Here is a 143,088-nt window from a genome sequence, read left to right as displayed (position 1 = left end):
GCTCTGGTCAGCTGTAATAAAATCTGCCAACCGGCTCCATTAATAAAAACTTTCCCCCTTTTTTCACTTTACAGAAGGTGAAGTGTAAAAATGAAAATTCACTCTTTAATTATGGCAAAGAGCTCTGCACTGGAGAGCTTGTCAGCTCTAAATGATAGTTTATTGTTAGATTTGCATTAAAAGTTTCCATCCATATAAATCTGTTATTTGGTGACTAAAATACACTGTTGGGTAAACTCACTCAGGGTCTGGGTGGGTCATACCAAAACCTGGACATATAACTGATAATAAAACTCGCCACAACACAGTTTTAAGAAGGTGTAAATCATAACCCGAAGTTTAATATTTTCTACACGTTTGTTATTTGTCATATAACATCTGCACATCAACACTGGACTCCGGAGGAAGTATTTGCTTTAAAAATGTATGTTTGCTCCTGCTGGACACGTTTGTAACACTTCACCACCCTTGCTCCTCCTCAGTGTGGTTTCTTCAGGAGACCATCTAAAGACCAGTACAATGCTGCATATCAGAAGGCAGAGATCAACATTCAGCCGTCTGAAAAAGACAAACTCAGTGCTGAGGACTGATATATGCTCTCTGAACGTGGGTAAAGTCAGCATGGCGTGTGGTTACTGCAGTGACTAATGAACTTGCTTTTAAGCAAATTCTGCTGACTTGTTGAAGGAAAATTCAAATCAGACTCATATTGCACGTGTTATTTGTGGGGAAAAAGTCACTTTGCTCCTAAATTGAGTGAAATAGACATGCTGAAGAGAGATATTTTTCGTCTACATAAGAAAATAAATGTATATATTTTTTTTTATTAATAAGCTCTTTGTGCAATATGGTTCTGTGGATTTTTCAAGAGTAATGCATTTTCTCGCCAGTAGACTTACTAGTTTCCCCTAGTGCTTCTGCAGGCGCTTTTCCTGACATCCCTGCACCTGTTCTGCTGCAAAAGTCAAGGTTGCAAGCATGCTCTGTTGCCACTGAGCATGCTTCCTCAGCATTTCTGCACAGCTCCTTTACAGACTGTGGGAATATTGCTGATACATTTTTTTTAAAGTTATTAATGCATTGTGTTTTCTTTAAAATTTCTCTTTCCTAGTGTGGATTCTTCAAACGCTCCAAAGAAAACGACAGCGTCCCTCGTTACCACGCAGTGCGGATAAGAAAGGAAACTCTTGAGCACAAAGATGGAAAAGTGAAACACGATCCTTTTGAAAAAAAGCAGTGGATGACGACTTGGATCGACAATGAAAGTTACTCATGACCTTTTTCTGCTCAGATGTTTGAACAAAGACAAAACTGATCTTAATTAATAATTTCATTAACATGTTGCTCAGATATAGTTTTTTTTATTGCTAAATGCAGATAATGCTTTTTACACTGTATAGCCTATGAACTATTTTTTTCTAATCGTTGTATATATTTGAATATGTCTGCGCATTTTATATTTATACTTTTTTTTTTTTTAAAAAAGAAATCAAATCAAGCAACCAAAGTTTTATCCACTCATGTCTGAAGCCGAATAACAATGGGCAAAGTTTACTGCTGTTTTTAAAGTTGTACTGTCTCACTGGAAGGCAAGGCAAGGCAAGGCAAGTTTATTTGTATAGCACAATTCAACAACAAGGTGATTCAAAGTGCTTTACAGAGACATTAGAAACAAGAACAAATAAAAAGCATGATTTAAAATTGAATAAAACAAGCAAATAAACTAACTAACTAATTAACAAACAAACAAACAAACAAACAACAGTATATAAAATCAAAACAGATAAAATCAGAACAGTAGATAAAATCAGTAGTTAAATGTAAGTTTTGAAATTTAAGCTTAAAGTGTGGATTTGGTGCTTTATTCAAATGCAGCTGAGAACAGGTGAGTCTTCAACCTGGATTTAAATAAACTGAGTGTTTCAGCTGATCTGAGGCTTTCTGGGAGTTTGTTCCAGATATAAGGAGCATAAAAGCTGAATGCAGCTTCTCCGTGTCTGGTTCTGACTCTGGGAACTGATAAAAGACCGGATCCAGATGACCTGAGGGATCTGGAGGGTTCATACTGGGTCAGGAGGTCATTGATGTATTTTGGTCCTAAACCATTCAGAGCTTTATAGGCCAGCATCAGAACTTTAAAGTCTATCCTCTGACGGACAGGCAGCCAGTGTAAGGACCTCAGAGCTGGACTGATGTGGTCCACTTTTTTGGTCTTAGTGAGGACTCGAGCAGCAGAGTTCTGAATGAGCTGTAGTTGTCTGACTGATTTTTTAGGTAGACCTGTAAAGATGCTGTTACAGAAGGTACAGCCAGTCACTGTAATATGAATGTAAATGAGGTTTTTTTTCTGTGAATGGTAAGTATGTAAATTTTCTGTTTTTTCTTCTTTGAAATGACATTTAGGTACATTTAGGTACATTGTCTTGTCACAAACAATAGATATTTGAAAATAACTGTGCGAGTCTAATGTGAGAGCAGCTCCATTTTTCCTCTCTGCTCACATTAGCTCACCTTGGTTCTCACATATGAACTCCATCTACTGTACTACGAGCCTCACTTTTTGGTCTCTGTGGGGAATTCAAAGCGAAGACGGTGAAAATCAAGTGAAACGCTTTAATTCAAAATGCCTTAAAAAAAGGTTTTTGCCAAGTAAAATAAAAATGCTTAAAGAAAATCTTTTCCTGTTGAATTTTCTTGTCATGAACATATCTGACATGAAAGCAGGACTGAAGTCAGTTATCTTTATAAAGTTATTTCACATTCAGCTGTAACAAACTCCTTTCTAATAGCGAGTTTTCAGATAGTCAGAAATCCAAACACATGAAGTATCTGATTCAATTCAATCTTATTTATGCACTGCCAAATTACAACAACAATCACCTCAAGGCGCTTTATACTGTAAAGTAGACCCCACACTAATACAACGGGGAAAACCCCAACAATCATATGATGCCATATGAGCAAGCGCTTTGGTGACAGTGGGAAGGAAAAACTCCCCTTTAACAGCAGAACCAGGCTCGGGGAGGGGCAGCCAGGGGTGGTTGGGGTGATGGAAGGAAGACGGGATAAAGACATGCTGTGGAAGAGAACCGCAGATTAATAATAAGTAGTGATTCAATGGAGGTGTATAAACACATGGTGAGTAAGAAAGGTGTCTGAAAAAGAAATACTCAATGCATTATGGGAATCCCACAGGAGCCTACACCTAATGGAGGATAACTAAGAGAGAATTCAGGGTCACCCGATCCAACCCTACCTGTATGATTTAGCAAAAAGCAAAGTTTTAAACCTGTTACTGAACAATTAACGATTAATTCATTTGCAGGTTTTGCAGGTTTTACTACTAAACGTAGTAAAACCTGCAAAACTACCACTGCCACTGCTTTTATGTTAGAACATGCATTTATATGTACTGTGTTTGGAGATATCACAACATGAAGAACTTAGTATGTTTTAAAAAGTGTTCTATAAATAATGGTATTATAAATTATTGTTCAGCACAAGATCTGAAAACTCTTTGCTGACGATAAGAGCCCGACTGATTTAGCAGCCAGTATTAGTTATCTGCTGATCTATCCGTATGAGCATTTTTAATGGCTGATAAATATAAATTTTACCCTTTAAAGTCTGAACCATGAAGCAGTTGTTAGAAAACTCTCATTTTTGAAAATCGAGTTTCTAGCCATTAAAATTTTTTTATTAAATATTATTTTGCATACATGAGTTTTGATTTGTATTATATTTTCTTCATTTGCATTTTTTATTTATTGATTCCTTTTTGTAATTTATTGCTTAAATAATATAATTTACCTAGGTTTTAAGGCGGCGGCGGGGGGGGGGCATTATTTGTCTTCAACTTCCAGACCCATTCTGCCCGACTCTTCCAGCCCAGTCAGGCAGAATGTAAATGAGTAATTACATAAAACATAACAAACAACTATTTATGGCACTAAAAATTGGACTCTACTGGCAGAATCACTTCCTCTTAATAAAAGCTGTAAACTGAAGAGTTAAGAGGCTTCCAGCACAATTTGTCTGCATTTTTAAAAAATAACCAGCAAATGAAAACTGAAATCTTAGCTTGGCTATGATCATCATCAGAAATGTATGGCTTTGCAAAGTGTAAAAAGTCCAGTGAAATCACTAGTTACTCCAGATTTTCAATGAAATGTGTTTTGGGGCTCTTATTGTGGTGAGCCCAGCTTCACTACACAGGAGTAGAAATTGATAGAAAGCTTTTTTTTTTAACTTGCTTTTTAAAAATAAATTTAATTGGTTTTTTTTGTTTTTAAAATTCAGTTTCATTTAGGTTTGATTCCACGGTGGGTTTCCTTGCTTCAGTTTAGCTGTCATTGTTTGAAAGTCTTTAGTTTTTATTAGTTTGGGTGTTTTTAATTTGCATATGTCAGAGACAAGATTTAGGAAAATCAGTACAGGTAATACCTTAAAAACAGAAATCTTTGAAAGCAGTTGACTTTCAGTCTTGAAGGCATTCAGAGTCTCGATAATCATCAAAGTCTCATCAGTTGTAATATTGTAATAACCGATGCTAAAACTAAGATTTACAGTAATTGTTTACTTTTCAGCTAGTAATAATTTCTTGAAAGTTTTTATTATAGTTATAAAAAACTTTTTTTCTTGTTTGGGATCCAGAACAAGTTTCTTCTTCAGGGAAAATAAAGTATAAAGTAAATTAAAGTTATATAGTGGTGCTACTGGATTGGCCTACAGTGGGGCAAAAAAGTATTTAGTCAGCCACCGATTGTGCAAGTTCCCCCACTTAAAATGATGACAGAGGTCAGTAATTTGCACCAGAGGTACACTTCAACTGTGAGAGACAGAATGTGAAAAAAAAATCCATGAATTCACATGGTAGGATTTGTAAAGAATTTATTCGTAAATTAGGGTGGAAAATAAGTATTTGGTCACCTCAAACAAGGAAAATCTCTGGCTCTCACAGACCTGTAACGTCTTCTGTAAGAAGCTTTTCTGTCCCCCACTCGTTACCTGTATGAATGGCACCTGTTTGAACTCATCATCTGTATAAAAGACACCTGTCCACAGCCTCAAACAGTCAGACTCCAAACTCCGCCATGGCCAAGACCAAAGAGCTTTCGAAGGACACCAGGAAAAGTATTGTAGACCTGCACCAGACTGGGAAGAGTGAATCTACAATAGGCAAGCAGCTTGGTGTGAAAAAATCAACTGTGGGAGCAATCATCAGAAAATGGAAGACATACAAGACCACTGATAATCTCCCTCGATCTGGGGCTCCACGCAAGATCTCATCCCGTGGGGTCAAAATGATCATGAGAACGGTGAGCAAAGATCCCAGAACCACACGGGGGGACCTGGTGAATGACCTGCAGAGAGCTGGGACCAAAGTAACAAAGGTCACCATCAGTAACACACTACAACGGCAGGGAATCAAATCCCGCAGTGCCAGACGTGTTCCGCTGCTGAAGCCAGTGCATGTCCAGGCCCGTCTGAAGTTTGCCAGAGAGCACATGGATGATACAGCAGAGGATTGGGAGAATGTCATGTGGTCAGATGAAACCAAAGTAGAACTTTTTGGTATAAACTCAACTCGTCGTGTTTGGAGGAAGAAGAATACTGAGTTGCATCCCAAGAACACCATACCTACTGTGAAGCATGGGGGTGGAAACATCATGCTATGGGGCTGTTTTTCTGCCAAGGGGACAGGACGACTGATCCATGTTAAGGAGAGAATGAATGGGGCCATGTATCGTGAGATTGTGAGCCAAAACCTCCTTCCATCAGTGAGAACTTTGAAGATGAAACGAGGCTGGGTCTTCCAACATGACAATGATCCAAAACACACCGCCCGGGCAACAAAGGAGTGGCTCCGTAAGAAGCATTTGAAAGTCCTGGAGTGGCCTAGCCAGTCTCCAGACCTCAACCCCATAGAAAATCTGTGGCGGGAGTTGGAAGTCCGTGTTGCTCGGCGACAGCCCCAAAACATCACTGCTCTCAAGAAGATCTGCATGGAGGAATGGGCCAAAATACCAGCTACTGTGTGTGCAAACCTGGTAAAGACCTATAGTAAACGTTTGACCTCTGTTATTGCCAACAAAGGTTATGTTACAAAGTATTGAGTTGTATTTTTGTTATTGACCAAATACTTATTTTCCACCCTGATTTACGAATAAATTCTTTACAAATCCTACCATGTGAATTCATGGATTTTTTTTTTTTCACATTCTGTCTCTCACAGTTGAAGTGTACCTCTGGTGCAAATTACTGACCTCTGTCATCATTTTAAGTGGGGGAACTTGCACAATCGGTGGCTGACTAAATACTTTTTTGCCCCACTGTACATGCCAGTTTAAGCTGTATTTGGCCCATGAACCAAAATGAGTTTGACACCCTGCGCTAGAGGCTAAGCCAGCCGACTTACCAACAAGTGCCAAAATCGGGAAATAGCACTTTAATGAAGTCCCAGAAACTTAATTTAGACCCTGATCCTTGTGATGGAAGCGCTTTGAGTATCACCAAATGGTTCCTGCAGGAAATGATTACTGATGCAAAAAGTTTCAGCTGCCAGTCTAACAAAATAAAAAGCAACAAATCCTGCATCCATTTCAGTCCAAGTATTATGTGGCCTGTTCAACGTGCCATGTTGACAACCTTTGAAAAACAGTTATCTTTAGTAATAAGAGATATGGCTTGTTTGCACCAGAAGGTGGCATGGTAGAAGTTCATGTTTGCCTTATTTGTCCATCAACAGTTTGTTTTTTTGTTTACTGCACAAACTTAAATCTGTAAATAGAACAAATCAATTCCATCCACACCTCTCTTATCAAAATATATATGCTTAGCTGTAATTCAGCTATTACAGGGGCACCGGATATGTGAACAAAGCACTCCCTCTGACACAGAAAATAATTTTGTATTTAATGCCCACTGTTTTGCACATGTCTCAACTCTGTATATTTTTTATATATTTTATTTATTGTTTACTCTAATTTGTAAAATATGTGTACACACACACACACACGTAGAAAAATATTTAGTATACACATCCAGAAATGCATATACTATTATATATTGTACATATATTTATTAGTTTCAGATGTAGCCATTCTTGTATTTTGCTTGTTTACATTATTGTATTTTGCACAACTCTGTTGCTTGTGAAGCTCGCACACAAGAATTTCACTCACATGTGCTGTACCAATGTACCTGCACATGTGATGTGACAATAAAAGTGATTTGATTTGATTTGATAATTAAAAAACAAAACAAAAAAAAGACTTCCATTCCAAAGGTTTATTTAATCAGACTTTTTAGAACAAACATAACAATTGACATAGAAAGAGAGGATCCTTTTCACTACTCTAAAGGCAAATGCACTGAAAATATCAATCTTTATGCAACCAAGAAAACTCAAAATAACAGTAATGAAGGTTGGATCTACACCATCTAAAGCCCTGATGACACCTCTGATTACAGAGTAAAAATGTAAGCACACAAGTAAAAGTATTTACTGCAGATCAGTCGAATGTTAACCGGAAGGTTTTCTCCTGCTCCTTTCGTTGGGTGTCGCAAAGTTTGGACACTTCCTCGACCTTTCTCTGCAGCAGAACAGAGTTCTGATCGATCCACTGAAGTGAATCCATGTGGGCGTTGAGGATCTTACAGATCTGCTGCAGCTGATGATGAAAAAAAGGAAATTAGACATGAATTACGTGAGTAAATCTTTGTTAATCTTATCGATTATCAAAAACCGGAGGCGTCATCTTACCGGATCACTGGTGTCAGCCGGGCCGCTGGACGTGTTCAGGTGCTCGATGATCTCCTTCAGGTCCTGCGACATCCTCTTCAGCTGTGCGTCCACGTTCTCAGCGAGCTTGTATGTTCTTTCACGCTCCTCGTCGGCGTTCTGCATGTAGATGGTTCCACTTTGCTCTTTTACCGACTCCTCGAGGGGGCAGAGCAAATCTTCCAGCTCCTTCTGTTGGGACAGGATGAAATCCAGCTCCTGGTTCAGCCTCCTCTGATCCAGCTTCACTTTCTCCATCTCCTTGTGGAGGGATGTGATCTTCTCTCCGTTCTCCACCAGCATGCGGTCCCAGGCATTCACCTGAGTTGCCTGCTGTAAGAAATGTCTCTCCTGGTCCTCCAGCTCAAGACTCCACTTGTTAATGAGCCCCTCTAGCTGGGCATAGGTCATCACTGGAGGAGCTGTGCTGGTGGTGCTGGCAGTGGTTGTGGCTGAAGCAGCTGTCGTGGTGCTTGTGATCGATGAAGTTTTGGCTCCCAGCAAGAAGCCTGTAATAGTACCTGTTGTGGAGGCTGCAGCTGTAGCGGTAGAGGGGGGGGCAGATGTGGTGGTTGCTGGAACCAGAGGTTTGATCATAAAAGTCAAACCTCCACCAGTAGCCGTGGTTGTTGCTGTGGATGTGCTTGCTGCTGAAGCTGAAACGGCATTGAAAGCGAAGCCTGGACCTGCAGCTGTGGCAGCAGCTGTTGTGACAGGCTGAGCGAAGAGAGAAGGCCCGAAAGATGGTGGGGCCTGGGTGGATGCAGGAGGAGCTGGGGTTGATGACGGTTTAATCCCAAAGGTAAACCCTCCACCCTGTCCTGTTGCGGCAGCGGCGGCAGCAGCAGCAGCGGCGGCGGTGGAGGTTGGCTGGGCAAGGCTGGAGGGAGCACTGGTGCCGAAGCTGAAGCCTCCACCTGTGGTGCTGGTGTTGGTTGTGGTGGTGGAGGCTGCCGCTGATGTCACCTGGACCTTGGTAGCTCCGAAGCTGAACCCTCCAAATGAGAGGCCACTTGGTGCTGTGGAGGCTGCTGGTGCGGCTGTTGCTACAGGCTGGGTTTGAGCCTGAGATGCAGCTCCAAAGGTGAAGCCCCCTCCTGCAGGTGCAGTAGCGGTGGTCTGCGCAGACAAAACTCCACCCAGAGTGAACCCCGACCCTGCTGCTTGAGTCGCCGTGGAGCCCAAAGTCAACCCTGAAGCTGCTGTTGTGGTTGGAGGAGCTGCATTCATTCCAAAGGTTGTGGTGGGTGCCCCAAAAGAGAAACCCCCGCCGGCTGCTGTGGACTTTGCTGGGGTGCCAAAGCTGAAACCACCGGTGGGGTTGGTAGTGCTCTGGGTCTGGATGGATGAGCCGAAAGTGAAGCCCCCTCCGGTGGCTGCAGGAGTGGACGTTGTCAGTCCAAAGCCGGTGGTAGGGGCCGGGGCCGGGGCTGTGGTTTTCTGCGTTCCGAAAGTAAAGCCCGAAGAGGGCTGCCCAAAGGTGAAAGCGCCGCTCATTTTCTCCTTAAAGATAAAAAAATAACATTATTAAAATCGACGAACGCACAAAATGGTTACTTCCTCGCTGAATCATTTAGCTTTTGGCGGGTCACAAACACACAGACCAGGGGGAACTTACCGAAGAATCGGCTTCTCTTTTACGACGGCTTTCTAGACGTTGGCGTCTAATAAAGTTGACTACACCCTTCTTAATGTCACTTTAGTCGTAACAACGATAGAAAACTGGCAACATATCCTTCTTAAAAACGTGGCCAGCTGCCTCGACACTTTTTCAAGTAGGCAGTTCAGTAGTCAACTAAAGGAAATGACGGCAGTTGGCCTGAAAAACAAGCTGTTTATTTGCCCTGTATTTTGTCTAGCGGAGTACAACCCGCCTTTCTTAGTAATATTGGCAGGTCTAACGACCAATTAGAATTATAATTTCAGACAACTCAAACTTTGATTGGTTTGGCTTGTCACCTAGCAGACATACGTCGGAGATTAGGACGCTCACGTTATCAAAGACCAAATTAACAACAAGAGGTTTTACGTTTGTACGCAGTGCGAGCTGCTTCCCACCAAAATCGAAAGTTACATAAAATGAACATTATTCTATAAAGTTAAGGTACAAATAATTCTAAGTAACAAGAAGGCGCGTTATTAGAACGGTTTTCTAGAGCAAAACGAATATTGTTCTATTTTGTTGCACACGCCTATGTTAGTTTAACTCAAAAAATTGCTTCAAAACCACAAGAAGCCAGTTCACAAACTTCACGGGAACTTCTGAAAAACTCCTCGATTGTTTTTCAACGTTAACAGTTTGGCCGTGTAACGTTTAGCTATAACGTTACACCAAATTTTGGTCAATAAAGTTTGCTTGAAGAGGTAGCTTATCTTGATGTCGCTGTGACGTCTTTGAATTTACTGGCCGCACACTCTCCTTTCCACGGCATCTGACCAAGAGAAGCTGAAGTAAAAGGCGATTTAGGAAAACAGTGCCGAAGCTCTGAGAATGGAGGCTGAAACTGCACCAAATTACGAAAAAACAAATCATTAATTACTTGTGTGTTGGCAGGCTGTTAAGGTTAGCTAACAAGCTTGTGTCAACACAGATTAGCAAACCAAGCTGCAGCCCTCGCTAGGCTCTGTTGCTGTGGATGCTAATTGCAATTAAACCTAAAAAAAGAGTACCGCTTGTTTATTTATTTATTAAGCAGCAGTCACAGCTGGAAGTGAAGCAATACAAAACGTGCCAGCATGAGGATTTTAAGGTTTCTGAGGAGCAGCGTGTCCATAGGGAAGGACATCGACTACTATTCCAAATTCTCACCATCCCCTCTATCAATGAAGCAGTTTCTGGATTTTGGTAAGAAGCTGCAAGACTAGTAGATATTTACTAACATAATGCTTTACTACATCGTTAACGATACTCTGCCCTAAAATAAGGAGAATCATCATACAACGTGTATGATTCATACACATCCAGGAAACTATATGGAAATAGAAAAAACAAACTAATGTAAAGTTAAACCGAGGATAACTGCCACACAAACGGTCCTAACACAGGCTTTTCCTTCTGTGATGTAAAGGTAGTTGATACCACAAGGATGTATTTCACAAGACGAATGATACTCTTAAAATCATCTAGCCTCCCCTTATTACACTTCCTCGTATTAAACAGGAAGGGATTTTAAAGTATCTCTTAACACATGACTAATGGGATATATGCCCTGTCTGTGTAAGTCAAGCTTGAAGACTTGAATGTAAGAGTGAATGTTAGGCCCTTGATTGATTGGTTGATTTTCTCTATTTCATACTGAAAATGGTCCAGTTTGCTGAAACTATGGAAGGTTTACAGTTATAAGAGGTTATGGAGCCTGAATGGTTTGGGGGTAGTTTTGCATCTGATATGTAATCCAGCCTTGATGCTAACTAGAAGTGGGTGACATGGAAAAACTTTTATCATGTTACATTTACAGGATTGTGCAAAAGTGTTGATTTATTTGAGTAATGCTTCTAAGGACCAGACTTTATTAGTGTTCATAGTAATCCTTGCATTTGTTTAAACTGGAAACTGGACAAGTAGGGCGCAAAAAAGAAGTGCCAGGCCTAAAAACTATCTGCAGCAGATGTCTTTGTAGGTTCTCAGTCATCCTGTTCATGGTAGTTTAAGGAGCTGGGAAAGAAAGTGACTGGACTTCTATAAGTGTCTTGAAGACGTTTCACCTCACATCGGAGAGGCTTCTTCAGTTCCAAAACCAAATGGCCGACAGTCCCAAGTATTCCAGTATCCCAGTACATTTTTTGCCTTGTATATTTGTATTTATATGTATCTTTGCACATGTTCAGTAGCTTGCTCCACCTGTTTCCCATTTTTCAAGCAAAATTATTAAAAAATGTGCCTTTTGTTTCTCTCTCAGGTTCAGAAAATGCATGTGTGAAAACATCCTTCAACTTCCTCAGACAGGAGTTACCTGTGAGGCTGGCCAACATCATGAAGGAAATTAACTTGCTGCCAGACAACTTATTGAGGACGCCATCAGTCCGATTGGTCCAGAGCTGGTATGCAGGTTCTCCTTTTTTTCCACTTAATTTTAACGAATTAACAGTATTTAACTCTTGCCAGTCTGTGAAATACAAAAAGATAATTTTTCCCCCATGTAGGTACATGCAGAGTCTTCAGGAGATTCTCGAGTTCAAAGACAAAAATGCAGACGACGAGAAAGTCACATATGAGTAGGTTTCCTCTTTTAACCACTGCAACAGCTCATCTATTCCTGCAGATTCTTTTCACGCATTGCCTTAACTTTTATGTCTTCAATTAGTTTCACAGATGCTGTGATAAATATCAGAAATCGCCACAATGATGTCATTCCCACCATGGCTCAGGGCGTTGTGGAGTACAAGGAGGCGTACGGCACAGATCCCATCGTCAGCCAGAATGTTCAGTATTTTCTGGATCGCTTCTACATGAGCAGGATTTCCATCAGGATGCTGCTCAACCAGCACAGTGAGCACATGTTGTATTTTTTGTAATGTGATTGCTGAGCTGTACTTGTTTGGAAATGAAAGCCCTTGGGTTCAGGAGACAGACTTCTGTGCTGAGAAGATATCTGAGGTTTCAGGCTGTCTGTGTCGTTTTAAAACTCCTGCTACAGTAAACCAGGAATCAACAGACCCCACCCAGTGTCATTTTCTGGCAGTTGCACGAAAACTAAATGACTTGTGTTTTATTTACAGACAGCAAAGACCAAAACAAGCTCACTTGCGTAAAGCTACGCTATAAAAACATTGTAGATAGATAAATAAAATATGGCTTATTTTGGACATCGCTAAATATTGTGAGTCATTCAGAAGGGGCTCAGAGTAGAGTTTCCACTTTTCCACATCTAAAGGAGCCAGTTCAAGTGGTTCAGGCATCTGACCAGGATGCTTAATCAATGCATGAGGTGTTTCAGGTATATCCTACCAGCAGAAGGCCCTGGAAGAGACCTAGCACACGCTGGAGAGTTTATGGCTCTCTTCTGGCTTAGGAACACCTCAATGTCCCCCTGGATAAATTGGAGGAGGTGGATGGGTAGAGGGAGGTCTGGGCATATCTGCTTAAGGTGGACTCTGTGACCTGAACCCAGATAAACAATGAGTGGATGGAATTTCAACCAAAGTTTTTATTAGAATTTCCTGCATATGGCGACACTGGAAGAACTCGTTACGGCTCAGGTCCCCTCAGGATGGTACTGCTCATCAGTTTTGTTTTAGCTCTAATCAAGAGGTCTCACATGAAACCCTGAACTTACAGAGACAAATATCAGTAAGTATTAAGACTTCACAATGTTCATGTTGTGTGTTTTTTCTGTAGCTCTGCTCTTTGGAGGGAAGGTGAATCCTGCACACCCCAAACAGATTGGCAGTATTGATCCACACTGTCGGGTCAGCGAGGTTATCAGAGGTGAGACTTTCTTATATTTATAGAAACATGCCGGAGAAAAGTGTTAATCTATGCTGTTCTTCCAGTTTGCAAGCGCCATGTAACAAAAACAAACCACTTCCTTGTAGATGCCTACGAAAATGCAAGAAACCTTTGTGATCGGTATTACATGAACTCTCCTGAGCTGGTCCTGGAGGAATTCAATGGTAATTTATGTAGTTAGAAGAAACAACACAAACAGTTTCAATGATGCCGCTCTTTGAACTGGTTAATGAATGAATTGTAACGTAATCAAATGTTTTCCAATCATCTGTTTGTCCTGATAGCCAAAGAGAAGGGGAAACCTGTCACCATGGTCTATGTTCCATCTCATCTGTATCACATGGTGTTTGAACTTTATAAGGTGCTTTTTAAAAGCCTGTCTTCATATATGTCAGCATTTTATATTTCAAAATATCTCTTTTCCAATGTTAAACATTTGGATAAACACTTGTCACAGAACGCCATGAGGGCCACCATGGAGTTATACGGAGATGCCATGGAGTACCCTTCTATCCATACACAGGTTGCTCTGGGAACTGAAGATCTCACAGTCAAGGTAAATGTGCAGATAAACTCCTGTACAGTAAAGGTTAAAGCAGCAAACTTGGCATTGAAAACTCCTTCAGGTTTTTGTGTACGTTTCGGAGGAGCTTGTGTTTATTCATGCTGTTTGCTTTGTGAGGTGAGCGACCGTGGAGGTGGTGTGCCACTGCGTAAAATCGACAGGCTGTTCACCTACACGTACTCGACTGCTCCGAGACCCAGCATCGACGGATCTCGTGCTGCTCCTCTGGTGAATACTCCTAATTTATCATCACTAGTGACTGAATCAGTGTCAAAGAGAAATCAATCAGTGAGTGTTTGAAAATGGAAACAGCTGTACCAGCGTCTCCACAGCTGGGGTAGGTATCCAGCTATCCCGTATACGCCCTGAAGTTCTAGAGTTCCTTTTCGACACACATACTTGGCTTTTGCAGGGCTTTCACACGTCCCACCTATCAAAACAAAAAGCACTGCTGCAATTTTACCCTATGTTCCAGAGAAAATCCACAGCCAGTCACTTTGTTCCAGTGAATGCTGTCTTTGTCATGGAGCTGCTCTGTTGTTTCAGACTTTATCTGGATGAACTCTGCTTCATTTCTCTTTAGGCTGGTTATGGGTATGGCCTGCCCATCTCACGACTGTACGCTCGCTACTTTCAAGGAGACCTCAAGTTGTATTCTATGGAGGGTTACGGAATCGATGCTGTGATCTACATACGGGTAACCTAGTTTCACAGAAGCAGCATTAGTGCCTCTTTTAGAGAGAAGAGAACATTCCTAAAGTATCTTTTTTTTTTTTCTTTCCCCTTCAATCACGTTTTAGGCACTATCCACAGAGTCCATCGAGAGGCTCCCGGTGTACAACAAGTCAGCCTGGAAACACTACAACACCATCCACGAGGCAGACGACTGGTGCGTCCCGAGCAAAGAGCCAAAGGACATGACGACATTTCGTAGCTTGTAGATCAAATGTAAATGAAAGTGCGCAAGAGACGTAACCGAATGTGTGAGCGTGTGGCAGTAATTACATCAAACCCTTCAGCTATTTACAAACAAAGCTTAAAGAATAATAGAACAAAGTTTTAGTGCCATATAATCCACATGGAACAATGGCTTTGTTATGATCACCTGATGCGTTTATCAGGACACGTATAATTTTTGTGATGCTTTAAGAATAAGACTTAAAAGCCATGTTGTATTGTTTGTATTAGCAGAGGTCTCAGCAAAACAAGCGGTCTGCAGGGTTCAATGCCATCGGGGTCGGAGGACAATGTATTAAAGCTCTTATGTGAGGTTGTCCTTACAGGTATCAGCAAAAGTTTAGTTTGCTTTGCTGCTTTGAAGTTTTTCCTTTGTCTGGTTTAATTACGGTGAACTTTAGTTTCTCCTGTTACAGTTTATCTGTGCGTAGAGTTTCTCTCCCCTGTTTTTGTGGAGTCTGTTACTTTGAAAGAAAAGCACAGCTGATGTGAAATTAAAAGCTTTGCTTTTTGTTAAGCTGCTGTCTTCTAAGCACTTCTTGTGTTTCTTTTGTTTATTTATTAGGGCATTTCTAACAGGGTATTGGTTAAAGTAACGTGATGGAAAAAAGGTTTGATTTGCTGTCTGTAAATTGTTGTATTGCACTTGTTTTACATGCTAGCTTGAGAATGTTGGGGGTATTTATTGGGAGGGTTGCAGCTGGTGTGGTTTATTGGGTCAGTGTTTGTGGTTTTCTGTTATGCTTTAAAAGAAGATACAACCCTGAACTCTTTTCCACATGATTCTTCTGTGTCCTATAAGGAAACTTAATACGGTATTTTAGTGCTGTGGTTGTATTATTTGGGCTCATTCAGCTAAACTGACAGAAGTCCTTGTTTTCCATGTTACACTATCTGCAGTTGTCTGAGTGGATCATGTTCAGTATAGTAGGTTATTTTCCAGATAATTACTTTTGTTAAAATAGCTTTGTGCATGCAGAGTCGAGGTGAGACAAACTTGTTTATTTGTGATCACTGATTTCTGTCAAGTATGTAATTAAAACTGTAACACCAGCAGTTTGACTGTTGAAGGCATCAGATATGAAATCATTGCCGTGGGGCAAAAGTTTCAATAAACTGTTACAAACACTGACTACTGCCTGTTTTTAGTTTTAGACCACACGTCTGCTGGATCGAGGCTTATGTCACATGTTTAACTCATCCGGCAAATTGACTGATGTGCTGCCACGATGAGGCGTTTGTTATTGCTCTGACAGTATTGGTCAGAATGTAACTGGACTTGCACACAGTGATCTCATAACAAGTTTTCACACAAACTGAGTCCAAGAGAAAAATGGCTTTACTTTCTCAAGACTCACTCCTCTATTTTTAGTCGAATGAAATTAGTGCTGGATACGACTTTTGCAAGCTGCCTCAGCTACAGCAAACCAACGATGACAATAACATCACTTTCTTTACACTCACCTGTGAATTGTGTGCCAGATGAGCAACATCACTGACATCTGGTTAAAGCAGACTTTAATAGTCTGCAGCTGTATATAAAAGCTGTAGCAACATCTTAAGCAATCAGTCGAATATTCACCTCGTTACTTGGGTGGGTTTTGACTCAGGTCTGTGAAGCTAACCCTGAGACTGTTGTGCATACAAGCTTTGCTTTTTGAAAGAGCAGCAACATAAAAGCACACAGGCCACATAAAGTGAAAATTAGTTTATTGACGTTGCATACACCAAGAAACATTTCTCTGATTTTGCGGTTGCAGTCCAATGTCTCAATCGATACGCAACGTGGAGTCATGCTCGAGAGGAAAGGAAGCACTTCGGTTTCGCGGTGAACTCTTTACTGTTTAGACCTCAAATCCCGCATCGCACAAGTCATTGTCACAAGCTGTTTAATGGACCAGTGAGGTGCACGTGTAGCAGACCTGCACGCTGTTTGTATTTACATGGAGCATCACTAACGACACAGACTTGGGGACAGCAGAGCAGCATTCACCTTGTCCCAGCTTGATTTCTTTTTGCTTTTCCATTCAGCAAAAATGATGGCCTAGCTATTCTACTTAGTAGAAAATTTTTGATAATATAAAATGAACAATGATATTTAAGTAAAAATTAAAAAAAAAAAAGATATGCAGTTAATAGGCACATGTATAAAACTCATTTATACATTTAAAACCTTGTAGCCCCTTGAAGCTTAAAAGACAAATATAGTGCTTTTATCCAGCTGTACATTAACCGTTCAACACTGAAACGGGCATATCATTTTAGAAAAAATATAAAATGCTTTAACAAAAAAAGAAAAAAAATCAGTATACATTTGACTTCGATAGGTAAATGTGTGCATGATCTGCAGGAACTACATTATGTCTCAATACAGACTTTAATAATTATCACTTCTGACTTTTTAGTGGTAAAAAGGCTAGGATCTCTTTTTTGGAAAACGTTTTGACGTTTGCCATCTTTGAGTTAAAATTTGATTTTGATGATGCATTTTGGAGAAAACAAACAGTATAAACATAAATCACAGCACAGGGCTGCTCCTGGCACGGATATGTTCTGTGGCTGCCGGCATGGACAATGTCACGTTATTTTAAAAACAAACAAACAAAACATTTCTCTCCGGATTGTGATGTTGATGAACTTTATGCAATGCATAATCGCCGAAGTGACGCCTCAGCAGACGGAGTCACTGGACAGGGGCAGTTTTGCACTGCGTCGAACCTCCTTCTCTCGTTTCTCCCGCTGCTTCTCCAGCTTCTCTTGGGCCTTCCGCATGTCCTTCAGCTTTTTCTTGATGGTTGAGCGATCACTCTGACTCGTCACTCCAAGTGCCTGACAGAAAAGAAAATTTAAAATAAATCAATAAATCAAGCACAGACTTGGGGTAAATATAATTCCACCACATTTTCCATACCATTACTGAAACATTTCAAAATTAGGACATTTCAAACCATTTATTTCATCACAATTTAATTACGTTAACTGTCAGAAAATATCACAAAAAAACCCTGGGATCTTCAAACTGACATGTTTAGTAGAGAGACAGCGCTAACTGTGGATGTATGGAGAAATTGATGCCGTCCGTGTGTTGTCACTGCAAACCCCTCCTGTGCTACTAGGGACTACTTTTTCACAGCAGTTTTTGAATTTATCACTGAGTAAATAACAATCATTACCTCAATGTAAGGACTATATGCCAGCAAATGTTTAAAGGAAGGTTTGCTGAAACCACCAGGATGCATGTGAGGGAATGTAAAGTGGGAAAGCTTGAGGAACAAAAACCTGACCACATCAAAGAGTGAGGACCCAGGAGGGAAACAAGTCCTGGAGTTTTATTTGTTTCTATGAGCTGCCATTGAATATAAAACACCAGGTGACGACCACAAGGCATTTATGCCACACACCCACCCCCATAAATGCTGTCCACGATGTTGGCCTCTTACACAGGTTATATCGTAGGCTCCACAAAGATTCACTGCAGAAGTCTGAATCAGCTCTAACGCTGCCCTTTTACAAAGAAACAACTTTTTTAAATATACTTTTAACATATTTTAGTTTCAAACTTGTGTTATATGAAATGCAAATGTAGCAGTGAAATCAGACAAATATTTAGTCTTATAAACACCACAGTCTGACTAATACGCTTCGTGACATGACTTTAACCCCACACCCGTTAGAAATGTGAAACCTAAATCTGGCCACAAGGTGGCAGTCACAGGCTGACCTGACTGAAGATTTTTTTCTATAACAAACTTTGATCAATCTACAACACTGACTCATTTGTAAGTGCTGTATTTGAATTTTGTGTTTTACCTTTAATTTGTCGCTGTCCAAGTGTAAGAGCTGCTGGCCGTCCACTCCCTTAGCAGTGAATTCGGGTGTGTACTGGTCCATATTCATGCCCATCAACCAGTGACAGACCTGTTGATTGGTCCAATCAGACACTGGCCGGTTCTGCCACTGGTACTCTTTTCCTGTGGCTGCTGGTTCGTCATCCAAAGTCTGCAGAGGAAACATATTAACAAATATTAAAATCCTCATACTGTTGCTTCTTGCACCTTTTTTTTTTGGGCCACGTGTTTTTTTTTTTAAAGATTATGACTCGAAATGCTGGGAAAATACATTATACAGAATAAAGATGTATAGTTCATGTTCATCGACTAAATAATGCCATGGGCTTGTGTTGCCTTGTGTAATGCAAAGTATAGTGATGGGTGTTGAGCAACAAATCTAAAAATGTCAGCAAGCTAAAATTGCAACTTTGTGTAGGTGAGAAAATTTTGCCAGGAATTATGAGCTGGTCGAGACACCCGAGGAAAGCCAACAAACGGACATGTTCTACGAGTTGATTTGCATTTCCTAATCTAGCTCAGAGAGAAAAACAAAAGCGTGCAAAGACAGCAAAGTACCAACAACACTCTGATGCATGTCAATGTCTTTATGTTTTCCTGAGACACCTGAAAAGAATTGACGACATCAGAAAAAACAGACAGTGAAACATCACTCAACAGGCAGCGGAGCAGTCAACAAGGTTCTGTGCGCTGCCAAAGCTTGTAAAAAAACAAAAAACAACAAACGAAGCACTGGTTGCACAAGTTCAAACTATTAACATCAGCTAACAGAAAAAGCTAAGCCACAAGACTCACTGTAACACAAAACAAAAAGATTTAACAGGCACACATGCAGCTCTCTTATATTCCCTCTCCATTCATGACTTAATCTGTACTATGAAAGGAGGGCGAAGCTCAAAGAGCATGCTTGAGAATGTCCCCTTTCAGCAGCATCAAGGCGTCCCACACGGCTTTTGTGACTGTGCAACAAGGAGAGCACTCACCTCGCTGGAAGAGAAGATTAAAGTGTGTGAGCGCCCAGACAGATTGGGTTCAGCAACTAACCCAGAGATGTCTGAACTGGGACTGGCAGGGTTAGAATCATCTATGACTGAAAAACTCTGGAACAAGTGGAAACAAGGAACTTGTTTACTAGAGTAACACAGCACCACTCAGCAGTTCTTTACGAGAGGCAAACAAACAGCATTAAGTATGAGGGTTAAAAGCTAGGTTGTCTCGCTTAAGACTGAAATTAAGATTTAATCTTATTTTACTATGGCAGCAGTCCATGTCATTGATTATAGGCATTGATTGACTGTGATCTTCAACATGTGGAAGGATTAACTATGTAAGAAGTACTGAAGCTGCTAGACTAACACCAATCCACCACCAAAACTACATCGACAACTTCTGAACTACCACAGCTGACACTAGAACACAAACACACAATTATTCAGGTATGGGGTAATGTTTTAATTAATTTGATGCTTGGATCAATCTTAGATATAATGCAGACTCAACTCTGGGTTAAATTTAGAGAGAGGGAATTTTTATCCAGGCCTCCAGGTTGTTGCACCAACTAAGAGCAAGTTCATATGCAGTTAAATTTTAAGACTGTTAGTTACAAGGTAGCAGTGAGTGCTGGATTTTCACACAAATCTCTGAGTAGATTTCTGATTAGCCAGCGCAACAGTCCCTGGAAACTAGTTTTGGCGTCTCTGTTTCATTTAATAAAAGCCAGAAGGCTCTCTCAGCTATAACGAAGGAAAATTAGACAAAAGTTTCCTGAAACAGTACCACATACCCACTACAAAAAACAAAATAAAACTGTGCACTATACATGGGATGCAGCTGAGGTGAGAACTTAGGCATCCAGAGCTATGATTGTTAGTATTTCTCTACTGTGTCATCTAAAACCAAAGGTGAAACAAAAATGTGCATACTGTACCAAATCTAACGAGCGACTGAATAAAGAGGACCAGGAGAGATTTGTCTGTTTAAAGGGAAAAAATGCCATAAAGCACACAGCAATAGAACCAAAAGCAAATTTTTTCCCAGTAATCTCCTTTTGGTGCGATCATGATCTCATTAAAGAGCATTCTGGGAATAATCCAACCACACAGCCTTAAATGAAAATCAGACTTTTCACTGGGGGCAGCTGATGTGTCACTACTTCCAAAGTTACTGAAAAGGGAACCAAATCCCTCACTGATGTGTCTCTCTAATGGCAAACTCGTGGATCTACTTATTAGAGCCTTTGGAAAGCACAGTGTATCTGAAGAACAAGCCCACAACAGGAAGTCAGCCTAACACTGTTTTATATAATAATGATAAGACTACAGTCAAGCCATCAGTACTGAGAGCTGGTCACTCTCTTTAAAGTTCAAGTGAAATTCCATAAAACAGTGTTAATCTATTAAGGCTGTGCTCGATACAAATATTTTCTCTATATTCCACGTTTACTTCTTTACATACATTATCAGGAACTTCATACCTTATTCTTGCGATCTTGACTTTGCTCGCTGCCAGTTTCATTGGCAGCATATGCCAGGCTGTTGCTGGAGGAAGAGGGCTCTCTGTCTCGGTCCCTGTCTTTGTCTCCAAACCAGGAGAAAGGCATACAGGTGGGGATGGAGGTCATTGATTCTGCAGGGGACAGGTTCCCTCCAGATTCCTCTAGTAACTCTGCTGAGCCCCTGGTCATAAAAGAAAAGTTTAAATGTAATTAGAGAGACACAAACTTACACGTGTTTATGCTGAAAATGCGCCACATTCTATAAAATTAATAATTGTTAATAAACACCAGCTATTTGAGTAATGAGCAAGCAAACCTTTGGAAGATTTGGAATCAACAATGAAGAAAACCAAACAGGATTTCTATAAATACTGCAAAATTAAAATCTTGTTCACCTTCCAATGTGGCAAAAGCAACGTCCCCATAAACAAATCAGACTTTTTCAAATATATTCATTTTTTTTATAAACTAGATTCAACTGTGAGTAGCCATAAAATACCTGCTGTCCAAAGATGCCCTCATTGCATCTTTCTCATGTTTTCTTCCTTTTCCACCCGACTTCCTGAGACCCCTGTTTCGATCATTGGAAACATTCATTTAGTTAGTTTAAAAAGCCAAAAGCTTACACATACAATAGTGCTTGATTTGGATATTTACCCAAAGTCTGGAAATCTTCTTTTAGGCTTTCCTCCACTTGAAGGCTCATTAAACTCCTCTGTAATGAAGCAATAAATTTCAGTCTTGGGAGCAATGCAAGAAAAAGCCTTGCTATTCCACACATCTCAAAACAGACCTTGCATACCTTTGGAATCTTTGATCTTGCCTTTGGACTCCCTCTTCTTCGCATTTCGTGTGATACCAGAAGGAGACTGTGGTGATGAGCTGTGTTTTTGGGGCGACAAAGAGGAACTTTCAATGCTTTCAACACTCTCTCCCTGTGATGGGGACAGAGATGGGCTATTGGAATGCTCTCCTTTACTCCTGGAACCATCTCTAGTCTCGCCTGGATCATCTTTCTGTCCATTCCCAGGATAGAAGACCGGCACTGGGAGGGACAGACTCTCCTGGATGGACCTCCTCCTGCAGGGAGATTGTAGCTCCTCCTGCTCGTCCTCGCCGTCACTTTCCTGTTGGGACCAAAACCATAATTTACAAGGACAATGCAAGGAAGAGGGGAATAAAAGCTATTTATATAATAGCTTTATATAAGCTCTGCCTCCAAGTAATGTTTGGCTGTTGTCTGTCTCAGTATAATGGCGCACTATTATATTGTTTATTAAAAAAAGAGAAAAAGAACAACATTCCCTAGCCTGTCAGTATGTTTAAACATCTTCTGGACAGAAGTGGTCTCACATGGCTTACAGTTCAATCACATGCCGATATTATGCTCTTTGACAGGATCACAAGCTTTTTCTTTCAGACCTGTGAGTATGACGAAGCCACAGCAAGACTCTCCTTCAGTTTGCTCCGAGACGGAGGCTGACGCCTGGACTTCTGAGCCAACAGGGCCTTTTCTCTGTGTGCACTGGTGTTCAGGCGCTCCGTTTCAGGAAGCAGCTCACTCCAGTCTTTTTCTATAGCAGAGAAAAAAACGAATGCACACCTTTTCAGCAATTTACAAGAGTTCAGAGTTTATTTGTACTTATGAATGATTTACAGATCTCAAAATAAAAGTGTGACATGTACACTTCAGTTTTGGTACCTAGATTTGAGTCAACAGACTGTGTGTGTGTGACCGAGTGCTGGCTGCTCAGTCTATCCTCTGCAGCAGATTCCTGAACAATCTGACTCTCCAAAGCTGACTGAGCTCCTCTGGACTCCAGGACAGCTATCTGTGGACAAAGCATCACACTCTGGTTCATTTCAGTATCTTACAAGTCTGGTTATATATAAGCATTTATTTTTTGAGCTGCAGTCTTACTCTGTTCTGCAAGCTCTCCAGCTGCTCCTTGTACCACTTGTCTTTTTCATCTAGACTTTTTTTCAGTTCCTCCTCTCTCTTCACAAAGTCAATCTCTCTGGGGAGGAAACAAGGAAATGTGGCTCCCATCAGGATTTAAGCTTATAAACATGTTCAGTTTTATGTGATTATCACTAAACCATGCAATTCCACAGAGATATTTTCTGCGGAGGATCACAAAATAAGAGGCTAAGTTTAGACCCAACTGTTTTTTTCTGTTGTTTTTTAATGCATAGACACAAATACATATACTCTTAATTTACACATATACTCTTTTCCAAGATCTTCCCACCATCCCTGAGTTACATGGTTGATCTCAAGCGACGTCAGTGATGTAAATCCATGCAAATAATAAATAAGCACTCTCCCACACAACACAGAGACATTATTTGCTGTCACACACTCTCAGACGACTCTCTTAGACCAAAACAGTTTTCCAAAAAATATTTTAAGATGCACCGCAAACGACTGCCTTCTGGGTGTTTTGATAGTGCACTCTGTATAAAACGAAGATAGTGAAATACCTCCGTTATAACGTAACAGTATGGCTGTTAATAAATGTCCATTTGGTTGTAAAGTACTGTGTTGTTACTGGAAATCCCCCTGGCTCCCTCTAGTACTTGCTTCCAGTTACAGTGTTAAGCTCTGTTCATATTTGGTGCTAACAGGCATTGTGGGTGATCAAATCACAATTGGGGAGCTCAATGTATGCAATTTCAAATGTTCAGTTCACAACTGGTATTATCTGTATATCCTGTAATAACAATTCTATAGTTTGAAACAACAGAAAGGCATCCTTCTCACATTTGCTCATGAACTGCTTCAATCAGATTTGACCAACTTAAACCAACTTTTATAAACATCTGAATTCAACAGCGATGGTTTTTTTTAAACAGTGTTTTGTAATTTATGACAAACTTACTTTTGCTGGTAATCCTTAAGCAGTTTCTTGGCTTTGTTGTACTTCTTGTCCAGGGTCTCATACTGGGTCTGAGTCTCAGCTAATTGTTCATTCACAGTCTTACACAGAGCCTGGGCTTCCAGCCAGTAATTCTCCAGCTTAAGGATCTTGTCATTATTCTCCTCAATCTTAAGCTCCAGTTCAGACTCCCTGGCTTCCCACACCAATTTATCCTCCTCTGCTGCCATTAGCTGTGCAGAGAGATGGTGAATGTTAGGCTACGTTCACACTGCAGGTCTTGATGCTCAATTCCGATTTTTTGATCAAATCCGATTTTTTTTGTCTGCTCGTTCACACTACAAATAAAATGCGACAGCAAACGCGGCCCACATGCGCAAAAGAAGACGTCACACACAACGCACTCTGTTTAGACCCAGAGCAAACAATATTGTTTGACTGATGGCCGTTAATATAAAGACTTCGGACTTTACGTTTCCCAATTTTTGCTTTAAGTTATTTACATAATAATGTAGATAACCTAATAATTATCCTTATTGCTGTTTTAGAGGAGCGGTGCTTCAAAGGATAGTTGCAGATTTCTGTCAGAATCTGCAGATTATACAGTACAAATAAAATGTTCACGTTTCTCCAACGTTGTCTTCCCAACAGTTTCACTGACATCTACACGGGATGGCCAGGAAGCGTTCGTGATGTCTTCTCCGGCGCTGATAATTGGCGTCTGTCTTGTGTCAGTGATGTAAAAGACGGATTTAATGCGACTTGACCATTCACACAGCAGTCGCTTTCTAAAACATCGGATATGTATCGGATTCAGGACCACATACAAAAGTGACCCAGATCGGATTTGAAAATATCGGATTTGTGCCGTTCACACTGTCATAGCATGATCGGATATGGGTCGCATAGGGTCAAAAAAAAAAAAAAAAAAAAAAAAAAAAAATCGGATTTGATGCGCTTTCGCCTGCAGTGTGAACGTAGCCTTAGTTGGGGTTGGTAAAATAACTTAATAGATGAGCAGTGTTATTTTATTTGTTAAATACTGACTAAAAAGACACACGTCACAAATTCTGAATGTGTTTTTTTTCTCCACAAGTCAAACTTTGGGGTATGTAAGGTTTACTAACTCAGACTTCTGAGGTGATAACTTAAAAATCTGGCCAAAAATAAATACATAAATAAATAAATACATATTATTGCAGACATGGGTGAGCAATAAAAGAAACTCAACTTTTTCTATTTTGGTTTCTTTTTTTTTTAAAATAAAAATAGCATGGTACATATTATTTAAACTTAAGTTTTTATTACTACTGTATTATGTTATATGTTACATCAAGAGCTTCACCATACCTTTTCTTTTAACTGGTTTATTTCAGCTGTGGCAATGTTGTGTTTGAGCTGGAGCTGGGGGAAAAAGAAAATTGAATATTTTGTTACCTACATTATGTTCATTAAACACTTGAGTATTAACTTTAAATAATCAAATGTCGATAGTAATGCCTCTTTAAACTTGAAGGCCATCTGAGAGCTGTTCATGTTGGTCGGCATAAACAGGGACTCCGAATCAGGGAGTTCAAACACCTCTACATTTCGCCCAGGAGAGAAATTGGATCCCAGAATCCTTTCATCCATTCCATCGTCGTCTTCATACCGGTCCTCCTAAAATGTGATATCACACATGACATTTGATATTGCCAATAGCAACACACCCTCTGTGCACAGGACAAAGGTTAGCATGTGTCAACATTGATCCCAATGTCTGGAAGAAACACTGTAATTATTTTATCATATTCAAACACCTGTAGGTTAACAAATGTAAATACTATGATGACAATTTTAGTTCATACCTTGGCTTTTCTTTCAAAGAAATTAATTTAAACAAAAGAAAAAGAATATCTCAAGGAAAGAAAATGTCACTTGCATTTATTTATTTTTGAGCCAAGCCTAATGACGTGATCATTAACTGATCACAAACAAAGAGGTGAATTCACCATTCAAGCATGCTTAAACTGCCATTAACAGCTCCACATGGGAAATCACTGGAAGCGGATGTGACATTCTGGACAGCTGTACTGCTCAGTTTTAGAACTGTTACAGCGTGAGCAACTGCTATGAATTAAATGAATAATTAAATGAATACTGGAATTTTGTGCTCCTTTTTCTCAGAATCAACCCTTAAAACATGGAGCTTTAAAAAAAAAAGGGGAAAAAAAGGGGGTGGGGTTGCTATGCTTGATAAGAGTACAGTGTTTAAAATTAAGTGAATGAATTTAATCCATCTTAGAATGAGTCAAAAAAAAAAAAATAAGAACAATGTGGATCACTTTAAAAAAGTGCCTGAAAACCTCCTGTTTGCACTGCATATCCTCTCGCTCTCTCTGCTGCAAAAGCTCAGGCCTGTGGCAGCTTGAACTTCAGAAAGCAAACATTTCACAACTCCAGCAGACAGACGGTAGTTAAATGAACACTTTCCAACACAGCCGAATGGTGACACATGGTTTACTCACAGCCAGCTGCTCATTTGCTGGTTGAGCTGAGTGGGATAGGTCAGGGCGTGGCAAAAGGAGATAGTGCTATTATCGTGGCATGTGAGCTTTATAATAATTACCAGTTTTCAAGCAGCAGACGCTTAATTTTTCTTTGGACGGTCTGATGTACAACATGGTTTTACAATTTCTGTTCACAGTACTTTAATGATGTCATGTCATCACTATGGGAATTTTCACATCTCTATCTTTCATCCCACGTGACAACAATATAGCATAAGGATGACCAATGATTAATCCCTTAAAGATATGAGAGGGGTGAAGGAGCAGCTGACTCACCTCTTCTGTTGAATGTTCATACGGGTCATCCAGGTCTTCCTGCTGCTGCTGCTGGTTCTTCTCCTGTTCTAGTGTCTCACTTATGAGGCGGGCTACCTCGCTTTGTGTTCCTGGCTTCTCCCGACCAATCAGAAACCTGTTAATGTTAACCTTGTTAGTAAACTATTTATCATAATACTTTACATGCTGCTTTGAAATACCACACTGCAGAGCATCTGTTATGCCTACTAGGGGGAAATGCAAATTTTGGGTTGCATTTCAGGCCTCCCCGTGTCACACAGGGGTGTTTGATTTTCCTATGATAAATCAGTAATATAATGCATACTTTGTGCAACCTTTCCTCAAAAGAGAAAACAAACACACCTCACCTCTGACCTCTTATGGGAAAAAACACAGACTCAACTACTAGCTTTATTTTAATATTTTAAGATAACAGCGATACATTCTTGTTACCAGTAAGGTATTTTAACTAAAGTTGTTTTTAATTAAAGTTTTGGAGTTTGAACTGACCTGACTGTGCCTTTGGTGTTCTTTAGCACTGTGGCAGCAAACAGTTGAGTGACTCCCACCAGACTGATACCATCCACCTCCACTATCTGGTCATTGACCTGAATGCTAAAGACAGAAAATGAGGTGATCACAAAATGGAGTATTTCAAAGTACTTCAAATGGGGAGTTATATTACACACCCCTTCTTTAGATGACAATAAAACATCTAAATATCACAACAAACAGAAACCGAACGATTACTAAAGTGGAGAATTTCTTGAGTATATCCATTAGCTTCGTTGCAAAGTTATAAATAAACATGTTTTTTCAGGTGTGTCAGTAGCTGTGTGACATTACACTGTGGTGTAGTACACGGTGCATTTTATGCATTTTTTTTTTTTCTTCGAAGTCTAATCAGAAGAAGGTTGGAGCAGTGTGACTCACCGTCCATCTTTCTCAGCTGCTCCACTCTCAGTTATGGTTTTCACAAAAATCCCAAGCTTTTCCAGACCCTGGTCAGCTCCCACTCCCATTCCTATTATGCTGATACCAAGCCCATTGTCTCCTGGATAAAGAGAAAATAAGCACATTTTAAAGAATGGGTAGAAAGAACTGCATAACAGCAAACTTGAATTCCCACCTTTTAACTCTAGATAGCCTCCACATGTGAAAACATAAACGACTGGGTGAGCTCATCTGTAGCCTGTGCTATCGTCAACCTGTGAAACTGCTGGTGTTGAATACAATCTCTAGGAGTGTCGTTGACTTTTGGGGGGGTTTGGCAGCTTCATGCCATGTGTATACTTGGAAGATGAAGATGTAAAGCTTTGGCACGTAGAGTTAAATTTAATAATATTTTAATACATTAATGATTGGCAAGCTATCACCTCTCTTTATATTTTCAATGTCAGCACATCCTTGCAAAATTGTTTTTAGGTCTATGCACACCATACGCCATCATTTGATTAAAGAAACTGCTGACTGTCATAAATACTATTAATGCAAATCTATTCCAAAGTTACAATGGTCAACTGTTAAGATCTGTGAACATACGGTTGGCTTTGGAGAACAAACTTATCTTATTCTTTAATATGTGTTATTTATTCATTTAGTTATGGAAAACCCACCTTTCTCAATCTCCACGGGAAACACGTCCATCTTCTCCACCCTCTTCTCCAGCTCATACTCTGCAGATGCTGCAACTGGGTCAACATCATCGTTACGCCGATCGTATTCCTCATTAGAGAAGGTACTGAAAACCTGTGGCAAGAAAAATAGTCCATAGCATCAACAGAGTCGTTCTACGTCCTGACCTGGCAGATAAGCATCACACAAATTTATGAGTTAAATCCACAGGATCCTCACAGGCACAGGCTTTTTTTTGTTTCTTTTTAATAAATCTCGGCAAGCTTAACAAGGACACATTCTTGATATGGTTTGGGGAAGAAGGAATTTCACTCATGCACTGATCTTTGCTAGAGAAAATAAGTCATCAGTTCACTCACTACTTAACTGTAACAACGTGCTGGGCGACAGCTGAACCCATTGACTTGGACCAGTTTCACTAACATTTGCTCTTTCAAGTTCTGTTACACTTTCACCATTTTTGTCACCATTGGGTTTAACTTAGGATATATAGTAGCTTACATTTATAGTATTGATCTTCATGTCTTGAATCAAAGTAAAATGTCAGTGACACTAAAGCTCAAGAGACATTTTAAAACATGCTCTATGTAAGAAGTTGTGAACTTTGCAAGCAGGCTTCACAAAGTACTGGATGTGTCCCAAAGGCAGCATGTGTGTGCAATTATAAAGCACACACAAGCCGTATGTCAGAACAAGAGCAGCATGGAAAGCGGGGCGCAGCTGGGGGAACCAAGCAGTGGATGTAGCAATGATCAATATTCAAAGACGACAAGTGCGGCCATCAGCACAGGAAAAAGAGACACAGGAGAAAAACCCCCAAAAACATTAGCCTTGGTTAGCAGGCATTATCCAGGGCTCGGAAACAGCCCCATGGTTTAAAACACACAGCAAGACAACAAGTTCCATTTATCCATTTAGCAGAAATTATATTCATAATCCACTTTGAAAAACAACAAGGGTCAAGCCAAAGTGAGCAGCATAATACTGGGAAAAATGGACATTGATCGCCATCTGTGGTCACTCAGTTATTAAAATATGTAACCAAAAATACTTTGATTAAAACAAGAGAATTTTTTTCCAGCAAAATGCCATAAAGTGAAGACAGCAAATTACATTTGGTATTACAGATATAACATTACTGTTTTTAAAAGAAAAGAAAAAGAAGTAGATTACAGTTTAGCAGACTCCATCAGAAGCTAATGCCTGATTATGCATTGGTAAGATAACCCCCCTGCTTGGCATTCATTGTTAATCTTAATCTGGGTGGAGTTATAATGATGCCAGTGTCAGTGTTTAATAGTACATCCACGCAGGTATGTAAAGGTTTTAGAGAAAACCGCTCTAAGCCAGAAGGCATCTTTTTCAGGAAAGGCCTCGGATATTTCAGCAAGACAATACTAAACTACATACTGCAGCTATTACAACAGCTTTACAGTAGACAAGTACGTATGCTGAGCTGTACTGCCTGCACTGCTGTTCCCAGATATTTATAGACTGTTGCAAAAAGAAAAGAAAGAATTGGTGTTGTAGATTAAAAGCAATATTATTAATTTCTCAAAATATAAATGTAGGGTTCTAACAAATGTAGGTTTTTTTGTTTCATTAACAGAGCATTCTCATGAAACAATTTTTTTTTTTTTTTTTTAAACAGAAAATTTCACATGAATCTTGTAACTATTAAGCAGATGTATTGTGCTCTAGTGTACATTCCTGGGAAACACTAAAACAAGAATCCTAGAACAAAAGATGACACAAACAAAAAACAGAAACTACAAAGTCTATAGGATTAGACTGATTGAGACATTTACCTTCAGATTAAATGATGTAATTAAATAAACATTTCCACTGAGGTCTAGATCCTGCAGCATGTCAAGACTTGAGGAATCAACCACAAACAATCTCATCCTTCCTCAGTCTTTCTTTCTCCTCACAATGTAGCCTTTGGATGAAGCCCAAATACACTGCTGATAGCAAGTTTCCCGAATAACTCACTAAGCTTTATGTTAAATCTGTCAGAGTGAATTACTGCAACCATTTCTGTTTTACAACATCCCACTGATTATCATCAAAGTGGACACATGGAATACATAACACTGCTTCCTTTAGCAGTCTTTTACAGAGGGGAATTCAGACACAGGTCAGTTATACCTTAATGTTCCTCACGGCTTCATTCAGACATAACCATGACAGTGCTGCAGAGTCATTTCCTGTTAAATCCTGTCTCAGTGACGGGGATAATTTATTTTTAGTATTTCAAGAAGTTACTACTGCTATGCAATAGCACATGCAATTATCTTGCTTTGGAAAGCATGGGGTATATCCAAGATCCTAGAACCTGTTCTTTTATATGCTATATTACATATCTCCAGCAATTTATTTATTTAAGCAGTGCTATGCAAAAGACCCACATCTGAATAGCTTTTGCAGTGTGAGACCACTGTGAGGAGTCTAGATGGATTTATAGTCTAGGAAGAAACGCTATTACTAGTTACACTAGTATAGCATTTCAAACCCCTTTAAAAAAAAAATAAAATAAATACCGTATTTCCCGGACTACAAAGCGCACCTAAATATTAGCCGCACAAGCTAAAATCAGGAGAAAATCCTGTTTTGTACATACATTAGCCGCACCTGACCAAAAGCCGCAGGTGTTTCAATGTTGACTTATCATATGTAAGAGAATATGCACAAAGGGAATTGTCAGGAAAGAGATGGCTGTTTGGAGACATCACTTTTATTAATATTTTGAAAAACAAGTTATGGGTACATATTTGCACATGTAGTACATAACAGTAGCCTACAGCACACCAGAAAAATAGATTTTGACTACCTCTTAGGCTCAGGTGCAGTGACACAGCTTTAACAAGAAGAAAAGTCAGTCATTCACCACCATCTTTCTCTTCTTCCTGCGCACTAAAACCACCAAAGTCCTCTTCTCCAGTGTCGGATACAAACAGGCTCAGGATGGCTTCGTCATCCACTCTTCTTCTCTCCTTCGTTGTCACTTTCAAAACCAAAGAAATCCTCATTGTCAGTGTCAGAGTCGAACACCCTCAGAAGGGCCGTGGCGGTGTCCTCCTCTCCATCATGCAGCAGTCCAGCCCTTCAAAATCCGTTGGTGATCGTGGATGTTTTCACACTTTTCCACGCTGTCAGAATCCACCGGTGGAGTTGGGCATAACTTGCTTTTTGGGCATAACTTGCAAGTTTATCGCCGCTCATCATCCACGACTTCCGCTGAACGCGTACCGCTACTTTGAAGTTTGTTTTTCGCGCTACTTCGTACGGCACTACGTTGCCTGGCGGACGGACATGTGACTAACATACCACTCTTGAACCCCGATCCTTCCGCCAGGCAACGTAGTGCCGTACAACAGCGGAACACACAAAACAAATCGTCTTACGATATGACAAAAATCACGGACAATCCATAGAAAAGCCGCACCTGACTAAAAGCCGCAGGGTTCAAAGCTTGTGCAAAAAGTAGCGGCTTATAGCCCGACATTTACGGTACTGAAATAATGTTATTCCAGGTGTAGAATTAATATTCCTGTGCTCCCTTCCCACATGTCTTTTTTTTTTTTTAAATCTACATCAAACTAAAGCAAGGTGTCTATACATAGTGTGAAGCTTACATATTTCTATTTAACAACAAGCCACTCAAACACATGAGGGTTACTAATACTGCAAGTCTGTGACTGTCTTTATAAATAGAAGTGGCAGCTATTAATTTATGCAGTTTACATGGATTTATCAGAACTCAGCAAAAGTCTTCACTAAGGATAAAATCTACTGTTTGGTTTATACTTTAAAGAGTTAGTAGTTGAGGGATGAAAATGTAGGTTAATGGAATGCAACAAGCACCACTGAATCCTGGTCTGTGGCATTAGCTGAGGAGCAGCTTGGCTTCTACCCCATACCTTTCCCTGATCTCTCACGTCTGACTTCCCTGTTGCCATGGACTCCTGGGCCTTTTTCAAACAATGTCCTGTTCTGTCCAGAAACCTAATCACTCAACCGCTGTCTTCTTTGCAAGAAAGAGAAAAATCTGTCTTTATTAGCGTCTCCCTTTACAAAAACACCCTTAAACACAGCTTGCTGTTTCCAGATCAGACAGATAAATTCATTTTCATTTTATGTGCAGAACGTGCCCAGCACAGTAACCACTTGAAATGTAAACACGCAAATGTCGATCAGACAACTGACTCCAACAAGTATGAGAAACCAAAGAATGGAAGAACTAAAAAAATTCCTTTAAGTTTATACAGAACAAGGTATTTAGTGCGCATGGGAACCAGACAAATCCAAGAGCTCGTGTTTCATTTGCTCTGGTTCCCCTCCCGATCAAACAAATTTCCACACAGACTTGCTCGTGCTGGGCCAATCACAGCTGTTTGTGTAATATGGGTGGGTTTAAGATAATGATCAGCCTCTCCTCACACTGTAGTTTTCTTACATTTTGCCATCATTTAGTAGTGCATCACATGCAAGGTTATTATACACAACTAAAGGCTCAACTATCACGCTTTCTTATTTTAATAGAAAACTGGACTTGAAATAAAAATGACCATAAACTGAAAGAATACTTATTTACTACCTTTAGAAAATACAAAACTGTAATGCTGATCATGTGTTTTGTTACTTCTACCCTTAATTGACCCCTTTCTTTGATTTCTGGTTCTTTGGTTCTTTAGTAAATTAATAAAATAAGACGTACTTTAAGTATGCCATCTATACGTTTCCATGTCTTTCAATACACTAGCTGTCTGCAACATATGATATCTTAACAACTCCCACAACTGTAATGGTTGTCTGTTCTCTCCATGTGGGCTCACATGCACAGATGGATACATGCCCACACCCAAACTGAAATCCTTTCCATCTTTCCCTCCCCACAACAGAATACCAGTGTGGGAAATGAGTCAGCAGCTGTGAGGAGAGGAAAAGTCAACCCAGAGAAATATTTTGCCAATGCAAAAAAAACAAAAAAAACAAGGGCTGACCACTGATTTGGAAAGCTCATAATGTAAGCAGACCTACAAAAAGACAACAAATCAAAACATGCTGTGGGAGCTAGATGGGGCAGGGGTGGTGGTCTGGCACAGATCAGAGAGTAAATGGGGAAAAAAAAAGCAAAGGGGCCCAGTGCTGTGATCCTGGGTAAATGCACCAGCAAACAGAAAAATATGCATCTACTACTTCCTGCATGCATTCTCCTAAAATGAGTTTGTAGAGTTCACCATGACTGACTGTAAGTCAAGTTTGAGTTTGCCTTTTTTAGACTTCAAAGTGTAAAGAACTGCAGCAGGAAGAGGTGGAGTCTGAGAAGCGCACAGTGCCATAACAGAGTCAAATTTCCAAAAGGAGCGCAAACATAAACAGGTTGAACAGGTTTGTTTATAAATAGCACAAAAGCCACTTTTGTACAGCAAGAGCTTCTGAAAACTACAGTTATCTTTGAGTGAAATATACACAGCATCTGTTAAATGTGCTCGCTGGTAAAGGGATAATGAAACCGTTTAAGGCCATCACAATCAAGACTCATCCCATGCCAAGCTGTTTAATGAACAGCATTGAGCTGACGGCATTAGTATTCTGCCCTGTTTCGTCAGAGTCACTCACCAGTCCAGGTGGCTGAAGCAAAATCGAATCCCCTCCATTTGTTGGATCAGGGTGGGACCAAGTCAGACAAATTCCCCAACACAAGACCCATTTTAGTTAGGAAATGGAAAGCATAACGCTAAGGGGTGGATTGGCTGCACAGGGTAGCATCCAAATGTCAACCCCCCCCCCCTTTTTTTTTTTAAACTTTCTATGTAAAATACAACTAGAAGGACAAGCCTTCTGCCTTGCTTCAATTAAGTTTAGCTTGGCAAAAATGGGGGGGGGGGGGGACGACACTCCTGGCTCTCCCGGTTTTTCACCTCATTTTAAAGTCATTAAACTGTGATCTTCATGACAGTTGAAATGTCTAAAGATCCCAAACAAAAGCTTTACTGCGGGCATATGGGACACCAACCAATAAAAGATGGTGCGTGCTTGGGCGGCAACCCATGTGTACAGTGTAATCACCAACAGTGCAAACAAAGAAAGATGTGCTATGAACTGTACAATCCTAAACCACACCCTGTGTGTTTGAGAAAGAACAATACAGTCACTTGACCAGCAACTGCTAGTAACACTTCCTGTGACTCTGTAAGTGCAGCAAAGCAGCAGGTGCAGATCCTTTTTTTGTGTGTTATGAACCACTTATGTATAATGTTCAAATTTCTTTGTGTGCAACACAACACACAAAACCGTGACAATTTGGACAGATGTAGAAAATATGTGGCCCGACAGTGATTTTGCAGACTTTGACCCCAAACAGCTAACACACCTACAGGAGAGATTGTTTATTTTAAAGAGTTCATTTGATCATGCTTGATGTTTTGCTCTATTACAGTGTTCAGGAAGAATGAGAAATCCAGGTTATACAAACATACTGTGCTACACGAAGATTTGTTTAATGGTTTATAGTAGAGCTGGGCGATATGAGATTTTTTCATATCACGATATGTTTTTTTCATTTCAGGCGATAACGATATCTATCACGATATAAGCCAAATAACTATATTTGTAAGATTTAAATGTGCCGTTGCTCACAAGTAAAATGTGAAATAATCAGCAGCTTGTTTTTATTTATTTATTATATTATTTATTTCCCATAATAAGTTCAACAGGGTAGATGTACTTAAGGAACATGAGACTTTTTCAGATAAATAAAGGCAAATATTGCAAACTACACAAAAGGCAGCCGCTAAAGCGTTTAAGTTTCAAAATAGAACAAACGAAACAGACTACTAAATTGTCAATTCCACTTAGAAACAAAATATTAATTCTAAAAATAAATCTTAGTTTGTGTTACAGAAGAACAGACAAAACTGACTAACTTTTGTCAATATCAAATAAACTGAGAACTAAAAGGAAATTCTCAATCTCTCCTTGTTGTATAGCTGAGCTTTTCAAACAGTTTTAACGGTTACTTTAGTCTGACAAAAGCCGAATGACGAATTAGCGCTTCCAGTCAGAGACTGAGGCTACGTCCACACGTACACGGGTATTTTTGAAAACGGAGATTTTCCGTTTCAGTTTTAAAAAATAATCCCGTCCACACATAAAGGCAGAAATGAAGGAAAACGCTGCTATGAACATGCCAAAGCAGCAGGTGGCGCTAGATTCCTAACCGTGCAGAAATGTTGGCCAATCAGAAGTCTAGAAGCCTCGGTGGGAAAAAGTAAACAAAGCTGGGGAATAGAAGCAGAACCGAGTCGTATGTGTGGAGGGACAGTAACTGTGTGTATATGTAAGCATTTAAACACTGCAGAGAGTAGAATTAACAGTATTGTAGAAATTCATTTCACCGAAACAATAACGTGGCGCACAGTGTGACGCATGCACCAGTTCATTGTATTTCCAGACTTGCTTTCGGCACAATTTACAGTGCACGCTACTCTGTTTTTTGTCAGACTTGAAATAGCCGAAATACCTTCACACTACGGAACTTCTATGGCTCTTCCGTTCGACAATCTCTCCGGCGTTGGAACCATTATCTGTTTTCTCTTCGGTCACGCTCGGTTGATTTTTCTAGTCGGCACACTCATTTCCTCCATTACCCGCTGGCTGCTTCCCAAACAAACACACATGCGGCTTGGCACTTGTGCTGTACGTTACAAGTCACGCGACGTGACGCTGCGGCTGTGATTGGTTCGGCTCTGCGCTACTTAATTTGGATTGGCTGATCTTTTTTTTTTTTTAAGAGGACAAGAGCGGCGAGGTCTATCGCGATAGCTTAATTTCTCTATCGAGTAAAAGTTATATCGCGATACATATCGTTATCGTTCTATCGCCCAGCTCTAGTTTATAGGCATGTCCTTGTTCAGAATTTGTTTGGTGACGATTAAAAACAGACAGTCGGCTCTCTGAGTGACCATTTTGCTTTTAAATCCGAGTATGTACGATATGATATATAAGAGCATGTAGACTTCATCAGACAGTGTCACAGTAACAAAAACTAGACTTCAACAGTGCAGTGCCTTGGTAAATGACTCCAGTGTTTTGGCAGTTTTTCCTTGTGTAAATGGGCCACGTTAATGTCAACATTTCATTGTTATTCTGTTGTCTAACAACAGGAGCAGAAAAATATGCCCGTAAGAAGAGACTGATTGTGAATTCAGCTGTATCGAAATATGATATAAATGAGTGCAGAGAAGAGAGAAGAAAACAAAACAGATGTAAACTGAACAGAAAGCCAGCTGTGTTTAGCTGCAATGAAAAAGACAAAGCAAAATTAAGTCCAAGTAACACACGACTCTTCTCTATTGGTTATAAATTGGTCAAGTTTCCACAGTTCATGGCCAGCATTTTATTTTCCTGGAGATCTGATCTGTGTACAGTGATTAAAGCTAATCATTATGTTGACCACATTAGATGCACCAGGCAATGTTTGGTTTCTTTTACTGAAACTATCAGACTCAAGGGGGAAAAGCAAAAAACTCCTATTACCTCAGAACACCAGGTTACTGTTGTTCGAGTCAGAATTAAGATGTTTGTACATTAGTCATACCAACACATTAACTAGTTATGCATTCTGCAAGGTAAAATTACTGTTTTTGTTATCAGCAGAGACTGATGGTTTTAACCAAGACAACAGCTTCAGTTCCTTTTTATAAAGAGTGGTCTGACAACAGCTTCTACCTAAAAAAACAACTTTAAATACAGCCTACAGTTAAACTCCTAATGATCTTTAAGTCTGCTAAAATACATTTTGCTCCTGTCCATGCACAGTAGTGCATGTTAGCAGCATGCTTTGATACTCCGTTATCAGTAAATTCTAGCTCAATTCCAGCCTATTAGTTACCCATTTTCTAAGTAGAAAGAGGGGGAAACTGGCATGCAAACGTTCTTGTTACAAAGGGGCTGAAAGACTGCTGGGAATAAGAGACTTTACATATTCACAACTCGTACTTTCATTTAGAAAATTCTCAGCAGAAATGTATTTTAATGATATGGGACCTGTAATGCAGTAGTGCAACATTTTATCCTGCTGATTCAGCTAGAAGGCCTCACAGGCTAACAGCACAGCAACATTTCCTTGTCCTACTAAAGTGTAACTATCCTACCTGCTTTATTTTCAACACCTTTATTCATCTTATATAGAACATCATGAGTATCATATTCGTGAAATGCATTTGGTAGTCAATCATTTGGTATTTTACATGTTGCTGGACTGCCTTAGAAGAGCTCTTCATCCAGCGTGATTCGTTTTGACACTGGACATGTCTGTCTTTCCTCCATAAAGAGGAAAGACATGTCCAGTGTCTTTCCTTCATAAAGAGGACCTTTGTTTCACACAGCACACCTCCTCCGTCAATAATACTCAGGTTACTTAGAGAGTTAATACTGTTCTGAGGCAGAGTACAAAGAACTTCCTCTCTCCTAGTCAGCTACAACTCAAGTGCACTCAGTCCCAGTGCCAACTCTGACTAATAGACAGTGGAGAATGATGCTGTGCTAGCAAAAGGCTTTAGTTTTCCAGGTAGGAATGTTCGCTGTGGGACAATCATGAGAGCACAACCAGCCCACGCTGTTGTGGTCCAAATCCGGGCAGATATCATCGTTTTAACAAACTCCTGCCCTATGATGCAGTGTGTGCATCAATCAGCCCTACTTTTCAAAAAGAATCACAGTCTAAGTAGAGCCACATAGAATATCCACCTGATCACATATTTGTCTGTTGCATAAGGTATCTGGTTTTCAGTTTCTATATTTGGGCGTTCATTATCTTTTGTTTTCAAATGGGAAACTATTTAACCACACAGCCCTGAAGCCTCAACATACTTTTCACTCCAGACAATGATCATCATGTCATGTCACGTCATTATCGACATCTTGGCGACATCAGTGAAAGATTCCACCACTTTTCTCAGTCTTTTAGCAACTCTTTCCCAAACTAAATAAATAAATCACCAACCTAAAAATCTATGGACAGTAATGCTGCCAATCTCAAGTCTTCTCTACCACGAGAATGCTGCTCAGTCTGAGCTAGCTAAACTGTACACACAAAGGTGTCACCCAAAAAAAGTCTTTACATAGCCTGAGGAAAAACGTAAGAAACTTGGTTTCTTCTGTCTTTTTCTCAGAGTGATACTTGTAAATGTAGCTAAAAATCACAGGCATCATCTTCAACTTATATCTTTAGTTACTTGTCAAGTAACGTCTCAAATATCTGAAGCAAAAACAAGCTCATATTGTGGACAGCACTCATACTAACTAACATTAGTCCATACATGTAAATCAACAGGGAAATTCATTTTAACATCATTGATCAAAATCCATCCAACCTAACCACTTATTTACCTGAGGAGGGGCTGGAGCCTATGCCACTGACAAAGGGTGAGAAGTTGCGAGTCAACCAAGTAAGATTAATAACTAGGTGTACTTACTACACTGCCGACTTGCCCACATCATGGATGACAATATCCATAATGTGCATCCACATACTGTCCACACAGCAATCAGTGCTCTGGTTAGATGTGCCACATATTGATCAAAATTGTGGTTCTTTTTCAGAATTGACTATGTATGCACCACCTGATGCACCATCAGTGAAGCAAACATTTTGACCTAGCAAACTATGACACACTTGTTTTTTTGTTATGAACAAAGTAACTCATTCGTTAGTTGAGAAAACTGATTTATATATAATTCATTATATATAAATCAGTTTTCTGAAAACGAGATGTCCAAGGCTAAGAGGGATAGTGGATATACTGGCCAACGGATGTTGAATATGAAGCTGCCAGGCAGGAAGAAAAAAGGAAGACCACAAAGATTCATGGATGCAGTGAAAAAGGACATGCAGAGCATTGGTGTAATAGAGGAAGATGCTAGGGTGGGATTGACACAAATGAGCCACTGTGGTGACCCCTAAAGGGAGCAGCCGAAAGAAGAAGAAAACAGTATATTAAAAGGACTATAATTTTCATATTGTTCACATACTTAAGTGTCATGCCAGCAGTTTAGTATGTGAAAATTTGGAACAAGCCCTGCAGATGCCCACTGATACAAACTTACATATGAACTAATTTAACCTGATATCAAGGAGTTCTCTTTTACAGACAGTGAATTGCTACAGAGAAGACAGCTTAGTGTTTTGCTGTGACATGTGTCTATAAAGCTGTGTTTATTCCTGTCATAGCTAGATTTTGGGGGGCTAAGGCACACAGTTTGTGTCCCCTTCAGGCCAGGTCAGCTTCTGGTCCCCTCTCTCAGGACCCCCTACCAGGATGACTGGGATAGGGAGGAGGACCCCACACCCTCAGATAACAGCACATTTCAAGGCCTGGATAAACACTGGGCTGTTCAAATGCTGTGTGAAATCTGCTGGTGTGATTCGTTTCCCCTGTTTTAGCAAAAAGTTGATGAGATATGATGACAGTTAAGTATCAGTAGCAGGAAAAAAATAAATAAATCACTTCTGCTTCACACCCCCTAATAACTAGGTGGTGATGTTTGCGCTCGTGATCTGTGTCAATACCAAAAGAGATTACATCAGCTGAAAAACAAGAGTGCAAACGTCTACAATATATAAAACAAATGATAGTACAGGGTTGTCTTTGCTACATCTAAATTCAATGTGATGCATTATCCCTTAGTCTAGAAGTCTGTATATTCCCACTTATGTGCCTACTCTAGGAAGATGAAATTCACCACTGCTTATTTGGGGAATTATGTTTTTAAAACAGGGACTGAAAGAGAAACATCCCAGAGGAATTTGTGCAGAGGAATTTGCTACCCCCCCAACAAAACCCAAAACAAACAAATACAAAACAAAAAAAAAAAGAAACAAACTAGCATTTAAATTTTTTAATTGGCCTTGTTAATTGACAATGCCTTTGCTCAAGTATAACTGATATTTGTGTTTATGAAGTGGTGGGTAATAACAGGAAAATTGAATAGTTTAATAAGGTGACACAGACTCTTTAATGTCCATGAATTAATGTTTAGAAGGTTCCTTTAGGTCAGGGGTGTCAAACTCAAATACACAGTGGGCCAAAATTCAAAACTGGAACAAAGTCGCGGGCTAACATTAATATTTATTGAGAGAAAAAAAAAAATCTTCCTCTAGATATAAGAATGAATCTTTTCTTATGGACTCAAACAAGTTTTGCTGAAAAACTGAATATGGAACAAGCAAAGCTTAATACTAAACAATATATATATATTAGCTGTATAATACCAGTAGGCCTGCTCCAATAGTAATTTGGTATGGCTTCGCGGGCCAAATGACATTAGGCTGCGGGCCAAATTTGGCCCGCGGGCCAGAGTTTGACACCTATGCTTTAGGTGGTGACTAAGCCTGGAAAACCCCCATCTCTGGGTAAAATGAGATGAGTCATAAGAAAGAAGTCAAAAATATGTTAATTACAATTGTCCTCTCAATGTTCACCAACACCAACAAAACTAGAGACTCAGGTGGACTATAATGTAAATAAAAAAATAACAAGTGTTACTGTTAGCCAGGGTCAACCAAAAAGAACTGTTGGACAAACTGGATAAATACGCACATCCATGTTGGACAGACATGAAAAATTCCTTATGACAGAAACAAATAATTCATGATCAAAAGGATAACCTGTCTAAATGAGTTAAAAAAAAAAAAATTTGTACAGTGCAGTTTCTATGAGTCTACCTCCTTGCAGTCTTGTTCAGCAACACCTACTCTTGGACGCTTTTAAGCAAAGTCAACATTATTATAAAAAATATGACCAAACAAAACCACTACCCCCCTTATCCCCAAACAGCTCCCCTATTAGTCATGGGGATTAGGGAGACAAGGTTGTCAAACTACCTGTTTTCCTTGACCCTATGATTAAATGAAGCATCGTTTAGATTTTCTCAGCTGTGGCAAAACTCATCTGATGATACAGTGCAGCAGCTGTGACGTCAACAAGTCCAACAAAAGCATTCATTCTGAGCATACACTCATTTGTCTTGTGTCTTCTGGGAAACACCCCCAGTCAGACACCACTGCTGAGTCAGTGCGACGGTGGTTTATAATGAAGGTGCTGTGCAATTTGTTTTAGGTTTTTTTGTTTTTGTCTCAGATGAGCAAGAATGCTTCAGATGCAAACAACACAAAATACTTACCAGAATGGGATCCGTAGAGAACTTGATTTTCCTTTTTAAGGGAGGCTCTTCCTCATCTGACAAACCAAGGACCTCATAACAGTCATCGTATTCCCCATACATCTGATCCTCCTCATCTTCCTCCTCCTCTTCCCTGAGGACCTGGTCCACTTCCCTGTCATCCACAAACGCTGCATTTTCTATACCATACACTACTGGAGAAGCTCTATCCTGTATGCCCTGGCCCACCTGCTCCTCCAGCTCACCCTCTTCTTCTGCTGCTGCTTCATCATCTACGTCACGTGTGTCTTCACTATCCCGACTCACAACTACATTGTCTTCCATTCTCTCTTTCAGCCCAAATTCCCCATTATCCTCTAAGAGTGTACCTTCGCCTACATCCTCTGCAGTCCATTGTGCCTCTTTTGTGTCATCTCTTAATAAGACCTGGTGGGCAGGGGTACAGTTCAGTTTTTCTGGAGCATGGGTTCTTTTCAGGTCTAACTGCTGATCTTTGGGTTGCTGAACCTTCTGAGCCTGAAACACATCGTCATTATTCTCATCTTCATTCTCCTCACTTTCCGAGGACTCATGCTGAACCACTACCAGTTCAGCACGTACCATGCCCACCCCTTTGGATTCTGGAGAGGAGTTTTGACTGGGAATCTTGTCCCCAACAGGACTGCGTGCTACACGGTCATTACTCTTGGCTTTTTCAGGGTATTTGCCCCCGTTGTCATTCTGTAAGCCACCAGCTGATGGAAGAGGCTGTTTCACATCCCTTGGGGGTGGACTTTGTGGTTTGCCCCTCTCTGAGTCAACAGATGTCCTACTAAATCCATCACCAGATGATGTCAAGCACTTGTGACCATGGCTAACTGGGCTTGTTTGCTCTGGTGAGAGAGGTTTGTGGGTGGCATCGGTTGTAAAAGAAACTGATTTGGATGCTGAACTGGTAGCTGGAAATGTTGGTTTTGGCCCAATATTTGTCCCTAAAGGTGCTGGTTTGTTGTCTCTCTTTTTGTTAGTGGCATCAGAGAAAGAGTCTACGGCGTCTTTAACAGGAGATGTAGGTTTATGTAAGGTGTCCCCTGTTGGAGAGGTAGGCACTATGTGTGCAGTGGTACTGTGTTGTTTAGCAGATGTTGTGCTACTGTCTTCTGAGTCATTCTCAACTATATAATTCTCCAACCTCTTTGACAAGGGCCCCGCATTTAGTGACACCCGAGGCAGTTTCTCAATATCAGCCTTCTCATCTGGCCGATTTTTAACTGCAGGTGAAGGAGTTTGCTCTGATTTGTTAGTGGTCTCTGATCCTGATACTCTCCTTGTGCTTTTCCCTTCATCAGAGGCACTTCCAAGTGACAAACGATTTACTACTCTGTTTGGAGATTGTTTTTCCACGGCAGGCTGCTCTTTAATGCCCCTTTCAAAGAGTTTTCTGGTCACAGAAAACTTCTCTGCCAAGGCCACTTTGTCAATCTCAGCATCTTCTCCCTTGGGCGTTTTATCCAAAATGTGCGATTCTGGGCTTGCTGCACTGTTCAAGTTAAGTCTGTGAGTGCTGACCGGAAACTGCACCTTTGGTGGAGACACCTGGGTTACATCAGACTTTAAATTCACTTTCCCATCTTGGCTCTCCTGTTGCTGACCATCCATCTGTAGGAATATATTCTTTATCTTGTTCACTCTGGTCCCAAAAGGCCTCCCCCTTGAGTCCTCCCGGTTGTCACTGGATCCATTTGCAAAGGTATTAGACGCATTTTCGGACTTTGTCCCATCAAAGGAGCACTTAATGGCGTGGAAGTCAGACTTGTATGCATTTCTGTGAGGGGACGCGCTCCTCAGGCTCCTCTCGCCTGCTTTGCTCTCCGCTTTGATCATTCTGTTTGTTTACGCTGCACACAACTCTTAAAATCCAGCTCTGGAGAGAGTTACAGTGTTTGACGGTGAGCAATTGTCCCTCGACAACTTTACACAACTGATGTCATGGGTCCGGCGGAGAATTTCTGGAGCACGGTTGTATCAACTAAGCACAAGCAGTAAAGTCTCCTACAGAGAGAAAAGCAGAGCAAAGTCTATCAGTGCATGGACGAAACAATGCGGTCTCACCACAGCCAACGACAACGTTAGCTATTTTAGAAACTGCACGCAAACAGGTCGTTCAACTTTCAAATCAAAATAGCCTGAAATGTAGCTTCAGGTAAGCCTGCAACTTATGTTGCACTTCATTTGGCTAGCAACTTGGAAAGGTTAGCGTGAACAGCCGATTGTGTGTATTAGCGCTAAGGTACAGCAACATTATGAGGCTCTAAAGCCACTTTAATGAACTACGAACTTCTTTTTGAACAAATTAAACCGGTTAAACATTACTCAAAACGTCGGCACCGCCAAACATTGATTTAAAAAAAAGCGCGACCAACTTCAGCTTAGTCGGCCAACAGTTCAATAGGAGCGAACGTTGGTATCTCGCTCTCGACAACTCATTGTGGCAATTCCAGCACGAGTTGTTGACAATATTTCAACATAAAACACCACACCAAGGTGAACAACTTTCTCAGCCTCTCACCTCTTTGTTGTTCCATCGTGCTAGCCCTCTAAAACTCGTCAAGCGTTTCAGTTTTACACTACCAAAGTTGTCCCTTCTCCTTGCTCACCGCCATCATTCCCCCGCTCCAGCAGCTTTTTCCCCCTGCCTCCTCTTTGCACTTCCAGACCTGCCGCGGAGCTGCGCGCGCACACGAGTCTTCTGTCTGTCTGCACGGGCGCGCCGCTGGGACAGACGGAGTGATCGGGAGCGCGCGCACATTCCAGGACTGTAACCCACTGCTCTCCTCGCTCCACCCTCCACTCTATTTCTCCACAGACACGAGGACGAGTGGAGGGAAAGGCGTGGGAAGCTCACCCTAAAAGTCAGAGAGCTCACCTAAACCTTCGGGCGGATAAAATGGAAACCTTTAACAGTACTCGTTGCAGAACATGTAGAGCATGTCAACAATACTATTATTTTTCTTTAGATAGACCCCAATGAAAAAGGCATTTCCTTACAACCTTTCCAGTAGAATGGGATCTCTGACTTTTTGCTGTTATAATATGTCACACATTAAGTTCAGTTTGGCCAACATACCACAGCAGGAGCACTCCTCAAGCTGTAACAAAGTTATGATACCGTTAGGTGTATCTGGGCTTCGGATTAAAGATTAATATAAAAGCAATAAAATAAGTTGGTAGTGTGGACCAAACAGATCTGAGATTAAACAGGCGAAGGCTGTGTAATAAAAAATGTCAATGATCATAGTGTCACGTACGGTATTGCACAAAGGTTTTGAGCCACCATTCATTTTTCTATATTTCACTTCCAAGGAGTCAGGCTTTCTTGTAATTTTTAAGAAGAATATTTCTCCAGGCTTTATATAGACATAGTTGCTTTTTCACTCATTTCCAGCCCAGCCTTTGTATCTGACCATTTTCAGAGGAATGTTTGTGCTTACACTAAACACTGACCTATGAATCATTCAAGCATAAAAAGCGCACTTAACGCAAGAGATGCAGTGTTGTGTCTACGCAAAACTGTCACACACAAAAACACATAATATTGTGCCCCGATATTTTCCTATTTCTGTTCCTATTTCTTTAACTGAATGTCAAATGTCAAACATAAGAAACTGACAGGCATACAATAATATTTCTGAGTCAACAAGCTGATTCCCAAAAAACTTGTGTACTGTGTCCTTAAGAAATCTAAGGAAACTGGACAGAAGAAATGGCAGGCATAAGAAAACAGCTGAACTATATCTGAAAGTCATGTCCTTAAGAATTGAGAAAAAAAAAAATCCAACAAAGACCTGACACAGAATGTCAGGTCAGTCATGAATTGGCCCTGGAGCTCAACATTGCAGAAGTAGTGTGGGATCATCTTGAAAGAGAATAGCACAAAAGGCAACGATCATCCAGCTTTGACAGCTTTGAATGTCTTTCAAAAAGCCTGGCCTGTTCCTGAGGACTGCTTATGAAAAGACAAGAAGTCTTATCTAAAAGAGCTCGGGCTGTGTTGATGAATAAGGGTGGTCGTACCAAATATTGAGTTTCAAATGCATTAGAATTGTACAACCTCTGCATTTGCTTTTAATTACAACGCTGACTTGTATGTTTGCATTATTGTTTAAATAAATCAATGAATTTGCTTCCAACTTTAATAACAAAATATAAAGAAATGAGGGGTGGATCAAGACCTTTTGCACAGTGCTGTAATTGAAAATCGTCTCTGCTTTTATAGCTTGGACATCTTTGACCTTCCTCAAAGGCCCAAGACCCAGGGGAGTCAGTAGTTTCTGGTATCAGATTAATAGGTCTTTTGACACCACACAGGTGGAGCAATAAAATGAAATTGTAGTTTACTGATTTCATGCTGAGCTTTTCACATAAGGACGGTCAGTGTTACACTGGGATATTTGAGTAGAACAGAGTGGTTGTTAATATTAGCTGCACTGACATTTTTTTCCTTCAATCACAATTCAAAATGTGTGAAAAGGGCCCATTGTTCAGAGCAGATAATACGGTCATGTAACGCAAAGAAGTCTTATTCTGTGAGCGAGAAATGCATTTCTATGCTTGCCTTTCTTATCATTCTCTTATCACATCTTTTGACCACTCAGATTTATCTCAGGAATGATGCTGGGGTTGTTAAAAGCCTTCAATTCTAAAGCCACTGGAGCAGAGCTCATTTCATGATAAGGTCCAAAGTATACATCCTGTATGTCCTCCAGGCAGATGGTTAGAAATTTACAGAAATGTATAGCTTCTGGGGGGAAGTGCAACCAGGAATATGGCAAAGCAGAGAAAGTTTGTAACACATAATCATACAAACACACGCTAAAGAGCCATTTTGGGTTAAAATATGAAACAGGAAGTGCAGCGCTAAACGCTAAGAGACAAATTAAACAATTCCAACAAGACCAAACTGAAATGCATACGGTTAGGTCCAGAAGATTTTTTTGCAATCTTACCTTTTCCGTCTTTATGACCAGTTGACACTTGTTGATTCGAAGCACTGAACTTGAGTTCTGTAGATGTTCACTTTAACTCTCAAAACAAGGTTACAAAAAGATGCTGATGCTAATGAAGAAGAGCATCATTCGACTGGAAAAACAATATAAATCTATCAGACCGAGGGCAAAACATTTAGGACTGACTAAATAAAAAATCTTGTACATATTAAAAAAGAAATAGAGAGAATGCTTTGACCTGTTCAGCAGCACAACTTTTGCAACCTGTTCTTTAATCTGTGCCTTTTCTATTACGTGCCTTTCTCTTGTTTTGTATATATTTCTCCTGTTTGTTATTTTTTCTTGCTGTCTTACTATTTATATTTTATTCCTACAGATTTGGTGTGAAGCATGGACAATAAAGGGCCATTCTATTCTATTCTATTCTATTCTATTCTATTCTATTCTATTCTAGCCCTGGTGGACCACAAAAGATAATTAAAGTGCATGATGGTAGAATTATTTCTATGGTTAAGAAAAACTTCAAAAACACCTTCATAATATCAAACAAAGTCATAAACACTCTCCAGGGGGTGGGCGTATCATTGTCATCAACAGACGCCTGAATACAGAGAGTTTTCAGAAGGTTTTCAAATAGGTGCAAACCACTGATTATGTTCAAGAACAGAAAGGCCAGATTAGACTTGGCAGAAAACTCTGAAAAGAGCACGCACAAAATAATTCTTTAAACAGAGGAAACCAAGATTAATTTGAACCAGAATGGTGGGGGCGAGAGAACATGGTGGAAGCAATGTTGTGACATGGGCATATTTGGCTGCCAGTGGAACTAGTCACTAGTTTTTATTGATGATGTGACTGCTGCTAGAAGTAGCAGGATGAATTCTGAAGTGTACATGGTTTTAAGCACCGGTCAGATTCAGGCAAATGCTGGAAAACTGACCAGGCAGCTCTTCACAATGTAAATGGATAATGGCTGAATGCATAATGGGAAAACAACCCAAGAGAAATGTGATATTCAACTCAACAGAGCTTTTCAGTCCCTGAAGACAACTCTGAAGAGAGGACTCACAAACAAGCAGCAACTGAAGGTTGTTTGTATAGCTGTGGGCGTGACAGAGCATCTCAAGGGAGGAAGTGCAGCATTTAATGATCTCAATGGTTTGTAGACTTCAGACATTCATTGGCTGCAAAGGATTTTCACTCAAGTATTAAAAACAGTCCTCATATTTCAAATCACTGTATTTTGTTCAATTACTTTTGAGTTAACTTTTGTTACACTCTTTGAATTAAAGGTGAAAGTCTACAAGTTCATATTTTAATTGTTTGATTTAAAATCCACTGCGGTGGTACGCAGAGGCAAAACAAACAAACAAACAAAAAAAAAAACTGCAGAAACTGCATAAATATATTGACTACAAGTGCAAGGCAGTTTGGCTCAGCTGTAGTGTGTAGTGTAATACTTTGCTTGTGTTAATTAAAAATATAACACGGACTAACGGTGTCATGAATTCAGCAATGTCATGTGTCTCAGCAGTGATCGTGACTTGGTATTTCTCCATACAACACAAAGTCTGTCAGAAGTATCTACTGAGAATATATATGACCTCAATAAAAAATGGGTCACCAGCAGAGATCTTATATCCTTTATGTGCTCGCTCTAGCTTTAATTAGTATTTTGGGTCAGTTTTTAGTACCTAATTTCATATTCATTATGCTTAAATTATCTGTCAAAGTGAGTGTACAGGACAGTCAGTTTCTCATCGTAGCAGGATAAAACTCCCAAAACACAAAGCCTGCAGATTTTACTTGATATTCCCTTTACAAATCAGGTCCCCTCCCAGGAGAGCCATAGTTGTGCGAGTTAACTCTCCACTACACAGTCCATGTACAATGGTTTGATTCAGAAAAAAAGAGACATTCTCTCTTTTGAGCTCAGCTACAAAGATGCTGAATGAGAGCGCAGTCAGATTTCCTCAGTGGCTAAGAACCTACATTGCAAAAATATCATCCAGTCAAGCTGACCTAGGAAACAGAAGCCAGATCAAGTGCGAGAAGACATCAACGGAATATTTGAATATTTTGTTACAAACTGGCGAATCAGAGTCCACCTTTGAATTAATAATGGTATATAGATTTTAGCTTAGCAGATATTTGTTTGGATGTTTTAAACATGTGTAGTGTTACATTTGAAGAAATATTTATATGTGTTGAAGACAGTCTGTAGTAAGTGTATATGCAACTACAAGGAGCATTATATAACAAAATGCAAATAGATTAGTAATTATTGATAAAGAGAAACCAGACAGTAGCAAGAGCTTTGAGCAGATGGTGTTATTTATTCAGCTGCCTAAGGAATAATCCCATCTACATTTTTAATTGTATAGGTTATGAAATATTAAATGAACAACTCTGATTTTTTTCCTATCACAGATCACTACTTTAGGATCCCGATTACTAAATTCTCCTCAGAGTATATTTATAAATAAAATAAGAAAGCATTTTGGGCTGTTTTAGCCCATCATTGTAAATTTGCGCCTTAAAACATTGATGGAGACGTCTCTGGAAAAGATCCAGTCCTCAGGCATTTCCTCTGGAGTTATCTGCCCTAGCATTCCATCTGAGACGTGGTTATCTGATATATAAAGTTTTATGTAGCTCCTTAAAGCCGCTCCCATGTAGTTTATGCAAGCTTCTTGCTTGTTTACGCCGTACTGCACGGCTTTCAAAGGTGTTCTGTGCTCATTTGTTTTATGTAAATCCAGTGACATTTAACTGCCATGGGAATGCTGAAACTCGTGCTGGAACAGTGTAAATTATGGAGCACATTGCTTTAAACACAACTTCTTTTGAATGTGGCATTGTAATTCAGTAATTTAGGTCTACAAACACATATATCATGGCTCAGAATTATTATCTGACAAGAAGAAATTTAACACGTTTAATCCTGAAGATACTTTTTTGTGAAGCACGGATTTCAAAAGAGTTATATACCAGCAGTAGCAAATATTTCTCCAAATGCTCATCAGCATTTTGAAATTATGCTGTGTGTGCACATAAGGGTTGCATGTGTCCATGTGTTTACCATTTTCAGCTTGCAGGAGCATCTCCTAGCAACTGTGGGCCTGAAAAGCCACATACACAGTCAGTGGGCTCAGGATACGATGGCACATTGCAGCCAGTGGTCCCTATAGCAACATTTCAAACACCATCGAATGCACGGGGAAAACCAAATGGAAAAAGGAGCAGGTGAGCTGCTGAGAGTGGAACCTTTGAGACAGTGTCTCAGACTCTTGCAGGCACAAGAAATACTCCACACCTGGTGTCTTGTCTTTTTTTCTGCAGAACTACTCTTTTCTGTTTTCTTTTACAACAAATATTTGTTTGCAGCAGAAAGAAATGAAAACCCTTTCAGTCGTTACCTTCGTAAATCTTTTTGTTATGTCTTGAACTGATAGCTTGCAGAGTTGCAGTGCATGGCAAATTACTGCAGCGCATGTTGACGTCTTCGCACATTGTTATGTGTTGGTCCATTGCTGCTGTGAGTTAGTGGTATGCAGCATTACAGGAATGTGTGTTTTGTGTTATGCATGCCCTGGCCTGAACTCAGCCTCACACCTCAGCTATTTATTTTAACAAGAAAGGGCAAGACATGTAAGTTCAGCTCACTGGGAAGAAAAACATGTGGGCTGACAACGCAATCTTAATTTAAGGTCCACTGAAAGATCAGAAACAGACAGAGAAACACCTAAAAGTTTCCTTCAGGTGCAGGGCACAGCTCCCTTTGGTTAGACGCCTACATTTTTAAAATCAAAACAAGACTGAGTGCACTTCCCTTTTCTCTGCTCCAGGAATCGAATAGGTTTGTGCCCGGATTCATCTGTTCTTAGGTGTTTTCTTAGAACAAATGCTGCCATCTTGCTGTCGGTAAAGGAACTGGATTTTAAATATTGGCTTGGTGAAATTCTCCTGAAGGAGAACCACTTTGGAACCGGTGTTGGGTGCAGATCTGATGTTTCGAAACATTTCCTTTATCTTTAAGATCTTCCATTTTTATCACTGTCTTATTATTTATGTAATGCTATCCCCACAAAGAAGGTTATGCAGTGTTTGCAAGCGTGTCATTACTCTGTCTGTAAAAAAAAAAAGAGTTTTGAATGAATTCTGATAAAAAAAAAAAAATCTTGTAGAGTTGGGTCATATTAACACTTTGTTGAAAATTGAAATTTGTCTTTCACCCACCAAGGTCACCAAGGTCAACTTAATGATTTGTTGGTCAAAAATTAACATTTGACCTCTGACCTCCGACCTCTCCTTCAACATCAACAGATGATCTGAAGGTCAAAGTGATAATAATGCTACATAGAGTTATTTGAAATGACAATAGTTGTCAGACTGACAAGAACATGCTGGCATGGGATACATTTGGAGAAAAGCTGATTCATTTTATTATGGCTTTGTTGTGTATATTACAATAAGACGTTATAACCATTTAAGTATGTAATAATATGAATAAATGTACAATATTTCTTAATAATAATAATTATTATTAATTGAAAAAAATTAACTTGTGATAACAAAAAAATCACTTGATATTTATTAAACATAATTTTAATAAATGAACTTTACTAAACGGGAAGATGAATGCTCGGTATTTACTGTATCTACTCAAGTAAAAAAAATAAATAAATAAAAAAGTAATTGTACTCAAAATTATATCAGTTATATTAAATCTTCCAGTAGTCACAGATTTCAAAAGGCCAAGTAAATCTTTGCACTTATTTTTACTGCACTACAAACATCTTAACGTAAAACAAAATGAATATATAGAAAGTACAAGATTATTCCTGCTCTGGTCGAGGGTTTTACTCTTGGACTGCTTCTTGTTTGGTTTTTCTCTCAAACTATCCAAACCTCACCCTGAAAGGCATTAGCTAAATATTTAGTTAAATGATGGAAACAGGACTATACTTAGAAGCCCTACTTTTATTATGATTTAGTCAACTTGTGGATGAAACTTTCTTTACTTGAGATTAGAGACAAAAATCTTTTTTTAGGAAGAGTTTTCTTTTATGCCTTTTAGTGCTGATGACTTGTGTTCAGTAAAAATTAAGTAAATAAATAAATAAATAAATAAATAAATAAATAAATAAACCAATAACATAAGCCTGTAACTTAGGTACCAAGGTATCTGAGCATCAGATGATGGAAAAGAAAATAATTACAGAGGCTTGGTATTTCTTTCTATGAGGTACTTTGTTGCCAGGGTAACTGAAGTAAAGCAATGGGCTTTTTATTATGTGGCTTGTCATAACAAAGCCCAATTTTCTCATGGCTATTATGAAAATGTTCCCACTTTGATATGTTGGAAATGTCATCCACTATACAGGGATGAGAGGCGTGCTGCAGTCAGTTAAAACAGCCATGTGTACTCAGATAGTTTGCTTCAGTGTTTTGGACTTGACTGTATGCAGTCTGTAATTGATCAGATCCACAATCTATAAGAAAAAAAAGATTTTGTTGCCATTTTGCATCTTTACACCATCACAGTGATTTTAAATCAGACAATCAAAATGTGATTTAAGTGCAGAATTTCAGCTTAAATTAAAGGGATTTAACTTAAACTGTTTAGGTGGTAGCTATTTCTATGCACAGACCTCCATTGACAGACCCTCAAAATTAAACAAATATGAAATAAATAAGGGATTGTTTTAAATACATATCCTAACATTTCCAGTCAATGACTGCGTGAAGTCCAGAATCTATGGATTTCACCAAATGTTGTTTCCTCCCTTGAGATGCTCCATTAGGTCTTTTGTAAAGCAACCTTTGGATGCTGCTTGTTTGTGGGTGTCTCTCCATTCAGTTTTGTGTTAAATGTCTGAACAGCATGCTGCACTGGGTTAGATCGGGTGACTGGCTTGGCCGTCGAAGACTATCCTATTTCTTTGCCCTGAGAAATCTTGGGTTGCCTTTGCGACTTTGGCTCTTTGTCCATTTGCACTGTGAAGAGCTGTCTGGTTAGTTTTTCAGCATTTGCCTGAATCTGAGTGGAGCTTATATCCCTGTACACTTCAGAGTTCATCCTGCTACTTCTATCAGCTGTAACATCACACGTTATTCTGTGGTCTTCCGGGTCTTTTGTTGTTGTTTAGTCAAGCTGTTATTCCATTCTGTTTATAAAAAAAATTAAAGTGGTTTGCTGTTGGTTTATTTTTGCATCACTTTGGACCTCATATTGAAAATGCCAGTGGAAAACTGAACAACAGGTCTCACCTAGCCATGGAGCTGCTTTTCAGTCAATTTTCCAACTAATTTTGATCTTCTGAAAATGGGGAAACTCAGAAAATAAGGTCTGTAAAAACCAATAAATCAAAGCTGAAAGTCTGCACTTCAATCACATCTCGATTGTTTGATTTTAAACCATCTGTGGCGGTTCACAGAAGCAAAACTACAAAAGCTTTATCACTGTCTAAATACTTATGAACATTAATGTGATTACGACCAATCACAGGTCACCTGTATGCCCTCCACCTCACCTTTGCAACAGTATCCTTCAGTAGAGAAGTGCCACTTTGTGCTGACTCACCTCATTCAAGCAACAAAAGCTGCTTCTATTTACAGCTCTCGGTGTAAGTTCAACAGCTCTAAAAATGAAATGACTGGAAAATTCCAAGCAACAGTTTGATCTTAACACGAACACTGGGACATACTGATCTATGAGACTGCGTTCATTTTACCTGCATGTGCCTAATAGCAGAAACTGACCTCCATTGCTGAAAAAAATAATGAGTGACCGAGCTCTGTTTCCCCCCAGCCACATCTCTGCTGAAAACTGTTGCCGTCCTCAGTTTGAGATTTTCTTTCTTAACAACATAGCTTTTCACTACAGCTGCATAAAACCCGTCAGCGTGGGCTGTTTTTCGTCCACGCTGCTCCCGCCCAGGTAAGGAGGGACAGCGAGGACTGTCAGCAGTGAGTGAGTGAAGGCAGATGAAGCTGCTGTCGTTGGTCCAGCCCTCTCCTCCGCATTAGCAGCAGCAGCAGCAACAGCAGGATCGCAAGATGGTAGCAGCGCACACTTCTTCACATTCCTCGGAATCTGCCGAGTGGATGATTTGTCTGGATAAGAGGTAATCACTTTATACCATTTCACCCGACCCATCTCAGGCTAGTGTAAGAGCGATGAATTAACGAGGAAATATCGCGATTTGGATTTTTATCCTGTAAGGAACTTGGGCGTTGTGTTTCAGTGGCTGCATTTAAACATTCAAATAAACGGAATTAGGACGTCGTGAGTCCGATCACAGCTTGAGTTAGTGCATCCTTGGACGCGCCAAGGTTACCTTTCCTACAGCCTCTGACCTCACTGTTGACTAAAGGAGTCACGCACAGTGATCCACTTAGCTGTAGAGTTGGGGAAAGCAAAGGCATCAGCTTCAGACTGGGATTTATTAATTATGTCAAATTACTTGCCAATTACTTGGCTCTTTGATGCATTCTACTTACTTCAATTGCTCACTATCTGGGATTATTGTAATAATCAGCAGCAAACTGCTTTCTGTGACTACTGGAAGATCAAAGATCAAATACTGATATCATTATAATAAGACATTAAAAGATATTTAATATGTGTCATGGTTATAATGTATAGTACTTTTTTATTTGAGAGAAATTTGTTCTGCAACTTTTGCCGTGAGCAGTAATGAAATTGCTGAATGCAGGCGGACATAGAGGATTATTGCAAGGGTGGCCAAGCTATGACCATTAACTATATTGGAGTCCTTCAGCTAGCAAAAATCTTTTTTCTGCTTGGCATAATGCTGCAGGAAAATCAGTCAACTTTTCAATCTTGTGCTCTTTTGACTTGATTGTGCCAACATGGCAGCCATGTACAAGTATTACTGAGGACTCATATAAAGTACTGCTTCTTTCTGCTGCTCCCTTATTCACAAACAGTCACCACAGCAGGTAACTCTGCGTGTTTAACCTCATAGATTTTTTTTTAACGATTGCCCCTCCTTGACTCTTTCTATCTTCTGCTGGATCAAACAGGGATCTTTCACTTATTAGGTGAATGTGTTAACCTCTACACTATGAAGTCAGAAAAACTGCAGGCAGGCTGGCTTCACCATTTGTTGTGTTGATGGTTTTGTCACAGAGATGTGGCCCTTTAGTCTGTTTTGGCCACGGCCACATCTATCTATCTATCTATCTATCTATCTATCTATCTATCTATCTATCTATCTATCTATCTATCTATCTATCTATCTATCTATCTATCTATCTATCTATCTATCTATCTATCTATCTATCTATCTATCTATCTATTTTAATTCTTACTGCATGTTTTTTTTTTTTACATTATTTTTTACATTTACATGCTTAGACAGTTTGGCCAATATGCAAGTATATACTGGATGCAGCTCAGGTGTTAGTGGGTTGCTTACTATTGATCTACAGGATGATGACAATAAGGGGTGCAGCATATATCAAAAGGTCCAACGTACAACAGCTACACACAGCAAAGTGACACAGGGTGCCAGACGTGTTTACACAGTAATATCCTCTGCTTGCTTGTAGAAGCCACCTGTGTCCCTCAAGTCAAATGGTTCTTGGGTGACTCACCTTTTCCAAACAGCAAACAGCATCCATGAGTCACCCTATCATTCATTTGACACTTTTACATTGAAATTCAGTGGATGATAGACATCTAAGTTTATCCAAACTGCTTGATTATTTAACAGTTTGGAAAAGATTGGTGAATACGAAAAGCAGTTGTGTCATTTCCTGAACTAAGCTCACAGACAAATTACATCTCACTCATCAATACGCTCATTATTTGACATCTCAGGTTGGATTACTGGTCATTAGGTTGATCATTGTTTGCATTGTACAAATTGTAACAAGCTTGCATGATGAAGATAATCGTTTCTCACTTGCACGTCAAACTGGCACTTTCTGCTTTTTTCTCTGTTCTTTCTGTTTTTTTCATCTAGGTCAGTTTTCAAACAGACACTGGCTTTGAAAGTCAGGCTCCCACACATCTCGCTCTTTCTCGCAGTCTCTCTTTCTCTTGCCTTGTCCTGATTATGATAATGCAGGGTAGAAAAACAGAATACATTCAAAGCGGCTGCACTGCTGAACATAGGGTCTTATCAAGGAGTACATACAATTATAGAGGCATAATGTGAGGTTAAAGGTTTCCAGGGAATACACGATGAAAAGTCTTTTTTTCCCCCGCAAGCTGTTACTTAGTGTATTGTAAAACTATAGAGCAGTACATTTTCAAAAAACAAAAGCACAAAGGTTGTTTCCATCTTTGAATTATTGATAATGTTTGGTTTCACTTTTTTTCAAAAGCCGGACCTTGTTTCAAAGGTGATGTAAGCTGCAGTTTATCCACCCACCAGTTACATCAGAGGCTCTGGACTGAGTGTAACAAAAGTGAGACAGGCACAGAACAGAGAGGTAAAAATTCAGTGCAGGGATTAGTGCAATAACAAATGATATTCAGTTTGAACGTGCCATTAAAAATGGAGTTAAAACTGGGTCAGGCTTTTCAATTTAAATAAAAGAACAAAAGAAATTTTTACTCTAAGGTCTGTGCAACTTTGGAAATAAAGCCTTTCTTATTGCTGCAATGCAACTCATGAATGCAGCAGCCGTGCACACTGGGAAATTGACAGTTATTGTTTGAGAGGAACGAAATTATTGGTTCAACAAAAATCTGACTGTAGAATAAAAACAAATTGTTCTAAATGAGACAGATGCGAGAGATAATCTCAAACTAAATTTGGTGTGCTTTTATTAAAGAGTACATATTCTGTTAATTGCTATATTTTTATTCCTGGACTCAGTTAAAATAGGTTTGCATGATCCACAGCTTAAAATAACCCATGCAAGAGTCTTGAGACTTTCTTTTAATTTTTAAGGTGCTCTTGAGCAATAGTTGTCCAACATCCAAACAAGAGCTTTCGAGAAACCTGGAAAACTATTCCCAAAGACTACTTAATTACAAGAAAGAATTTGTCAGAGATTTTGAGGCTGTATTGAAGAATAAATGTGGTCATACCAAATATTGACTTTCAAGTTTGTTAAATAGAATAGTACAGTGTTAGAATTTAATGGTGTCTTCTGCAGACTTCATGTTTCAGAGTTCAAAGTAAACTTTACTTAAAAAAAGGTTCAGTTGCTTTGAATGATGCAGGCTCTGCAGCTCTGCAGTTAGCTTTTCATGTAGATTTTTAGTTAACTGTACATCACGCTGTTCTTTGTATTTCTCCAGACCAGCAGAGCGCTCGGGGGCAGATGTTGACATAATCCTGGCACGGCTGAAAAATGTGAAGGCCTTTGAGAGATTCCACCCCAGTTTGCTGCAGCAGATATGCCTGTGCGGATTTTACGAGTGCTTGGAAAAAGGCATCACCAGTAGGTGAAAGCTCTGAAACTAATCTGAGGACAAGACGGTGCATCTATTTTTATTTTATTTTCTCAAACTGTTTTTTTTTTCTTCCCAGTATTTCGACAAGGAGATATTGGCACGTGCTGGTATGCTGTTCTTTCAGGTTCGCTGGATGTAAAGGTGTCCGAGACATCAAGTTATCAGGTATAATTTCACGAGCATTACATAAAGCCCCAGATTAAAATGAAGGCTGATGAAGTAATTGATAATTAAAAGAAATCGCTCTCTTCTTTCATACGTATCACACAAGATCACACTCATCTTAATCAATCTTAGCTTCACACACTAATGCTCCAAATTTGCACCCAAAGCTGAATTACTCTTTCTGTGAAGATCTCGGTAACTTTGTAAGCAAAGCTCCACCTGAAATTCATCAGACTTGAAAAATAAAAGTTAGATGAGGGAATATTACTGACCATTTGTTAACAGTGGAACTTTGCACACCTTAGCCTATTTGTCTGGGTGCTTACTGGAGTGATATGTTTGTATCTTGTTGAGTGTATGGAGTGCTCAGGAGTTCTTTAACCTTCGAGAGTTGTGCGATCGGCATAAATTCATTTGCTAAGAATATTACATTTGAACTTCACAGCATTCTCATCTAGTTGAAAGTTTTTAATCCCAATGAAGGAATGATCTAAGAGGAATGTGTGTGATGTTGGTGTGTCTCATGTAGGATGCTGTTACTATATGCACACTGGGGACGGGAACGGCCTTTGGGGAGTCAGTCCTGGATAACACTCCCCGACATGCTACCATCATTACACGGGAATTCAGTGAGCTCCTACGCATCGAGCAGAGGGAGTTTAGGTCTCTGTGGGAGGTATGTGCCTCGTTTTGCTCCGTCTATACTTGTTGCAGAGTACAGAAATTATCTGGGTCATTACGATTTGTGGCACATCTCAGATATCAAAGTCTCAAAGTAAGATTTGAAAATGCTATGGAATAAATGTGTCCATAGGAACTAACTTCTCTCATTTTAGTGATAAACAGAAAATTCAGACCGCTTTTGATCATTTGAAGACAAAGCAGCGCCTTATCAGCTGAGTGGGTAGCTCAAAGGCAGCACACACTGGTTTCCAGTTATCATTTAATTTGTGAGTAACTGAGGGGGCTGCTTAAAGTCAGAGAACAGCCACCTGTCCTAGCTTGTTCTTGTTGCAGCTGAAATGTTAAATCTGAAAACTGTGACGAATTGAGCTGAGCGCTCTCCAGAGCGTAGGTGGTGTACACCACCTGTGGATCAGCAAAGGTTGGGTTATGAATTTATTGTTGGGCCTCTGGAGGAAAAAATCTGTCCAATTCTTTTACTGTAACCTTCTGCTAGTGCTCCGTCTGATTTTGACTTATGAGTGGTTGGTTTATCCCTTTTGACCACTAGATGGAAGTGTAGCTCTGAGGAGAAACTCTCTCTCCAGCCTTGTGTTTTCACTCACACTAGCATCATTTCAGCAGTCATTCAGTGTAAGTATAAAACTGGGCAGTAACATTCAGTATAAAACGTTTAAATACTGTAAATTAAAGACAAACATAATGTTCATGGACCGCTTCAGTCAGAAATATCTCACTCGTCTTTCTGTCTCCTGCTACTGTGAGCCGGTGGGTGCCATGCTGTGTAGAAGTTCCTCTCGTCACTCACCTCCCCCTCAGCTGGGCTGGGTTCCTGAGAGAGAGACAGCCCATTTCCTTTGGGACCAAAGGGCATCAGCAGGTTAAGTTATAGGCTGTGTCTGTTCCAGCACACTGACCATCAGAAGCTGTGTGTGGCTGGATACTTTAATTTGGCTGTGTGTATGCTCACGCGGAAGTTCAACGGGGATACACATTTCACCTCTGCCCCCGGGCGACCTCTTCAGTTCGGTTCGTCTCAAATTAGATTTTCGAGCTTCTGTATCTGGTGTCCAGATTGTCTTATCTCACTCTTGGATCTTTCTGGTCTTGTTTGTTACTTAATATAAAGACTCACTGCAAAGTGATGGTGAAGATGCTGTTTGGCGCATGAAGATAAACAGATACTATTTTTTCGAGGCTTCTGATTTTTTTAAATTAATGAGTGTCTATATTTGGAAAGAGTTTCCCACAGCACCAGTTTCAAACTCAGGTTTGTGAAGGGCGTCACACCCATGATAGATACATTCCTTAGATAATGGCACTGAAATGCTTTCTGCTCAACCTTGGTCCTCTTTGTTGCTTGTTTGACGGTCCATTCTTGTATTTTCTAACTAATAATATTACAGTATAAGTGTTTAAATCTAACTTTAAGACTTGGGCTTGTAAGTATTATTTTGCAGCATCACAGGTACAGCTGTTAAAAGGCAAGGATCTTACCAGGCACTTTTCTGAGTTCTCCAGTGCTCATTATGGTTTTAATGTAGTACGTTTGCACATGGAATTTTGAGGCTTTTTAAAAATTTCTCAAGGTAATTGGTATTTTTGTGTAGGAAAAAAAGGATAATGGGTAGTTTAAAGTTGAAGCTCTCTAAATGAGATATGTCCTACGCTGAGATGTCTCCCGTCCTTGCAGTGTTTCTTGTACAGAACTTCATCTAAAAAAACAGAAAAGTGATTTACAGCATTAGCATCAATACATGGATCTTCTATTGTTAGATGTGCTGAGTTAGCCAGCAGTGCTGCTCAGGTACTGAGCAGCACTGCGGTCAAAATTCACACAATCGAGACAGATGATCATTTCTGTATTTTGCAGTTTGTTGGTCATACAAACAGTTCGCCTGAATGTTCTTCCAGGCATATGTGCTTATTTTTTTCCTCCTAGTTTTACTGCAGTGCTGAACGATTGTTTAAGGTGTATCTTGTTACTGGTGGCATCAGACATCAGACTGTGTGAGCCACTTCTGATGTGCTGTGGTGACTCTAAGTTTCCTGCGTGTCTTGATGGTTGCTTTTGCAGATAAAGCTCAGCTGCTTCACAGGGTCTTAATTTAAGCTGAATTGCATTCTGTGGTGCATGATGAATGTTAAGCTGCATGAGGTCAGTGTTCTTACTGCTTCCAGCCCCTGAAAGATTGGGTGAAAAGAAGAATACAGCTTGATTACAGCTAATGTGAGGAGATGGGAAAAGAGTGATGCTAAAGGAAATATATTACCTGCTCCGGTCTGAGCCAAAGGAAGCATTTAAACAAAGCTACACGCCTCCTCCTTCACCACCTCCTCCTCCACCACCTCCTCCTCCCTACAACACAGAACTGTCCCCTTGCCTTTGGCCAAGCAGTCTTAGAAAATTTTGCAAGAGTGAGAACAACACTAGCTTTATTTATGATTATACTCGTGAATAATTTAGTGTATTTTTTCTGTAGGTGTTTCAACCTTCTGTTTGGAATAATACAGTAAATAAAAGAATTACAGAGAGGTGACAAATTGGATAAACGTAACATAGTAAATGCATTTGGGAAAATACTTTGACGTGCCTTAGCACGTTGATTCTTCAAGTCTCCAGAAGTCACTTGGAGTTATAAAGTACACTCACCATTCACCATTTTCCCATTAGAAGTGCCTCAATTCTTTGTGGAATAGATTCAACAGGGTGCTGGAAACATTCTTCAGAGACTGTGGTCCATATTGATATGATAGCATCACAAGGTTACACCACCTTTGTTGCCTTCAAATCTATTACATGACATGTTATCCTGCCTAAAAACCACTTATATAAGGCATGATGGATCCATGCTTTCATGTTGTTTACACCAAATCTTTACCCTGCCACCCACTGCATCAGAACTCGACACAGTGTGCCAATTTTGGCTTCAGTTGTCTGTTTACAGCTGACAGGTGTGGCACCTGGTATGGTCTTCTGCTGCTGTGGCCCATCTGCTTCAGTGTTTCATGTGTTGATTATTCAGGGATGCTCCTCTGTATACCTTGGTTGTAATGATTGGTTGTTTGTATTACTGTTGTCTTCGTCTCAGCTTGAAGCAGTCTGGCCATTCTTCTCTAACATCTGATATCAACAAGAGTTCTCCTAGAGAACTGCTGCTCAGTCACTGGATATTTTCTCTCTTTCAGACCATTCTCTGTAAAGCTTAGAGATTGTTGTGAAGAAAAATCCCAGGAGATCAGCAGTTTGTGAAACTCTCAGACCAAGTCGTCTAGGACCAACAACTGTGACACATTTAGTGTCACTTGACCCACCTTTTGCCCCCATCCTTGACCATGTCTACATTCGCAAATCTAATGAGTCGCCTCCAAATTTGAAAGTCGCAGTAAGGAGCAGTTGAACAGATATACCTAATAAAGTGGCTGGTAAATATATATTATCTCAATTGGTGTTTTGATGATGGTTGTCTTGTGAAATGGTCTTTCAGATGATGATAAATTACGTCAACATCTGGTCCACAGGGGGTCAAAGGTTCAGGTTTTGTCCTTTCATTTTCACCATTTTCACCAGTTCATATAAATAAAGGTTTTCTACACTAATGTTAACAAGACACTTTGCTCCATATTTGTTCCTTAAAATGTTGTATGTCTTGGTGTATGACATCTATGCATATTAAAGCCTGAGCGCCCATGCGTGCAATTTTAATATTTATGTTCTTATGCTGAATCGTCCGAGCACCGAGAGCGCCTTTCATGTAGCTCGGCACGTGACAGAAGCTGTCCGTGTGCTTGTTTGTTTAACATAGCAGACATGAGCCAAGCTCAGCATACACAGGGAGGCTGACTGAAGCATAGACGGCCTGGTCATCAGCTTACTCTTTACTTTGTTTCCTGCTTCCGATGGCCACTGTGATTGAAACAACACAATTGTAATTTGTGCTTGTTGGGTGGCAAGGCGGCTGTATTACAATCACATCAGCCTGGGGGCCGCCTGGACGGGAGGCTTTGTTATCTTCTATCAGATCTGACAAAGGGAGTTTTATAGGCATGTGCACACTCAACATATAGTATATTGAGTAAAATGGAATTACAGATGCTTATATGTGTAGTGTTTTCATCCTTAGGGCAGGTCTGTTGGTCGCTGAGCCCAGCAGGGAGGTTGGTATGTCAGTATCATCAGTCTATAGAAGCAACCCGGTGTGCAACCCGTGGAAAAAAGTGATGAATAGGAAGTGGCAGGGATGCAACATGCCCTCTAGAGTCTGAGGACTGGGTAAGGGGGAGGTTGGAAAAATCAGGCCACATATATCCTCTGATAGGAGCGGTCGGTGGATACGTGCAACGAAAGGGCAGGAAGATTGTATCAACATAGTATAATTGCCTTATCTCCGCCCAGAGTTGTTACATCATCGTAAGCCTGCAACATGAATTTCTGTAAAATAAAACAGCACCTGTGAAGCTGCAGCTGCCCTTGCTGATCTTTGTAATCCTATTCAGCTAGACTAGAAGAATTGCTCCGTGGATAGCAATGTGGCTGACTGACTCATCACAGTCATTGTGTCAAGAGGATGAACCCTGTTGACTTTGTTGACACACGTTTATTTTTTATTTTTTTACGGCAAACCAGATTTTACAACCAACTATGATAACACTGCCAGCATGGCTGCTTATTTTTCTTAATTCACAAAAACAGAGCCAAATTGCAAGGCAGAGTAATGCAACCAGCGTCCCCGACCTCAGTTAAGCTTGCAAGTTAAGGCACATAGTCCTACAGGTCAAATTTGTGACACGAGAGGAAAATAAGGAAAATGGGATATCTTCTTCTTCCACTGTCTTTATCAGCTACAAAAGATAATTTATGCTATTGCCTGTTCAGTACAAGCCTGTATTAATTCAAATTCAAGATTGTTAAATCAAAATATGATTTGATTTGCAAAATTCTCTTGAAGTTGTTGCAGAATCTAGGCCCCTTATTGTTCTCTCGGCTGGATGTGACAGGCTGTCAGATTTGACAGTGACACACTCACCTACACCTGTGTGATCAGTGTGTGTTTCAGCACCTTCTCTCATTAGTAATCCCATTTTCTTCTCTGTCTTAGATCAATAGCTGTAGAAACTGAATAACTATTTAAATTTGTAGGTATTTTCATATTGTCTTATGTTGAGAAATTAGAATGTAAATGACAAAATACTTAATAAATAAGTAAAATGACTCTCGGTTGTTTTTGATGGATTAAGAGAGATAAGACATGTGATGTGACTAATTAATAATTAAAATATTTTTAAAATAAATAAACATCCATTAGATGACACTTGGTGTAGTATTTTGCTTTCTGGCTTCTTTTACTTTCTACTTTTTCACTTTGCTGATGATATATTCTTTGTATACACTCCCTGGCCATGTCATTAGTTCTACCTTGCTTCATTAGTTAATGGGGACTCTCTTTTAACATGCTTTAAATATTTGTAGCATAGATTCATCAACGTGCTGGAAACATTCTTCAGAGATTTTGATCTATATTGGTATCATAGCATTACACAGTTGCTACAGATTTGTCTTTTCCACAATTTGAATACAGTTAACTCTATGTCATGTTTGATTTAGGTATGATTTAGGCTCAAAATGTGCCCTAAAGAATATAAGGCAGGATGGATCTGTGCTTCGATGTTGTTCATGACAAATTCTGACCACACCCTACAGGAGACATCCCAGATTGGGACCTTCTAAAAATGCGATTTAAACTTCAGCAGGTCATCTTAATCGTGTTGTTGAGTTGCTGCCATGTGGTTGACTGATCAGATATTTGTGTTAACAAATAATTGAACAGGTGTATCTAATGAAGTGGCCAGTGAGCATATAGGTTAAACACTTAATAGTGTGAATAATCACCTCCAGGAATCCAATATGGCTGTCTTGTGGCTCCGATAAGTAACAAAGTCAGAGATAAGATTCAGATTTTCTCTGTTCTTGAAAGGGACATTGATATGAATTAAAATCTTTATGTATCTCTACTACCGCAAATATGAAGCTAGTATTGGGTTATTTTGATAAGTTACACCGGGAAATACGCAAAACAACATTTTTTTTCCTTTTCGAAAAAACACAACACAACTGATTGGTTCAGTGTCTGTGCTGCACAGTTTTTATGTACTTCTTCAGCCTTTTATAAGACACACATAAGTTCTGGAAATGCAATAAAAACAACTCATTAACTGTCAACTCACACATTTTTAATGTCATATGTCAGACAACCATAAAAAGGCAAAATACAAAAATGAGCAGTGTTTTAACTCTGTTTTAACTGCAAAAAGCTGTTGTTTTATGAGACAGCACAGCTGTACTGAGTCATATTCTGTTTAAAGATTGGCACAATTTTTCAGTGGAAAATTAAAGTGCACTAAACTGGAAACACTGAACTGTTTTATATTACTTATTGGGTGTAGCTCAGCAGCCTATGCTACTCATTCAGCATGTACTACCTATGTATTTTTAATTAAAGTTTTTCTTTATATTGTATTCATAGCTTCTTGGTATTCTAAAGTATTTTTCAACCATTTCCCTGTTTAATTTCTTAATATTGATTGAAGTATATTGAAGTATATACTTCAATATATACTGGCAGATGTCAAACACCTGACAAACTAGAAGCAGGGTGGTACTTTTCCAAGTATAACACATAATGTGCAAAGCCACAAGACTTTTTCTGTCTGCAGACGAAAACATCCAAACATCCAAATATCAGTTTTTAGACTTTACTTGAAATAAAAATCAAACCACAATTCAGCTTTGATTGGCACATCTGCAGTTCATTGCAGTCAGTTTTATCTTCCTGAACATTAGTCTTCGCATCCTGTCTGTGACTGGCTTTTGCTCTTGCTTTATGAAGGTGGCCATGCTGAAAATGAGCAGGATTGTGTGAATAGATAAGCTTGAGCTTGTGACAGAGAGAGGGAGAGAGAGGGAGAGATTGAGCATGCTCTCCCGTGTGCTCGGTGACTGGAGTTGAGTAATCACCTAGCAACTGCTGCTCAGAAGAAGTCAGCAGCTGACTGGCACACTGCTGAGCTCTCCGGCTGAGACGGTCTGCTCGCACTGCTCTGAGAGCAGTTTGAGGGCGTTGCTGGATCCTGCTGGACCATGCTGACTGTGACCTGCGACAGACTGCTTGATACCCTGGAAATCTTAAAATCAGACATACATGCTTGGAGTGTTTGCCAACATCTGGATTAAGAGAGCGTGGCGAAGCTTTCAGTAGCAGGCTGCATGGGACTCTGGTAGCATCTTTAGGTAACATTTGCAAAGCTTTCCAGCGATAAAAAATTGATTTGTTGCATTTGAAACAAAATGTAGAAATGAAAAATGCTTCATAGAAATTTATCTTTGTAGTTGCAGTATAGTTACCTTGTAATTACCGGGGCAAATTTAGATATATGAGGATAACCTGAATGTTCAGTTTAAAAGCTTAAATTTACTTTTTTCAGTCCTACCTCATGGTTTGAATTTAGTTTGGAAGAAAATCTATAACTGTAGAAATGAAGCTCTTTTCCCTAAATGGTTTCCCTTTAACTCAAAGCATCCCTATAAATATTCAGAATAACTGCTGAATACTTTCAGAACAGTTTGCACTACGTTTGCTTATGTAATCTCTCGTGAATCATTCAGAATACAGGCGTGCATTCATGCACGGTGATGCTCACAACGCAGTAACGTACTCAAGCGTGAAAGACCGTGAAGGAACTTGAACTGAGACTGCACTGAGATGACCCGGTTAATAGCTTCACTGATCTGCTGTTATGACATAGATAATATAAAACATATATGTCATCTCTTTAAAGTACACCACCTTTGTGCATTACATGCTTATTTTGCAATTTTCAAATCACGGTGACAGTTTTTTTAGTTGTTTAATGCATATGGAAAAACATAAAATGACATATCATAAGAGAACAGGGTTAAGAGATGTATAAGAGCACATCCAGACTTATTCATTTGATCTTTCAAACGCCACTATACTTACACGCTCCTAGCTAACGTGACGCTTACAGCATTACGTGGCTCGTCTGTCAGTTTGAACCGTGTTTTTGGATGTTTGTGACCTTTTCTGGTTGAATCCTTCCTAACAAATTAAGATGAGCAAATGGAAATCTAAATTTTGGCTCTTTAAAAAAAAGTCAGATGTGCACTAATGACTGTCAGTGTTTGTTACTGCACAACAAGCAATCACCAAGGGTGATATTAGATATTACACTTACACAAAATAACAAAAAAAATAAAAGTAGTGATCCTCTCTGAGAGATTATGATGCAAAATTAATTAAAAAATCTTGACTTCACTATTGTTAATCTGTGGTATTGCTCAGAAGTGCAAGATTACCTTTTCTGTTGAAATCTGCTCACTTTTAGTCTCTATAGAGTGAATGTGGACAAACATTACATTTGAACCTTTTGTTTTCAGAAATTTCAGGAACATAGTTTTTTTATTATTTATAATTCTTTGAACTTCATCCTTTGTTCTGGGTTCAGCTTTGAAGATGCTACTTCAAATGAGTAAATTCATATTTTTAAAGCATGTTTATACCTCATTTCTATACTTCAGGTTGAAAAGGGGACCTTTTTAAGCTGCTCTTTGAGTTGAACTTTTTAGATCTATTATCTATAGTTCTGCTTTTACTCCGAGCATTCGACTCCAACGATGAGCTTTTTCTCATTGCAATTGTTTGAAATATTTATGAAATATAGAGTTTTTGCACAAAGGTAAAAACCAAACTTAACAGTAAGTGAAATGTAATTGTAAAAATGAATAGAAAAAAATGGATGAAAACAATATTCCCATGTTGAATTTACACCACAGTGTCCTATTTCACCATGTTTGATGTCCAAAACTGTAAATAATTGTAAATAATAATTTCATGATGTGTTGGTCTGCTCTATTATCAGTTTAAACAGCATCATTCTTAGTTTTGAAGTATTTGTAAAATTACTGATCTGCTTTAAGCAAAAGTTCATGAATTTAGTCATGGAAATAAAACAGTCATTCATTTGGATAAAGGGTTGAATCAAAAACTGTGGGCTGACTAATCCATTGTGCTTGCTGACTTAATGACAAACTGTGAAGGATAATTTGATTTGCATATCTTATTTGGTCTTTCTAATTGATGCTTTGCACATTATGCTGTCAGAATCAGCTCAAGTACAAGTGTGGATGTTATTTTCCAAACTGCTTGTGAGTCCTAATACGGACTCTGTGTTAAAAACTTGAACCAGTACATTCTCCCTTCCTAAAGATACTTTCACACAACCATCATCAGGGTTCACAGAAAATGGACTTAAAAGAGAAAACATCCAGTGAGCAGCTATTCTCTGGGTTAAAATAGCTTGGTGATGTCACAGGTCAAAGGCGAATTGATAAAATGCTTACAGCTGTTATAACACTTGCCAGCAACACTTGTTACAACCAACGTATGCAGAACATCATCTCTGAAAGCAGAACACATTGAAAATTAGAAAATTAGAAAAAACATTACTGCTACAACATTTGGATAGTTTGATCACAATTTGTTGTAAACAACATGAAAGGTGGTTCATGTTCACTTTGTGGTGTAATTGCTGTGAATAGTGTAGTGCTGTATGCGCCCCTGAGTGCCAATCAAGCATCTTTTTTTTTTCAATGCAATTCAGTTTTATTTATACAGCACCAAATCACAACAGTCGCATCAATGCACTTTATATTGTAAAGTAGACCCTACAATAATACATACAGAGAAAAACCAAAGAATGTCTTTCCCACTGTGAGCAAGCACTTTGGCAACAGTGGGAAGGAAAAACTCAATTTTAACAAGAAGAAATTTCCAGCAACGGATGTATCGCCAGATATGTTATTTATTTGTTTATTTATTTATTTATTTTTGCCTGTCCTGTTTGGCTCTTTTGCCATCAGAATTATTGTCTAAAGGCAAAGAAAAATGTCCAACAGATTTACTTTACCAACCCAGCCTTGCCGTATTGGTCTATTTGAGTCGCCTTTTATTGTTTATTTTATTTTAACCTGCTAAATACGGGACAGACTTGACTGGGGAAAAGAAAGAGAGGAATCAATCAAGCATCATTTAAAGGCCAAAGCCTACCTGAGTATTGTTAGTGTCCATGTTGTCATGGTTGAAAGATTTCTGGATCCAAGTTACCTACCAAAGTTAAGGACTTTAATTATAATAAATGATCAAAAAGGCTGAATCAAAGTTGGCTCTAAATTCAGTCTTAGGAATAAGGTAATGTCTGAGAGGCACAGTTGGACTGGGCAGGTATGGCTGAGTAGGGCTACTGCGAGTTTGGTGAGTTTGATGAGTCTGGCAGACCACAGAGCAGCAGATGCTGTTGCTATTTTATTGAGAAATAAATATTTGAATTAGCATTTCAGAGGAGCAATCCCGGCACATTTAGACATCTTAATAAACGAGCCTCATAAAATGTCAGAAATGACTTTTGCGCCAAATCTACTTATCAAAGTAATTGTAGTATAGCTGCAGTTTGAACCAGTCTAGCTGATCTGCGAGCTGATTTGATGCTCTAATAATCTTCTAATCTGGATGAAAGCAATAAAGGCCAGTGAGTGAATAATCAGACTGATTCATTTCAGTTAAGCAGCAGTTTGACATTTCAGGAAGTACGCCTCGACGAGATTGTTGCCTCTCTAATGTCTGGCTTATAAATGCTAATTTTCTCCAGAAGATACCGACTAGATTGTTTTATGTTGTGTTTTTATACATTAAAAATATAACTGTCTAACTATTTGTTTAACTTGTTACAAAGAAATAAGAAATGTCCGTTTTGAATGTTCCCTTTGCAGTATGGTAAACGAATCTGCATGAAGCTTTACTATTTCTTAAAAGAGCGTAAACATGAGAGTATGGATTTTTAGAAGCAAAACCACAACTAACTGTTATTACTATTTGATGCATTTATAAAAAAGAAAAAAATACATTTATTAAATAAAAGAAAATGATATACATTTTGAACTCATTTTCTCATCCGAGACTTTTATGAAAAAACGAATATGTTTTTTTTTCATTTAATATACCATCAAACCAGAAGAAACTGAGTGAAGAATGATGATAAAAAAATGACATCCGAGTGAGAAACTTCTTTTTTAATGACTTAAAAGATTTTATTATTACATGCCTGATGTTTTAAAATAAAACAAAGACAGTTTTTATACAGGCAAAAGGTTAGACAGTCCTGAAAACATGGCAGGTTACAGTGAGCTGGTATTAAAACAATTCCCTGCAGAAAATATCGTGTTGTGTATCACAAGAGTCAAAGACGTCATTACGAATAAAATAGAAACTGATTGCTTTTTACACACCTGACAGTGGTCCTAATCCCCCTCGAAAACAACGCTCCCATCCCATCTGCTGCATTCAGTCCCTCAGGGAGCATGGCTTTACTGGCTCAGAGGGATTGAGTTCATTTGTTCATGCGTGCCTCAGTTTAATCCTAAATCCTTTAATTGTCAGCCAAGATTGATAGAATTGCCGGACTCTGACTGAATCACTGCTTTTGCATTGATTAATTTAAAATTAAATATCTTGTTTTGCATGTTCACAGCAGGCACATTATCAAAATCGGAGCTTGGAGAGCTTATATCTTTTAGTATCTTGGTGAGCAACAAGTCAAGTTACAACCTGAGGCCACTGAGGTATATCTAAAAGGCTTGAGGGAAAAGGTTGTGTGCCACTGAGGGCTTGCTTAAGTGATTAACTGACTTCAGAGTGCAGAATTGAGTTTAAAGCATGACCTCTGAGTACGCTGCCATCAGAGGAACAAAGGGCTCTAGAGTTCTTGCCTTCATTCAGTCTCCACTGACCAGAAGATAGGATGGTGGGGAAAATTGGTCTGGCACTAAGTGGTCCTCAATCAGTTTTTTATTGACCTATTACGCAGTGGCTGCAGCACATAATCAGTTTTTGTTTGTCTTTCACCCCATATTAATCTTGAGTTGTCAATCTACTTGGCAAATTCCTATTAAGAAAATATAATTTTAACAATCAGCTGTGTTGGAGTGATGTATTTATGTATGCAGATCTCGTTATTTGATTGACAAAGTTTAAAATACGATAACAAATGCACACTCACTCAATGCTTTATTATTTGTACCTTTTTAGTACCAGTTCAACCCAATTCTGTCTTCAGATATGCTTTAGTTTTTTGTGGAACAACAAAGAAACATTCCTCAGAGATTTTCAGATATGCAGATTCTTCAGCTGCATGTCCATGATGAGAATCTACCACATCCCAAAGGTGCTCTATTGAAGCTCCGCTGACTATGGAGGTGACTCGCATACAGTGAAATCATTGTCATATTCAAAAATAAAGCCTGAGTTAATCTGAATTTTGTGGCACATTAACCTGGTGCAAGCAGCCATCAGAAGGTATACACTGTGTATGGACCTGGTGTGGTCTTCTGCTGTACTTTCAGAGATGTTCTTCTGCATACATTGCATGTTAAAAATGGTTATTTGAATTACTGCTGCCTTCCTATCAGTTCAAAGCAGAACTGTTGCTCACTGAATCTTTTCTCTTTTTAGACTATTATCTTTAAAGTCTAGAGGTGGTTGTGTGGGAAAATCCCATCAGATCAGCAGTTTCTGGAGTTTCAGCCCGTCTTCCGACAACAATCACGGCATGTGCAAAGTTCCTTAAATCCCCTTTCTTCCCCAAATGCTCAGATCGTACTTTAGCCGGTCACCTTGACCATGTCTACATGCCTAAATGCATCAAGCTACTGCTGTGTGACTGGCTAAGTGTACGTTATTAAAAGGTAGTTGTCTGTACCATCTAACTATACTTTACTTCCAAAGCTGGCTGAACACAATTTGTACAGTAATATGCTGCTAGGAAAACAGTGTTAGTTTAAAAATCACAGAAATAATTTGGAATTAAATGGTATTCTATGCATCTTTTTAGTGTTTTTTATTCCTGAATTTGAAAAAAAAACCTGTCTCGCTGGTTACTGTTGGAGTGTCCTATTAGTGCTCCAGTGTCATAAACATTGCATTTGTAAGTGCACGGGTGCAGTATGATGTTCATTATGTAATATCTGTGCTGCCTCAGGACACAATTATGGTACGAGGGAAGTATACTTGTATTGTCTTGCTGTGCTTGTTCTGTGGCTCTCTGCAGTTGGAACAGCATTAATGGACATGTACTTAGTGGCAAAAAGAAATATGCAACATACAAGAGGTATTTGTATGTGGTTTTCCCCTATTTTTAATAATTATGCACTGAACCGTTCTTACATTTGCATGTTAGGACTAATAAGAATGAAATATCATCAGACACCCGAAACCCTCATTGACTTTTTATTTTTTCCACACAGCCTAGAGACAAGTGATGACAGTGGGGGTGATTTCTATTCCTCTTGTCCTGCCTTTGTTAGACAACACATTAATGAGAGGCAGAGATGGGAAATGCTGGAAAAGAGGGAGCTAAAGAACATGGAAAGACATTTAAGAAGTATAGATTTTTGAGTCCTAGAGTGATTCCTGAGACACATTTAAGTATTTTTCCAGTTATTGTGATCTTTTTGCTGCCATAGATCATCAGCCACCTTGATGAGTCAGAAGCAGCTAAATAAAGGCCATCGAGAGTATATTTTAATTTCAGTTTTGGTGTAATAATGATGGATTGACTCCACCTGTATGCATTTATTTGATTCCTATTGATACATATTATATATATATTATACAATTTACTTTACATTAAACATTATTTTATTTACAAGTGTAACTGGTATTTGCTTTTATTTTTATAGAAATATCATCACTGTATGGCTGGACTACTCGCCCCACGCTATGGTGTCATGGAAAGCGGTTGTAACGCAGACAGTAAGTGACCTCGTTTGGACCTAACAACTATATATTTCATTCCTAACTTTGTCAGTTATTATTAGCAGTTACGCCATCATAATCAACAAATGCCTCAAAATCACAGCCTGTCCTGTGATTTTGAAGCGTTCACTGAACATTGCATAAAATGTCATGCTAACATTCAACTGTAAAATGTCGCAGTGCTGATGCTCCGACACGTTTAAACACAGTAGCTTGTACAGATAGTTATAGTCTTAAAAGCTTGTGGATTTGTTTTACTTTCAGCAGCTTTTATGTCACAAATGATAAAACATTTTTGTGGCCGACGGTGTAGAGAGACAGGAAATTTAGAGAAAGGGCGCCTCCGTTTCACTAAATGAAATGGAGCAAGAGTACAGGCAGAAAAAAAGTACTCACTGCTCATGTGCTTCCTAATTGCTCGGCTGTCATGCCGTCCTCAAGTTGATTCAGTTTACTTCAGTGTTAGTATGTTGATTGTCTTCAGAGTTTATCAAGATGAAGAAGAAATTCTTCATTTTACAGTAAATGGCTCCTCTGACTTTATAAATGTTTTTACAAACAACCAATTTTTCTGCTCCTACGAATAAAAAGGATCTTTTATTGTATTTCTTTCTGACTAACTCCATTACTGTTGGAACCTCTGGCATTGTGTCGAGGCTGATACTATTATTTCTGCTTTTCTGTTGCAACCTAACTTGATATTGACTTTGCTCTGCTCAAACAGAGCACTTAACTTGCTTCAAAGTCACGTATCATAAAAATGATGAACGGCAGTCCATAAATCCATAGTCTGCTGGTTTACCAACACTGGGGTCACTGTCTATTGTTATGTATTTTTAATGATGATGGACATATTTGAAAGAAAATGCTTTTTAAAGATTTTCTTGTAAAGAACTCCCAGCCTCAAACTTACAGTCCCTAAAGCTAAGATTTTATTAACTACTGTAGCTTTTAAAAGTGGATGTGCCTTTTTGGTTGCTGCATGCTTTGCTGCAGCAATATAAGAGCTGGGGTTTGAGTATTTTTGCAGCATAGAGTTGAGTACTGAGGGGTTTTACAGCCTGAACTCGATGCACGGATGCAGAAAGACATAAGTCACACAAGCACCGGCGGCTCGAGGCTGAAGCACTCTCCTGTGCAGAGGCTCAGCCGCTTTGTTACTGTCACAGCAAATCAAATGAATTAAACATGTTTTAAACTGTTTTCTTACAGTGCGCTTTTAAATCACTTTGTTATTAACAGGTCAGCATTGTTTCCTTCACTCCAGTCATGCACTCCACCTAAGCATGCATTTGTTTGGCCACTACAATGGAAAATATTTCTGCTCAGAAACAGCATTTTTCTTTCCTGGCAAATGACTAACACTTGGTTTAACTTTCACTTTACTCTACATTCCTGGTTGAATGAACGGACTGATATCACAGCTTTGCAAACAGAATGATGGGCAGATGTGTTAACTTCTGTAAACATGCACAAATTCTATACAAACACATAACATGAAAAATATAATTCATACTAAAACCGTGCATGTCTTTAATGTTAGCATGAAATGCAATGACCCTCTCTGCTGCTGAAGGTTTCAATAAAATGCAGAAATCCTCCGGGCTGAACCACGTATACAGTAGGTTATATAAGATGTTTGTGCTTTCAGTGTTTTTCACTCTTTTTTGCACTTGTGGTGAGGAGAACTTTGGGGAAATTTATTTTTTTAAGGATTAATATTAAACAGAAACCATGATGTCAACTGTAAAAGCAACTATGTATGGAGTTTTTTCACAAAATGTTAGGATGTAAACATTTTTCCATCCTGTACTAAAAGTGAGTACTTTTATTTTTATTTTTGACAGTTGTTTGCACGCTGGCAGTAGAGCAGATAAAATGTAGAAAGAAATGAAACAACGCGATACAATTTTAGGCTTGTAGATATTTTCAAGACATCTTTGAACGTGGTTTGGTTGTTGGTTCTTGACAGGCTGGTTGGAGTATTTCAGAACACAACTTACAGTATTGGTTTACAGAGAATGGTCAGAAGAAGAGCGGGAGTTCTCTTCGTAAATATGCCTTGTTGAAGCCAAAGGTCAGAGAAACATGGCCAGACTACTTCAAGCTGATTTAAAGGCAAGAGTAACTCAATTAACCATGTGTTACAACCAAGGTTTGCAGAAGAGCAACTCTGCATATGTAACACATTGAACACAGAAGCAGATGGGCTGCAGCGGCAGAAGACCACAGTGGTGCCACTCCTGTCAGCTGAGAACAGGAAACTGAAGCTACAGTTTGCACAGTGTCACCAAAACTGGAAAAACACCAAAGATGTCCAGCTGAGAAATCTGCAGCAACTATGTGATGTTATCGTGTCAATGTGAGCCAAAATCAGCACCTTGTTGAATGTATGCCATGAGTAATGAAGGCACTTCTGAAGTCAGGGTGGTCCAACAAAAAGAAATAGTATGAAGAAAGTGTAGTAATGCAGGCCAACATAGTCTGACATTCAAACCACTGACAGTTGTTCTACAGAGTCTATGGAGGAACCTAATTATTCAGCATAAAAAAAATGACCATTGAACAGTCTAAGGAGCTTGGAAAGAAAAGCTTCCGAGAAGCTTCTCGGATGAGAGGAGGTGGAGGTGACTGAGAACCTTCACACCACCACTGAATATTCAGGATGCAATTTTTAATTAAAAAATTCTAACAGAACATGTACAGTATATGCAACTTTTTTGTTTTCAAGGATTAGTTGATTTTTGTTATAGTAAATTTGAGTCCCCTGTAAAGCTTCTTGTGTGTGTGTTTTACTTATAACTTTAGCGGACATCTCAGTGATTATAAAGTCTTTTTTTCTCTGCAGCTTTGCAGGATCTTTACAGATCCTTCATGACTAACATACATCCTCTGTTTTTCCCCACCAGGACTGCCTGACAAAGAGAACATAAGCAACAACTCGTTTGTTGTCTCCAAACCTCTGAATAAGGTAATTCCTCTGTCTCTATTTAGGATGAAACCTTTTCATTTTATGAGGCCGCAAGAACATCCTGTACTGTTGCTCACCTCCTCAGTGGGGCACAGAAATAAGTGTGGAATGTGAAGTTTGTTTAAAGTTGCTCTAAATATAAACACAGTACTGGATTTCTCGTCTCCATCCAGAACAGTTCCTGTCCCCTCTCCTGCTGTCATTTCCTGACCACTGAGTTGATAACGCTGCACTACAGCAGATTTATGGAGCTACATGCGTTGTTCACTTATGGAGTTTAGCCACATCACAATCGCTCTCTTACACAAAAAGAGAAACTGAAAGTGTGCATTCTTGTTATGTAACCGACAAAGACAGAATTAATTTACTATAACATATATAAATAAGCCCAGTTTCTTTGGCAACTGAGTGGTCTAATGTCTTGTAAATAAATGATGAGGCTTTAAAGCTTTCACATAAATGCATGACTTGCACTGCTCTCTGAAGCATTCAGAATGCATTTTAAATGTCAAAGTCCTGCAGCCCACCCCATGGCCATCCTCAGCTGGAAAAATCAAAAACAACAACAACAACAACAACAACAAAAAAGCACTCCCAGACTGTAATTCACAGTATCTGTGTCCCATTAAAGCAACTGAATGCATCAGTCAAGACTCTGCTAACGGAACGGTATGGAAAGTAAATAAAAAGTAAATAAAAATCAAATTTGAATGCAATAAAATCATAATGTCAGCTGTGAGTCATGCAGTAACAGCGAGGATGAGATCCTGTGGCCCCACAGTGAGAGGAAAAACATCAGACCGGACTTGTCTCTCTGACACATTGTTTCTTCCCCGATGTATTTTATTGCAAATTACTGGACTGTTTTGTTCTTTGGCGAACCTTCAGTTTTACCCACTTTGTGAGATTCAGTGTAATGCCATCAGTAGATTCTGAGTTTCAGTGTCATGCATGAGGCATTTTATTTCACCTCCTCTCATTTTATTTTTTTTATGTTTCACTTTATTTTGCAGAAGTCATTCATTCAAAGTCCAGCCAAACCCCACCCTAAATGCTTTTCTCAGGTAGTAAACACAATCACTGCACTCAGTCAGACTCCACAGTGTGCTGAGATTTAACTAAAATTCTACCGTGCAGGTCCCCTCCGAGAAGATCCTCCGTGCAGGGCAGATTCTCCGGAATGCCATCCTCTCCAGGGCGCCTCACATGATCAGAGACAGGAAGTACCATTTGAAGACGTACAGGTTAGTTCAATAAGGAGAGATCATTAGACAGAGATGAACATGATTTATTGATGCAGAGAATTTAGATAGAGGTATTTGGTGGTTAGACTTCAACAGAAGCCCAGCGGTGATAGGGAATAGAGCAGGACCCCCCCGGGTTTAGACGCTGGTGGTGGAGATGATTTAAGATTTAAAGTAGACGTTGTGAATTAGCCTGAAGAAGGCTGGGAGAAAGATGATTGGACTAGACCAGTGATGTCACAAACAGTTTGATGGCATGGGAAAGTGGAAGTGATGTGAAGCTTAGATTTAGCTGGCAACACCTGGGAACAGAAAGATGTGAGACCCCTTATTGAACTTATGCATAAGCTTCATTTGGCACCCCTTTGTTTTTAATGGAAACACTCAAGCAAAGTGTATTCATTAATTTTTTTCTATTTTTATCACTCTCTAAAAGCAAAGAAAGCAGTTGAAGAACATTAAGGATTTATGCCAGTATCCAACATCAAAAGCTGGGATGTGTGGGATGAACTTTGGCCAGTGTCACATGGTTTAGTATGGTGTTTTGCCTGAGTAGAGCTGACAGCTATTGGACTGAGGAGCTTCACCAGGTAATGTCCAGAAGAGATCAGGGTTGTTGTGCAGGTGTGAAAACACTTCATGGTAAAATCTCGAAACTCTAATCTGCATTGTAACCAGAGGGGCACAGATGAAAACCCAGTCAGTGGGTGGCCATCGGTTCTCTTCCGGTACTCGAGCTTCCTCCCACAGTCCCACAGTTATTTTGGTGATTCTAAATAGCCCATAGGTGGGAGAGTGAGTGTGAATAGTTGTTTTTCTCTCTGTGTTAGCCCCGTGATAGACTGCCAACCTGCCTCTCCCCTCAGTAACAGCTAGGATAGGCTCCACTACATGTTCTGGAGCTTATTTTGGACTGACAGGTGCAAAAAGGGCAGTAAACACACTTTTTGCTTCTACTGCTTTAGAGTAAATGGCAGCCAGGTAGATTTATCTGGTGAGAGCTAAAAGGTGAGTAAATATCATTAGTGGATTCAAAGAAATGATAATGTTGAACTGTGTTTGCCTGATGTGTAAATGTAAAGGTTCACCACGTCTTAGTGTTGCATTTATAGTTTGTTGTCAATCATCAGTTATATTTATTTTAAGAAATCTTCATAATTTTGTTTGTTATGAAGACATTAAATGTATTCACATAATATTCAATTTTATTTACCACATCTATCAGTACAAGCTGTAGACAGCGGCTGAATATAAAAGCTCTTTTATAGCAAAGCCCTGTTTGCACTTCAAGAGAATAAAATATAACAGCAGAAAATCATGAAAAAGGAAATCAGTTCATAAAACACAGAACAAACAGAAAATCAAAGTGATCTTTCGTACCTGCTCAGCCATGTAGGAGCTCATATAGGCATTTGTCTTTCCTAGGCGGTGTTGTGTGGGGACAGAACTGGTTGACTGGCAATTGCAGCAGAGCTCATGTGTCCACTCTCGCGTTCAGGCTGTAGGCATGTGGCAGGTGCTGCTGGAAGAAGGTGTTCTCAACCACGGTGAGGCTCTGCGTGATGTGTGTCTGCACGTGTGCAGCGCGCGACCCAGTGATTTGAAATTGAATGCCCGCTGTCTGCGCTGTGTTTCTGTGATGCAGTGGACCAGGAGCTGAGCTTCCAGGACAAGTACCTTTTTTACCGCTTTCTGGACGATGAACAGGAGGATGCCAGTTTCCCCACTGAAGACGAAAGAAGGGAGAGCCAAGAGGAGCTACAGGATACCTTGCTGCTTCTCTCGCAGATCGGGCCTGATGCCCATCTGAGGATGATCCTGAGGAAACCGTAAGAATCTGAAGCAGAAATCAGTAAAGGAATAAAAAGGGTGATTGTTTCATGACTTCTTTCATCCTCTGTCTTTTAGTCCATCTGAAAGGACAGCAGATGATTTGGAGATCATTTATGAGGAGTTGCTTCATATTAAGGCCTTGTCACACCTCTCCACCACTGTGAGTACAGTTTACCTGCATTATGTGACCATATTATTCCTTCTCTTAACCCTTGGTAGCACCTAAAAAACGTACCCCTTATGAGGTCCTAGAGCCAAAAATCGACCACGCCATAAAAAGTGCTATAAAAAGATTATACATTAATATTTTATTCCACTTTAAATTAGCCAATCTTTCAGACCTACTTCTCCTTGAAATATTCATGTCAAGTTTTAATTACATTTCGCGGATTTTAACCCTTTATATCCCGGTTTTGTCACATGAGCGCACGGCCGTTTTTGGCGAAAAAAAATGAAAAAATGAAATATTTTCCATAAAATACATTTGAAAGTTATATTTTATTGTACTTTTAATTAGGCCTTTGGGTGGACCAAAGATTGATACCAACAGTCATTTCGATCGCCTTTTATTTTTTTTGCAGGAGCGCATTTCATAAAATGCACACACTATCGGTCCCAATCGACCACGCCCAAAAAAGTGCTATAAAAAATTTTTATATTAATATTTTATTCCACTTTAAATTAGCCAATCTTTTAGACCTACTTCTCCTTGAAATATTCATGTCAAGTTTTAATTACATTTCGCGGATTTTAACCCTTTATATCCCGGTTTCGTCACATGAGCGCACTGCTTTTTTGCCCCAAAAAACATAAAACTTGAATATTTTCCAAAAAAAACATTTGAGGTAATATTCAATTGTTATTATAATTAGGCCTTTAGATGGACTAAAGATCAGCACCAAAATTAATTTCGATCAACTTACAATTTTCTTTTCCGAAGCGAATTATGTCCTCCAGGCGGTCCCTCGTCGTTGTCTAACCCGGGATCCATGCCTCCTCCCGGGTAACGTGCAGACGATTTCTCCGGTCATGTTTCGTCGGACGCCTTTCACCAGCACACACGTCGATACCACGTGACAACAAATACGTCATTTCCGGTTGAGTCAAAAAAAAAAATTCCCGCTTGAGTGACCCTGGGACTGAGACATCGCTCCAGACGATCGGCGGGGGAATCCTGTTTTCCAAGCCGCGATCGAATCCTGATTTCCGGGTAGTGTTTTACGGCGGCTCGCTGATTTCGAGCCCCGGGTCAAATGTGAAGCAAGGGAGCCACCCGGTGGCCAAATAAAAAAATTACAATTCTAAGGCCTTGAGTCCAGAATGAAAACGAAACCTAAGCCATCACACAGATATTAACGGTAATAATTGTGCAGTGAAAAGTAGCGAAAAATAGCGTTTATAAAGGGTTTCAATGGGGCGATTTATGGCTCTAGGACCTCATGTGGATGGCGGTTTTTAGCTTAGCCACCTTAAGCTAATCGAATAAACGGAGACGGCAATTCTAAAGAAAAATGAAAAAAAAAAGGGTTGGAAGGTTTGGCTATATTCTATTCAACACAGTGAAAATGGCCTAATATTAAAAAACGCTGTGGATGATAAATGGCCGTAGGTACTACCAAGGGTTAATGCACAGATTGAAATTGCATCTTTCTCCTGGTGAAAAACATCATATCTGGCTCATTAGGCCTTTTGGTCCCATTTGAGTGGTGAGAGTGAAGAAAAATGATGCAAAGATGAAAACTTGCGTATTAAACACTCATTCACTGATCCTGTCCAAGAACACTTTGACATACACGCTGGATAAGCAAGGCATTAAGTATGTACTGCATAGCTTCAGGGGATTATTCTACAACTAAAATCATCCGTTTGTCTTGCTGCTCGGATTCAGCCAAACCAAAAAACAAGATATGTGATGTGGGACTGCTGTGCGTTTCACTCACATTCAGTTTTAAAGAAATCTTTCAAACACCTGTGCTGCATTGAATAGCTGGAATATTAAGCTTTGCACACATACAGCATGCCTTTACTTTTATTTTGGCTGCTTTCTCTTAATGTTGATCCTCCTGATCTTCCTCTGCAGGTGAAGAGAGAGCTGGCCGGAGTGCTGATCTTTGAGTCCCATGCAAAGGCAGGAACAGTATGTAAGTAATCTGATAAAAATAGTAATGTGTAATAGATGCATTGTTAATGCTGATTAATGATTGAATTTGCTCAGCACACAATCAGTATTAATTCAACAAAGACAGCCTATATGAAATCAAATCTTCTCTCCCTTAGTGTTCAATCAGGGTGAGGAGGGCACATCCTGGTACATCATTTTAAAGGGCTCAGTCAATGTTGTCATCTATGGAAAAGTAGGTATTTTCCTCTTGTGAAATCATGTTAGTTCTAGAGACATCAAACTGATTATACTGCTTTGACCGGGACGTTGATTCATCACCCAGTAACTGATCAGTATGCCGTCCTGGACAGGGTGTTGTTTGCACTCTTCATGAAGGAGACGACTTTGGGAAGCTGGCGCTTGTCAACGACGCCCCCCGCGCCGCCTCCATTGTCCTGCGAGAGGACAACTGTCATTTCCTGAGAGTCGACAAGGAGGACTTTAACAGGATTTTGAGGGTTAGTGTCTGTTTAAACTCATCTCATTAACAATGAAAAAGCACCAACACCCTCTGTTGGCAAAAATGTAGTAATGCATCCATAAAAGTTATTTAATGCATCTTTTGTGATCGTATGCCAGTCCCTTGCACCCACTAGCTCAATCATCCCACTAAATATGAAATATGTTGATAATGACCTCTTTTACTGATTTGAGGTTAATTAGGTGTGGATGTAAACTAACATCTGGGAGCTCTGACACGTCATAGATTTCCTGCTTGAAATAGAAAATAGAAGCAGAGATTTTTGTTCTAGATTAACTACGTAGTGATGGTCTGCAGATCTAAATGTGTTGAAATTACACATGTAGTGACTGATGGAGTGACATCACATGTTTTTTTTAACATATTTTATTAAAGTTGTTAAACGTGTATGATTGATTTACAGAATATCATATTAGGTCTGCATTTTCTTCTTTGGACCACATTAAGTGTGTTAAACATGCTATTAAAAATGCTTAAACAAACAATTAAAAAATTGTACTGAAATTTAGTATTACAGATAGTTTATGCATGCTTATTGCATGGCTCAAAATAGTGCAATGATGGTTCTGAATATTAAATAAATAAAATAGGGAATGAATAATAAGAATAATAATAAGAAAAAAATTAATTAAAAAGCATATATTTATAGTAAAATATCCAAATATGTATAAAAATTGTAAATATCATATAATAACTGATACTTTACATTTCTAAAGAATAACATTTTCACGAAGCTGCTTATGTACTGGCAAACACGTCACTACTGTTTAACACTGTTTAAATGTGACCTCTGGCAGGTGACCTGGGTCGATCAGGTCACATGACTTTATAAACTGAAACAACATTTTCATAGGTCAGTGGTCTCCATAGTAAATGCATTACTGTGTTTGTGTTTATTTGTATGAAGGATGTGGAAGCCAACACTGTGCGACTGAAGGAGCACGGTCAGGACGTTCTGGTGTTAGAGAAGAGCCTCAGCAGCAGTCGAACATCTGTCCAGGGATCCTCTTCCTCTCATTACAAGTAAATATGCCCACCACTAATGCATGTATAGTACAGAGCTGCACTTTCTGGCAGTTGTCTGTTAAACTTGTATCCTTAACTGTCTTCATGTTACAATATAAATTAAGTTGCTGCTTTTATTTAACAGCAAAGAAAAATTGATACTTAAAAATATTTAAAATTGTTTCAGCCATCCTTTTTCTTTGAAGTAATAAGTATGAGCTTTAAAAAAATATATTTGTCCAATCACATGACTATCCCAGGTTGCTGCAGGAGTGATCCTTTCATGGTCACTTTTGAACTTGTGATTACATTTGTGAACAATAGGAAAAATGCTGGACGCTAACAGTCAGTGTGACCAGCAGATAACATGCAGGCAGCACACACACAGCAATCCTGTGAGCTGCAGCCAACGAGCATTATCTTAATAGAGGCATCTGTCACTGCAGCACAGTTGCTAGAGAGACATATTAATGGTTATGATGGCCTTGCTCCTAGGGGGAAAAGAAGACCTGGCAAGTCACAATTACTTGTTTAGGGTCGCCCTCTAATCAACTCCACTCCTCAAACGTAAGAGTGTCAAGACTGTGTTCTCCCCCATGAGTGGGGAAGACATGGCGTTGCTTGTGTAGCTCCCTCTTGCCATGCTGTTATCAAGTAATGAAAACAACCGAGACTGGATTGTGTTGATTCTCCTTCACGTAGAAGATGCCCCCTCATTTTTTTTTCTCCCCTCGGCTTTTCTCGTGGCACTTAGCCCAGACTCCCCTTCATCTTCAGCTGGCCAAGAACACTGATTGTAAATAGGATTGTTATCAAATGAAGCAATCACAGACACACGTTGAAGGAACAGTCGAGGGCCATAGCTGTGTCATCAAGCATTAAGAGCCAGTGTTTCTTGATTAGTGAAGGGTGTGTTTTATTCTGTTTTCCTGCAGATACAACGTAATGTCTGGGACGCCGGAGAAGATTTTGGAGCACCTCCTTGAAATGATGCGATTGGATTCTCAATTCACAGAGTCAGGTACTGCTCACCATGACACATCCCATGTGTCGAATTAGTGCCATCTAACACGGCCTGTCAATACGATGATCATTTATTGTGGAGAGTTGTCACCTATGCAACATTCTCCTCCGCCCTCGCCGGCTCTGTTTCTCTCCTTTGTCCTCTGCCGACTGTTCTGCACTGACCCGTTTGTTCTTGCCTATAATTAGCCACACATCACAGGGCTGATCTAATTACTCTCGCTTGCGTGGATACATATGGTTTTCATTCGTCGGCAGAGGTGACACAGACGGGGCCGCGAGGATCAAGGCCCGATGCTACTCTTTGATGCTCTCTTTCGCTGGCTACACAGGTGTTTGACATAAGCGTCTTTCTTTTTTTGTTACAGACTCAGCCTTAGATGACTTTGTGCTCATGCACTGTGTCTTCATACCCAACACTCAGCTGTGTCCGGTGTTGATGTCCCAATATCCTTTCAGCATTATGTTCCCTAATTTTTTTTTTATGTTCTTTACCATTCCTGTGAACCTGAAAACATAGAGCTCACTGGTTTGCTGCAGCTACATTGTTTCAATCTTTAACTGCTGTGCAGCTACCATGCCCAGGCCTCGCAGGGATCTGAACAGGAGAAGCTGGACTACACGCTTAATAACAAGCGCAGGGTGATCCGGCTGGTGATGCACTGGGCTGCCGTAAATGGGGATCACCTGCAGGAAGAGGATGTCTCAGGGTTGTTTCTGGAGGTCAGCCTAAACATATATGAAGGTTGTTCTAACCTCTGATATAGGTACAGAATAGTCACAACAGCAGAACAGTCTGCAGCTCTGACCAAGACTTGTTCCAGTGTTTCAGATGTGTTCCTAATCAGTTTGCTTTACTTAAAAACAATTAATTGTTAATCATCTTCTTAGATTTTTTGATTCTTGATAATGATAAGATTTTGAAATGTTTTAATAAAGCGAAGGCGCCACACCACTAACCATAACTGATAAATTGATAGAAAATCAGATTTATGTCTGAGTGCATGATGTTCAAATCCAAGAATATCCACAGCTATAATGCTGACAGCCACTCTTTTGTTTCATGGTTGATATTAATTATTTACAACCGTAAACACATACCTTTGCAGTTATCCAAGGTGTTTGCACCTTCTGCTAAGTTTAATTGCACTCTCTCCTCACTATAAATAAACAGACACATGTCAGAAAATCAAAATCACTGAAACTGCAATTTTAAATGTGCATTTATTATAGATGTGAGCATTAGAATATACATATATATATATAAACTCTTATTAAATGAAAGGACTTATGATTCTTGATGATATGCTAACTTAATGTGGTGTGGTGCTTGAGAAAAACTCTTTGTAATTGTATGTTAAAATGAGTTTTAATTAGTTCTTCTGAATCATTGTTTTGCTCAGAGCTTGCTGTGTTTTTCAGGAGTTTTTCATGGCAGTATCTAATGATGCCAAAGCCTTTCCTGCCCTCAGGGATCAACTAACAGAACTGGAAAGAATTGTAAAACGCAAGTAAGTCAGAGCTTTGTTTTTTTGTTTTTAGGTTTTGATATGGATGAAAGGTGCTGTATGTGGTTAGTGTTGAGAATTTAAAGGAGAAAGGCTCTTTAGATAACGATCAAACTTAACTAAAGAGTCATTAACTGTTTTTTTAAATATTTTTATTTTATTCTTCAGTGCTGAAGATGCCAGATCCTCACAGAAAAAGGTATAAGACCGACTCTTTCTGTTCCAAATTAAAGTTTGTGTTTTTTCAAACGTCTGTGAACCTAAACTGTGAACCTAAAATTCCCACACAGCACAAAGTCCTGCTGCGGCATTTCAGTGTGGGAGAGGAGAAGCTTCAGAAACGTCAGCCCATCAGGAGTAACGATGAAAGTGAGTTGTGGATGAACATCCACTCTCCGGTTTCATAAACATGGATAGCTGGGCTGCTGACTGTCACATTCAGCTATCTATTTGGAACTCTTTATCATGCAGTGATAGCGATAGTCAGTATTTTGAAATAGCGACAGAGGTTCGCTACTCATAAACTCAAAGGATGTTTTCTGTTAAAGCATGATGATTTGGTACCGCTTGTTCTTCAAGTCATCTCTCCAATCTCCAAAAGACACACTGAAAATTGTTGTTCTTGGTTTGGTTTTTGTTCTTTGTACTGATTTAAATAATTTGTTTAGGGGCAGTTCAGTGGTGCAGTGATTAGCGCTGTCACCTCGCTCAGCTGGAGCCTTTCTGTGCAGAATATGCATGTGTGGGTGCTCCAGTTTCCTCCCACAGTCCAAAGAGATGCTTGTTAGGTTAATTGGTGACTTTAAATTAGTTGTGAGGATGAGGATGCGAGAGGTTGTGGGTGTCTCTCTCTCTATCTCTGTGGTAGCTGTGCTAATTTGGATAAATGTTTTGGTCTCTTTAAGGCCATTTAGTGTATTATAGTGACATCTTGCCTTTTTCTCTTCCTTGCTACTTTACCATGCCATCATTCCTTCTTGTTTACAGTCTTATTTTTGTTCTAATTCATTCCTTCAGTCCTGTTCAAAGTCTACTGCTGTGACCACACCTACACCACAATCCGGGTCCCTGTAGCCGCTTCAGTTAGGGAGGTTATCGGTGCTGTGGCTGACAAGCTGGGGTCAGCGGAGGACCTGCTCCTGGTCGGCCTCAGTTCGGCAGGAGGTGAGAGCAACGGCAGTTACTTGTCAAATGATTGGAGATGACAAAAGGTAGAGCTAAAGCTGGGTGATGTATTAATTCTTTCTGGGTGATGTGTGACCTTTTGCGGTGAGTTTGGTGACGGTAATAGGCTGCTTTAGTAGGGGCTAAAGAATGGCCTTGAAGTGGCCCAAGAAATAACCTGAGCTCAGTTTTCCTCATTACATTCAGCAGAAAGCTGTTGGTTCAAGTGGCTGCTCTTTATTGTACTGATATTTGTGTCCGCCAGAAAGTACTAATGCAGCTCTGCCTTCCTCTGAACTTGACCTGGACTTTCCTTACCAGTGGCAAGTCAACAAAGCTGAGGCTGCTCTTATTTGGAGTGGATTATCACAAGGCTCATAAAGAGCATCCAGAAAGTTTTCTGGATCCTAAAATCGATATATTTATTTTTATAGTCACAAATGTACACATAGTTATCCGCAATGAAAAAGCAAAGCAGGTTTTGAAGTTATTCTCCGGTGCCTGTGCAACTGTGTCGGATCCACTGATAAAAAAGAAAAGATACAAAAGGACAACTGTGTTAGAAGGAAAAAATAAAACTATGAGGTAGAGATAGAGATGTCATCAAGGAACAGATCAAGCAAAGGACACAAGAAAATTATGCTGCATTGAAAGTACCCATGAGTGCAACATCCTCTATTATTCCTAAATGCTGGATTTAAAAAAATAATTCCCAACAATGTGTGGATGAAACTAGGCATCATGTCATTAATACCATCTCTGCAGTCAGAAACAGTGCTGTGGGGTTGTTTTCCTGCAGGGCATTGAGACTGGTCGGTATCAAGTAAACTTTTTTCCAGGCTACTCAGGATCTCAGGCTGGTAAAAGAACAATACCAAAGAAAAGCTCCCTTGGTCTCATTTATAAACTGTGCCTGCTAAAAAATTCTCTTCCCCACGCATAAAATTATATCTATAAAGGATGAATTTTGGAATAAATCAGACTTTTTTTGAAAGTGAGCCAAGCCATATGTGAAATGGAGATTTTAAAAAGCATGACGGGACTTATCATAAAAGAAAGCAGACTATTCTTAGCAAACCTAGCTATATTAAAATGAACTATTTATTATTCACAAACCTCACTGCAAATTTACTATGTAATTGTATCAGTCCTTTCATTAATGTTAATAATATTTGTAGCCAGTGTTGGTGCTAAAATCACTGGAGCTTTGCATAATGATCTGCTTTTTTTCTGTGAACCGATGTGCTTTTGTGCTTCTTTTTGTTTGTAGTCTGACTGTTTATTTTTACCTCTGCCAGAGTCCTTTGGTATGAACTTCCCAGCTCAACCTGCATTACTTTTTTATTCTTCAGTAGCCTTTCTTCTCTTTGTTAGGTACTGACACCAAAGACACCTTTTTTGTTTTGTTTTCTCCGTGTCTCTGGTTAGGCAAAATGCACATCTTCCCCTGTTTAGTAAATGGATGAAGATGAGAAAAAAAAATAAGAGGTACATGTGGTCAATTTTAGGTTGACACTTATAGAAGTCTTTGTGTTAGAGCAGCTTCATAAATCTAATGAAAAGAATGTGTATGCACTTTTTGTCCTTTTTGCATACACAAAGTTGGTAGTCATGAATTTGAATGATTATTGTGCGTCTGATCTGTAAACTTAAACCCAACAGTGCATCTGGTGAGACCTGAAAGCAGCACTAATGATCTACAATCAGGCTGGTTGAGTTTGAATATTTCTGCCAAGAAAAATCTGGGCATGACTTTCAAAGAAAGACAGCCAGGTTTATGGGATCAGGTCTGTTAAGTTTGTAGGAACAAGTCTGCAGGCTATTGCTGCTGCTAGAGTGTTTAAAGGTGTTTTAACCAAGTAAGCTAGCAAATATGATGTTAGTCTTTTATTGGTAATGCATTTGGATAACACTTCATGAAATATTGTGTCTATATATATATAAATAAATAAGCACAATTTATCTGAATTTCAGGGCCAGGAGCACACCTCATACATACACCTTCCAGTTCTTTGTCTGTTTGTAATATAGAGAGGGCCGGTACTACAAGCTGTTCTCGTTTCCATGCTTCCCTTTTTCAGTTCATTCACCTCTCATAAGAACATGCTTACAGTTCTGTCTGAGGCCTTCCCCAAACCGCAGCCTGAATTCATGCTCATGCCATCTGTTCCAAAAGTTTCGAAGCATGACTTCAATTCAAATTAGTAGTGCCAATTCGCAACAATAGTTATACTGTAAGGTAAAGCCTCTAGAATATTAGAAAGAAGACCGCTACTATGAACAAGCATTTGGCAACAGTGGGAAAGAAAAACGTCCTTTTAACAGCAAGAGACCTCTAGCAGATGCAGCCTCAGGGAGGGGCAGCCATTTATTATGACCAGATGAAGGTGAGAGGAAAAACAGGAGAGTAGAGGGATTCAGGACGAATGCACACTAGAAGACAGCCATAAATTAATAATTACTAATTTTGGCTTGAACCTCTAAATTGTGGTCTATAAATATGGATGGTCAAGGGTCCAAATGTATGCAGTGTTTTCTATCAAATACACTACAGCAAAACTAAAGCTTTAATCACCTGGATATATATATTTTTTAAAAAAAGCATATGCAGACAAAGACAGGTTATTCTGGTTGTTTGATACTACACACAGCAGTAAATATCTAATGTCAGCATGGTAACATGTTTGCAAAGAAAATACTATTTGATTTCTGAAGTTTATACATGCCAATTAATTCTGATGGTATTAATTCTTTCATTATTTGGACAAATGTTTAAAAAAGAATTGGAGGAAATGTTTTGGGATCACATAAGGTGTGATCCTCATGCTAAAAATAGAAAAAAGTAACAACTAAATAGGGCACTGAGCACCTGCATGCCTATTCTAAAATCTTTTGGCAAGCCATCTAATGGTTATTATTTTTCAGTCTGAGTGAAAACGGTAGACAAATGGATGTTTTCCATTCATTTTTTTAACCTTTGTGTGTTGTGGTCTTCCTTTTGCAGAGAAAACCATCTTTAAGCCCAGTGATATGTCGGTGTTCTCCACACTCAGCATTAATGGACGGCTGTTTGTGTGTCGGAGGGACCAGTTGGATTCTTTGGTGTGTTACAAATTACATTTACATGAGAAACTCGCATATTAACATGTAGTTCAGCTGCAGCTCCAACCCCAGCTGTACACTATATCAATATCACCCAACACGTCATGTGTATGAACTCATCTACACTCCCAACCAGTTGGCTTTAAACACTTCATCAAATTGATAGAAATGACAGTTAGTTTAGTTCAGCTTTCAGTCTCTGTTTTATAAATGTAATGTGTTTTTCATGCTTTGGAGACCACTTTACCTGAGCAGGAGGGTCCCTCTACAGGATCACTGGCCAGCTTTGAGTTAATGAGCTCTAAGGACGTGGCTTACCACATGACTTCCTATGACTGGGAACTTTTCCACTGTGTACATGAGGTATTCAACAGCAACTGAGTCTGATTAGAAGAGCTGAATATATATCTTCTTTTATTTATTGGTATGAAATATTCAGTTACTTCACTTGCTTATTTTACATGAAAATCAGTTGTTTTTCTTCTGCATCTTGCAGCTTGAACTCATCTATCACACATTTGGGAGACAATATGTGAAGAAAACCACTGTGAACCTGGACCTGTTCCTGAGGAGGTTCAATGAAATTCAGTTTTGGGTGATCACTGAGATGTGTTTGTGTCCTCAGCTGAGCAAGCGAGTACAGCTTCTTAAGAAGTTTATCAAGATCGCTGCCCAGTATGTGGATTTCATGTTCTAATTCAGTTTGTAGTTTGGTTTATTTGCCACACTAATTTCATGTTTCCTGTTAAAGCTGCAAGGAGTACAGAAATCTGAATGCCTTCTTTGCTATCATTATGGGCCTAAGTAACCCGGCTGTTTGCAGACTGAGTCAGACATGGGAGGTGTGTATTTGTGCATTGTCCGTCTTTGGAAAACTATTAATTACTTAACTGCAAGGAAACTTTTGTCTGGTGTTTTTGTTCGCAGAAACTTCCCAGTAAATTCAAGAAGTTTTATGTGGAATTTGAAAACTTGATGGTAAGCTCCAAAGTAAAAAATTTAAGATGAGCCACCTGATCAGAGTAAAATATGAGGTTAGTGTCCAGACTGTGATTGATCCACAGCATGACTGTCTCCACAGGATCCGTCCAGGAACCACAGGGCGTACCGGCTAACAGTAGCCAAACTGGAACCTCCCATCATTCCTTTCATGCCCCTGTTGATCAAAGGTTAGGCCAATTTATTGGGTGACAGTTTATCATTTTGGCCTGTAGACCACAATTGTTTCGCTGCTGAATTGCTTCAACAGCTTTAACACTTTCCAATTGGTCCTTTTTTTTCTAGACATGACATTTACTCATGAGGGCAACAAAACATTTATCGACAGTTTGGTCAATTTTGAGAAAATGGTGAGGCTCTGCTGCGCATCTGTGAATCTTTTTTTTTTTTTGTTCTTCTCAGCTAATTGGCGATATTTGCTGCTGATCATTGCTCTTTGTCTTGCAGCGGATGATAGCTAACACAGTGAAAATAGTGAGATACTGTAGAAGCCAGAGATTCAGTAAGTTTCAAATGTTTTCTTTTTTTTTTTTTTTTGTACTAATTTCACATATGTCGCACTTAAGACAACAAAAGGACACTTTATAAAATTAAACATAAAAATAAATAACCAAAATATATCTTGGAAACACAATATCAAAAAACTGTATGATGAAGAAACAACAATAAAAGACTTTATGTCCTGTTAATTTGATGTCTTTTAGATACATCTTAGAATAAATCTGCAAGCTGGAATAGAACTAACAGAAGAGGCCGTTCTTCTAGAAAGCACATTGGGAGAAATTCTGACAACGACTAGCTTCCCATAATTTTAATTTCTTATTTCCAAAATAAAAAATAAAGTAATATTCTCACAATAGGTCGAGAAAAGTACCTGTTTTGACTGACTGACAGCAAGCTGTAATATTGATCTTTTGAAGTTTAGTTGGAGTATATTATTGGTATCTCTGAACCTTTAACATCTATATTCAATCATTTATCCAGCAGTTTCCTATTAATCCCTTTATATTGATTGCCCGTACAGCTTAGATATACTCAATCAGCACAAATATTTTATTAAAAAGCACAAATATTTTAGGTTCCTATATGATGAACTTACAAATTCTTCTTGCATTTTTTTCCTGACACTGCCCATCTTTTCAATTAAATCAGGTCCAGAGTCACCACTGCCAAGCAAGAACCACCCTGACGTTTGGACTTATATTCGTCAGCTTAACGTGATCGATAACCAAAGGATGCTTACTCAGCTCTCTCATGGACTTGAGCCCCGCAGGTCTTGAAATCCACTCAGGGACAGAAACATTACACGAAGACGCTACTCCATGACGTGATGTGCGCTCGCTTGGGATGAGTTTACTTAGTACAGGATTGAGGACCTGATGTTGTATCAGATAATGAGATGTTGTTTCAGAAGCCTGCCTTGTTAAGCTTTTTCTTACAGTAATTAGTGATATTTTAGCAGTAGTTGTTGGCGGGTGACGTACCTCCTCGTATCATTGTCGTACAGATATCACAACAAACAGCATGAAGAAATGAATGATGTTTGGAGGGATCTCATTCATCAAACTGTGTAAGATTTTAGATGTAAACGCTATATGATGCTGACGCTTACAGGTCTCAGTATTCCTGATATTCAGCTGTTTCGTATATTTTGTATCAGACAATATTTATATATATTTACGTTTTTAAGACTCTTGTGTTGTAAATTGTATACAGATATTTATTTTGACAAGCATGCAGAGGATTATGATTGTTTTACGTTTTTATTCATGTGAGCACATTTCTCTTTAAAGCCTGAGATATCATAAGTGTCTGAAAACCTTTTTGTGCACTCTAAATAATAAAAAACCTTTAGATGTATTTGTTCAACTTTATATTTATTATCTAGTATAAAGACAGTTTGGTCAGTATAGTGTCAGTGTATAACATGGAAATCAACCAAGACAACTCATGAAACGTTTTCTTACATCTTATTGAATTAGAGCAGCAGAGCAGCAGCAGAACAGGTCAGCTGATCACAGTCTGTATTATTATGAAAATCTACTGGAGCACAGAATAGAAATGACTGTGAGCTGTTCAAATCATTGTCGATATCTACGGAGGAGGTCAGGAGAGTGAGTGAGTGTCTGCAGCCATTTGTAAAACATGGTGGAAGCGCTGCAATAATTTGGAGCTTCATTTCAGCCAGTGGTGTTGGACCTCTTGTCAGAAATAATGGAAATATGAACACAAATGTACCATCAGATTTTGATCCACCATGCAATACCATCTGGACACCTCTGACTGGCTTCATTTTTCAGCATGACAATCATCCCAAAAGGCCTACGCAGTAAAAAAAACCCCAAACAAAACAAAATCCAAAAGAGACATGGATAACAAAACAATGGAGTATTATCACTCATGGACTGGCCTCCCCAGACCCCGAACCTTAACATCACTGAAGCAACATGTGATCTTAACAGACAACAGAACAAAAGTCAGCCAACATCCAAAGACGAGCTTTGAATGGCCATCAAGACATGTCCATATTCCCGAAGACTACCTAAAGAAATTACAAGATGTTTACCTAAGAGAGTTCAGGCTGTGTTGAAGAATAAAGGTGGTCCAGATATTGACTTTCAAGCTAATTTGAATGGTATAAAGAAATAAAACAAAAATATAAAGAAATGGGAGACTGACAGACTGCTTTCTATCTTGTAAATCAGGTTCTGCTTTAAGAAATAGTAATTTATTAGTGCTGCTAAACTTCTAGTGTATATTTGTTTAGTTAAGAGTTGGTTTAAATGACTTTTTTCTGAAAGCTTAAGCTGAAAATATTTGGGGCAGCAAGAAGGAATTAAATGTAAATTAATTCTTATCTCAGGTTTAGCTTTGAGTGATTTGGCGTGTCTGATCAAACATTAATCATCATCACTTCCATTCATTTCTAGAAGTGCATTAAACATTTTTTATTGTTGACTTATACTGTTGACCTGTGAATTGTGTCAACAGTGAAGCAGATGGTTGCTTTATATTTTCCATTCGCCACTACTTGAGGAAAGAATGAGTCATTGACAGCTTTTAAGTTTGCAGAAATGTATTACCTCGATTTAATATGCGATGAATAGAGAATCAGTGAATCTGATATCTCACAGTGTTTCTGACGTCACAGTGGAGACTGGAGAAGTACTCATATTCTTCCTCCTGGAGCAGGGGTGTCGAACTCCAGGCCTTGGGGGCTGGTGTCCTGCATGTTTTAGATCTCACCCTGGGTTAACACACCTGAATCAAATGATTCATTCATTTTTAGGCCTCTGGAGAACTTCAAGACATGTTGAGGAGGTCATTTAGCCATTTAAATCAGCTGTGTTGGATCAAGGACACATCTAAAACCTGCAGGACACCGGCCCTCGAGGCCTGGACTTTGACACCCCTGTCCTAAAGCATGTTGTAAATGTACAGTTAAATTTATAAGCTGTATTATTGTTATTAGTGAGGAAGCTCTGATGCTGCTCTGATGTAGCTGGCCAAAGGTTTCCTGATGGTAAACACTTATAGACAGTTGGGGTACATGTGTACGCAATAAATCACAACCTTGAACTCATCTGATATTTTGTTTATAAAGTCTCGATGTGGAGCAACATTAGTTCTTGTGGAGTCAAAAGTAAATTGAAGTGAATGAAAAATTGTTTTATATAAATTGTACTTTATTCTTAAATGCTTTATTAAGATGAAAAATACTTTTGAAGGGTTTTTGAGTGATATATTTCTGTATTAGTTCATATAGATAGTACAGTACATTTGAATGATTCCTTTGCTTTACGTGGTCTTATTGATTAAGAAATCCACATTGTCATGAGTTTACATGGATTAAATGAGTGGTTGGTGATCTTATTGATTTCCCACCAAGCTTCCTGAGTTGCTGAAATGATGAAGGTCTTACAGCAATTATGTTTTTTGATAGATTGGGACATGAGTATAGGTCTTTAATAGAGAGAAATGCACAGAATGACTTTTCGATTTTAAGTCAAGGATCTTGTTGCATATCTGAATATATCAATTTTATTACGTCGTGTCATCACCCAAAAAAAAAACAACAAAAAAACAATCTGACAATCCAATGAAAAGATTTAACACTGCAGACTGATCTAAGCTTTTGCACATATACAAATACATCTGAAAACATCTGTGATGAACAACTGCATAGTGCAGTTAATCCAAGATAACATTATGCATAGATCACATATTAACAATTGTAGAATGTACCTCGTGGGCTTCAAGGATACAAATGTTCCCAAATTTCTAGTAAATTTCCACTTTCCAGATTTCTGAGTCACAGCTTTGCACTGCGCTCACCTTTTTGCCTTCTATCAGTCATCTTCACCTATAATAACAACCTAACCAAAGGGACAACCCCATTAACCCCACCTAGGCTGACCAGGAGGTTTCATTTCAGAACCTGGTTGCTGTGAGAAGTCACACACCTCATCAACCCTTAACTTTCTTGACAGTGGCAATGCAGAAGTCTTTGGGTGTAGCCTGGGTTTAATTGCTAATTGTGTATACCTGAAAAGGTGTTGACAAAGACATTTCTTAGACTTGATTTGGACTGTCAATGCCTTTTAGAGCATTTAGAGTGGTCTCATCCAGATAATGTCTTTTTCAGGGAAACCCTTCCATATTTCAGTGAGACAATGCTAAACTACACACTTTTATTACAACAGCATGGCTTCATTTTAGAAGAATGTGGTTGCTGAACTGGCCTACAAGACCTTTCTACAACTCTAAACATTTGGCAAAGAAGACCCAGAGCAATTAAGCAGCTAGAATCTTATATAAGGCAAGAAAGGGACATTCCTCTCGCAGAAGTCCAGCTGATCGCTCTTTTCAGATGTTCATAGGCTATTGTCCTGATGCATGCTCAATCATCCAGGTAAGTAAATCCCAAAAGGTTGATTCTGTTCATCTGGACGTAGTGTTTTCAATGGGAGAAAGGTTTCGTCACTCATCTAAGTTCATAGGCTATTGTTATACAAAGAGGACATACTGTGCATTATTAAGCACGACCCTGTCCAAACCTTTTTGAAATGTGTTGCTGCCTAGAAATGGCCTTACTTTTTCCCGAAAATTGTAATTTTCTAATTAGAAACATGTATGATTATATGATTTCTATTATTCTATTGTGTATAAAATATCAGTTTCTGAAACTGCAAATCATCACATTATTTTTTATTTACACCTTTACACGTTTAAAAAAGAAATTGCGGTTTTAAAAGACATTTTAAAACATTTTTACAGAATCAAATTAATTACAACTACTTTGTTTTTAGTGTACCACTGAGCTGCCCAGTAAGAGCTTGTTAATGAGAAAGAAATAACTGTAATATCCATCACCACGCACAATGTAGGCGTTCGTGCTCGTGTCCAGCAGGGGGAGCTGTTGCCATCAGTATCAAAAGCTGGATGCTGTCCAGTTCAGCTGGCTGAAAGTTGTGCAACCAGTGAAACCACACTGGATCGGGGAAATCAAGCGACGTCACGTGAGATTTCCCGGAACTATCCTTTCTTTCGCAAAGTTTGTCTTGTGCCCGGTGCTACCTGCGTGGAGGAACAGCCGCTCCGGAGCGCCAGCCTTCACACTGAATGTCGGTATGTGTGTTTCGATAATGTTCACCAGTTATCCAATTAGTCTCAATGAGCAGTTTCGACATAGGCTCACTGTCCAGCAGATTAAATATAATGCGAGTCTTGTTTGATATTAAACACACATTCGTGCAGATGTGTTGATGCGGGCTGTTGAGTGTGACGTGGTGCATTAATATAAGACTGTTATAAACATGTAATAATAACAAAGTAATACCGCTTTAAGTTTACTCCTAATGTTGCTCATACTGTATCTAGTTGTTGTTGAATGTTTTGAGCAGTGAGTTAACCCTCACTCAGGTATTATCTGCATCTCATACACAGCATAGTAACTGAGTAGGGGTTAGATTGGTTAAGATTGTAACATCTGCATATAACCACACTTTTAGCTGTGAAGAAGTGACACAAAAGCTGACCTCGCTGTCTCAGTGATTAATTCATCATTTAGTTGAGATTACAGTGACTACCTGTGGTTTGACATATGGCTGTCAGGCCTTATTGTTGCGGCGCTTGCAGTCGTGTTTGCTATTAAGTGAGAAACTGCCAGCGATGACTGCAGGAGTACTCCCGTATCCCTGTAACCCTGGCTTCTTGAGTGGTCAGACAATACTTGGGGGGCTGGTCCACTGAGCAAATTGCTGCCAGGCTAAGTATAGCATGAATACAAGTAAATCAGCAGAGAGCAATGGCTCCCCTCTGTGACAATGGTGGCATTTCCCGTTGTGATGGATAGTAATCCCAATGAGGACCCAGGTAACAGCCTTTTAAAAGCCGTAATTGCTCAGCTGTAAATGGGAAACCTATGAACAATAGCAATGCTATAATTTCCTGTAATGATGGAATTATTTCTTTACAAGATGCTTTTATGTCGCTACAGACAAACAAAAGGATATGATAATAAATCTGTGTGGTGTCCGGTTTGGAAGCATTATACCACTAACCCTGGCTTACACACACATCATCATGTTTGGCCTCAACACAAGCAAGAAGAGCTCATCTTTTCTGTTAAATAGAGAAAGAGAATATGTGGATCTCTCAAGGTGTTTTTGTCTTGAAACAAAAGAAGCTTTTATTGTCAAAATTGTATGATCTCCCAGCTTGTTGTCCTACTTGAACCAAACCTGCTGGAGTAATCTGCGACTTTAGCTGCATGATCCCAGCATACCAGACATGCCTTTGTCCTTATACAAGCAGAGTCTGGACCCTGAGTCCATTGCTTACTGGTACTGATGAGGTGGACTGTATGTGTAAAAGTGGAAGAGACAGGGGGTGGTAGTTTAAAATGAGCGATATCACCCTGCAATGCTCAATCAACCGATGGCAAAGCAGCCTCAAACCTGCAGCCACACTCACAAATGGTGTTTGACAGTGAAGCTTCGCTTTGATGGATTAAGTTTGTTTTACCGCAAAGGATTTTGTTGTGAACCCAACTTCCTTCCTTTCCCGTAATCCCCCTCGCTCTTTTAGGAGCTGACTTGGAACTGAGTGCCATTATGAGATGATGTCTCCCAGCTCGTCTTTCGTGCAAGTCAATTTCGATGACATCCACTTCTTCGAAAACTGTGGTGGCGGCAGCTTTGGAAGTGTGTACCGGGCCAAGTGGATTTCCCAGGACAAAGAGGTGGCGGTGAAAAAACTGCTCAAGATTGAAAATGAGGTAAGAATCTTAATTACCTGGATCTTTTTTTTTTTCATATATATTTTTAATTGTCAGCATAGTAATCATTTTAATTGCTATCCCATTTAGCGAGATCTGGTGACTTCTGTACCCATCACTCATGGTCATTATACTCCCCCTCTCTGAGCAGTGTGCTGCGAAAGAAACATTATAGCCAAATGAAAGAATGTATTTGGTCCAATTACAGCAAAGGCTGCTCCTGAAGTGTCTTTGAAAGCACAGGCCTATTGTCTTAAAGACAAAACAGAATTATCTTTGAAATCTTTTCAGGGAAATCGTATTATGTGTGTCGGCCTGTGATCGGATGTTCAGAAAATTGTTCATTGTTTCTTTTATGAAATTGTAAAAGATCACAGATATCCATTCAACTTCACTCAACTGTTGGGGAGAAGATTGTTCAATGGGAATAATAATGTAATCCTTGCACGTTGAACCAGATGTTCCTTTAATTATAGTGTTTGGTTGCGATTAAATGAGATCGTTTTATCAGGTTCATTCAAAAAAAAAAAAGAGGTTACACATTAACCTTTCTGTGCCACGATTATGCATTGATACGTCTTTGTATATGCTCCAGAAGACTCCATAGGACCATTGGCGTCCAGTCAGAGTTTGAGAGCCATGCCACTGAGTTCTGTAAAAGTCTGAAAAAGTCAAAGTCTGCTTTGACCTTTCCTGTTGGGGCATCAGGATAACCAGCAAGTTCTCACTTCTGCTTTTTATTAAATTCTTTTTTTTATGAATTCACAAATGGTGACTCCTTCAATCATCCACTTTAAGTTAACTGGGTTCTAAATGGATTGCAGTAAATCTTATACAAGCACTCATTTCTAGGTTAGGGTGGTGGAGCTTTTATAATCAATTTGAGGAAGTATTTTATGCAGTTATCAGGTCATAATTTTAACTTTTATACTTTGGGATACTTTGTGGTTTGGTGTTAATAACAGTCATGTGAAAAAAAAGTTCTCACAGGACTCTGTGCAGTCCTTTGAATAACCAAGCATTAATTCCATAGGAATTAAGAGGTTAAACAGCAGCCAAATGCACGTAACAAAATGATCATCAGCAAGTGTGATCAACTCTATAAAGTTAGAAGTTTTGACAGTTTGCTTGTTCGGGGCATTCAGGGATATGCCGCATTCTTTCCAGGACCAGATGTCCCAGTGAAATTACCCCAAAGTCAGATTACGCAGTGCTCTGACAAAAAGCAAAAAACCCAAGAGCTGTATTTCAGACTTTACAGACCACAGTTAGCATGTTAAATCTCAAAGTTCGTGAAAGCACAATTCAAAAAAGTCTGAACAAATATGGCTTTTTGGAAGGATCATGAGGAGAAAGCTTCTTTTGTCTAAAAAGAACATGGTAGCGCAGCTTAGGCTTGTACGATTGTATCTGAACAAACCACAAGACTTCTGGGACTATTTTTGACAGAGAAGATGTTTGGTAATGTTACATGTGTACGGTGAAATAGAGTATATCAGCATGAACACCTCATACCAACTGTCATGCATGGTAGTGGGAGGGGTGATTTTTTAGGTTTGTTTGCAGCTACAGGAAATGAGCACCTTGAAGTCACTGAGTTGATCTTGAACTTCTCTGAATACCAAAGTATTCTAGAGTCAAACGTCAATAAAGTTGGGCCATGCAACAGGACAACAGCAAAGGAAAGAATGAAGGTGTTGCAATGTCCAAGTCAAAGTCCAAACCTCAACAGCAGATTTGTCAAGAAGTGTGGTGATACGAAAGACTGATGAAGTCATACAGAAAGTGATTATTTTAAGCTATTGCTGTGAAAGTTGGTTCTGCAAGGTATGTCATCATGAGGTGTAGTAATCAAATATGTAGCTTGTTCGTAAAAGAATGTAGTTATCTGTAGCATAGTAAATATGCTATAAGGAAAGTATACTCAGTGCATGAACGGTATGTGCAATTCTGCTATGTACATGCTGAATAGAGTGTGAATGTTGTCATTTCCTGAGACTTAAATGAACCTTTGGTAAAGGTGATTTAAAGATAAAATATTACTTCACACACACTGAAATCATGTGTGTACTAAATTATTGATCCAGACTTCATTTATTTAAACTCTAATGCAAATAAGGCTTCTATTTTCTCTTCTATTCTCATGAAAATTCCTTGTGTGTGTTCACTGGTCAGGCTGAAATCCTCAGCGTCCTCAGCCACCGCAACATCATCCAGTTTTACGGCGCGATTGTCGAGGCTCCCAACTATGGAATTGTCACCGGTAAGTTTATAAATAATGATGCATATTTACAGCAAAGAAACCTCAGTGAAAAACAGAATACAACAGAGCCACCAGATAACATCATGATAGAAAAGGCAGCAGCCAAATCTGTTCGCACCAGTTGCTCAATGGAGCAGAAGTTTCTATGGAAGTGTGAGTGAATGCCAGAGGCCTCAGGACGTGCACACATTCATACAGTAGTTGTGTGAGCCTGTTTTCAGTTTTTGTCTAGGTCAAAGACCGAAAAGAATAAAGCCTCAAATGCTCGTGTAGCTGTGAACTGTTGTAAACAAGGGGCCCATCATGCTCGCATCTATCAGGGAATCCTGCAGAAAAGTCGTTTAAATCGAGCCCCAGCTCAAAAATGTGCCTAACATATTGTTCGACCTTCACTGCAGAATGGTGTATATGGAGTTTGACTGTTAAATGTGCCTAATGGTGTCGCTCAGTATAGGTAGAAAGGATGCTATTTTTAGGCTCGTAATGTAGTTACTCATTCGATATAAAAGATTAAACTTCGCTTTGCTTCTAGTGGTGAACTGACACCTAGAGTTTCGGTTTCATTGTGCTACTATGAAAAAAAATGCCCATGAGATTCAGGAACTGCTGCATGTTTGGAAATCCTGGTTCTTCCCTTCATCCATCATCTTTCTAATATGTTGTCTTTGCTTTGACAGCTCACTATCTGTTTACGAAACTGTAAAAAAACAAAACAATGAATGAATGAGTGAAACACCCTGACTCACAACAAACATAAGGCATCAAATATAAGATCTTTGTTCTTCTGAAGAGGAAAAATGATAAAGCAGTAGTTTACATGAGTCTCCACTAAATACTTCAAATCGCTTTGAAAGTAAAGCCACGGGATGCAATGCACTTTTTTTCTCTCTCTATAAAACATGGCTCTATTTAATAAGTGTGCGGCGTTACAAACAAGTGAGAGAGACATGCTAACAGATTGTGGTTTTCTGTATTTACCTTTATGCTAATGTTTTACAAGGGTGTTGCATTTCCTCTGCAGCTTGTAATATCTAATAATGAAAACATGTCAGAGCGATTCATGATAATCTTTGTTGTCCTGGAAAAGAAATTGAATCTTTAGCCATGGTTGAAGACCAGGCCAACTAATATTATGATATAAAAGGAAAGTTAGGAAAAACAAAATAATACAACAATAAAAAATATTTTACAAAAAGTAATAAAAAAAAAATTGCACTTTTAAAGTTTGTTGACATATGAGAGAACAAGAGGTAGTTAAATGAACAAAAGATAACAATAAAACAGTAAAATTCTTGATCAACTTCAACTGAAAGATAGATCCATCATTGTCAGCACCGGAAACAATTGTTCTTTAAAAGCTACATTTTATTGTGGAGTACCTCAGGGTTCCATCGTGGGTCCCATCTTGTTCTCTCTGTACATGTTTTCCCAGTGTCAAATGAGCCATAAAAATATCTCAAGAGAGATTTCTCATGCACTCATTTCTACTACTACCTTAGTTCTGCTGGACACTGAGGACTTTCTCAAAGCAATCAGAAAGGAAAGCAAAATTTTTTAAACAGTTTAGATTATTTCATGCAAATCGAATTTCTTTTGACCATGCAAAACCTTCCTGTCATTAACTGCTGCTAGCCACGTTCCACTGTCCCTTATTTACAAGGGATTGCCACAGCGGGTAGTTTTGCATGTTTGATGTGGCAAAACTTTTGACCTGGATTTCCTTCCTGATGAAAATCCAGGATCGAACCGGGATCTTTTGTGTGTTAGGTGAAGGTGTAATCTACTACACTATGGAGTCAGTAAAATGTTATTACTTAAATTATTTTGTGTAGCGCAGTTATGTAAAACCAAGTCCATACTTTCAGTGTAATTATTTATCTGTAGACGTTATCTAAATGTTCTAAGTGTCTCTCATATAGAAGTGTAGAAAGACCTTTGATATTCTTAAAGAGGTGCTCTTTCACACACGGATATTTGGCTGCATCAGAAAGAAAACTAAGATTATTATGAAAAGGCTAATCAGGCCTAACCACATTTTGTAAAATGTTATTCATTTGCCATTTTCTATGTAATAGTGTTAAAAAAGAAAAAGCACAAAAGAATCAGAAATCAAATCAAAGTTTAGTGGAAAAACGATCAGTGCACTCCACTCCTTTGCAGGATCGGTTGTACTACAGAGCTCCGAAAGGGAAGGTTTTGTTGTCAAGGAGTAGGTTGTGGTCTCTATTTAATAAGGCAGAATCTAATTAGCAGCAGATAGAGGAAAAAAACGTTTGCCGTGCTCACATTCATCATCTCTGTTATGACTGTGTTGACACACAGCATCAGTTCCCTCTTTCTCGCAGCCACTATCTACAACCTATCTGAGATACCTGATTGTCTCTGTTGACCTGCAGGAGTTTAACAATAACTGCCGTCACTCAGCGGCTTCATAAACCTGATGAATTATAGGAGAGTATTGTTTCAGGGTTAAAGTACATTTGCCAGTTACAGTCATTTTAAGGCGTTTTTTTTTTCCTTCCACTGATTAAGACTCTGCCGTGACACTACGCTAAACTGAAAGTGCATTTTACATTGAAGCTGGCACAGATTATCTAAGGAATGTGGATGGGTGCAAAGTGCAGAAGGAGACTTGTATTCGCAGTTGAACTAGCTGCATGATGTCTCACACATGAGTTTGCTTGTCCATTTTCATTCAGTTTTTCCTGTATCAAAGTCAAAAAGCAAACAAAAAAGGGTCAACAGGAAACTCTGGCTCATAATAATAATAAAAGTCCTCGGTGTATTTTATGGTTGTTAATTATGTTCCTATCTCGGTGCTTGTGCGTGTTTACAGTATTGTGTTGGGATATGATGGGGTTATTGCGCACAAATGGAGGGTCCCTGCTGTTTAGCTGGTGCTTGTTTATCTCTGTTGAAGGACTTTACTTCACAAGATTGCCTCTGTCTACACATAGTAAAGCTTAAAGTTTGTGTTCCTGTTTCAATCTTTGTTTCATCATAGTTGTCTTTTAGTGTCGTCAGCGGTCTTATGAAGGAGATTTTGCAAAAGTCCACATAATTTGCAAGTTTCATACATTTCTAATGGCCCATTAGAAATGCACGAATCCTTTGACAACAGAGCACGAGCAACTTTGTGTTGTAGACATTTAACAGCCATGTCCGGAGGGGACAAGAGAGCTCGTTACGACTGGTGCTCACCCACAGCGTCAAGCCGTAGCAATCTAGCGAGACACTATGAGTGGTGTGGCCGAATATCCAATTTGTGTTTGCATAACCCTTTCGCATACTGCACTCATATGCATGCTGTAAAACTTGTTTTACCACTGTAACATCATTCATTTTTATTCATTAAGCAGCAGTATAAAGTTTTCGTGTTTCCTCAGAATATGCAAGCGGCGGCTCACTCTATGATTACCTGTCCAGTGATGTCAGTGAGGAGATGGACATGGGGCAGATCATGACATGGGCTGCAGAGATCGCCAAAGGTAAACTTCAGATGTATCTTACTAGTAAATAACAGCTGAAATGTTGTGAGATTGATTGATGAACTTGAAAGCTTAATTCTTACTTAAGGACGGTAGTAAATAATTTTATTTTATTTCATTTTATTTATTTGACAGTTATTAAAAAAACAACGGAGTTAGCTCCATAGAATTTCTGGCCAATTCTTAGAAATGCAGCTTATAGAATAAAATGAGGTATATTAAAAAATAAAGAGACACACAATTTAACACCCAAAGTAGTAAAATGAATACTGATATTAGAAGTTTTTTCTTAGCTTGTTATATGTTAACCAGCCATACAGTAAATAGATCTACTGCATTAGCAGCAGTCTTGCAGTTCAGTTTTGTAGTGATCTGCTTGAGCTGTGTAGTCATCCTTCATGGAAATATAAAGAAAATGAGTCAACAAGGCTGCAGGTTGCAGCTCCATGCCTCATTGCTCATTGCTGATATACAACAGGCATGCTTTAAATGACAATGTCATTTAAAGCATGTATTATCTTCTCATCAGAGCAACTACAAACCCAATTTCCCCAAAATTTGTGATGCTGTGTAAAATGTAAATAAAAACAGAATGCAGTGGTTTGCAAATCTCATAAACACATATTTTATTCAGGATGGAACAAAGAAAACACCGGATGTTTAAACAGAAAATGTGCCATTTTAAGGAAAGTATTAGCTCATTTTGTATTTGATGTCAGAAACACGTCACAGAACAGTTGGGACAGAGCCATGTTTACTACTCTGCACTGTCCTGGCTTTCTTTAACAACACTCTGTAAACATCTGGGGACTGAGGAGACCAGCTGCTGGATTTTTCCAAGAGGAGCGTTGTCCTGTTTTTGACTGATATTAGGTTCTAGCTGCTCGACAGTCCTGGCTCTCATCGTGTCGTATTTTTTAATTTCATGATGTTGCAGATATTTTAGTTGGGGAAAGGTGTGGACTTCAGCAAACGGGCTTTTCTCTATGAAGCCACACTGTTGTAATAGCTGCAGTATGCCTTTTAGTATTGTCCTATTAATATATACAAGACGTCATTGGGTGAGAGCATATGTTGCTCTAAAACCTGTATATACCTTTCAGCGTTGATGGTTCTTGTCCAGATGTGCAAGCTGTCAATTTCATAGACGGCGGTGCACAACCACACCATCAGAGATGTAGGTTTTTAGACGAGGCACTGACATTCCTCCTCATCTTTAGTCATCTTCAGTTTTGTTTTTCAAAAATGAATTCATTTTTTTTATTTCAAATTTGGATTTATCTGACCACAGAACAGTTTTCCGCTTTGCCTCAGTCCATTTTAAATGCCCTTTGACCTAAAAAAAGACGGCAGTTTTAATGTTAATGTAGTTCTGGCTGAGGTCATGAAAATCGAAATATGGTTTCATGAGATTTGCATATCTTTGCGTTCCCCTTTTTATTTATGTTTTACACAGTGTCCCAATGCTCGTGTTATTAGGATTGTAGTTTCCAAATGAGTTTTTATTAATGTTCCTCTGAAAATTTGTCTTTATTTCTGCTTCAGGAATGCACTATTTACACTCAGAAGCTCCTGTTAAGGTGATCCACAGAGACCTGAAGTCCAGGAATGGTAACTGACCACGACACGAGTTTACCAAATTTAATTTCTTAAATATTTTAAGTAAACATCTGCATTTACTGACTTTTTTTTCTCTTTCAGTTGTTTTATCTGCAGAGAAAGTTCTCAAAGTAAGCCTTTTTATATAACCTATGGACTGAAACCTAATCTCAGATGATCATAAAATAATTGGAAATAATCCGAATTCTGTAATCATAAAATCTGGTCCTTTCCAGCCACCTTGAAACACCTCCAGGCACTTTTTAGGACAAAAACATTATTCAAACAAACTTTGATAAGGTGGAAAAAAAAGTGTTTACAATGTTGAATTTGTCTTAAATTTAAGTTTTAACAGCTTTTCCTGACTGAGAAATTGTACCTTGTTGCTGTGGCTCTGTTGCATAGATTTGAATTCAGGGTTCTTGGAGTGCCATGTCTCACTTCTGCAAACTCAACCTGCTCTTTGATGTGATGGCCCTGTTAGCTAAGGATTCACATTCTATTCAGTGTTAAAAGAAATATAAGCACGAAATCCTCATTTGATATTTTCAGCAGTATACGGACACAAGAGGGCAGTGACTAACTTGGCATGTTCAAGTAATCAGGGACAGTGTTACGGTGTTTCTCGCCATAGGTGGATGAGATTGAGAGAAAGGAGATCCTCTTTGCTGATCTGCTGCTGACCGGTGACCAGTTCTTCTCTGATAAGACTTAGATAGATAGACACAAAACCAAAGTTGATAGTAATTGTGTTGGTACAGTATGTGATTGCTTTAAGAGTCCTGCAAAGTACATCCACTTGTAAATCTGCCAAAACCTTATGTTATATATGTCAGTGCTTTGAGGCTTTTTCTGTATCATAGAGACATTTAATTTGCCTGTGGCGTCACAGTGACTGAAACATACGATGACTCCAGGAATAATTATATGATTACAGTGCTGTAGATTTGTTGCATCAGCAGCAGGTGAATCTAAATCTGCATGCTGCTATTGATTGCTATATTTTAAGTGTGACACAAGGTTTATGAATGACAGGTTACTCTGGATACCCAAATAAACATTAATATTATTATTATTTCTACAGATCTGTGATTTTGGGGCATCTAAGTTTGTCACCCACACAACGCACATGTCCTTAGTGGGTACGTTTCCCTGGATGGCTCCGGAGGTGATCCAGAGCCTGCCTGTATCTGAGACCTGTGACACCTTCTCCTACGGAGTAGTAAGTGGCAAAAAAGAACCTGAGTTGAAACACACACACACAAAAATGGTAGAAAATGCTGATTTCAGCTAATTTAATTACATGTACATTTTCCCTTGTAGTGTTGTTGCATAAGTACAGTGTAAAATGCTGAATGTAATGGAACCTGGTGAAATTAAATATGCTTGAGTGTTACATCACTTTATACAGAGCACATTTTCCTTAATGACTAATTGTTTGAATAAATAACCCGTCCTTGCTTTATATCTATTGAGGGTGAAGATTTTTTTTTTTATTGCATTTTCATAAATCTGATGTTTACTTTTCATCCTCAGGGCAACATAAAGATCTTTAGGGGTGTCATAAAACCATCGTGTATGAATTAGATCATTTGGACACAAAATATACCATCTGTTTCCTGTTGTGTTTATGATATAAATATAGTTATGCACGCTTTAAACATCTAAACAATTTCATAATAATATATTTCTTCTATCTCAGTGCCAAAAATGTTTGGCATCTTAGCCCTTTGATTTTTATTTTTTATGTTTCAGTTTAAAAAAAAAATGAAATAGTTTTGTCTGGTTTTCTTCTTTCTGGTCTGAGTTTTGCCGTTTTAAATGTAAGCCCCGTGAAGCTGGAGCTGGTGCCATTTTTCTGTATAGTTACCATTTATTCGCCTCTATTCTAAGGTTAATAGAAAAGTCTTAGTGTTCGTGTCCTTTTGCCCTCCCTTAACACATAACATCCTAAGAGTTAACAGTTAAAGTTTATCACTTGCAGTCTCTGACTGTTTGAACAGACCTGCTTTCTCCTCCTGTCCTGCTCACTTAGCACCTAGCCTCTCCCATACAGAGCAGCGTAGTCATTCAGAGGACAATTTTCTTACTTCTACACTAAAATCAGCTTCCTGGGTTTAACAAGAAAAGAGCGGTTGGGTAATAGCAACACATATATCCGCAAGTATTTTGTTAGAGATCCTAGAGGTTTGTAGTGTCGTTATTAATCCTGAGCTGACTCATTCCTTTTGATGTGTCACGAAAGACGTCAGACCGAACGTAACGCTAACATTGCACGCACACAATTTGTGTTGCAGTAATGTTGTTACGTCTTTTTAATGTGACCTTCTTGTATTTGTTGAATGCTGCCTGTGTGTTTGTAGCTTGTCTCAACCTGTTATGTGGCCACTTCTTCTCACTGTGACGAGTTTAGATCATAAGCCTGTTTTTGTCCGGGAACCGGTAACTCCAAATGGTATCATAATGAAAGATGCAATAAGCTTCTTATAAGAACCACAGACCAAACAGATAAATTTACTGAACATGAGCGAATTTTGGCAAACTAAACTTTTTAGGAGCTACCATGAGGGACCTGTTTTTGAAAAGTGAAACAAATGAGGAAGCGTTGATTCCAGAAAGTTTATTCACTTCATCCAGATGTTTCTTCAGTGGAAGAAACATTTCATCACTCATCCAAGCGACTTCTTCCATTTCTTTCAGCTGACTGCAGATTTCCCCGACCTTATAGCAAGTACAGTTTCATAAGGATCTGTTTATACGGTTGGGGGAATTTGCCGTCAGCTGAGACACATGAAGTCACTTGGATAATGTTTTGTCACATCAACAGCGTTGCATCCAGGTAAAATGGATCAACTTTCTGGCATTGAGAAAGTACTTTAAACCTGCATTCTTGCTTGTGGTTGCAAAAAGAAATTTCATAGAAGACTTTGGTCAAATAACTACTTCTTCCTTACTTTTATGACCTATGGCGGGGGAAAAAGACACTTTCTCAAAGAGTTTATGGTTTCATTCACCAGTTAAAGAATTTACTAAATTCTGGTCCCCATTTGAGTCAAAAAGGATTATGACGAAGGTTGTGCTTCATACTGGGCCTGCTTTTGGTACCTATTTCAAATCCATCTCTCACTCAACACGTGCATTTTTAAAACACTGAAATGGAGTCAGCCTAACAGAGAATCAGAATCAGAATCAGAATACTTTATTGATCCCTGGGGGAAATTATTTTTTGTTACAGTGCTCCATTTTAAACCAACATTAAGACAAGACAGACAATACGCTAACTAAGAATAGTACAATAAGAAGTTGGGATATCTCTAATGAGTGATGTCACAGTGGCTTTATCCATTTGTTTTGTGAACTACTGGCCAGTGGGCAGTGTGGAGACCTACGCTTGTGAATGCAAGAACGAGGCGATGTAGGATCTTCAAATTGATACCATAGTAGTATCTACTAAAAATGTTGAACGAGTTACAATCTCTGTGACCTTGACCTCAAGGTCAGAGGTTAAGTTTTCTGAAAATCAAGGCCACGTAGGATTTTGAAATTTATACCATAGGTGTGTCTACCAGGAAGCTGAGGGGTATTTTCCTCGTATATTTATGTACTGTATGATTATATTTTATAAAGAGTAAATGTAAAGAAAATAACAAATAGCAGCACTCTTTCAAAGAGATGAATAATTAGACACTATATCAAAACTGATGACAGCTTTAGGCAGAATCAGTGCTTAAAGGATGCCATTGTGGACGCGTATAACAGAGTCTTTGAAGTCTTAGACTTTGAAGAAAGTTTCTTTTTGCTTCTTTTTTTCCAAAAAGTTGAGCAAGAATCTATTGGCTCATAGAGCAGGTCAAGGCCATTTCATTGGAGCTTTGTACCGCCTGCTAGATTTCTGTTATTTCTCATTCAGTCTCGTGGTAATAATATAATCAAAACCATTGAAAAGGTGTTCATTATTGTACTTCAAAGATCACAGAAGTGAATAATTCACCAGGAAGTGCAGCTAAAAGCCTGAGGTCAAGAAGTTGGAGCCAATTTATGTTATTTTTTTTTTTTAATCTTTTTTTTAGAGGAAACATATGATTGGCAAGCTTTTTATTTCAGTCTAAAAATAAGATTTTATCAAATAGAACGAACGCAGTCGACCAAATAGCACTAAAATCTCTCAAGAGGAAAAAAACAAAAAACAAAATCAGGCAACCGGTCCCATTGATGCTTTTCATTTGAACATTTCTTCTCTCTAAGTGGAAAAAAAACAGCATTTGCGACCTTTGCAGGATTACAGCCTCTTAGAAACTTAGTGTCGAGAGTAATTTGGAAGTCGTTTCACTATGGAATCGCTTATCGGTTGCCCCAAAGTTGTTTTGAAAGTTGCTTTCACTATTATAAAAGATTGAGTCACTCTGGTAAAATGCAAACGCATTAATTAAAATTATTTTTCCTTGGATCTATGTAGGATTTTACAATCTGCCGTTGGTAAAATTACCTCAGCAGCCGTGAGTTTCTCGCTCAGACGCCTGCACGTTCATCTGATTTCTGTAGTCAAATACATACGTGTAATTAGACACAGCTGTCAAGAAGCATACATTTAGGAATGTGGTATACATATACAGTCTTACTCTTTGATGTTTGAAAGCGGCGCTCCGCCACCTTTTCATTATGTGGTTTTTAAGATGTTGACACAGGTGATTATTTCTGACACTAGTGAAGCCCAGCTGAAAAGAAGCTGACTTATGAAGGGAGTACTTCAGCGGCCCAACAGCATTTAAATCATGCGTGATTCTTTTTTGATGTTTTTAATGTTTCGTGTGGTCTTCAAGGGAAATGCATAAATGTTTTTAGTGTTTTGCTATGAATACACATGCTATATAAACAGAGGGTATTGATATATTTATGATATTTCTGTGTAATTCAACCATGTGGTGATGGGTAACAGCAGCAGATCCATGCTTATCACGGCTCATGTGTACATTCACACATGTAGTGTGCTGTTGTGTAATTTTACAACACTGTTACCTGACTCTCTACCTTCTGTGACAGGTGCTTTGGGAAATGCTCACCCGTGAGATACCATTCAAAGGCCTGGAAGGCTTACAAGTGGCCTGGCTTGTGGTTGAGAAGAATGAGGTATTTTACTGCATGATTACATGAATGCAATTCTGAAAGGAGAAGTGAAACTGGCATATAAAAATATCTAAATAAATAAATGAAAAAGTAAATAAATGACTTACCGAATAAATCAATAATCCACTAATTACACCAGAATAATATTAGAGGTTTAATTAATTTATAACGTTATACTTGTTTTAATTTCCTCTTGTGTTTAATTACCTTTGCATCAATAACCCTTTTCCAAATTATAAAAAACAAAAAGTTCAACTTTGATGTATGCCAAACTGAAACGCACTTTTATTCAGAGTATTAACAACAACAACTAGTAATAATCAACACGTAAATAATCATTACTGGGCTTAATTTTTGGCTAGGTTAGCTAAGCGCCTCTGGGTTTCGGGGACCCCCGTTTGCGACAGTTGGCTGCATCCTTTAAGATGCGTTTTCCCTCCTTTGGTGGGTGTCTGAAGCATTAGGTCAGCGGCGACTTGTACCCTACAGTATTCAGGCAGTGCACACACTGAATCAGCTGCAATTGGTGGAACATTTTGGCAGTATAACAGGGTGTTTTGCCATATTTTGTCAGGACTGAATGCAGGCCTGGCAACTGCTGTGGGGAGCAAGGCATGATGGAGATTAGGCAGTAGGTGGAAAGTTGACGAAAATGATACAGTGTGAATGAGTCTTGGCCTCATTCACATAATGATGCCAGGTGTACTCAATAAAATGGTCACAGGTGTATTTATGTGTATCTTTATTTTTTGATTATGGCAGTTGTGATCCTTCATATAGAGCAATAATTAAATGCTTGACAAACAGGAGACCCTTTAGGACAAAGGCAATCTAACAGACACAAGAATGGTATTGAGCTTCTTATCTAAGTTAGCATATTAAGGTTCCTTTAAAGCTGTTCTTTCCTCTGCCTGTGTGTGTGGGGTTTAGAGGCTAACCATCCCCAGTGGCTGTCCTTCCAGCTTTGCTGAGCTCATGAAAAAGTGTTGGGCAACAGAACCAAAAGTAAGTTGTACAAGCATGCAAATATGAAGCAGATATATGAATTATATACACTGCTAATGGTTTTATGTTCATTTAGGAGCGACCAATGTTCAAGCAGATCCTCTCTACTTTAGAGTCCATGTCTAATGACAGCCAGCTTCCTCAACAGTGCAACTCTTTCCTTCACAACAAGGCTGAATGGAGGTAATGTGATCAGCTTTTCTTCAAACCCAGTAAATGTATTTATAACTGTCTTTTTTTTCGCCGGTATACTGCCTCAGTGTAGGGAGATGTGCGACTGTTTTCAAAGAATGATGTGGAAATGTAGCTGACGGGGGCCGTGAAAAACACAAAAAAGGACTTGAGATCATGCATATAGATCTTTAATAATCACACTGATAGCTACATAAAGACATAAAAAAAACCCAAAGAATCATCCATCTGGATATACTTCCTCTCTTTACCCATAAGACCCTAAAAATAATCACCATCTTTTTCAAGTAGAAGTGTTTAATTGGCCTGTATGAGCAGCTGGAGGTTTGGTGGTGTTCGGCACAGCCTGAGTCTCAGCTGTTACTTTATTCTCTGTCTGCCTCTCCCCGGGCCTTGTCTGCGCTTGGAGTTTTTTTTCCTCAGAAGTTGTGTTGGTGTTATTGTGTCCAGGCAGCCATCTGCAGGTGGAGCAGGTTGAAGTAAATCTCTGCTTGAAAACAGAAAGCGACAATGTGTTTTAGCCCAAGAAGTTAGATCCGGCAACATTAGAGGGCTCAAAGTGAAAGATGGCACCTCCAGTCGTAAAAAAGCGATGTTGAGAAACCTGTTGTACCTGTTTCTAGCTTCCCAGGTATCTGTGTTACCAAGAAAAGCCCAAATAGTTCTATTTTTATAGATGCTATTTTTGGCTCTTTCCTTCTTAGTATTTAACTTAAATTGAAAGATTTTGAGTTTCATTTTAAGGTTCATATTCTTTCCTGTTTTAGCTGTATTGTTACATTTGTCACATTTACATAATGGACCTGAAGTGCTTGTGTAAATTAAAAATGAATGCATTCTCCCTTCCAAGTACAATAACTTAAAAATACAATAACGTGACTGCTGGATAATACCAGTATGTAACTGTATGCACCTGAGATGTGGGGCTGGAAGCTGACACGTGGTCGATTCCTTCATTGCTAGGATTCACACGCTGATTATTTCAGTTTTAAGTATTTTTTTTCTATAAAAGGTTTTTATCTGTTTATAATGCTCACTGAGCAGGAAGGGTCAGGGCAATGCCAAACGTAGAGGCCTGTCAGTACAGCGGGAGGCCGTAGAGCTCACTATTTGTGAAGGAAGTGGGTGGAGGAACTGGAGGACTGGGAGGAGTAAGTCATGGCCTTCCTGCCTGGGCTGCATTTGTTTATGAAAAGAGTGTGGGAGTTTTAGCGGGCCTGAAGTTCAGCATGGCTTTCTACGATACATTGCGCAGCCCCACCTGCTGGGCAAAACAAATCCCAACATGCTTTGTCCTGCACTTGGTATTTAAAGTGTCGGCGTAACTCGTAATCACCTCCTGAGTGCAGGGCTTTATTTTGGATTCATTTTAATGTTGTGTCACTGGATGCTGTCCTAAAACTCTCTGTCTTATTTTGTGGTTATATTCTTTATTTTTCTCACTCTACAAATCCCCTCAAAGACCAAAAGCAACAGTGGAATGATTCTTCTCACGAATTTCACTAAAGTCAGACTGATATATTGAGATTGCCAGTGGATTTCTCTTTTGTTCCCTAATCGTCTTTCTGAAATGTGATTTGTCAATAGAACTCGGAAACCAGAAAACTTCCCATACATAACAATATTATCCTTTGTTTGTGGTTGCTGTCAGTTATACACATATTTAAGAAAAGAAAAAAGAAAACCTGGATTATTATTGAGCCACTTCGTTTATTCCTTCAAACACATACCTTGTCCTGCTGTCATGAATAGTCTAACTGAATGTAGTCCCAGATCCATTGGATGTTCGATCACTGCTTTACAGAGGTTCGTTAAAAACTACAGGGCAGCTGTTTTTGGAAATTATGTAAGGAGTGAGCTCAGACTGAGTGGTGCAGACTGTAGGGAAGCCAGAAAATAAAGAGACATGGTTTAAAAAAAGAAAAATGTTGGTTTTGGTTTTTATAAGAAAAATCCAGCCATCCTTAAATGTTAACAGTTTTCTCCTGCTGTATGATGAAGGTGTGAGATTGAAGCTACACTTGAGAGACTTAAGAAGCTGGAGAGAGACCTGAGCACTAAAGAGCAAGAGCTGAAGGAGCGTGAGCGGCGACTAAAGATGTGGGAGCGCAAACTCATCGAACAGTCCAACAGTCCGGTGAGTTCCTCATTATCCCCTCTTCACTTTGGTCCACCTTCACCTTCAGGACAGCCGCATCACTTTGTGAAGTGGTCTCGGCGGCAGCACGTCGACTCTGCGCTGTTGTTCACGTTCGCGTTTTCATGTAGAGGCTTATTTTCTGAGCTACCTTCTGAAGTCCCCTCAACCTTATTCTGAAATGAGAAGGAAAGTAGAAGAGTATGAAACAGAGTTGTGAACATTTGCATCGTGACAATAAAAAATTACTATTAGATTGTAAGCATCCAGCCTCTGACATGACAGTCACAGCTTTAATTCTATTCCTTTTTCTGCCTTTTTTGCATCTAACATCCAATGCAAAACGATTTAGGGCTCAACTAATGATCATTTTTATTACTGACCAAAATCTTATCAGCCCACAGCTCCTCCACCAGCAACTGAGTAGCCAGAATTGGCACACACATCTGGGGTGATCGTGGCTCAAGAGTTGGGAGTTCGCCTTGTAATTGGAAGGTTGCCGGTTCGAGCCTCGGCTTGGACAGTCTTGGTCGTTGTGTCTTTGGGCAAGACACTTCACCTGTTGCCTACTGGTGGTGGTCAGAGGACCTGGTGGCGCCAGTGTCCGGCAGCCTCGCCTCTGTCAGTGTGCCCCAGGGTGGCTGTGGCTACAATGTAGCTTGCCATCACCAGTGTGTGGATGACTGGATGTGTAAAGCCATACAAGTACAGGTCATTTACCATCTTAGGCCCCTGAAGTTTCTCATCTATATTAGAACATCATAATGTTATACTAGAGGGACAAGATGACCCATTTGCAGCATTTATACAGCCTTATATAATTAAATAATTTTATGATGATAACATTTCATTTATGTCCAAAAGCCTTGAATTTTTGGTATATTGTGATATCATCATGTTGCTTAGTAATCGCCTACCAACGTTAAAATGATCCAGCTTGTCTGGGGTTCCCAGAACAACTGAGAGATATAAGCTTTCCAGCTTGTCCTGGGTCTTCCCCCTGGCCTCTTCTTGTTGGGACATGCCCAGAACATATCACCCAGGAGGTGCCAAGGAGGCATCCTTGTCAGATACCCGAACCAGATCATCTGGCTCCTTTTGATGTGGAGGAGTAGTGGCTCTACTCTGAGTCCCTCCTGGATGGCCGAGCTCTTCACCCTAAATTAAAGGGGGAGGCCAGTATCTGCAAACATGTTCGTGTAGTCACTACCCAGCGCTCGTGACCTTAGGTGAGGGTAGGGGAGTAGCTCGACCGGTAAATATTACACTTTTATGCTCAGCTCTCTCTTCACCATGACAGCCCGGTACAGCATCCGCTTCACTGCAGTCGGAGCACCACTGCTTCACACTCGGCTGCAAACTGCTTCAGTGCAAACTGAAGCCCACCACTTAATGAAGCCAACAGAACCACATCATCTGCAAAAAGCAGAGACGAGATTCTGAGTCTGCCCAGGTGGAAGCCTTCCACCACTTGGCTACGCCTAGAAATTATGAAAATTATGAACATAATCGGTAACAAAGGGCAGTCCTTTAGGGAATCCAACACCCACTGGGAACGAGTCCGACTTATTGCTGGCTATGCGGACCAAGCTCTAGCAACGGTTGTATAAGGATCAAATGGCCCGTAGCAACGGGACACGGTCAAATGCCTTCTCCAAGTCCACAAAACAAATGTAGACTGGTTGGGCAAACTCCAATGCACCCTCAAGTATCCTCAAGAGCATAAAGACCTGGTCCAGTGTTTTTTGTGAATGATACCTAGTCATTTGTCTTAACCTATATATGGCCATGCATCAGAATCATGCACATGTTAGATACCTGGAAGCTGTCTCTCCCACATAGACAACTCACAATTTCTTTAACAAGTCAGTTGAGCCTTTGAATAAACTGCATTAAACGTGCTTCTTTTCTATGTGCTCTGTCGTTCTGCTGTCCTGTTAACTTCACTTTAAAATTTGGCTTCTTAAATTATTTTATTAAGGGTTCATGCTACGTCCAAATGGGCAGAATCAACTTTTGGGGGTTTTAGGGTTCACATTGTTGATTTTTCTCATTTACCTTTTTCTTTGTTATTTACTTCTATGTCTCTTCTTTTCTATCCTGTTTTCTTGTCTTTTCCCACGGTGTCCCTGCTTTTGACATCGTCCTGCCTCTCAGCTGTTCTTACCTCTAAAGATAAGTACTAATCCGTGCTTTCAGTCTGTGATTGAGGAGTCTTAATAATTCACAGATGTCTTCTCATATCACAACCTCTGGTAATGAGTATGTGAGTCTGCAGTCTGTGATAGAAGACTTGAGGCTTTATTGGCTGGCCTGTCCTGCACTCTAACATGCAGGTCAACACGTGAGTCGAGCAACTCCTCCAGGTCTGTGAGCTGTGTCAACATGACAGTGGAAATGGGACACTTCCTGTGGTCTGATGACACTGAATGAACCCTTCAAGTGTTTGGTATTGTTCCACCTGCATCCATCACATAGTGTGATCTCACTGAATATAGTGGGGGAAATAATTATTTGATACCCAGTTGGATTTGCATATTTTCTCACTTACAAAGAAATGAACAGTCTCTAATTTGTGTGGTAGCTTCATTTAATGGAAAGAAAAAAAACATATTACACAAAGATTATAAATTGATCTGCTAATTGAGTGAAATATTATTGATCTCCTACAACCCAGAATTCTGGCACCTATAGATTGGGTGTGTGCCCATTTGACATGCTGACAACAATCAATCAATTAATGAATTACAGCTACTCCTGATCTCAACTTGTTATGTATATAAACACACCTGTTTATATACATAAACACACCACACTATAAAGCACACCTGTCCACCACCATGGCCAAGACCAAAGAGCTTTCAAAGAGACAAGATTGTAGACCTGCAGAAGTCTGGAAATGCCTATAAGACCATATGCAAGAAGCAAGAAGTGGCGAGAAGGGGACAATTATTGGTGCAAAGAAATATAAAATGACCATCACTTGCCCTCAGTCTGGAGCTCCATGCGAGGTCTTTCCTCCTGGAGGATGATCATGAGAAAGCTGGTGGATCAGCCCAAAAACAGGAGGAGCTTGTTAATGATATGAAGGCAGTTGTGACAGCCACCAAGAACACTATTGGAAGCACACTACGCTGTGATGGATTGGAATCTTGCAGTACTTGCAAGGTGCCACTGCTCAAGTAGTCACATAGACAAGCCAATCTTAAGTTTGATCAGCAGAAATGTTGAGTTCCCAAGCAACAGCCATAAAACCTAAGGGTTTCGAGAGCTTCTGTAAAATCCCTCCCCGGATGTGTGGAAACCTGGTGACCAACTGCAAGAAATGTTACGGGTTTTTCCACCAGGGTACCAAGTCATGTTATGCTTGTGTTATGCTAGTCATGTTATGAGATATTAATAATCAAATACTTATTTTAGACAATGATATGCAAATCAGCTTATAACTTTTATGTAATTTATTGATTTTTGGTTTGAAATTCAGTTTCTCTCCATTAAACTAAAACTACCATATAAACTAAAAACTGTTCATTTCTTTGTAAGTGAGCAAACTTACAAATTCAGCAGGGGATCAAATAATTACATCCCCCACTGTATATTACTGGTGTTGTGAAAGCACTAATATGAACAGCTTGTTAAGTTGCGTTATTAATTATTCGACAATTATTTCATTAATCATTACTTTGTCACACCATAAAAGAGCATTTATTCTGCTTTATAAGCTGCGTTCATGATGTATTTCCACCACATATGGCGCGGGAACTTGGTCACAATTATAGAACATATTTGAAGCCCTCCACCTGTGGATATTATGGATGTAATTTGCCGTATGCCTAATGTTCTGGATGTATAGTGCCATGCTGTGAAGAAAGAGCCATGTGATCCAGTTGCCTAGAGAAGGCCAGGCTTTTATGATGAAGTGACATTTTGCTGACATTAAGATTGGCCAATTTGTTCTGGTTGTGGTGGAGTGCAGTTGTTGAGACACAGTCTCTTACCAGGATAAGAAAGTACATGTTTTTTCCTCTGAGTGACCCAGGTTCAAAACAGTAGGAGAGGGACTTTGCTGTGTGGCTGTCAGCTTCATTCTCTCATTTTACTTTTGAAAACAGGTTTCTTCCTAAGGCCTCCAAAAAAACATGAATTTTCAGCCAAAGAATTTACATTTTAGAGCTTAACAAAGTAACATCTTTCTATAGACGCCACGCTGTATTTATCCACACAAAATCACGTCTCAAGAGCTGCTCTTTACAGTACAGAAAATCATATTAGCATTAGTGTTCACTTAGGTATTATGCCTCTTGTGGGGGAAGGACATGCTTCCTTGAGCATAGCCCATTAAATTGTCCCCTTCGCTTGTTATAATCAGTCAGTCTCATGAGGATGTAATCCTCTGTATTCCTCTGTTGTTGCTTGTTAGCTTCTTGCCATGAGCTAATAATCCTGTACAAATATTGCCTATCCTCTTGTGCCATCAACTCGTAGACATATTACACTAGACATAACAATCAGCATTTTGTGTTTTTCCATGTGAAAACTTCTTATTTCCTTTATTTTCCATTATAATAGTGAAACTTCTTCATCTGATTTATTTTCCTGTTAACAGATGATTTTCTTTTGACTTTCTCCTAATCTGCCTTGGCTCGATTTCATTACTTTCCACATCTGAACAATTAGTGACTAATAAAACAAACGTTTTGCCATTAAAATGATATTAGTTACATTTCTATAGCTAGTATTAATAAACGTAATGATAACAGAGGATGGCTTTTAGTGTTTTCATTTAAAAAAAAAAGAAGTAAAATATGCATTTCCTGTGGCCATTTTTCAATCTTTTGTTGAGACATTAACTACATGCTTCTTTATAGGTATATCCATGGCCTGACTACCCATCATCCACTTAGTCCACATGGGGGGCACAATTGTGTGAATTAAACCCAACTCAAAGTCCTTTTCTCCTGCATGTTCCACATATAAATCTTAAAACACAAAGACTGTATCCCCCATTTCAAATTTTTTAGATTTAACCACACTTGCCAATGACGTGCCACACGAGCATGGCTGCTCATTTGTGAGATACAATGTGGCTTTTGAAGAGTGATGTTAAGTCACTCCAGTGGGATTCTGGCATTGGCTTAGTGTTTCCGAATCTGTTTACTTCTGAACTGCATTATAGGAGGAGGCGGAAAAGCTCTGTAGGGCTGAGTGGCTTTATGAGGCAGCAGCCTCAGCGACTGTCGACTGAGCCTGGCATTTAGTTCATAATCCGAGCTGTTACAGGATGTCGTGGGAAGAAGACAGTGAATGGGGGATTACTCATTCATTTAGACGTATTTTCTCCAATTTCCCATTGCATTATTTCTGTCATTACACACCAGTCTCATAATCACAATGATGAAATCTTTATTTTGGCTGGCAAGTTTCTGCCTGATTGCATTTAATGAGCAATAAATGATTTTTTTTTTCATTCAAATAGATCACATTAGATCAGTCAGATGGGCATTTCTGTTGGATATAGTCCATTATGGCTACATCCAGTCTTCTTAATCACAAAGCACAATAACTGAAAAAGTAATGGTTTCAAAGATGTGGACAAAAATATGGATATTTTCCATTTTAATAATATTTACTAGTCTTGTGAGTTTTACTTTGGAGTTCTGGCCTTTTTTAGATGGACACATGATGCCTATATCCAACCACATTCTGTTGCTTTGGATTAAATTTGTCTTGTCTTCGCAGTTGCTCCCCACGTTGGACATATATACCTGGACAGAGGAGCATGTGGTTGGTATCAGTGTGTTTTTACTTGCAGCCATTTAAATTGTGATACAGTCATGATTGCTATTAAAACGATTACATCGTGATTTTCTTCCTTTAGTATTTCTGGATGCAGCAAATATTTGGCGCAGGTTTGTTCATTTACTTTCTAAACAGTTCAGATCGTCTTAAATGTTTTCTGTTTCGCATTCTTCATTCTTTCCGCGCTCGTTTCAATGTTTGGTTGTGTCTTTGCCAGGAGACAGCGCATGTGACATGCAGCTTTATGCGGATCTGTTTAAAGAAAACCACATCACCGGACGGAGGCTGCTGCTGCTCACAGAAACCGACATGCGGGACATGGGGGTCAAGTCCAAAGGTCACGTCATGCACCTTAAGGCAAGACACTGTTAACCATTAACCGAAAACTTTTACGGGGTATCGGCAGAGCTCTCTGATATTTGGCTCTGCGGTGAATTCAAAGGGAATTTTTTTCTTTTTCCAGTGTGAGATCGAAAAGCTAACTAATGATTACCTCGGGTTCGTCCACTTCCCGCCACTGCTGAAGGTATCTTCATCTGTTAGACGTGTTACATTTTTATTGTCACGCACCTTTTGGGGCTTATGTTTATGTGCTTTTGTTTTCTTCCCCAAGGATGAACTAGAAAAGGAGGTGGAGCAGAGTAAAACTGTAAATCTGGAGCTGGTGTTTGGGTACCACTGGAAACCAGCAACAGGAAAGTCTGTAAGTCTGTCAGAAAACACATTCAAACACTGACTCCAACATATTTTGCAGCTGTGAGCAAGCGATGAAACCCAAAAAAATAAGAATATCACAAAGAAATGTTTTCTGCTTTGAGCATTTTTGGCATAATTGATACTTTCTAAGGAGATATAGAGACATGCGATTGAATCGGCCCACTACAACTGAAGCTGTTTGTTCTGAGGATTCGTGATGGCGGCTGTTATGCTGACCATTCAAGGCATCACTAGACATGTATTAAACCAGACAAATAAACATTTCAGGCTCAGCCATGTACCACATCCACCTCGACTTGCTCACAGCCCTTTGTTAGGGTCTCAAACTGTGGAGAAAGGGTGGCTCTTCACTTGCTGTTTGAATTTAATCAAAAATAGCCCATTTAGCCAGAAGTCATTTTCTTTTAAAAGGCAAACGTTATTTAATCTTTCAGCTGTTCATTGTCCCATCATAAATAGTCCTCTTTCAGTGTGTTCGGCAGGGCTGAAACGAGCCTGCTAATTGCCTCCCATTTCTTCTGACATGTGGTGGTTTAGTGGGTAGAAAACACAGCAGGGAGAAGGAAACAGGAGGCTGAGAAAATGAGAGCTAATTATTTTCCCCTGCCTGGTGTCAGGTTCCGTGTCAGCCTTGTTTTTACAAACTGGAAGGTTTTTTGCACTAAATAAAACAAACCCGCACTGCATTTTTTTCTTCGCCCCTCTTTGCTGGCGATGTCATGGAAGCAGCTGCACTTCTCAAAGACAAAATGAGGGCCTGCGATTGTGCGGCCACCATCTGACAGCCACTGAGGGTCCCCTACTAATGAGGATATCACCGTGCAGCCAAGTGAAAGGTGCTGAATTATGTATGAGTTGTCATTAGACGCACTCGGGTCCTAGGCATCATTACCAGACATTGTTTCTGCTGGAGTGATTAGACTAGCATAGACCTGGGAGCCCCGGTGCGACCGTCCAGGCCCGACACCAGGCCAGCGTTGGGCCACTGGTGTGTTTCTGAGCCAGAGGCTTGCTCAAGCTTCCCCCTTTGAGTCATTTCCAGCCCCCGGGGACGATGAAGGAGAGGGCGAAGGCTCCTCAGACGAGTGTGTTAGTGCCACTCCTCTGATGTCTTTCTCTGTGATCACTACACAATGGATTGGCCTGTGCCATGAACCCTGTGTGGTTAAGCAGTGACCTGTAGCTTCCTGGCAGCTTTTAGGGATTGGCGAAATCATTACGTGCGTCGTCAGCATTCAGTATGCAGAAGAAGAGGGCTGGGGACCGCTTCGATTTGTGCCTCCCCAGTTTGATGTGTGTCTCTCTGCAGCAGTCCATGAGGAGAAAAAAAAAGGTTTTATCAACTAAAATCAGACAGTTTCCTGCTCCAAAAAATTAATCCTGGATTCTGAAAAGGCCTAAATGTTTGGAATTTAGAATAGCGGCATGAAAATATTTGCTGCTGATTTTTGTTTCCGTTTCTCTGTTAGAGTAATTTAATGAAATGTGCCGAATTTGAGGTATATTTATGTAGAGAACCTAATTCCATAAAGATCAGTCTTTTAACTTAGGTTTGCATTGCTGTAGACATTACATGCAAACTGCATTTTACATGTATACTCTGTCTTTTCTCCCCTTTGGTCTGCTAGCAGTTTATTTTAAAAGTTTTATTTCATACTTATCTGTCTTCACCCACAATGTGAGGCTTTCTGGCCACTGTCATTCAACTACCTGTAGGTTGTGCTGTTGGTTTATATACAAGATTTACCAAGTTCTCCACACAGATGAGTGAAATTAAAAACTTTTACATCTATTGTCGCTGAGACCTACATTATCTGACCGGCAATTATTTTATTTCAAGGACTGCAAATGGAAAATGTACATGGAACTCGACGGCGATGAAGTCGCTATAACCTACATCAAAGATGTCATCTTTAACGCCAACAGACAAGACGTTGAAATCCTGCGGATGACTAAGGTGCCGTCAGAAACGCATTTCTGTAACACATCTAATTGCTTTAAATGTTTTGATTGGTGCATTTTAACCTGACGTATTGTGGTGGTTGCAATTGTCTATTTTTTGTTTTTTTCAAACAAAATAATGTTTTTCAATGCAGCCACCTTTTGTGATGGACAAATGGGTCACTGGGCTACAGGAGAACCAGAGAGTGGACTATACCGTCAATTATGAGGTGGGTCATTTTAGCAGCTGCAGTTTGAAAATGCATCACACAGGCAGTCACGCACAATCATGTTTAACAACATACATTAAATATCACTACTTTCACTTCAGAATGATGTCAAGTCTCCCAAGTCCACCAGACACAGCTGCTCGATGACATGGAGCGTCAATGGTGGACGAGACGAGATCAAGACTGTGGAGCTCGTCATTGAAACAGCCCCAGCTAGCACAGACTGGAACCTCAAGGACAGATCAAACCGCGGTAAATATTTATTATTTATTCATATCGTTTTTTTAGCGGAAAAAAAAAATTCTTCATATAGGAGGTGTATATGAGGTACGTGTTTTCTGTTTTAGATATTGATCCAAAGTGGATGTACAATGTAAGACTGAAGCAGATGATAGCCCAGAAATCCCAGCCGACGACTGCTGCTCACACTGCCTTCACGAGCTCTGATGCTCGCACTCTGCCTCAGTTCCTGTCTGCACATGAAAGACATGTGTCTTCTTATGCTGCAGCTGTGCGCCGCTCTCCAAACCGCGTCAACTCTTCTCACTGGGCCGACTCACGCAGCTCCTCGCCAACTGCCAGCCTGTCGGCCAAACTCTCAACGCTCTATCTGGGGTCAAAGGGCAGCAGTCCCTCCAGCACTACGTCAGAGAGCACCTCAGACAGAGAGCGCCCGCTCAGTGCAGGGGCAGTGCATAACTATCGCAGAAATAGCAACACGGGCAATACATTTACTGTGGGTGGGGTGCAGGGTTGGGGTCATACAGAGAGTAGTGGTAGAGGTGGACATGCTCATAATAAAGGTGGCAAAACCCCCCGACATCCATGGAGACCGCCGTCCAACAATTACAGTGCCAGACCACAGAGCCGCACACCATCGATACCGGGTTTATTGTCTGTGACACAAAATGCCAGTGAGGAAAAGGAGGGGGGCCAAAGCAGTGACGGAGGGTGGATCAAAGTGGAGCGTCATAAGAGATTACCACGGCAGGACAATAAACAAGTCAGAGGTCGACCGAGGAGGGGGGGCAGGGGAGGGCGCGGTGGTGGTGGAAGAACTTAATGTAGGCCACACAAGAACTGAACATGTTACACACTGAAAAGGTTTTACACATGGATTATGTCTGCTCACATGACATAATTAGTAACTGGGATTTGTATTTTAAAAAAATGAGCTTATTTGTTCACGTATTTTTAAAAACGACAGTGTAGTCTGTGATTTTTGCAGATGACATTCAAAACTGTGGTTCGCATTGAAAATATGATGCTATTTATCAATCCTAAAAATAAAGATTTAAATTTAAACTACATTCCTGCCTCACCAATTCTATTGTGTGTGTGTGTTTTTTAACATATAATAATTCAGAAGTGCAAAGTTTTATTTGAACTGATTTACCTCACCCCACCCCATTATTCCCTTTGATGTATAAGCAATCATGCCCACTTCCTGTTGTTTACAGCCATTCTTTTGTCTTATCGCACCTTTACAGCAGTCTGCAGGGTAACTTTCTCTTTGAAATTTAACTTAATTCAGTTAAATTCTCTCTTTTTCCTATCTCAATCCCACATTTGCCAACAAATCCATCCAATCTATCCTATTTAGCAACAAAAACCCGTATAAATTCCACCATAAATATTTATATGTATAAATATAAACCAGGATTCATAAATTGTATTTGATTTCCTGGCTTCTAACTTAAGTGTGGATGCTGAACTTTGGTCTGAACATGAAATAACCTTGCAGAAAAAAAGGGGGGGGGGGGGGGAATCTGGTCTGTTTGTGAAGTTGGAAAAGAATCAACATTTTACCCGCCTTGTATGCAAATAGCTCTGTAAAAAAATTCGCGCCGCGGTAAAGGCCGTGGAAGATACATACCTCAAATGATTCATTAATTCATTAGTTTTTACGTCTGGCGGTTCACATAAACATAGAGCACAGTTCAAGCAATTATAAAGGCTTGTTTAAGAGTTTGGCACTTATGCTTTTCATAATAAATTTGCTCTGTTACTTAAAAAACGTGTCGCTGCGTTTTATGCAGCTTTCAGGACCTTGCGTTGGCGCGGGAAATGAACGGAGTGTGGACCGCTTGCAGCTGCAGGTCCTGCTTTGTTCGCTGCAGAGCTGCTGCACGGATTGGATCCGTTTCTGTTCGTGTGTCACGAGTTTTAAAAGAAAAAAAATGCCTCTCACTCGCTCCAAGGTAAGAAAAACACCCTGACGTTTTTAATAAAATTACTTCCTTTATCATTTGTGCTTTTATTAACTTTTTGAGTGGATAATATACTTTTTTGAATAAATTATCTTAGTTAAGTTGGACTGTAAACACCAACTTTCCCTTATCCTTATAGTCCGTGTTTATTGTTGGCGCTGTTGAAAAAAACCGAACTGAAATGCAACATATACGGCGGAATGAACGTTTTTATTGCGTACATCCACGTTTTTTAATGCAGATCAATCATGGTCCAATTGTCTGCCTTTGCTAGCTTTATAGTCAGGGGTGTGTCCCATAAATCCGAAGCTCAAGCATTAATGAAAAGCCCATCGAAAGAATTAACTGTGAAAGTGGTTTTAAGCAATTTCTTTTCCTTTAATTTTTGTTTTTTAAAGAACCTCTGTCTGGTTTTTGGACCTCAGCTTGGGCTTCAGAGACTTTTCTTTCTTGTTGCTCAGTTTTCATATGAAGCTCCACCATTTCTTTTCTTTTGAGGCTTTGCAAGGAAGTCTCGGTGGTTTTGTTAGCGTCTTCATTGAGAACAGTAAATCACGTGGCTCTATAGGCCCTCCTGATTTTTGAGCAGTTGTGTTCCTGTACCTGTTCTCTAAATGCTCTTGCTGTTCTTTTGTAGAAACTGGCCGCCCAGTCTCCATCCACCAGGATGAGCTTGAGGAGCTTCCGCAGCGTCCCGCTAGTCCCCATTGAGACTTCCTCCTCTTCTTCTTCTGATGACAGTTGCGACAGTTTTGGCTCCGATGGAGGCTATGCAAATATGGTAACGATACAATGCCAATGAAATACTTAGGCTAAATGTTATTATGTGTGAACTGTATGAAACTAATGCTCGTGTCCGTTGTAGAGGAACAACTTGAGGCAGACGAGGAGAACGGTGGAGAAGCGGAAAGTGTTTGAGGCTACCTCGGAGGAGGACACGTGCAGCGGGTTTGAGGAGAATGTGATCAGCAGTCGGATAAAAGCTATGGTAAGGTCTGCGCAAAGCAAAACGGAACTGAACATCTTCAGAAAGCCCAAGCGTTTCCTCTAATTTCATGTTTATATTTTTGTTTAGAAAGTAGATGCTGAACCCCCGAGACGTGGCCGCAAGTCCAACACCCTGAAGGTTGCCTTAAATTTCCCCACCAAAAAGACGAGCATGAAGAGGCCTGCATCCGAACCACTGCCTCAGCCTAAAGTGCGAGACTCTGACTTGGAGGATGAAGAGGAGAACTTCATGAGCAAAAGAGCCCTGAATATTAAGGAGAACAAAGAAATGGTAAAATTGGTTACATTCAATTCACTTTGTAAACTGACCATGGTTTGGCCTTATTTACTTATGGCGACTTGTTTTACAGCTTGCAAAGCTCATGGCAGAACTGAACAAAGTGCCTGGACTCTTTCCTGGAAGGCGGATGTCGTTAACTACGGTAACGGAGATAAACAAATCGTCTGTTTTATTTTTACCTCGCCAATTGGTTCTCTATACTATATTAACATTTGCACATCTTCAGCCCCGACAGGCACCTCGGCGGTCCATGGGAACCCCGGGATCCTGCAGGAGAAACCAAGAGCGTTTGTCTCGGCCCCACACACGGTCCCGCTCCCTGGTGGACGGACCTCCCAGCCCACCTCCAGAGGAAGAGCTTGAGGACAAGTTCAGCCTGGTTCGCAAAAGTCGCTTCTATGAGGAAGTTGATGAACCTGTAAGTCAGATTGCACCGTTAATCATTTTAAAAAGTTCTAGACTCGCTTAAAAGACATAATAGCATGCTAATTAACTTTTTTTTAAAAACAAATTGGTGTGCAGCCCCGTCGCCGGTCCTTCACTGGATGCAAGGCCATTCCCCATGTAGTGAGGCCTGTGGAGGACATCACAGAGATGGAGCTGCAGCGCATCTGCCACAATGTGCGAGAGAAAGTCTACAACAGCTCCACTGTAAGTCTTTGACTCAGAATGTGAAACATTTGAGCAGTTTAAAACAAACAAACAAACAAAAAACACCCCAACTCGGCTTCACAAACTTCCTTTCTTTTCAGGGAACCACTTGCCACCAGTGCCGCCAGAAGACAGTCGACACCAAAACTAACTGCCGTAGTCCGGAGTGCGTGGGCGTCAGGGGTCAGTTCTGCGGGCCGTGTCTTCGTAACCGCTATGGGGAAGAGGTCCGAGATGCTCTGCTGAATCCGGTAAGTTTGCAAACATGTACTGTGTTCTGTGTATGTATGCGTTGTACGTGTGACTCATTTCATTCTCATTGTTCCGGGTAGGAGTGGCAGTGCCCACCATGCAGAGGGATCTGTAACTGCAGCTTCTGCCGGGCCCGAGAAGGCCGCTGCGCGACGGGAGTGTTGGTGTACCTGGCCAAATACCACGGCTTTGACAATGTGCACGCCTACCTGAAAAGGCGAGTGGCACATTTGTCTTAAAATCTTTATCTCACTATGTTATGGGGTAAGGTTATTAACAGATTTATTTTCTCTCTGCAGCTTGAGAAAGGAGCTGGAAGAAAGCAGTGAGTGAGACGTGAATGCGAAGCAGCCTCTGCACCTGACTGACTTGCTCTGTGACCACTTTTTACACACACAGCCATCACGATGTTCATAGCTTTGAAGCGTTGTAGCGCGTTGCATTTATTCCGCTGGTTAATCTGACACTTCAGTGACAGAAGAAGAACAAAGGCTGTTTCTCTTCTGCACATTTTTCTTGTCTGTTCTCAAGAACTGAGCTTTACATTAAGGCTAGTTGTTTGTAAGCTAGGGTTGAGCGAAACACTCCAAATCTGCAATCTTAACTGTAAGATGATTCTTAAATCCTACAATGTACATATGGCTCGAATGTAAAGTCTGTTATTATAGCTGAATCATCATATTTGCTGCAGAAAGGCTTGTTTAGATGATCTGCTCTGTTTTACATTGTTTTAAATGTAATGATTTTTGTACTGCACTCATTGACTGACCCCCAGTTGCAAATTTATGCTTGTTTCTCACCTCTTTTTTTAAAAAAGATGTTTGCTTGGGATTGCCTGTAGGAATGGTCCAGTGATGTGCATGCCGTGAGTGGGAGGGGGGTGCAGCTGGGAAAAAAACCTAGAGGAACTGTGAGATATACTACAGCGCCTGGTTAAATATCCTTCATTAGATAACTGTCGCTAATGGTGTGGAAACAATTAGCACACTCTAATGGGAATCTCATACCTGTAAATCATTTTATCCTGTTAAAGCACATTCTCGCTTTGCTCCAGTCTCTTTGGCTCATTTTCTGCCTTACGCAGTTAAGTAGGAATGGTTGAAGGTGCAGTAGAGTTATGGCCTGCATTTTCTGTTCAGAAGTGATACTCGTATGCACAATGAGATGAAATTAACCTTTGTGCAGTTCGTCTTTGAAATGTACTTCATTTGACCTGGAAATACTCTAATTGTATGATACTATTTGACAAAGAATTAAAAAAGGTTGGAGTTTCCTCACTGTAGGTGGAGGTTATCTTACTGCTGCTTGGTTATAAGGCTCTGTACACCTTTGGTGATGCTTGCTTTGTGTTCATTGGGTTCGCTGTACAGTTTCAATAAAGTGTTGATTTCTGCAAAGTGCTGTCAGTGTTCTTTGACTTGACCATCACTCCATCCTCGACAGCGGCAGCTGCATATACTCTTGATATACTCGAGGTGGGGGGGTTTCTGTGTGATTGCAGTGACGTAAAAGGCAAATGCACTATACCAGCGGTCCCCAACCTTTTTAGCGCCACGGACCGGTTTATGCCCGACAATATTTTCACGGACCGGCCTTTAAGGTGTCGCGGATAAATACAACAAAATAAAACTAGTACCGGTACCAAAAAAGATGTATTCATAACACGTGAAAAGACCCAGGAAAACAGAGTTAACAATAAAAACCCTGAAAACCATACATTTCACACCTGAGCCTCAACTCTCGCGGCCCGGTACCAGTCCGAGGCCCGGGGGTTGGGGACCGCTGCACTATATTGGCAGTATTCACTAAGTATTCACTCACACATCCAAATTACTGAATTCAGGTGTTTCAATCACTTCCATGGCCACGGGTGTTTTTAAGAAAAAGAAAAAAAATCAAGCTGGCTGCTTCTACAAACATTTGTGAAAGAATGGGTCTCTCTCAGGAGCTCGGTGAACTTAAGCGTGGTACCGTGCGAGGATGCCACCTGTGCATATTCCATAGTCAACTTACAAAAAAGTGGAAGCAATTGGGAACGACAACAAATTAGTGACAAAGTGGTAGGCCACCTAAGACCACAGAGCAGAGTCTGCAGATGCTGAACCACATAGTGCACAGAGGTCGGCAACTTTCTGCAGGGTCAATCGCTAAAGATCTCCGAACTTCACGTGGTCTTCATATTAGCTAAAGAACGGTGTGTAGAGCGCTTCATGGAATGAGTTTCCATCGCCGAGGGCTGAGTCCGAGTCTGGGTTTAGCAGTTACCAGGAGAATGGTACTTGTTTGACTGCATTGTGCCAAGTGTCAAGTTTGGTGGAGGGGGTTGTTTTTCAGGAGTTAGTTGCAGTGAAAGAAATTAAATGCTTCAGCATACCAAGACATTTTGGACAATTTCATGCTCCCGACCTTGTAGGAACAGTTTGGGCCTCTTCTTTTTCCAACATGACTCGAACTAGTGCGCTAAGCAAGGTCCATAGAGATATGGATGAGCGATATCGGTGTGGAAGAACTTGACTGAGTCCTCAACCTGAAAGAACACCTTTGGGATGAATTAGAGCAGAGGCTGTGAGCCAGGCCTTGTCTTCCAACATCATTGTCTGACCTCACCAATGTACCCCTGGAAGAAAAATTCCTATGAATGCACTCCTAAATCTTGTGTAAAGCCTTCTCAGAAGATTTTAAGCTGTTAAAGCTGCATAGAGTGGGCTGAGTCGGCTGACGTAATATTAAACCCTACTGATTAAGAATGGGACATCACTTTTGTCACCTAGCATGATGTTAGCTAGGTGTCATGAGGGTTTATGGTAAGCTGGAATTCCTTCACACAGAGTAAAACATTTAACAAGGCAGACACCATCCTTCAGGGCTGTCACAACCACTGCACTGTGAGGGGGGTGTAGGTTGTCATTCATCTGCCGGCACAAGCTTGAATGGGTCTGATAATCACCATTTACACCAACCATGCTGCATTAAAGGCACCACACAAGTCAAAATACAAATAAAAGTGGTTTTGCTGATCTGCTGAAGTGTGAGCAAAACATCCAGTGTGCCTTCAGTCTAATATTTTTTACATGCTCACAATCAGGATTGCCACAAACAATCTTTTCATTTTAGCTCAGAACTGGAGAACAGTTGACATTTTTATGTGATAAAAGCCCAAAACAGCTTTTCCCTAAATCCCACTCACTATTATAAGACTAAATAAGGATGCACATTAAATTAATGCAAAAACAAATATACAAAATGCTGAATTGATATTAATACTGTAGTTTTAAATAAGCAATATTTTTGTACTTAATTAATCTCACTTCATTACCCAGAGCACAGAAAATCCTTATAATAACAAATACCTGTCCACCTTGAAGTTTTTCAGCTCTTCATCACACAATTTTTATACATTGAACCGTTCCTCCAAATTCAGTCATTTTTGGTGATTGACTAGCTTATAAAATCACCTTTACCAGCAACAACTTGAAGTTATCATTTCTCAAGCTCCCACCACAGCATTTTAGTTGGGTTCAAGTCTGGACTTTGGGCCACTGAAACACACATAGATGAGATTTTCAGCTGTGATTGGGATCATCGTCCTTTTGCATCACCCAGCTTCAGCCAAGCTTTAGCTTTCAAATAGACGCTCTTATATCTGACTCTAGAATATTTTTTATGCAGAGGAGTTCATGGTCGACCCGATGATAATAAGCACAAATCATCATTCCTCTACCACCTTGGCTAACTCAGTGTTTGGATTTCTCTGAACTTGGCCAACTTCTTCACTTTGGTAGTGTGTCTATAAGGATTTTGTTCCAAATGTTTTGTGGTTTGTTCAGATACAAACCTTGCTCAGCCATGCTGCCATATTGTTTTCAGAGAGATGAGGCTTTCTCCTGGCAGTTCTTCTGAAGAAGCCATACTTTTTCAGTCTTCTTCTGATTGTACTGTCGTGAACTTTGACATTTAACAAGCTAACTGAGGCCTGTGGAGTGTGAGATGTAGGTTTTTTGCAGTTTCTCTGAGCTTTGCATGGTCTGACCTTGACATGAATTTAATGGGACGTCCACTCCTGGGAAGATTGGCAACTGCCTTTAATGTTTTCCACTCGTGAATAATCTTTCTCACTGTAGAATGATGGACTTCAAATTGCTTGGAAATGGCTTTATAACCCTTCCCAGATTGATGGGCACCAACAATTGCTTCTCTAAGATCATCGCTGATGTTTTTCCTCCTTGGTATTGTGCTAACGCACACCTGAATGCCCCACATCAACAAACCGCCAAAACGTATGCTTTATAGAGCTTTATGCTCACACTTACAGGTGATCAAATGCATTTGATTAACAGCACCTGGCTGCTACTTACCCTCTTAAATACAATCGAAGCAGTAAAGGTGCATTTAGTTGTTCACACTCTCAATTTTCTGCTTAGTTTTTGTTAAATAAATAATGAAAATGCCAGGTGTTATTGCGCACCTGAGGTTGTATTTAAAGAATTTTAATAGCTGCTGAGGACCAGATGATTTTTAAATTATTCCAGATATAGACAACCTTCGAATTGAAACAGAATATACTTTTCTTTTCACATGACTGTATGTGCCGTACGGAGGTTAGAAGGCTTTGTGGTGTTGCAGCAGAACAAATTTAAGCTTTTCCGTGTTGTTGTTTATCAGTAAGTTTGTTACAGCTGACCTTCACTGTTGGCCCGTCTGTCTAGTCCCTCATTACTGCCCACGTCATCACTGCTCTGCATCCTGCCATTTGTTGAAGCGAAATGTACACAAGAGAGGAGAACTAAAAATAAATAACATTAGCTATACCCATACAATGCATGCAGAAGGCTGAAAAAAGAATGCAGTGATCTCTCAGCACAGCTGCAGAGTCTTAATCTTCTGCAGATCACTGCCTGCTTGACTTCATCCAGGATTTATGCCTGAATTCATTCATCATGCAGGTCAGTATGGTGGCTTCAGACCAGTCCGTACACACGGAGTGTAGACAATCTGATCAATAATCTAACTAATAATCACTCGTTTAAAGACAGTAAACACTTATGAGCAGAGATCTTTAGGATATTCCAACTACTGATTCACAGAGATTCATGAAGATAGCACAGCTGTAGGATTTGTCCGTAGCCTAATATGCACCGTGCACAAACAAATTCATTATAAAAAAATTATAAACAGAAAATAATTGAACATTTGTACACACCCAACATCGCCACATTATGACTGTTACTATCTGTGACATGCAGCAGCTTATCCTCAAAAAAGTAGAAATATGATGTACAGTAGAGATAACTGATCTATGCTATGTACCATTTATGCTTCATGTTACTCCTGATTTGTATGAGGAATGTCAGTCCTGAGGTTTCTTCGAGCGAGGAATAATATAATCAGTGGCCTCTTCAGAGGAGCTAATGCATCCCCACAGCATGACAGTGTTTGCTTCAGCACTCTAGAGGAAAAATGTATGCATTCAACAGCATACATACTCATCTGTATATGTATTTGAAAGTTAAAACCATCTCAATGAGAGTTGCCTGCTCCAGTTTGAGCCTCTCATGAATATCATTGCACTGAAGCCAGAGAGATGAAAATCAATCTCTTTGAGAAATATTTTCATTAAAAAATTATTTTAAAGAACTGGGTGATCTAATTAATATCCTTCCAATGTCTGCATAACTAATGTGTTTCTAAGGCCAACAGCTTAAATTAGCAGAATGTAGAAAATGGGGGAAAACCAAGACAGACTATAAAGAATTATTTGCACTGCTCCCGTTTAATGTTAATTGAAACCGGTTGAGGATTGTAGTGTGATGAATGCAAACAATAAGAACACTTAACATAACTTGCTGAGGAGGAGGAGAGAGATAAGAGATGAGAGATATGCTAAGCTAACCAGCTGCTGGCTCCTGCTGCATGTTGGCAGCACAGACATGAGGGTGATATCTTCTTCTTCTACTTCTTCTTCTTTCGGCTGCTCCCTTCAGGGGTCACCCCAGCAGATCATCCTGCCTCCTTCTCACACTGTCCCTAGAATCCTCTTCTGTCACACAAACCCTCTGCATGTTCACATCCATGAATCTTCTCTGTGGTCTTCTTCTTTACCTCCTGCCCTGCAGCTCCATCTTCAACATCCTCCAACGTAACCCTCCTCAGCACATGTCCAAACCCTCTGAGCCTTGCCTCCCTAACTGGCTCCAAACTGTTCAACCTGATCTTCCCCTCCAAATGTACTCATTCCTAATCTTGTCCATCCTCCCAATGAAAATCTTCAACTCTGGCACCTCCAGCTCACTCTCTTGTAATTTTGTCAGTGCCACCATCTCTGGTCTTTGGTAGCACGGTGAAGGGATTGCTTTAAGGTTAAAAAATTGCTATTGTAAAAGACCACCATTATTTGATTAAAGCTGTTGGACCATGTGATGGTATTTTAGTCACACTTTAGGCAGACTGTGTGTGTAAAAATGACTTAAATAACACTAGCCCATAATAATTCTGTCAACTTACAAATTTGTAATCTTCTCTCATTTCTAATTAAGTCTGTGAGTCTGGTGTTTCTTAATTAATAATTAGAAAATAATCATCGTATCCTCACACTTTTAAAGAATGCATTATTATATATATAGCTACCAATACAACATCTCTTCTCTTCACCCCCCTTTTTTTCCCTCCAAAAGCAACATTTCAAAAACTATTATTAGTATAATAAAGATGCACTTGAAAATACTAGTCCTGTATTAAATACCAATGATCATCCACTTTGGGGTGATGAATATTTAGGGAAGTAATTGTTTACAACGCTCAAGCATTGAGCTGATCTGGTAATCAGGCTATGAAATACAATATTTATTCATTAGAGCAGATTTAATGAGGCCTTGCGGCGCTAATTATGAAAACCAGTGTAGCAGTAAATGAGTAGCGCACGGTGGTGTCGGGGCTGCTGCGGGGTACCTGTAAGGAGGGACTAGGGGTTGAAGTGCCCTGAGTGCTATGGCACAGTGAACAGCAACACACAGCCCTGACTGTGACCGTCCAGCCCACAGCAATACATCACCGGACCTGCAGACAGGTCGCAGATGGGCTCCACATCCCTGCATGCCCTGCTCTCCCACCTCCAGGTATTAAGGCTGGAATCCCCAAAAGCATCTTAATGCCCAAATCATCTCTTCTATTGCATGTCAACAGACACAATGGCAGTGTAAAAAACCCAGTACAGTGGCTTTTAAAAATTGCTTTATTGATGTACTTCCAGCGATAAAGCCAGAACAGGTGGCGCGCTTATTCTGCAGTTACTATTTGTATGCAGGTCTGGAGATATGTGGTAGGATTTCACAGCATAATATGGGTTTTGATTGACTGATATTTTCATTATGGCTGCAGGGTAGCGTGAAGACTGTTAATTTGCTTGAGAGTCCTGCAGGTCTATGGTGATTGTAGCAGAGCCAGAAGAAAAGCTGAATAAATGAAACTCACAGGGCACAATCACAATCTGTGGGTCAAAATCAACTGATTAATTATAATTTAGAATCAATCTGTCAGGCCTCTGTAATAAACACCCTTTCAGGCTTGCTGCTTAATAACCAGCTTTACATGGTACGAATGTAACATGGTACACTGTGGTAGACCATGTAAAGCTAAGTCCTTACTGTGAATATGCTAATTAAATACTTACATATTTCCCATGATAAATCGAGACAAACAATAGGACGTGAAAGAGGAGTTACACCGGGCGCTCCTACTATTTGACGCCGCTCAGCAAGAAGACTTTCCACACAAGAGTCACCCACTGGCTCTGACCTCTACATCCTGTAAAGTATAGTGAGCAGAGTGCTGTTAAATGCATAGTGAGCGACTCTGGGGTGGCAGGAGGCTCATGACACGTTCCTTTCCCTCCTGTTCCAGCCTAGAAAGTGATGGAAACAGCAGTTTGGTCCAGGTGTCAGGGACATTATCAAAGAAAAGGGCTGCCTGCAGTTGCTCCATCTCACAGGAAATTGCCAACTCACCCTAACAAAGGAAGGCATAAGTGCACTTGCTGCTGCCTTCAAGGGGAGCGTGATAAGATGACATTATAAATACAGAATTGTTCATGGAGGTGGAGGGGTAGGCACATCAGGCAGCTGAACTTGACAATTCAGTTTTTCATGTACACTTCCAAAGCCTGTACGGGTTTATGTAAAACAAAACCTGCCTCTTATCCACCTTTGACTGCAATTGCGAATGTTAATCATTTAAGGTAGTTGAGAGAGGAGCATTGCGAAGTTTGCAGCTTCACTTCCAGGATAAACTGACGAGACAAAAAAAAAAAATGACAGAAAGAACATTTAAATGGGGAAATTATTTCATGTATATTGTTTATATAGCAGATGCACCATTACTGCAAGTATACAGGTGAGTGTACAGTCTGCTTTAAAAGGTAAAGATGGATTTACAGGAGAGAGTCTGCACATTTAACAACTGGACAAATAATTAAAGGAATTTAAATCACGTTCTTCGCGTTTTCCTTGCAGTTATCACTAAGGCACTGCCAAATATATTTGTAAAAATAACGATCTAAAAATAGACACTCATGATCTCAGTGTGTGTCTGGTAAATAATGTGCTGTACGCTGTCGTGTAACGCTGCTGCTCTTCATCATGTGAAGGAGTTCAGTCCCTAGATGCATCGTTCTCTGTGGCACCTGAAGGGGGAGCTCTAATACAGGTAACTCGGTGCACTTGGTCTGTCTTCAACTTTCAGAAAGTCTTTAGGAGTCGAGAAGAAAGTGGAAGGACCATCAGAGCTTTATCCGAAAAAACCCGACACCCTAGACGTGTGTGCTTCTCCGCAAAGTCGTATTGTACGAGACGGAAATTCAGTCAATTTCGAGCCTTTGAGGAAAAAGTAGCGAGGGGTTGTGAGGCTTTGCATCCGGTGGATCACAGCTGAATATTCAGCTTTTTGACAGGAAGACCATGAATGTGTCTGTGTACAACGTTCTGAAGCTTTACATAAAAAACATCTAAAGGAGCTGAAGTAGGGTAAGGTGGTGGGGTAATTATGACCAGGGGAACACAGGGCTGTAATCTGTAAATCTATTCTTACCCTAAGTAAGAACTGGTACATTGGATTGATTTTATTGAGATCATACATTATAAATGAGGCATGGAGGAGCTTACAGCCTTGAGATGGTGGTGCTCACGTGCTTCATTAATTTTTACTTCATTAACTCTCTCCTTCAGACTCTTCATTGGAGAATTCATTGCTGGTCATGAATCCGGGCTACAGGCAAATGGACAAGCCCGGCATGACTTTCAGTGGAGTGGATACAGTGAGTAAGGCTGTCAAAACAAATCAGTAACACATGAAACATACATAATCTCAGATCAGTCTGTGGAACTTGTGTCTTTACATTTAAAAAACATGTTCATAGGGGATGTAACATTTTATTGCACACACAATAAGATGAAGTGCTGTATCAGTAACAGTCATTACAGCTGCAGAAAACAGAAAGCAAAAAAACCCCTAAAAACATGGAAACAAAAACTTCTTTCTGGAGTGTTTCTTAATATCGAGGATGTAAAATTCTGTTATCAACAACAAGGCATTTTCACACAATTATCCACGTCACTGTCGCCGTTCTCTCAGAATGCATCAGTGACTGGTTAAAATCCAGCCTGATAATTACAGACCCTCATCCTCAGATAGCTGCTGTATTTTCACTGCAGTGTGTTTACTCACTCCCGTGGCTGCAAGGTGCTTTTTGTTTCACAGCGAGGATTTCAAAATTTCCCTTGGGCCCTTTAGAATGGACCATTTGTTTAATATTATAGCCTTAAACCCAACAATATCAATCAGTCATGAAAGCACCTATGCATGCTGCTATGCCCTGCGTCACCATTAACTCCAGACAGGTGACGCTGGATTGCAAGGCGAGCGGAGGGAGGGTGTCGGGAGGTAAAGAGGGATAAATGGATGGTGTTGGTTTGCTTTTTTGCCCCCACCCTCTAAACCACGCCACCCTACCTAACTTTTTTTTAAGTGATTGACCATTTCTGTAACAGTACACTTTGTGTGTGTTGTAATGGGGGGAAAATGAAGACTGCATGCAGAACTTCTGAGAAAAGTTGGAGTACACCTTACTTTTTATTTGATGTTTGATGTGAAAAACTGTGAGTTGGACAAGTTGTGGTAAACTTTGTTTGAGGTTTAAAAACAGAACTAATAATCTGGTTGGAATAATATGTGATTTAATACACCTTAAAATGTTCTACCTCTGTAAAATAATCCAGACTCTCTAGAGAGTATATCAGTCTTCTTTCTAAGGCACACCTCCAAGTGCAAATTAAGCTCTCAGTAGAGAAGTATATAAAAAGGCCTTATTGTGCGAAGGTCTGCGCATCATTCTGCACCGCAAGTGTCAATCATCCTGAAATGCAACCCTATCCCTAACCTTAAACAAAAAAAAAGTGTTTTTAATAACATTATAGCTCCCAGTTTCAAAAGAAACTGATATTTTAACCATAATAAAATTTGAGGTTTTAAAAATATTGCATTTTTATGTGGTTGAGTGCATCACAGATTCTTGCTTGGAAGCAGTGAAGTTGTTCATGCCTTGGACTTGTTGTCAAACTCTTCCCTCGCTGAGCATGAGAACAACTCACATCAGTGAGCGGGCGCTAAGTGCTTCTCCTTTGAGGCAGTCTAAACTTCTTAACATTTCAAATCTGTCACGACAGCTGTCCCGGAGAACATTTGTGAGATCTGTTTCACCACACATGTTGAAATGACGATTCCCTCATTACATTTGCCATCAAATAATATCTCCAAAGCTAACAGTTGACAAAATCCAGTAAAAACATGCAGGGCGAGCTCTTAAAGGAAGAATTAATGGGAGCCAAAGAAAAACAGCTCTTAGACAATTAGCACCAGAGACCACTCTGTAATCTTAAGATTATTTTCACCACTTAAAAGCAGTACACATGGTTTGCATTGTGGCAGGGCAGAATGAACAACACTTGAGTGGATTTGATTTGGTCTCCCTAATCTGCATTTCCTTTAACATGCCTTTCTTCTGTTCCAAAATGTCAGCGTTGATCAACTCCAGCTGGAACAAGTCAGTGTCTGTCATCCCAGTTGCAAAATCTTTGAGATTTTTCCCAAGAGGAAGGAATGAAGTGTTTTGGTTTGTAGCTGACGCTATGCAGATTCAACACTCAGTCAGTTGGTTTTGTTTATTCCTCGAGACGGAGACTCATTCCCAAAGTATTTTTATTTAAATCAAAACTCCACAGTCTCCTACAGTCTTCCGCAGGCTGGCACAGGGATACCACAAATATCCTCATATATAGAGATGTCTTGTTGATGACCCAAAAACTGTTCTATTCTCTCTGTATGAAATTGTGAGTTAGAATAGAGTGAAATTAATCTACAATTCATTTTTCTGGAGAACAGCCCCCAAGGCGCTCCCAAGGACCCTCGGGGGTACCCAGACCTGACTTTCAGAACCAATACATTGGATCTGGTTAACAGAAACATCCCAAAGCTATGTTCATTTAAATAACACAATGTATTTTGCGGATAAAAAAAAAACCTGTAATTGCAAAATCAGAAATTTAACCCTGGGGGTGGTTGCTTAACCAAACATGCTTTGGCTGGTTAGGCTTAGTCACAGAGGAAATGTCTGGCACGCAGATTGAATTTGTTCTCTCTAAAGTCAAAGGCAGGAAAACAATTAAGTGTCTGCCGCACATTTCACAGTGTACCACTTGACACAGTTTTTCACATCACTGGGGCAATTGTCTGCAGAGAGCGCCGAGACAAAGCCATTACTTTCAATGTCTCAAAAAGATGGCATTGTTATTTTCTGATTTTGAAACATTTCAATTAAGCCACTGATGGATATAATAAATATAATGGCGTGAGACTTGAACTGTTTACTCTTGTCCAGTCGTGTCCGGTTTTTAGGAGTTACTGCTATTAAACCTGAGGTACATCAGAGGGAGCTTTGGTCTCAGAGGTGGGTTTTGTGTGTGTGTGTGTGTGTGTGTGTGTGTGTGTGTGTGTGTGTGTGTGCGCGTGTGTGTGTCCCCTTCCCCTTCTCAAACCTCGTCTTTCATTCAACGTCTAGTCCTTTCAAAACAAGGTGAAGTTCAGCAAAGTTTCTCTGCAGAGATGATCAAACAGTCACATCACTAATGGCGATGGGTGACAGGGCCAGTGAATACAGATCAGCTTTAATTGTGGTGGGTCTTACTGCCACTGTCTGTCAATCTGAGCCTTTGAATTGGTGAAAATTTGCTCTGTTCATTCTGTTAAATGATGTATCCAATTAAATGCTTTAGAATTCATGATCTTCAGTCAAGGTTAAATGAAAGCAGTTACTCCTGTCAGTAAGGTGATTAAAAGCTGCCTACATCAGGCACATTTTGTGCAAAAATTTAAATTTGGGACTAAAGCATGAATCTTTATTCATTATGTGCAGTCCTGCTCTATAAATGTCCAGCACGGTCGCTCTTAATCACCTTGTTCATTTTAAATCTCACTTTAGTCCTTTTTTTTTTTCTATTAAAAGGCATCCTGGTATTCAAATCACAGTGTTTTACATATTCTGATTAAACTGAACTTTCTCAACAGCAAACACGCGTTTCAAAAAAGACCTTTCTGTTGTTTAGCCCGAACATTTGTGCTTGTTATGGCAAAAAAAAGAGAGAGAGAAGGCTTTAACTTTCAAAACAGTTTTTAATAGCCGGCCAGATTAACAATGCAGTAAAACATTTGTCCTATTACCTTTTTTAACTATGATTAAATGGATACTGGAAGTCCTGCTTGGCAAAACAAAGAAAAATGATTTTTTGACAATTGACATTAAAATGAACAAGTGCACAAGAGCAAGGAAATTAATTTTCTTTCTGCAAGATGAATGTTGTACCAGGTTATTAATGAGCATATAATGTGCTTGTGCAAGTAAGTTTTCTGTGCCTTCGTGATAAATGCGATGATGAAGGTGAAGAGCATGTTGACTAATGAGTATTGTCCAGGGATCTGATCTCGGTGCCCTCTTGGGGGGATAGAAGCCACTGTCTGAATTTCACACATCACATGATGTTAATACCCCCAAGGTCCAGCAGTCAAGCTGCTTGTTAGACAACTGGCTCTGGCATTGCTACAGCCACCTAGGCTCGGGTTAGGGTGCAGGTCTTGAGATGCAATTAAAAGTCAGGTACTAACTGCTTCTTTTACTAGTGTATTTGATTTGAAATAACACAACTTAAACTGCGCCCGTGGCAACTAATGAACAAAATAAGATTTGAACTGAAGTTTTGTGCAATGTTTGACTCATTCATCCAGTATTCGGGGTAATAAGTCAGTAAGCACTCACATATGTATTCGCAGACGTCCGAATAAACACGCAAATTAAAGAGACTTTAAAAAGAAATGCACATGACTCATTTAAATATAACAAAAGATCTGAAACTTTTTCTGTTTTTTTGTTTGTTTTACATGTGTCCGTAATGCACGTACAATCTCAGTTCCCATAAATCAAGAATTATTATAGGGTATCCTCATCTGTGCATAGCTGGTTTATGCATGAAAGAACCACAAGATGCTAAAATTGAAAGCTCCCAGAAAGATGTCAAGTTGGCAAAGAGTGGTTCAACTTTCTGTAAAAGTTACAAGCGAGAAAGAATGCCGCAGGAGCGGCAGATAAACTTTAAAGGGGAGCAAAATAAAACCTTCAGTGTATGCACTGAGTCCTATAGATGCATAATGGGACGTGGGCCTGAGGGCCAAGATGCACATTTGAATGACTGCCAAATACATAAACCAGGCTCACTCAGGGGCTCGTGTTGAATAAAGAAGGCTGTGGATTACATCAAATCTCTTCTCAAACCTCTACTCCTGCACGCCACTCCCAGTGTAGAGACCATTTAAACTCTAGAAGGGGCCAAACATCAGCAGTTGGTCTCCTTTAAACAAGCCTGACTAAAGTAGAAAAATAAATAAAGCCTCCGGCGCTCTACTTTAATGTATTCAATTAACTGGGGTCCCTCTAGAGAGCTCCAGCGCACACTTGGATAAAGAGAGAGCATATCGCCTGGAGATGAATACGCTGAATGCACTCATTCTGAAGACCATGATTGGAAATCTTCCTCAACAGGTTCTTACTTAATTAAACTTCCCTTCATATGACTTTCTGTCGCTTTCGAGGGAAAATTGGGAGAGGCATATTCAAAGCCATGCAGGGAAACTTTGTTCACTATTGCATGTTGTTTACAGGGCAATTCGGGGGACTTGTAGAGCCCTGTGATAACCTCCACCATCTCTGTGGAAAGTCAACTCAGCCTGAAAGAACAGAGAAGTATATAAAATCTCCAGTTCAATCATAGACAATTATGTGGTGAAATGAAAGAAATTCAGCAGCCGTCAAGTCTGAGTGGGAGGGATAATTATCTGGCAGTCATTACTGCTCCCATTATAGCATTTACCGACATTCATATACTGTATGAACATACTGCACTTGTTGGAAACATGTAAGTTGAAAATAATCACACCAGCCTTTCCTTCAGACTATATGAAACCCTGGTGAGAAATAGGCTATAACATGTTCATCATGTCCTTGAGTGAATGATGTATGTTAGTGTGAAATTTATCTAATTATCTCAAATATGTCTCGTGAGAATCCATTCAGCATCCCTTTGTACCTTATTTTCCCTCTGCAGCCCCATTGTGCAGCAAAGCCCCAACAGTGTTCTCTATCTATTAAAATCAATCTCTCATCACATCGCCTACATCCACCATTTGCCGCACTTTTTCCATAACAAATCAACTTAATCAAGCTCATTAAGTGCCATTATTAGCTATTTATTGTTATCTCTCTCAATGTAGCGCTGACAGGTCCACCCCGCCCACGCGTGTCCCCCCTGATACCGGGACCTTTGCTTGTCACAGCGGCTCTGCACTCAGTTCTAATTGGCCTCAATTGTGTTGTTCTTGCAAGAAAAGAGGAAAAAAAAGAAGAGATGCGACATCAGTCGAATCCACAAGTTTCACATTTATATAAGTATCTCTTCACTGCAACCTATTCTTCAATAAAAGAAAAAAAAAATCCTGTCAGGATTTGGGGAAAAAAAGCATTAAATTTGAAAGATATTTTCATTAAAGAGCTGCGTATTTGGGGCAAGGCTGTGTAAAATAGGCATGGAGAAGGTGCCCCAGATTTCTTTTGTGTTTAAGTGTGGTGTTAAACACTGTGGGTGCTCCTTAATGCAGCATGTCGAATGTATTTCCACAGCTGTCAGAGTGATGGACAGAGGGGCGAGTCTCTCCACTGCAACGGCATGCTCCTACCTGCACACAATAAACCTGCAGGATGGCAGAAAAAGAGAGAGAGAGAGGGGGGGGAGAGGGGATATACGTGTGTTATACTGTGGAGGAGGTGGAGGAGGTGGAGGTTGCGGGGAAGTTCGTCCCATCGCAGGAGTTATTAAGTTTGTCTCTCGGACACACTTGGTTTCACCAGGGTGCTCGTCCCTCATTCATAATAGATGCTAATCTGTTCAGGGCTGACTGATGACAGAGCTTCCTGCCCTTCATAGAATTAGTCCCCAGCTTTATCAAAGGACCCAAACTGCCTGCTAATTAGACTCATTTCCTCCAGCATGAATTATTTATTTCCATTGTAACTGATCAGAGGCGATTGTGACGCATCACGCAGCCACCGGTTTTCACACAGATGCGCATGCCACCACAAGTTCTCAAACTCGCGGCTCAGTGTATGGGGTTTAATGTCAGGAGGGATTGGCTCAGCTGCTTTCTCGGTAAATAATGGGGGATTTTCAGAGGAGTTTAAATGACACAATACAAAGGAATGCCTTATTTACATCGACAAATAATGCACATCAGTGTTTCGGTATAAACTTCAGGAAAAAGTCTATCTTAGGAGAATACTTACAAAGTATACATTTTATACTGTACTTTAACACATTTTTGAGGTACTTGTAGTTGACTCATTTCTTTAAATTTAAGTTATAACTTCCCTCCAACATGCGTAGAAATTAAAGATAAAAAAAATGCATTTCCAAATAAATGCATAATAATAAATGAAGATGTATTTCTATTGATTAAATGAAACTTTAAGGATCCCCTGGGGGAAATTTAAAACATATACAGCAGCATCTAAAGTTGCCTTTACTCTTATAAATGTTACTGTTCATACATTCTTTCATTACATCTTTGGGTGATTCACTTTCTGACTTGTTTGTAATAAAAGTAAAAGATCTATGCACTTCTTACACCTTACATCTTCAAATGCCCCTTTAATGCTATTTCAGTATAAGTGATGAGGACCAAGTGTAGTCTGTGGAAAATTCTACCAAATGATAATAAATGTAACCAATGTAAATGTAAATGGGTATATTCTGAAGAGCTGTGCCCTTAATTTAAGTTTAATTCTTATATTTAGTCTTTATGTGTCTCGGCAAGAAAACACCGTCCAGGGAGACAGAAATATGGACACAGATGGAAAATTACATGCTTCGAATCTTCATGTGGACTATGCAAAGACATCAGTCTGTATTTTAAATGAGAAACACAACACAATCTGCAAATGCACATTTTCTATAGCTGCTCTATGTTTCTCCACAGTGAAGGCTTATAGATATATTCCATAAGTTCTATTCTCCTCATCAAAACATTCGCTCCCTAATTACATCTACTTAAGCAATTTTGCGAAGGGGGGGGGGGGGGGGGGAGTGTTGTGCTTAATTGCATTACTATCTGGAAGGCAGAAATATGCAGAGCGAAAAAAACATATAGCAACGTGAGGGAGCTGCTAATTAGTCAGATATTTGTTATGCATTACCAAATAGCACATTACACCCCACACAGATAGAAGGCTAAAGAGAGTGAGGCTTCTGTTCTTCAGACTGTAATCAAACAAAGACAGATGTACAGATAAACACTAGAAGGAAAGTTTGAGATGATTGTTCATCTGCTCGCTCTGTGCACGGAGCCGATTTCTTCTCGAGACGAAAAATCTCCAACCACAATACCTACTGATAAGGTTAATAAAAACAGTCCAAGTATTACAATAGCACGGAAAGTGTAACAGCTGAAATATTCATGATGGAGCATTGTACTGCATTTCAAAAGCTTATATTTACAAATCAGTCCAATACAATGTGCTGCAGAAGGCTGCCATTTTCTCTCCCAGCGAGGGTCAATGCGCAATAAGGCTCAGTTTTATCTCACAATTTCAAAGTTTATTCAGACTTTGAAGCAGTCTTTAAAAAAAATCCCTCTACAATAACACTTAAAATGCCCTTTTGGTTGCCATTTTCACACGAACAATAGGAAATTATGTCGAGGCAAGGGAGAAAAAAAATCTTTTTTCTAATGAACACCACCTTTAGTGATTGCAAATAATTGCGTTAAGTGGCTTATTTGCCTTAGGTCGGGGAGGGTGACTCCTGTATAACTAATATAAGGATCTGAACCCTCACCCTCACTGATGAGGTCTATTCACAGCTCGGCTGCCCTGTGCCCCCTCCCAGCTCCTTATGCTCCAACATGATGAGGAGTGTGATGTCAAAGTTTCAAATCAATGATTTTACAAAGCGATACTGTTATGTAGCTGTGAGCAACAACAGCTGTTTCTGTCCTCGGC

The 143,088-nt window shown here is 39.7% G+C and overlaps 7 protein-coding genes across 21 annotated transcripts in view; 5 read left to right on the top strand and 2 right to left on the bottom strand.

The window, feature by feature from the left end:
- itga6a (integrin, alpha 6a) overlaps positions 1 to 1,711 on the top strand; it is an 18,363-nt gene extending 16,652 nt beyond the window's left edge. For 2 of the 4 annotated variants that reach the window (XM_026145375.2, XM_026145373.2), the window contains exon 25: positions 1,112 to 1,711. In XM_026145375.2, coding sequence (XP_026001160.1) covers positions 1,112 to 1,276 — 165 coding nt within the window. In that variant the 3' untranslated portion in view covers positions 1,277 to 1,711. Of the gene's footprint in view, positions 1 to 482; positions 611 to 1,111 lie in introns of all 4 variants that reach the window. The other 2 variants (XM_026145376.2, XM_080290417.1) reach the window with 2 other exon arrangements.
- A 5,564-nt stretch (positions 1,712 to 7,275) lies between these two features.
- nup62l (nucleoporin 62 like) lies at positions 7,276 to 9,593 on the bottom strand. The gene is made up of 3 exons (XM_026143805.2): positions 9,402 to 9,593; positions 7,766 to 9,286; positions 7,276 to 7,673 (listed from the first exon to the last, which is right to left on the bottom strand). The coding sequence occupies exons 2-3, from the start codon at positions 9,278 to 9,280 to the stop codon at positions 7,515 to 7,517; spliced, it is 1,674 nt and encodes a 557-aa protein (XP_025999590.2). The 5' UTR covers positions 9,281 to 9,286; positions 9,402 to 9,593; the 3' UTR covers positions 7,276 to 7,514.
- A 777-nt stretch (positions 9,594 to 10,370) lies between these two features.
- pdk1 (pyruvate dehydrogenase kinase, isozyme 1) lies at positions 10,371 to 15,886 on the top strand. Of its 2 annotated transcripts, none has more exons than XR_013902183.1 (11): positions 10,371 to 10,628; positions 11,683 to 11,824; positions 11,927 to 11,998; positions 12,088 to 12,272; positions 13,122 to 13,211; positions 13,319 to 13,396; positions 13,517 to 13,593; positions 13,690 to 13,788; positions 13,915 to 14,134; positions 14,381 to 14,494; positions 14,598 to 14,615. XR_013902183.1 is itself a non-coding variant. In XM_026143807.2 (11 exons), exons 1-11 carry the CDS (start codon positions 10,520 to 10,522, stop codon positions 14,736 to 14,738), a joined length of 1,218 nt encoding a protein of 405 aa, XP_025999592.1. In that variant the 5' UTR covers positions 10,371 to 10,519; the 3' UTR covers positions 14,739 to 15,886. The 2 variants fall into 2 exon arrangements, 1 of the variants encoding a protein (XP_025999592.1); XM_026143807.2 differs by having other exon boundaries at positions 13,915 to 14,025; positions 14,598 to 15,886.
- Positions 15,887 to 16,447: 561 nt separating this feature from the next.
- On the bottom strand, positions 16,448 to 44,324 carry ppp1r9ala (protein phosphatase 1 regulatory subunit 9A-like A). 8 transcript variants are annotated; one of them, XM_080290410.1, is made up of 21 exons: positions 44,172 to 44,324; positions 41,624 to 43,654; positions 28,417 to 28,549; positions 27,734 to 27,854; positions 27,311 to 27,415; positions 26,801 to 26,936; positions 25,476 to 25,634; positions 25,326 to 25,379; positions 23,979 to 24,208; positions 23,018 to 23,114; positions 22,799 to 22,928; positions 22,519 to 22,670; positions 21,899 to 22,223; positions 21,754 to 21,811; positions 21,596 to 21,667; positions 21,076 to 21,277; positions 20,530 to 20,574; positions 19,586 to 19,702; positions 18,565 to 18,753; positions 18,160 to 18,258; positions 16,448 to 17,583 (listed from the first exon to the last, which is right to left on the bottom strand). In XM_080290410.1, the coding sequence occupies exons 2-21, from the start codon at positions 43,484 to 43,486 to the stop codon at positions 17,425 to 17,427; spliced, it is 4,446 nt and encodes a 1,481-aa protein (XP_080146536.1). In that variant the 5' UTR covers positions 43,487 to 43,654; positions 44,172 to 44,324; the 3' UTR covers positions 16,448 to 17,424. The 8 variants fall into 8 exon arrangements, with proteins under 8 accessions (XP_080146536.1, XP_080146541.1, XP_080146538.1 ...); XM_080290415.1 differs by having other exon boundaries at positions 18,195 to 18,258; XM_080290412.1 differs by having other exon boundaries at positions 25,557 to 25,634.
- Positions 44,325 to 53,592: 9,268 nt separating this feature from the next.
- On the top strand, positions 53,593 to 91,132 carry rapgef4a (Rap guanine nucleotide exchange factor 4a). Of its 4 annotated transcripts, XM_026145044.2 has the most exons (31): positions 53,593 to 53,738; positions 56,894 to 57,036; positions 57,126 to 57,214; positions 57,744 to 57,890; positions 71,706 to 71,778; positions 74,691 to 74,752; positions 75,766 to 75,816; positions 75,890 to 75,996; positions 77,422 to 77,543; positions 77,642 to 77,825; positions 77,905 to 77,989; positions 79,910 to 79,970; positions 80,107 to 80,183; positions 80,302 to 80,448; positions 81,379 to 81,494; positions 82,412 to 82,497; positions 82,868 to 82,946; positions 83,072 to 83,222; positions 83,922 to 84,010; positions 84,176 to 84,206; positions 84,298 to 84,376; positions 85,025 to 85,171; positions 88,176 to 88,273; positions 88,511 to 88,636; positions 88,770 to 88,948; positions 89,025 to 89,115; positions 89,201 to 89,251; positions 89,355 to 89,442; positions 89,558 to 89,622; positions 89,720 to 89,774; positions 90,425 to 91,132. In XM_026145044.2, the coding sequence occupies exons 1-31, from the start codon at positions 53,671 to 53,673 to the stop codon at positions 90,550 to 90,552; spliced, it is 3,075 nt and encodes a 1,024-aa protein (XP_026000829.2). In that variant the 5' UTR covers positions 53,593 to 53,670; the 3' UTR covers positions 90,553 to 91,132. The 4 variants fall into 4 exon arrangements, with proteins under 4 accessions (XP_026000829.2, XP_026000830.2, XP_026000832.2 ...); XM_026145045.2 differs by lacking the exon at positions 75,766 to 75,816; XM_026145047.2 differs by lacking the exons at positions 53,593 to 53,738; positions 56,894 to 57,036; positions 57,126 to 57,214; positions 57,744 to 57,890 and adding an exon at positions 58,806 to 58,927.
- Positions 91,133 to 94,751: 3,619 nt separating this feature from the next.
- On the top strand, positions 94,752 to 122,356 carry map3k20a (mitogen-activated protein kinase kinase kinase 20a). Its single transcript, XM_026145069.2, has 20 exons — positions 94,752 to 94,900; positions 96,362 to 96,551; positions 98,727 to 98,814; positions 102,201 to 102,302; positions 103,848 to 103,913; positions 104,004 to 104,032; positions 104,986 to 105,123; positions 108,942 to 109,028; positions 109,956 to 110,030; positions 110,107 to 110,213; positions 112,224 to 112,359; positions 118,099 to 118,143; positions 118,238 to 118,268; positions 118,376 to 118,515; positions 118,622 to 118,684; positions 118,772 to 118,861; positions 120,716 to 120,832; positions 120,972 to 121,046; positions 121,148 to 121,298; positions 121,394 to 122,356. Exons 2-20 carry the CDS (start codon positions 96,393 to 96,395, stop codon positions 122,107 to 122,109), a joined length of 2,415 nt encoding a protein of 804 aa, XP_026000854.1. The 5' UTR covers positions 94,752 to 94,900; positions 96,362 to 96,392; the 3' UTR covers positions 122,110 to 122,356.
- Positions 122,357 to 122,939: 583 nt separating this feature from the next.
- cdca7a (cell division cycle associated 7a) lies at positions 122,940 to 126,844 on the top strand. Its single transcript, XM_026145926.2, has 10 exons — positions 122,940 to 123,247; positions 123,894 to 124,037; positions 124,122 to 124,244; positions 124,332 to 124,535; positions 124,615 to 124,686; positions 124,771 to 124,962; positions 125,067 to 125,195; positions 125,297 to 125,446; positions 125,528 to 125,664; positions 125,747 to 126,844. Exons 1-10 carry the CDS (start codon positions 123,026 to 123,028, stop codon positions 125,778 to 125,780), a joined length of 1,407 nt encoding a protein of 468 aa, XP_026001711.2. The 5' UTR covers positions 122,940 to 123,025; the 3' UTR covers positions 125,781 to 126,844.
- The last annotated feature ends 16,244 nt before the right edge of the window (positions 126,845 to 143,088 follow it).

This window comes from Astatotilapia calliptera, chromosome 16, assembly GCF_964374335.1.
Source record: "Astatotilapia calliptera chromosome 16, fAstCal68.1, whole genome shotgun sequence".
Taxonomy (NCBI): Eukaryota; Metazoa; Chordata; class Actinopteri; order Cichliformes; family Cichlidae; genus Astatotilapia; species Astatotilapia calliptera.
The sequence above is the reverse complement of the archived record's forward strand: the minus strand, read 5'-3'. Positions and strand labels throughout refer to the sequence as shown.

Excerpts from the sequence above, each read along its gene's own strand:
- nup62l (XM_026143805.2), bottom strand. The coding sequence starts at position 9,280 with ATGAGCGGCGCTTTCACCTTTGGGCAGCCCTCTTCGGGCTTTACTTTC. Across the intron at positions 7,674-7,765 it reads CGGCTGACACCAGTGATCCG|CTGCAGCAGATCTGTAAGAT; the intron begins GTAAGATGACGC and ends TTTCATCATCAG.
- cdca7a (XM_026145926.2), top strand. The coding sequence starts at position 123,026 with ATGCTTTTCATAATAAATTTGCTCTGTTACTTAAAAAACGTGTCGCTG. Across the intron at positions 124,245-124,331 it reads GCAGTCGGATAAAAGCTATG|AAAGTAGATGCTGAACCCCC; the intron begins GTAAGGTCTGCG and ends ATTTTTGTTTAG. Across the intron at positions 125,447-125,527 it reads GAGATGCTCTGCTGAATCCG|GAGTGGCAGTGCCCACCATG; the intron begins GTAAGTTTGCAA and ends TGTTCCGGGTAG.
- map3k20a (XM_026145069.2), top strand. The coding sequence starts at position 96,393 with ATGATGTCTCCCAGCTCGTCTTTCGTGCAAGTCAATTTCGATGACATC. Across the intron at positions 103,914-104,003 it reads AGACCTGAAGTCCAGGAATG|TTGTTTTATCTGCAGAGAAA; the intron begins GTAACTGACCAC and ends TTTCTCTTTCAG. Across the intron at positions 118,144-118,237 it reads CCTGGACAGAGGAGCATGTG|TATTTCTGGATGCAGCAAAT; the intron begins GTTGGTATCAGT and ends TTCTTCCTTTAG.
- rapgef4a (XM_026145044.2), top strand. The coding sequence starts at position 53,671 with ATGGTAGCAGCGCACACTTCTTCACATTCCTCGGAATCTGCCGAGTGG. Across the intron at positions 71,779-74,690 it reads AAGCGGTTGTAACGCAGACA|GACTGCCTGACAAAGAGAAC; the intron begins GTAAGTGACCTC and ends TTTCCCCACCAG. Across the intron at positions 79,971-80,106 it reads TGCAAAGGCAGGAACAGTAT|TGTTCAATCAGGGTGAGGAG; the intron begins GTAAGTAATCTG and ends TCTCTCCCTTAG.
- pdk1 (XM_026143807.2), top strand. The coding sequence starts at position 10,520 with ATGAGGATTTTAAGGTTTCTGAGGAGCAGCGTGTCCATAGGGAAGGAC. Across the intron at positions 11,825-11,926 it reads GTCCGATTGGTCCAGAGCTG|GTACATGCAGAGTCTTCAGG; the intron begins GTATGCAGGTTC and ends TCCCCCATGTAG. Across the intron at positions 11,999-12,087 it reads GACGAGAAAGTCACATATGA|TTTCACAGATGCTGTGATAA; the intron begins GTAGGTTTCCTC and ends GTCTTCAATTAG.
- ppp1r9ala (XM_080290410.1), bottom strand. The coding sequence starts at position 43,486 with ATGATCAAAGCGGAGAGCAAAGCAGGCGAGAGGAGCCTGAGGAGCGCG. Across the intron at positions 25,380-25,475 it reads TGGCCTTCAAGTTTAAAGAG|CTCCAGCTCAAACACAACAT; the intron begins GCATTACTATCG and ends TTTTTCCCCCAG. Across the intron at positions 19,703-20,529 it reads TCAGTCGCTCGTTAGATTTG|AGTTTTTCAGTCATAGATGA; the intron begins GTACAGTATGCA and ends CACTTGTTCCAG.